At 29.7% G+C, this 126,605-nt stretch overlaps 22 protein-coding genes across 63 annotated transcripts in view; 13 read left to right on the top strand and 9 right to left on the bottom strand.

Annotated features, from left to right (window-relative positions):
* LOC124949804 (protein drumstick) overlaps window positions 1-86 on the bottom strand; it is a 10,342-nt gene extending 10,256 nt beyond the window's left edge. The window contains exon 1 of one of the 2 annotated variants that reach the window (XM_047495508.1): window positions 1-86. This exon is cut by the window's left edge and continues 1,007 nt beyond it. The gene's annotated coding sequence lies outside the window, so the exon portion shown is untranslated. The other variant, XM_047495509.1, reaches the window with a different exon arrangement.
* A 5,163-nt stretch (window positions 87-5,249) lies between these two features.
* On the top strand, window positions 5,250-14,689 carry LOC124950014 (inositol polyphosphate-4-phosphatase type I A). 10 transcript variants are annotated; one of them, XM_047496052.1, is made up of 18 exons: window positions 5,250-5,268; window positions 5,489-5,602; window positions 6,046-6,225; window positions 7,704-7,796; window positions 8,758-8,913; window positions 8,993-9,193; window positions 9,263-9,417; window positions 9,480-9,794; window positions 9,963-10,087; window positions 10,176-10,262; window positions 10,339-10,499; window positions 10,583-10,766; window positions 10,837-12,053; window positions 12,322-12,626; window positions 12,706-12,923; window positions 13,029-13,351; window positions 13,425-13,692; window positions 13,765-14,689. In XM_047496052.1, exons 3-18 carry the CDS (start codon window positions 6,108-6,110, stop codon window positions 13,895-13,897), a joined length of 4,059 nt encoding a protein of 1,352 aa, XP_047352008.1. In that variant the 5' UTR covers window positions 5,250-5,268; window positions 5,489-5,602; window positions 6,046-6,107; the 3' UTR covers window positions 13,898-14,689. The 10 variants fall into 10 exon arrangements, with proteins under 10 accessions (XP_047352008.1, XP_047352009.1, XP_047352016.1 ...); XM_047496051.1 differs by lacking the exon at window positions 5,250-5,268 and adding an exon at window positions 5,277-5,365; XM_047496053.1 differs by lacking the exon at window positions 5,489-5,602 and having other exon boundaries at window positions 5,251-5,268.
* A 2,579-nt stretch (window positions 14,690-17,268) lies between these two features.
* Window positions 17,269-22,079, top strand: LOC124950018 (protein scabrous-like). Its single transcript, XM_047496068.1, has 3 exons — window positions 17,269-18,332; window positions 18,879-19,218; window positions 19,873-22,079. The coding sequence occupies exons 1-3, from the start codon at window positions 18,097-18,099 to the stop codon at window positions 21,190-21,192; spliced, it is 1,896 nt and encodes a 631-aa protein (XP_047352024.1). The 5' UTR covers window positions 17,269-18,096; the 3' UTR covers window positions 21,193-22,079.
* LOC124950023 (zinc finger protein 510-like) lies at window positions 18,334-23,062 on the bottom strand. The gene is made up of 8 exons (XM_047496073.1): window positions 23,011-23,062; window positions 22,756-22,926; window positions 21,111-22,696; window positions 20,814-20,992; window positions 20,554-20,735; window positions 20,152-20,320; window positions 19,434-20,073; window positions 18,334-19,196 (listed from the first exon to the last, which is right to left on the bottom strand). The coding sequence occupies exons 2-3, from the start codon at window positions 22,801-22,803 to the stop codon at window positions 21,704-21,706; spliced, it is 1,041 nt and encodes a 346-aa protein (XP_047352029.1). The 5' UTR covers window positions 22,804-22,926; window positions 23,011-23,062; the 3' UTR covers window positions 18,334-19,196; window positions 19,434-20,073; window positions 20,152-20,320; window positions 20,554-20,735; window positions 20,814-20,992; window positions 21,111-21,703.
* Window positions 23,063-23,876: 814 nt separating this feature from the next.
* Window positions 23,877-29,753, top strand: LOC124950016 (RNA-binding protein spenito). Its single transcript, XM_047496066.1, has 2 exons — window positions 23,877-24,386; window positions 24,804-29,753. Exons 1-2 carry the CDS (start codon window positions 24,262-24,264, stop codon window positions 26,989-26,991), a joined length of 2,313 nt encoding a protein of 770 aa, XP_047352022.1. The 5' UTR covers window positions 23,877-24,261; the 3' UTR covers window positions 26,992-29,753.
* A 140-nt stretch (window positions 29,754-29,893) lies between these two features.
* Window positions 29,894-35,730, top strand: LOC124950017 (dolichyl-diphosphooligosaccharide--protein glycosyltransferase subunit 2). 2 transcript variants are annotated; one of them, XR_007101239.1, is made up of 12 exons: window positions 29,894-31,099; window positions 31,410-31,618; window positions 31,802-31,933; window positions 32,122-32,282; window positions 32,454-32,593; window positions 32,703-33,078; window positions 33,286-33,465; window positions 33,529-33,748; window positions 33,834-34,046; window positions 34,315-34,486; window positions 34,785-35,012; window positions 35,561-35,730. XR_007101239.1 is itself a non-coding variant. In XM_047496067.1 (11 exons), the coding sequence occupies exons 1-11, from the start codon at window positions 31,093-31,095 to the stop codon at window positions 34,928-34,930; spliced, it is 1,956 nt and encodes a 651-aa protein (XP_047352023.1). In that variant the 5' UTR covers window positions 29,894-31,092; the 3' UTR covers window positions 34,931-35,266. The 2 variants fall into 2 exon arrangements, 1 of the variants encoding a protein (XP_047352023.1); XM_047496067.1 differs by lacking the exon at window positions 35,561-35,730 and having other exon boundaries at window positions 34,785-35,266.
* Window positions 35,731-38,739: 3,009 nt separating this feature from the next.
* Window positions 38,740-39,956, top strand: LOC124950026 (glycine-rich cell wall structural protein 1-like). Of its 3 annotated transcripts, none has more exons than XM_047496079.1 (4): window positions 38,740-38,889; window positions 39,211-39,473; window positions 39,568-39,776; window positions 39,893-39,956. In XM_047496079.1, the coding sequence occupies exons 2-3, from the start codon at window positions 39,211-39,213 to the stop codon at window positions 39,761-39,763; spliced, it is 459 nt and encodes a 152-aa protein (XP_047352035.1). In that variant the 5' UTR covers window positions 38,740-38,889; the 3' UTR covers window positions 39,764-39,776; window positions 39,893-39,956. The 3 variants fall into 3 exon arrangements, with proteins under 3 accessions (XP_047352035.1, XP_047352036.1, XP_047352037.1); XM_047496080.1 differs by having other exon boundaries at window positions 39,568-39,786; XM_047496081.1 differs by having other exon boundaries at window positions 38,764-38,849.
* A 1,111-nt stretch (window positions 39,957-41,067) lies between these two features.
* LOC124950025 lies at window positions 41,068-42,404 on the top strand. Of its 2 annotated transcripts, none has more exons than XM_047496077.1 (4): window positions 41,068-41,399; window positions 41,558-41,762; window positions 41,875-42,072; window positions 42,189-42,404. In XM_047496077.1, exons 1-4 carry the CDS (start codon window positions 41,333-41,335, stop codon window positions 42,196-42,198), a joined length of 480 nt encoding a protein of 159 aa, XP_047352033.1. In that variant the 5' UTR covers window positions 41,068-41,332; the 3' UTR covers window positions 42,199-42,404. The 2 variants fall into 2 exon arrangements, with proteins under 2 accessions (XP_047352033.1, XP_047352034.1); XM_047496078.1 differs by having other exon boundaries at window positions 41,075-41,399; window positions 41,527-41,762.
* A 668-nt stretch (window positions 42,405-43,072) lies between these two features.
* Window positions 43,073-49,069, top strand: LOC124950015 (paxillin-like). Of its 4 annotated transcripts, none has more exons than XM_047496061.1 (7): window positions 43,073-43,560; window positions 43,782-43,858; window positions 44,136-44,337; window positions 44,436-44,728; window positions 44,818-45,043; window positions 45,131-46,413; window positions 46,484-49,069. In XM_047496061.1, the coding sequence occupies exons 1-7, from the start codon at window positions 43,557-43,559 to the stop codon at window positions 46,832-46,834; spliced, it is 2,436 nt and encodes an 811-aa protein (XP_047352017.1). In that variant the 5' UTR covers window positions 43,073-43,556; the 3' UTR covers window positions 46,835-49,069. The 4 variants fall into 4 exon arrangements, with proteins under 4 accessions (XP_047352017.1, XP_047352018.1, XP_047352019.1 ...); XM_047496062.1 differs by having other exon boundaries at window positions 43,073-43,703; XM_047496063.1 differs by having other exon boundaries at window positions 43,074-43,703; window positions 44,206-44,337.
* Window positions 47,826-51,469, bottom strand: LOC124950019 (dentin sialophosphoprotein-like). Of its 2 annotated transcripts, none has more exons than XM_047496069.1 (5): window positions 51,327-51,469; window positions 50,424-50,840; window positions 49,107-49,925; window positions 48,755-49,007; window positions 47,826-48,597 (listed from the first exon to the last, which is right to left on the bottom strand). In XM_047496069.1, exons 2-5 carry the CDS (start codon window positions 50,823-50,825, stop codon window positions 48,461-48,463), a joined length of 1,611 nt encoding a protein of 536 aa, XP_047352025.1. In that variant the 5' UTR covers window positions 50,826-50,840; window positions 51,327-51,469; the 3' UTR covers window positions 47,826-48,460. The 2 variants fall into 2 exon arrangements, with proteins under 2 accessions (XP_047352025.1, XP_047352026.1); XM_047496070.1 differs by having other exon boundaries at window positions 51,323-51,443.
* Window positions 51,414-52,764, top strand: LOC124950024 (non-structural maintenance of chromosomes element 1 homolog). 2 transcript variants are annotated; one of them, XM_047496074.1, is made up of 6 exons: window positions 51,414-51,761; window positions 51,860-52,001; window positions 52,057-52,252; window positions 52,319-52,432; window positions 52,505-52,625; window positions 52,710-52,764. In XM_047496074.1, the coding sequence occupies exons 1-6, from the start codon at window positions 51,665-51,667 to the stop codon at window positions 52,715-52,717; spliced, it is 678 nt and encodes a 225-aa protein (XP_047352030.1). In that variant the 5' UTR covers window positions 51,414-51,664; the 3' UTR covers window positions 52,718-52,764. The 2 variants fall into 2 exon arrangements, with proteins under 2 accessions (XP_047352030.1, XP_047352031.1); XM_047496075.1 differs by having other exon boundaries at window positions 51,670-51,782.
* Window positions 52,765-52,850: 86 nt separating this feature from the next.
* LOC124950020 (coiled-coil domain-containing protein 174) lies at window positions 52,851-54,572 on the bottom strand. Its single transcript, XM_047496071.1, has one exon. The coding sequence runs from the start codon at window positions 54,507-54,509 to the stop codon at window positions 52,944-52,946; it is 1,566 nt and encodes a 521-aa protein (XP_047352027.1). The 5' UTR covers window positions 54,510-54,572; the 3' UTR covers window positions 52,851-52,943.
* Window positions 54,573-55,073: 501 nt separating this feature from the next.
* Window positions 55,074-57,338, bottom strand: LOC124950021 (translation initiation factor IF-2-like). Its single transcript, XM_047496072.1, has 3 exons — window positions 56,575-57,338; window positions 55,267-55,994; window positions 55,074-55,174 (listed from the first exon to the last, which is right to left on the bottom strand). The coding sequence occupies exons 1-2, from the start codon at window positions 57,032-57,034 to the stop codon at window positions 55,279-55,281; spliced, it is 1,176 nt and encodes a 391-aa protein (XP_047352028.1). The 5' UTR covers window positions 57,035-57,338; the 3' UTR covers window positions 55,074-55,174; window positions 55,267-55,278.
* An 865-nt stretch (window positions 57,339-58,203) lies between these two features.
* Window positions 58,204-69,653, top strand: LOC124950005 (eukaryotic translation initiation factor 4E transporter-like). Of its 8 annotated transcripts, none has more exons than XM_047496032.1 (16): window positions 58,204-59,131; window positions 61,441-61,538; window positions 61,672-61,745; window positions 61,914-62,193; window positions 62,268-63,164; window positions 63,249-63,609; window positions 63,713-63,849; window positions 63,917-64,000; window positions 64,076-64,249; window positions 64,337-64,558; window positions 64,654-64,912; window positions 65,114-65,185; window positions 65,424-65,687; window positions 67,051-67,212; window positions 67,322-67,690; window positions 68,249-69,653. In XM_047496032.1, exons 1-16 carry the CDS (start codon window positions 59,077-59,079, stop codon window positions 68,494-68,496), a joined length of 3,756 nt encoding a protein of 1,251 aa, XP_047351988.1. In that variant the 5' UTR covers window positions 58,204-59,076; the 3' UTR covers window positions 68,497-69,653. The 8 variants fall into 8 exon arrangements, with proteins under 8 accessions (XP_047351988.1, XP_047351989.1, XP_047351984.1 ...); XM_047496033.1 differs by having other exon boundaries at window positions 58,208-59,131; window positions 61,914-62,178; XM_047496028.1 differs by lacking the exon at window positions 58,204-59,131 and adding an exon at window positions 60,229-61,143 and having other exon boundaries at window positions 63,716-63,849.
* A 740-nt stretch (window positions 69,654-70,393) lies between these two features.
* LOC124950004 lies at window positions 70,394-92,353 on the top strand. Of its 5 annotated transcripts, none has more exons than XM_047496022.1 (18): window positions 70,394-72,167; window positions 72,310-72,540; window positions 74,374-74,557; window positions 74,770-74,836; window positions 75,487-75,551; window positions 75,793-83,021; window positions 83,090-83,220; window positions 83,307-84,062; window positions 84,143-84,260; window positions 84,372-84,502; window positions 84,577-84,720; window positions 84,781-86,076; window positions 86,158-86,573; window positions 86,658-86,891; window positions 87,137-88,048; window positions 88,124-88,253; window positions 88,319-88,703; window positions 88,809-92,353. In XM_047496022.1, the coding sequence occupies exons 2-18, from the start codon at window positions 72,534-72,536 to the stop codon at window positions 90,515-90,517; spliced, it is 13,914 nt and encodes a 4,637-aa protein (XP_047351978.1). In that variant the 5' UTR covers window positions 70,394-72,167; window positions 72,310-72,533; the 3' UTR covers window positions 90,518-92,353. The 5 variants fall into 5 exon arrangements, with proteins under 5 accessions (XP_047351978.1, XP_047351977.1, XP_047351979.1 ...); XM_047496021.1 differs by having other exon boundaries at window positions 75,481-75,551; XM_047496023.1 differs by having other exon boundaries at window positions 70,395-72,167; window positions 72,310-73,445; window positions 75,481-75,551.
* Window positions 90,128-97,368, top strand: LOC124950008 (dynein intermediate chain 2, ciliary). Of its 3 annotated transcripts, none has more exons than XM_047496043.1 (15): window positions 93,647-93,919; window positions 94,035-94,133; window positions 94,213-94,326; window positions 94,405-94,591; window positions 94,682-94,744; window positions 94,856-94,983; window positions 95,041-95,124; window positions 95,202-95,388; window positions 95,464-95,625; window positions 95,724-95,834; window positions 95,920-96,026; window positions 96,088-96,265; window positions 96,352-96,583; window positions 96,660-96,893; window positions 96,974-97,368. In XM_047496043.1, exons 1-15 carry the CDS (start codon window positions 93,908-93,910, stop codon window positions 97,146-97,148), a joined length of 2,073 nt encoding a protein of 690 aa, XP_047351999.1. In that variant the 5' UTR covers window positions 93,647-93,907; the 3' UTR covers window positions 97,149-97,368. The 3 variants fall into 3 exon arrangements, with proteins under 3 accessions (XP_047352000.1, XP_047351999.1, XP_047351998.1); XM_047496042.1 differs by having other exon boundaries at window positions 95,691-95,834; XM_047496044.1 differs by lacking the exons at window positions 93,647-93,919; window positions 94,035-94,133 and adding an exon at window positions 90,128-90,257 and having other exon boundaries at window positions 95,691-95,834.
* Window positions 91,825-93,653, bottom strand: LOC124950011. The gene is made up of 5 exons (XM_047496049.1): window positions 93,385-93,653; window positions 92,980-93,079; window positions 92,797-92,875; window positions 92,373-92,565; window positions 91,825-92,258 (listed from the first exon to the last, which is right to left on the bottom strand). The coding sequence occupies exons 2-5, from the start codon at window positions 93,046-93,048 to the stop codon at window positions 92,054-92,056; spliced, it is 546 nt and encodes a 181-aa protein (XP_047352005.1). The 5' UTR covers window positions 93,049-93,079; window positions 93,385-93,653; the 3' UTR covers window positions 91,825-92,053.
* Window positions 97,369-97,816: 448 nt separating the features above from the next.
* Window positions 97,817-100,550, bottom strand: LOC124950009 (ribitol 5-phosphate transferase FKRP). Its single transcript, XM_047496045.1, has 3 exons — window positions 99,471-100,550; window positions 99,125-99,382; window positions 97,817-98,740 (listed from the first exon to the last, which is right to left on the bottom strand). Exons 1-3 carry the CDS (start codon window positions 99,933-99,935, stop codon window positions 97,970-97,972), a joined length of 1,494 nt encoding a protein of 497 aa, XP_047352001.1. The 5' UTR covers window positions 99,936-100,550; the 3' UTR covers window positions 97,817-97,969.
* LOC124950010 (N(G),N(G)-dimethylarginine dimethylaminohydrolase 1) lies at window positions 100,164-102,668 on the top strand. Of its 3 annotated transcripts, XM_047496048.1 has the most exons (7): window positions 100,164-100,598; window positions 100,839-100,941; window positions 101,045-101,142; window positions 101,499-101,555; window positions 102,007-102,102; window positions 102,201-102,324; window positions 102,424-102,668. In XM_047496048.1, exons 1-7 carry the CDS (start codon window positions 100,341-100,343, stop codon window positions 102,453-102,455), a joined length of 768 nt encoding a protein of 255 aa, XP_047352004.1. In that variant the 5' UTR covers window positions 100,164-100,340; the 3' UTR covers window positions 102,456-102,668. The 3 variants fall into 3 exon arrangements, with proteins under 3 accessions (XP_047352004.1, XP_047352002.1, XP_047352003.1); XM_047496046.1 differs by having other exon boundaries at window positions 100,165-100,598; window positions 102,201-102,668; XM_047496047.1 differs by lacking the exon at window positions 101,499-101,555 and having other exon boundaries at window positions 100,169-100,598; window positions 102,201-102,668.
* A 932-nt stretch (window positions 102,669-103,600) lies between these two features.
* LOC124950006 (bumetanide-sensitive sodium-(potassium)-chloride cotransporter) lies at window positions 103,601-115,200 on the bottom strand. Of its 7 annotated transcripts, none has more exons than XM_047496035.1 (19): window positions 114,901-115,199; window positions 114,384-114,584; window positions 112,447-112,827; window positions 108,787-108,946; window positions 108,579-108,674; window positions 108,239-108,430; window positions 107,987-108,163; window positions 107,777-107,916; window positions 107,308-107,610; window positions 107,004-107,229; window positions 106,794-106,915; window positions 106,453-106,588; window positions 106,138-106,349; window positions 105,803-106,044; window positions 105,578-105,726; window positions 105,167-105,497; window positions 104,931-105,085; window positions 104,707-104,815; window positions 103,601-104,614 (listed from the first exon to the last, which is right to left on the bottom strand). In XM_047496035.1, the coding sequence occupies exons 3-19, from the start codon at window positions 112,711-112,713 to the stop codon at window positions 104,479-104,481; spliced, it is 3,153 nt and encodes a 1,050-aa protein (XP_047351991.1). In that variant the 5' UTR covers window positions 112,714-112,827; window positions 114,384-114,584; window positions 114,901-115,199; the 3' UTR covers window positions 103,601-104,478. The 7 variants fall into 7 exon arrangements, 6 of the variants coding, with proteins under 6 accessions (XP_047351991.1, XP_047351995.1, XP_047351993.1 ...); XM_047496039.1 differs by having other exon boundaries at window positions 114,448-114,584; XM_047496037.1 differs by having other exon boundaries at window positions 114,965-115,199.
* A 605-nt stretch (window positions 115,201-115,805) lies between these two features.
* Window positions 115,806-117,434, bottom strand: LOC124949750 (ubiquitin-like protein 7). The gene is made up of 4 exons (XM_047495405.1): window positions 117,097-117,434; window positions 116,779-116,984; window positions 116,563-116,699; window positions 115,806-116,454 (listed from the first exon to the last, which is right to left on the bottom strand). The coding sequence occupies exons 1-4, from the start codon at window positions 117,239-117,241 to the stop codon at window positions 115,839-115,841; spliced, it is 1,104 nt and encodes a 367-aa protein (XP_047351361.1). The 5' UTR covers window positions 117,242-117,434; the 3' UTR covers window positions 115,806-115,838.
* Window positions 117,435-120,786: 3,352 nt separating this feature from the next.
* LOC124949749 (solute carrier family 12 member 8) lies at window positions 120,787-125,719 on the top strand. 2 transcript variants are annotated; one of them, XM_047495403.1, is made up of 10 exons: window positions 120,792-122,217; window positions 122,289-122,469; window positions 122,547-122,692; window positions 122,759-122,990; window positions 123,062-123,263; window positions 123,338-123,572; window positions 123,652-123,969; window positions 124,051-124,206; window positions 124,284-124,462; window positions 124,549-125,719. In XM_047495403.1, exons 1-10 carry the CDS (start codon window positions 122,029-122,031, stop codon window positions 124,706-124,708), a joined length of 1,998 nt encoding a protein of 665 aa, XP_047351359.1. In that variant the 5' UTR covers window positions 120,792-122,028; the 3' UTR covers window positions 124,709-125,719. The 2 variants fall into 2 exon arrangements, with proteins under 2 accessions (XP_047351360.1, XP_047351359.1); XM_047495404.1 differs by lacking the exon at window positions 124,284-124,462 and having other exon boundaries at window positions 120,787-122,217; window positions 124,549-124,702.
* The last annotated feature ends 886 nt before the right edge of the window (window positions 125,720-126,605 follow it).

Below are 126,605 nucleotides of genomic sequence, written 5' to 3'. Positions count from 1 at the left end.
GGAAAGTGGAGGAAGGTGGAAGGATGGAAGTGGAAGAAGTGGTAGCGCTCCTTATCCCGGCTCTCTGCATGCGTCCTTGTCTCTTTGGTCGCCGAATAGCAGCGCGGTTACTCACAAATCCTTCGACGACGCGGCTTCCTGAGCTCCCGCTCGAAGCGGAGCCGCGTCTCCCCGCCCCTCCCGATCCCTTCCATGGCTCCGCCATTAGGACCGCCCTCGTAACCGTGAGACGTAACCAAGAGAGCGCATCCCTCTTCGCCCACGCGAAGAGCACGAGCGCGCGACCTCGGCCACCTCTACCCTCTTCCTTCTCCTCTTCCTCCTCGCCTATCCTTCTTTCTCGCCATAAACCTTACCCCCCGCGGCAGCGGTAGCTGCTATACCTACCACGAAAGAAAGACGATCTTAGAGAATTTCAAAAAGAATCGCGCGTCTTTAAAAATGAATCGCGAATATATTTTTTTCTAAATAATTTCATCGAGAAACGAAGGAAAGATTGAAAAGACAAAAAGTCGAGAATTATCGTAGGAGGAGGAAAAGAGAAACATAAGAAAAAGAAGAAGAAGAAGAAGAAAAGGAAGAGGTGGAGGAGGAGGAGACGGAGGAGACGTGGAAGAGAGCGAAGAAGAGCGGGGGCTGACGCGATGCCGCGGGGGTTCCCAGGGCACGTGGGAAATGCACAGTAGTCCGTCGTATAGTCGTCCTACCCCCACCTAGACGACTCGCTCACTCGCGCGGCTTCGGGTCCGCGAGCTACCCCCACCAAACGTACCGTCGCGACTTCCCCCACTGGTATCACGAGTCCCAGCACGGACCCAGACACGACGTAGAGCTCTCGGAGCCACGCCCATTAAAATCTCGCGGTATCGTTTCATTGGGCGATCCCACGCGGACGCGACGATTGCCTCCCTCGCGAGATCTCGATTCACTGCCGACTCTTCCTTCTCCTCCTCCTTCTCCACTTCTTCTTCTTCTTCTTCTTCTTCTTCTACTTCTTCTTCTTCTCTGTTTCTGCTGCTGTTGCTACTAACGTTAAAGCTAAAGGGGAAAGGGGACAATGAGCAACAAAGAAAACGCCGACGAAACGCGAGGGTGGATTCCGATCCTTCCAGCCACTGCTCGACCTCGACGTATGTTCGACGAAGAAAGAGATAGAAATGAAGATGGAGTTTGATGAAGCAATAACGATAATCATGAAAGTAAGAAAGAAAGAAACAAACAATTTTTTCTTATATAAAACGAATACTTTTATAACCCCGATTATTTTTATCAATGAGATCTTATTTCTATAAGGAAATATTTATCCTATGAATTCGACGCTCTCGTTATTGAAAAAGAAAATGATAAAAGAAAAAGATCATCGCAGGAAAAACGAAAAAACTGGTTCTCGAAGGTTATCATCGCGAGATTGGTTTCTTACAAAAAAAAAAAAAAAAAAAAAAAAAAAAAAAAAAAAAAAAAAAAAAAAAAAAGAGAGAAAAAAAAGAAAAAAGAAAAATAAAAAAGAGACAGAAGAAGAAGAAATGAAAAAGAAAAAAATAGGGAAAAGAACAAAAAAAAGATAAAGAAAAAGAAAAGGAAAGAAAAGAAAAGAAGAGGACGCGTATTCGGTGAGTCGGCGGATCACAGAGGTGCCGCCTTGTTGGCGCAGGAAACGGAAACTGGCGGAAACAAAGGCTCGACAAACAGACGGCTTCCCGTAGGGAATGTTACCAGGGCAAATAGCGCGCGCGTCCGCCTAGCTCGCTATCGCGTTCGTCGGCTGCTTCGGGCCAGGCTCGCGACAAATATTGTCACGAGTCTTCCGAGCAACGAAAAGAAAGGAATCCCACCTTGTTTCATGGTATACCTTTCGACCGATAGATTAGGTACCTAGGAATTGGTACTGTAAACTACCTTTCTCTCTCCCACTTTCTCCCTTTTCCATCTTTGTTTCTCTCTCTCTCCCTCTCTCTCTCTCTCTCTCTCTCTCTCATCTCGACGAGATAACGAGGAAAGGACCGATCAGACGATTTCTTTACTTTGTATTGACATTTTGACAAAAAGTTTATATAAAAATATCTCGAGGAATTTAATAAAACGATAAATTCTTTCGTTCCATTTTATTATTGTAATCGTTTTAAATAAATGTTTTACCTTAATTTTTACTCCTGTCGTGTTTCTTTCAATTATCGTGTAATCACGTCGATCACCGTAATAAAATCACAAATCGATAATCCTCGCGTTTAGAGGAAGGATCTTGTTGACTTTATTTTGTATTATCCTTAGAAAAGGTTGTTCCTCGTAAGGTATATAAATTGGCATAGGACAAAGCCACGAATAATCGTGGACATCTTCGCTTCTTCTGTGCTCTGGCAATGCCGCTTTCATCACACATATATACATACATATACATATATATATATACACACATAGATACATACCTACATGTGTACATGTTACGTTCCGGCCGCAAATCTACGAGCGACTTAAGCTTTATTGCGAGTGCCGTAAAAGCCGAGCACGGTTTTCGACTCGTCGTCCATGCCGCCTCATCCCCTTCATTGCCTTTTACGAACATGACACACACACACACACATACTTAGGTATATATAGATATATGTATATATATTTTTTTTTGTTATTCTTTTTCGAATAACTTTCGATAAGTCGATAAGATGAAGAACGAGAAATGTTTTAAGAATTTCGAAAGGAAAATATTAAAAATATTAAAACAAATGTGCCGGAAGATTCGTGTTAGCTCCATTTCGGAGAATAGGCCAACTGGAAGATACTATAAAGAAATAATATGTGTGTTGGAACAATAAGGCGCGGCTTTTCAACGTACAAACGTCGTGTTATTAATATCGCTAATAACACCCAACGCTAATCTCGTCAACTAATCTTGTCGCGTTTCGCGATAAGGAGAGGAGCATAATGACAGGTATCGTCGTTAATCCATCTACATAGGTGTGTACTCATCGTCATGTACGTGAAACGACTGGGAAAAAAAAAGGAAACAAAGAAAAAACTTTTGCAGAACTTTTTTTTACGCGACATCATTAATAATTATTAGCGTAAGAGATAATGCGTCGTGTGACGACGAAAATTATCTCTTTTAGTCTTCGTACATTTCTTTTTTTCACATTTATCTCTCTCTCTCTCTCTCTCTTTCTTTCTCTCTCTCTCTCTCTCTCTCTCTCTCTCTCTCTCTCTATCTCTATCTCTATCTCTATCTCTATCTATCTCTATCTCTATCTCTATCTCTATCTATCCATCTATCTATCTATCTATCTATCTATCTATCTATCTAATTCTGTTTGTCATTCTTAAAATTATAGTGAACGAGGATAGAATTCTACTTCATCGAGGATTTAAATATATCGGAAGATTTCTTCCGATGAGAAATTGAGGTCTGGTCAATTCATTGAATGGATCAATTTTTTAAAAAGATACAAAGGAAGAAAAAACAAATATTTTTGAAAAAATAAAGGAAGAGAGAAAATAGTGAACTCGAGAGAGGTATGAACTCTAATCGCTCTTAATACACGAATCTTTTAATACGTTCTTCTCGTGCCGTAAAGTTAATAACGCTTTTATAACTCTCTCTCTCTCTCTCTCTCTCTCTCTCTCTCTCTCTCTCTCTTTCTCTTTCTCTTTGATTCTCTTTCTCTTTTTTTTCTCCCCTTTTATCTACGAGAAGTTTAGATGTGTGTACGAACATACACATTAGAAGTTGCAAGCTTTATACGTCAGACTCGCGCGACTCACTCGTGTTGGGATTTGCTTTCGTCGCTTTACCGGATTTACCGACAGACTCTCGCTCAGTGAAACACGCCCATGTTTGACTTGGCTTTTGAGTTACGCCGAAATTTTCAGAGAAAGACGCCGTCGTCGCCGCCGCCACTACAGCCTCGGGCGAACTTATCATCGTCCGGATTCTCTCTCTCTCTCTCTCTCTCTCTCTCTCTCTCTTTCTCTCTCTGTTTCTTTCTCTCTGTCTTTCTCTCTTTCGGTCTCTGTCTTTCTCTTTCTCTTTCTCTAATGACACAACGAACTTAAACGCACGCGCTGCAATGCAAGAGAGGGAATAGATTGTTTGTCGATTTTTAGTCATCTCTCCGCACCATAAAGCCGTCGACGAGCTGCACCAAGAAACGATCGTAAAATCCGAATGCCTCTTATTCCATTCGGAACACGAAACAACCTCTCTCTCTTTTTGTCTGTCTCTCTCTCTTTCTCTCTCTCTCTCTCTTTCTCTCTCTCTCTCTCTCTCTCCAGCTTTGCTCTCTTCTACAGATGCTAAATAAAGTTGTTATAAACTTTCGAAAGATGATCCATCTAGATTTGAAAGGTACGTTAAATTGATCTAGACAAAAAATCTTTTTTCTTTCACAACTTTCCGAAAAAAAGAAGAAAAAAAAATAATTTCGAAATAAAGAAGAAAAAAAAACAAGAAGGTGAACATATTTTTTTTTAATTAAATGTTTTTAATTAAATTTTTTTCTATTTGAACTTGCCGATTATGAAAATCAATGCAAGGTGATATTAATATTTCTAAATGCTCGATATTCGTATTATGTCAAACAAATTTCATCAATTTGTATTACAAAACATTTTAATTTCGTTTTCAAAATCGAGTAGTATCGATTCTGAATAATCGATTGTTAGACTTGTAGCGCTATCTAGCGTATGATATCGCGTAGAACGTTCAACGTCGTACGTTGAACGGTATTGCATACCAACAGGTGCATCGACGGACTTGACTTGCAACGTCATCTGACAGAACACATTGGAACTATTATTGTGATTCTGTATCTCCTCCTCTTCTCCCCATTGATAGGCAAAATTCGTGCATGCGTGTATAAGAAAATCAAAAAGCCTATCTCCGTATTACGTCACACCATAATATTAGATATGTCATTTTGAAAAATATTACGAGTTTACGTGTGTAAGAAATTTTCTTAGAATTAATCGATTATTTTACTTATTACTATTGCACATTCTTTCAACTTTTAATTTTTGGACCTCCATAATTTTTTTCTCTTTTTTATAGAAAAAGTATATCACGCGAAATCTTTTGTTCATATCATAATATTAGAAAAAAAAAAATCTTACGTTCGTATCAATTCTATAGATTGATAGATAACTCTTTCCCTCTCTCTATCACTATTTCCCTCCCACTTTCTAACAAGCTAAAAGAAAAATCTTTATCTTTGTTCTGTAAATGTGGCCCCCCTGCATAATACAACTGACGTTAGTACCCTCCATGACTAAAAATAGTTAATGGTACACGAACATGGTGTCTATTGGTTTGACGTTTCAATGATTTTTATGTTTAGTTTTCAAATGTGTAACTCCGGTTTACTAATAGATAAATCATATTGTAAACATGTTAAGATAAAAATCGTAGCTTATCATTTATTCTTCTTAGATTTTATTACATTATCTTGAAACTTAACGCCTATTACGTCTGTTCCATAAAATGTTCCTGCGATCGGATCTGTAGAAAGTGATTCCTATGTGTAAAATGAAAATGTTGGATATTTTTTCATTATCATACTTCGTTTCTACTATCGAACGAAGGACACCGAAAAAAATTTTCAATTTCACAATCGATCAGGTAAATGTATTTCTTTTAATTAAAAATTTAAATATTTAACTCCTCCTTTTTCTTTATCGATGTGCAATTCTTGTTTTGATTAAATGAGTCGATTTTTATAAGCGTTAATTTTCTTACATTTATTTACTTATTTATATATATATATATATATATATATATATATATATATATATATATATATTCCATTATAGTTTCATTCTTGATTAAATTGAAATAACATTGTAACATCTTGTATATTTGTATTTAGTATATTGTGTAACTCATACATACACCATATACGTATCAATAGCTTATATATTTAAATTTCTTACTAACGAATAATAATTGATCAAATGATAAGCCAAAATCAAATGTTACGTCAAACCATATTCTTAATGATATATGGTCATTATATAGAAGACTAAAGACGTTGATTTGAAAAGATATTTATGTATGGATTTCAGTACTTTACACAGAAGTGAACTGGGTGATCTGTGACAATATGTGTGTGAAAAGATAATTTAAAATGAGGTTCAACAAACAAGAGTTATTGACCCTGGCAACTCAGCCGTCTCAAAAATTTGAAAAGGAAGGTGTTTTATACGTTCGTGAACGCCAAGAAGGATTTTTTCGCAGAACTGAGAGTGAGTCATCCTATATTTTAGAAATATTTAATATTGTTATGCATATTGCAATGTCCTGGAACTCTATATTCTAGCATATAGAGATATGCATGTTTATTTGTCCCATAACTTGTATTATATATATACATATATATATATATATATATATATATATATATATATATATATATATATGTTTTCTCAGGCACAATAAATCTAAGCGATATATAAACATATCATTCTTATGATATAATGATAAGCCTATTACATAGATAATAATCTTCAATGTATATCATTAGTGCAGTGTATGAATTTATAAAAAATTAATATTAAATCTATAGTTTACATCCTATATATAGACATTTATATATTATGCATTATAATTGTTGCCCCTTTCTTTTACCAATATACTTTTACTGAGCATGAACAATATCGCATACTATTTGTTGTAAAGTTATCATTTCATGGCAATTTCAAGTTTGTTCTTGGTCAATTTTTGAATGGATGTAATGTAATGATTTAAAAAACCAACAAAATATGCTTAGAAATATGCTTGCAATGTGTGACAGATAAATATATATTTTAGAGTAATTATTCTATAATGATATATAATGATATATAATGATATATAATAATGTATTTCATAATTTCAGATATTATAGCCCTTAGAAATGTTGATAAAATATTATCTTCCATTAAATAAGAATGCATGTATTAAATAATTTGCTGAAAATAATTTATTCCATTACTACTATAATTTATATAAAAATTAGCTGTATTTGATAATGCAATACCTTGGTGAATAATAATAGTAATAGTAATTTATTTTTAGGAAGTTAAAAAAAAGCTACTTATCATTTCCCTACTTTTCTACATCATAAAAAAGAAAGAAAACTCGATGCACAAATCCTGTATTAATAAATAATGATTTAAGACATTCATTTAGAAAAGTGAGAACTTCCTTCATTATTATAAATGCTAAGAAAATTCTATGTGTTTAATATTAGCTATTTCCAAATGATCAGAGCTGCTGACTTATATTCAAGTATAGAAATATTTTGACATATTGTAGAATGACCTTGCAAGTAAAAGATTTAATTTAAAATAAATATTTTTAATTCCTAGGAACTAGTGCAATGTTGTTAATTACTTGCATATAGTATTATACTAACAAAAATGATAACACAGTTCATTATAAAAATCACATTTAACAAAAAGTCCTATTCGTTCTCTTAATTTAGGGTTATGTAGGCAAATGAATATGTCAGATTATTGATCATCAAAACTTTAACACGTTATTTCTTATCAATTTAAGTTTTACAAGATATTAAAAGTAGAATAATCAATCTCAATTCATATTATAAATTTATCCTGAGCACTTACATATCCCTATAACAAAGTAGATTTATGTTATGCATTTCACATATGATACACACAGATACATATGTATGTTCTTAGATTTTGATTAATGATTACCAGTACCTCCATACAATTTCCAGGTACAGGTAAAAATCTTGAGAACAAAAGACAAAAAGGGAAAACACATAAGACTCTACGAGACCTCAGTTGCGTTACAGCCAGCACGAGTAAAGGTACATTCGAGTGCATTTTACCATTATGTATCACAATCATATATCATAACATACCTCTCATCTAACTAATGTTCCCAAGGTAGTCGACAATCGATACCTTACAATTGATATCTTAAAAAATTGCACAATAATTTTGATCATTCTAATGTTTACATTTGTTTCTTTTTCCATTGATGTATCCAAATATATTTAGAAATATTATATTAGATCAGAGTGTTCAAGTAACATAATTAGCCTCACATATTTTGCTTAAAAATGATTAATGATTTTTGATTAATAAAAAATAAATTTTTTCACTTGTAGCAATCAGTGCATGTCGTAAATTTAAATTATGCTTATAGAGCTTATTAGAAGAAACATGACTTTGCATGTATTTAGTAAAAGCATGAGTGATATAGTTGTTTGCTAAAGATTCTATTTTTTATTTACCTGCTACACCTATATTTAAACAATTATTGAATTAAACATTATTATAAATTTTATATCAATTACCCCAATATAATCTATACCCCACTGTTATTTTTTATATCTGTATAGTAATTATTAGAGTGGTATAATTTATTCTGCACACACAAGATGGTAGATTAGGCATTAATGTTTTAACACAAATGCTTCATATAAAAAAAAATGTACCATAACTGTTAGAATATTTCTGTATCTTTGATAACAAAATTTACAATGTTCATATGAGAAAGCTCTTAGAGGTGTGCATCGATAAATATGAATCAATGTTTAAACAATAAATATACTTTGGTCATACCATATTGACAATAGTGAAATATCTTTTTTTTAATCTAACTTTATAAGTATCGAAAAGTGCTTTCTTGCAAGAATAATTGTTTTAATTAATTGAAAAAAAAAAAAAAAAAAATAAATTAAAAAATAAAAGAAAGGAAAAAACATTATATAATATTAATATACAGAAAAACTAACTATATATGTTTTATAATTTGTTTCACAGTAAGTCTAGAACGATGGTGCAGGTTAAGAGGAAACCTCCTATTTTATTTCAAATCAAGAGAACAGTGGTCAGAGCCTCTTGGTGTTATTATTCTGGAACAGTGCTGTGTCCGATTGGATCAACCTACAAATCAAATTCCATATGGATTCAGCATAGGTAAGATTTTTAATGAACTCAATATTTCATTATATTCATAAACGAAAAGAATTGAAGAAATTGTAAATATTTCTTTCAGTATTTGATGGTGGGTTGTTCCAACAATTGGGAGCAAACTCAGCTGAAGAACGAGATAGCTGGTTACAAGCATTGCAGTTAGCTAGCTATGAGTGTATGCGCAGTCAACTCTTAGCATTGAGACAACGCATAGAAGCTTTTAGTGGTCACAAACATGATACTGACATACATATGCTGAGGTTACAGCGTGGGATTTTTACAGGTTGAAATCGACTTTAATTGACACCCTGAATAATGAAAATATTTATTTATTAGAATCATTTTACTTTAGATCCTGCAGAAATACCAATGTGCGAGGTATCTCTAGCATGCGATAATCTTTTATGCGATGGACATGGTCGACCTCCTAATCCTGTTTTAGAAGTAGACGTTCAATTGAAGCGTTCAAAGACATGGATCAAATATGCACGAACGGAAGTTGTCGAGGTATTGATTTTTATTTTGATATCAAATTCCAAGGACAGACTTGTTCACTATATACCTTACAGAGAAGTAGCAATCCAGGATTTTTAACAACTGTGAGCTTTAGAGCAAGCGATGGTCTTAGCTCTGATACGAAAGTACGAATAACAGCCTATGATGTCAGAGAAAGAGTAAGTCAAACGGCAACACCAATAGGAAGTTCGATAGTAACCTTCAACGCAATCCAAGATACACCTAGATTACGAATACCCTTAAAATCCGCTAAAACAACTACTGTTGGGTTTTTGACAATTAATGTATGGAATCTGGAAGCTGAAGACAAAGGAAATAGTACAGAAAGTACACCTTCTAGAAATATTCCAAATACAAACAGTCAGCAGGTAGCTTGGACAAGTGTTTACAAATAATTTTCACAAACAGTATTTAGTAATATTTTAAGTAGTGGGTGTTTTTTTTTCTTTTTTTTTTTTTTTTACATTAACGAATTACTAATTCTACTCGTATCTGCATAATTCAAAAAGAAATAATAATTAAATTTATTTATATTGGAGTTACAGGTTTTATCGCATAGACGGTCGCAATCATTACCTCCAAGATTAGGAACTAAAATAAAACTTCCACATCAAGGACAATTGAAATTATTATTTGCCAATCCATTCATTCAGACATATAGGTGTGTAATGTATATAAGTTTTATAATTGAATGTAAAATAAATACTTTAGGAAAAATATTTGATAACGTTTGTAACTTTAATACATAGGTTTCATTCAGGCCTGGGTGGGGACATATGTGTACATGAAATTATGGCAGAAAGCAAATTATGCTTTCAGTTTCCACAACATTTACTGTAAGTAGTACTTTCTTTTAACTATCCATGATTTCTTTATCGATAATAATAATAATAATAATATAAATGATAACAGTGGAATTTGGATACAAGAGGAGAAAGAATTACTTCAAGAAGTAGCTGGTATGGGCGAATTAAGAGAACCATGGCATACAAAACAAGTTGAATTACTCGATCGCCATCTTCATCTTTTACATTTATATTCACAAGCCAAGGAGAATTTAGCGGATTTTAAAGGTAATTAAAATATATCGTATTTCGGTGTACGTAATAACATCGAATTTTTTTTTTTTTTTATAAATTAATTTTCATTCATGCAGGAAGTTATTTCAAGCAATCATCTCGTAGAAATGATCGAACATTGGAATTTGCACCTTTAAATTTGCATCTTCAAAGAATGTGGGTTCATAATGATACATTGAATAAATGTGGATTTTATGATTTTGTCAGTGTAGGCGCATTTACTGCCCATTCTCACAAGAGTAAAAACGGTGGACTGATAAGGTAACTATTGTCATTAATTTAATCCTTATATAATAGAAATAATAAACAAAATAAAACAAAAAATTTTCAGACTTGTACAAGCACTTAAAGAATCTCCAACGCGAGGAAATCAATTGTATCAAGGAACATCGAAAATAATTATGGCACACGATGCCATTCAGGCTATCAAACAATTAAGAAGAGATGTCGTAGAAGCAATGCGTTCTCTGATGAAACTTGCCAAACGAAAGCAAACTAGCGGTATGTTACCAATATGTGAAGATATGATAACAAAGACAAGAATATTGCTTAGCCTTTGGGATCCAGGCCTTGTGGAAGAAGCTTTGACTTTCCTAGAAGAGCATAAGGTAGCGAAGGTTCAAGAAGAAACGAACGAAGATAGCTCTTTATTAGATTTCAAAGTTAATCAATCCTTGTCTCCATTTAAACGAATCACGCAACAACTTAATTTTGATCTAAAGAGTCCCGATTTTGATGATTTCGTTACTCCCGATACCCCAGAATGTATGCAAGATACTTGGTGCGAAGAAAATACAAAAAACAACTATGCTTCTTTGACATTTAGAAATAGCATAAATTGCGATAACATCGAAAATACTACTACTACATCTACTACTACTACTACTACTACTACTACTACTACCACTACTGTTACTGCTCCTACTACTGCTACTACGGTTACTACTACATCTACTACTACTGGAACGACTGCAACTACCACTACTACCACTACTACTACGCAAGAAGATAAAGAAGACTTCGTTATATTTCCAGAAGTAGAAAATGATCAGGATATAAAGGAAACGGAAGCCACGGAAAATGGCAATCACGAGGTAAGCAATAATAACGACGACGATGAAGAGAAATATGACATCAAAAAGGATACCGATAAAGGCAAACGTTTCTTGGACATGAAAAAAATGTGTAACTCTCCGTCTGCAAATTATTATAAACCGACGGACGAGCCGGAACCCTGGGATCTCACACAGCTAAACATTGAAGCGAGTGTGATGTGCCTGGTATCAAAAGTCAAATTCCTTTGCGGTAGATGCAGCAGTCCAGCTGTACGTTTACGTAACAAAAATAGTTTAGGACGATCGCAGAGTCTCAAGGGATGTCTGTCGAACAATCGAAACAATGCAAGTGTTGTGACAATTCAGCCTAAGAATGCGTTGCAGAGCGAAGAATCAAGTAAGTTGCTGGACAATTCACACAACTCCATCTCACGACAGCAACCAAGTCCCGGAATGGAAAAGTCAACGCCAGCTTTCTCCAAAGCCAAAGAAGGTAAAGAAATTAAAGCTAGTACGAACACGTCATATAATCGTTCAAATTCGTTTTATATGTACATATATCATTATTTTTCAATACTTAGCTATTTCTCTCCCTACATGCACACATATGTATATCCTCATAAATGTCATCATGTAAACATCGAAGTTAGTTGTCACTGAAAATATTATCAGTCGCGCGCGCGAGCAACTTGGTATTTATAAGACTTTCTTATTCAGAAAAAAAGTTTTTCTAAGAAACGTACAATGTGTAACTTTATCAGGGACTACTGATATTTATTGTAATACGTCTTCCGATAAAGTGTGCCAAGCTGTTGACTCAATGACAAGAGTGATTAAAAGTAATTCTGGACAGAGGAACAAGTTTATCGAAGGTCTAGACTTTGCATCGATCGTAGACTGGACGAGTGAACTTAGACCAAGTATGAAAAAGCTGCGCCAGGCTATGGATGGGCTTCTTAAAACTGCAAGGCTCACACATTCGGTATTCCGAGTTCAAGAGGATGCCAAGACAGCTCAACGTGCTTGTAACGTCCGATATAGACGAGACGTTTGTTTCAGTCAGGCAGTAAATTTATTTATCAACATATTCTCCTTCTAAATCTCCAAATTCTCAAATTATTATATTCATCAAAATTAATTTTCAGCTTACATCGTTAGTGTCTAGTATCATGGCAAAACTATGGTGTCAAAGGCCTGATCCAATGTTTCTATTAATTTTGACGACTCTTGGGCCTCTAGTTTCATTTGAGGGACTTCTCAGTTATTACGGCGATGAGATTGATATGTGGGGAGATATGGCGGTTGCTGTTGAAGATATGCATACCGTTACGTTTACTTTATCTAGACGTGGTATTCAGCCTAGGTATAAATCATAATTTTAACATTAATTGTTCAATTTGTCCATTTTAACATTAATTGTTCAAACATTGTCCTATTTGATTTCTATATTGTCTATTTGTTTCTATAGAATCGAAGACATGGGCTACACGCCCTTTCAACTTCCATTACCTTGCGTAGTCGGTTCTCGGACCGCTTTGACAGTAATACTTCCAGTACCAGATGCTATATATTCTTTATTGCCATTAGTACCTTCCTCAAGACAGACCTTATCCTTCAACGTGACACCTGTATTCTTCAATATAGGTATTAACGAAATGGCATCCTTGGCTGAAAGTCTTGGTACTATTAAACCACAAGAAAAAAGTAATATTGATAATTTCGATAGACTGAACGAATATTATTTAAGATTCAAAAAACTCAATTTGCCTACGGAACCAGCATCTACTCGGCGTGAGTATAACTAATGTTATATTTTCATAATAAATTTTCATAATAAATCATTCAAATATCTCATATTTTTTAGTTGGTACGAAATCTGCTTTGAGTCATACATTAGCCGACATGATGTTAAATTTAAAAACAGCGGTTCATGCTAAGGTGAATAAAAACGTCGAGATATTACAATTGTCTTCGCAAATATGTCGACGTATGCGTGGCTTGAGATTTACCAGTTGCAAAAGTGCCAAAGATAGGACTGGCATGTCGATCACTTTAGAACAGGTAAACATATTATCGACGGAGTATCATTTAGCGGAGCACGAGTTTACAAGAGCGCTCGATTGTATGCGAAGGTAAATAAAACTTGTTATTTATCGAATCCGTATATTATGCTCGTAACCGGCATTGTTTATATCTCATTCCAGCGAAGGATGTCGACGCGAGAACACATGGAAGAATATCGGAGTACGGAAATACGCGTTCAACAGTCTACAGATTTTAACTTTCCCAAAACTATATCGACCACCAACCGGTACCTATGGATCAGCACAAACTTAAGATAAGTGTTACAACGATATAATACATCTGGTTTTTTTTTTTTTCCTTTTTTTTTTTCTTTTTTTTTCTGAGATTGCAACTTGCCGACGAATGTATAATTTTATGCGACGTGATTAACGATTCATGATCACACACTCCAGTGTCTGTAGATATAGAATTAGCGACAAAATGAAGTTTGTATTTTTAAGAGACAAGGAGATTCAACGAACAATTTAGACATGTTTAGATGTTAACATATATAAAAAAGAATGATCGATTGATTATTCTTTAGTGCCATTTTTTTGTTCTTTTTTCTTCCTCTCAACGTTGCGAAGATCAGTGCATCGAGTTTTGCAAGCTGTAAAATTAATCATGCGTAAGGAAACATATTTATTGCACGGTGTACATAATTTTTCGACGAGCACAAATTGATAAGATTTTGAAATATTTAAAGGGAAATTAACAAATTTGCCACAACGTTGTTAAAAATTTTGTTCGTTAGGCAATCTGAGTGCTTCCTTTTACACATCAACGGTGGAATAATAATGTCGTGATATATATTGCAGATGGTTCATATTTATCATTACGTTAATTGTATATTTGTATATTTTTTTTCTTTAGTTGAAATATCATTAAGAAATGTAAAATGAGACTTTCGTTATTATAATACTCTCATACGCGTGACATAGTATGAAAAAAAAAAAACAAATGGCAAATATGTTCACAACATAATACATACATACAATATTATTGCCCCTGACAATAGGCCAACATTCGCACGAGCGTGCATGAAAAAAAAAAAAATAAATAAATCTCGTAACTTCGAATATGTACGAAAAATTATTGATTTTTGTCGAAATGATTTCAAATAAAAATAATTCATAAATTAATAAGACATATGACATATTATATTTAGGAGATTAGAAGAATTATAATTAATTTACAATTAATTGATTATAATTAAGTTGTAATAACATTGTTTTATATCTCTCGTAAATGCTTCATTGTTTATTTCAACGAAGATGGTTCTTGTTAATTTTTAGAAAAAAAGAAAAAAGAAAAAAAGAAAAAAGAAAGAAAGAAAAAAAAGAAAAAAGAAGATATATTAATATAAAATAAAATAATCGATGAAGCGAGTTGTCTCAAAAATCATCTCATTGGAACGATCTATGTCTAACCATTTATATACGCATGCAAAGTGTCTCAACAAAGTAATAGAAAATTTAATCCAAAAACAAATTATTCAAATACGTGTCGTTGAGATCGCCGAGATGATTCATGTTCTTTAAAATGGTATAGGCCAATAGTCTTCACGAATAATAATGATTTTCCGTATTTAGACTTGTTAACAAAAACAAAAAGACAATTAAAAAAAAAAAATGAAAGAAAAAACAATTATCGAGCGCGCATAAACGAAAATTGTATCGCAATTAATAAAAATTGTATCGAATGTTACGTTTCACTCTTAGATACATATATACATTATACATACATACATACATACATACATACATACATTGATATCAACGTTAAAAAAAAGAAAATGAAAAGACCGCACGTGGAATGCGAATTGTTTTTAAATATATGTATATTGTTATTAGTCAATACATGAATTTTTGTAAGAAAACATTTTCCCCCGAGCTTCAAGAGCTCAAGTAAATTCGAAAGCGAATAATATATATATATATATATATATATATATATATATATATATATATATGTATGTATACGTTGTTGAATTCGTGATAGAAATTTAGAAGAACGAAGTATATTGCGATACGCTCATTTCAAATTCGCATTAAGAAAAACTTATATGTAAAAAAGAAGAAGGAGAAAAAGAAGAAGAAAAAAGAAAAGAAAGGAAAACAATATAGATATATATATAAAAAAACAACAAAATGAAAACACTCTTCCCTTTCAGGCCCCTGCCATCACCCCGCCTCGTCCCTCTCCACTAAAAAAAAAAAATATAAACAAAAAAGCAGAGATTTACCAACAATAATCTGTAGTAAAATTGTAAAACAAATTTAATAAAATGTCTTTAAGGGATAATTAAATTAAAAGAGATTATAATTTCGATATATCAATCGATCGATCGTAGATGTAGTATTTTTTTTTTTTTTTTTTTTTTTTTTTTTTTTTTTTTTTTTTTTTTTTCGAGGAAAAAATGTGAAAAATGTAAACTATTTTGAGCAGGTAGAAAAAGAAAAAAAAAGAAACGTTTCTGTGAAAACTTGCTTACCAGCTGACAATAGAAAAAGATGTTGATCTGTATAGCGAACGAACTCGCCCTGTGCGAAATGCATTTTATAAGGGTATCGATGTTCATAAAGATGCCTGAGAGATGCATTTGCAGTCTGTCGTGTGCCATTAGGTTGTAGCTAGTAGGGATCTCCTACGGTTGAGCAAGCACACGGCGCGTGGCAGAAGGATTCGTGTTTAGCATATCGGGTATGCCGTTCATTCACACATATATACAACTTAAATTATATATATATATATATATATATATATATATATATATGTATATATGTACACTAACATACGTATATAGACCGAGTTGGTGGTTATAATGCACAAGCACGCACCATTCTTTTTTCTCTTCTCATTTTCTTTCATCGAACCCTTGAAGCGCGTGCCTCGGTTATAACACCCTTCTTCTTCTCTCTTACTACTTACGTTCTACGTTTACATTTGATATCGTATTACCAATTGTTCAAACATGTAAAAGAAGAATGTGCAATTTATTTTGTAACGGTAATATTAATGAAACCTTTTAAGTACAAGAAATTATATACATACATCGCATCACAAAGTTTTTTTTACGAAAAAGAACAGTTGTCCATCGTCTATCTTAGGTAGAGAATTTAACACAATTTAACGAGCAATTTGTCTGCTTTTTCAATATAAGTATTTCGTTAAATATGAAATTTTATATATTTATTATTTATATTATTATAGGATATATTGAAATATTATGTAAAATTCATGATTTATTTTTTTTTTTATGTAACTCGATCGTTAAAATATTTTTCTTTTAGTTCAAAAATATCCTCGTGTGTTTTACCTGCGGGTACAAAAGATTACGAGTATAATGAAGTTGCTTCCTTTCTTTGAGTATTCTTCCCTTCCTCTTTTACATCTTCCGCACGAGCGAACCGGAGGCCGGCCATCGATGTCGCGTGGCGTGCGCGTGGAGGAGCCTGCGAGATAAAAATAAAAAGAAAAAAATGATGATGAAGGAGAAAAAGAAAAAGAAGAAGAAAGGGAAAAAAAAAGAAATAAAATAGCAATTTTCTTCAAAAATATTATGAATGAACTAAACTATCCCTAAAAACAAAATAAATAAAAAAGAAAAAAGAGAAGAAAGAAACATAACATATTACAAAATTTTCCCATTCATAACTCTTAATTAATATATAAAAATAAAAATTTTAGAATAAAATCCGAACGGGAGAATCAAGAAAAAATCAAATTTTTTAATAATCCTGTGTAATAGTGTTAGAAAGAGGAGGAAATAAAGGTATTCGTGTTGTAGGTACTACGACGATTTGTACGATTAACTTCAATAGTGTGTATTATTCAAGTACGAAAGGGCAAATCGTATGGCACATTCGAGAGTAAAGTAGACAGGAGGAGGCGATCTTAGAGAGCAGGGGCTGAATGAAACGAAGCATATAGAAGAGGAAGGGGAAGAGGAGATGGTGATAGTAGTGATGGTGATGGTGGTGGTGATAATGGTGGTGGTGGTGATACTAGTGGTAGTAGTGGTGGTGATGGAGGAGGAGGAGAAGGAGGAGCAGAAGGAGGAGGAGGAAGAGGAGGAGAGAAGGAGAGAGGGTGTACACGCGCGAGAGTAAGAGGCGAGAGACACAACGATGTTATACCTGGGACGCCTGGTGTTGGCGAACACCTGCTCCACATTGGTATCCCCCTGATGCCTTTGTCCAGCCAACGGATATAATACACGCGTACCTCGTCGAAGAGACGCCAGTAAGTCTTGGAGAGTCCAGGAATACAGACAGAATTCTACGTGCTTTACTACTTATTTTTTATTAGTTATCACGAGTTCCATCGTAGTCCGTGACATACACATAGATATTTCATTCAATGTAATGACCTTAATGACGTAATTGATAACAACAATAGTGATTTCGAGCATTCAACGTTTATATATTTATATATAAATCTTTTTCGCGGTAAACATTATTAACTACGCGATGTTGACCTTGTGTTTATTAACGATTATTGCTATATTGAAAACGATCAACGGTGTTGCAACAGTCCCTTTAAATAACGAAAATCTTGCGAGCACAGTGAAATTATTGCAAGAACAAGTTAACGCACTTCTTTATCATCGTCAAGAGGATTACAATGCCTTAGAAGAGAGTTTGAAACATGCCATAGAGAAAAATACGGAATTGGTTGTACTAAGAAAGGAAGTCGACTTATTGAGGTGAGAAACAGACCTTTCCATTCTTTTTTTTTCTTTTTTTTTTTCTTCTATATTTTTTCTACTTTTTCTTTTCTTTTTGTGATCGTAACTCTTTTCAATTCTCGTACGATCGATAGCACGCGCGGACAACCAAGCAAGCAAGCTACCACCTTGTTGATTTTTTATTTTCTTATATGGTGTAAGTTCGTATATTTATGTAATAAAAAAAAAAAAAAAAAAAAAAAAGAAAGAGAGAAAAGAAAATTCATACAAATCGATACGTGTGCGTTGTCAAACAATAATAACAAAAAAAAAAAACAAACATCCCCCGATAAACCTTTCTATAGATAGCAATGACCTCTTATACTCATTAATCTTTAACTCGTCTGCGTACTAAGTTTTCTAATGAAACATGCATGCTCGATGAATTCAGAAAGCGTTCAACTCACTAGAAATAGAGATAGAGATGAAACGAAAAAGAGGGAGAGAGATAATTTAAGAAAATTTAACTAACAAATTGATACCAAGAAAAATCAATTCTATTTTCTATTGTTACGGTCGTTACAGAAAAGAAGTAAATGAGCTAAGAGGCGGAAGTGGCAACGAGGCGAAAAACGAGCGTTTGAGGGTGAGATGGTTAGGTAGTGCAGTAACCGAGTTGCAGAGCGAAGTCGCCGAAGTTCTAAGAACAAGAAATGCCAGTGAGGAATTAGCAGAAAGATCAAGGATGCGAAGCGAGCTATCCCTTTTGAAGGGTGACGTTGCCGAGGTAGGAAGAGGCATTCGTAATCTTGGTGGTCGCATTGCCAAGTTCGAAGCTGCCCTGGGGACAATTCGCATCGACATCACAGCTATGAAGGAACGTGCCAGCAAGCTGTCCCGCACCTGCGCCGATGTCGCCAGTCAGGTAATAATATCGAAAAAAAATATAAAAAAATACTATTTATATGCATATACGATTAAGAATATACGATCTACGAAGACGTTTATCGTATACGTAAACATAAGGGACACGTTGACGCATCAACATGTTTAGTATTTATTCGAAGAAAAAAAAGGAAGGAAAAAATAACAAGAAAAAAAAAACAATAACAAAAAAAAAGAAAGACGCAAGAGATGCACCTGCCGTGTTCGTACAGCCGGCAACCGGTGGCTCCCCATTTCTGTTTCTCGTTTTACCGGCCGGCAGCTGCCGCCGTTGGCTCCTCGCTATATCGGCCCCCTTCATTCCGGCGTTCCATTCGTTTGGCAGCATCGACCCCTCTCTCCTCCCTCTCTACAGGCCCTTCACTTGCGATGCCCTCTTCGTTCCACCCATGTTAATAAATACCACGTAGGCCCAGTATGTGTCGTGGTTCGTTGCGCTCTTTCGACAAAAGCAGATGTTTCGTATTCCTTTCCTTTTTTTTTTCCTTTTTCTTTTTGGGCATTCCAATAATCATTCTCATCTCTTTTTTCGAACACTTCCACTCGATTCATCATCGTATTTCTCTTTATCTTTCACTTATATATTTGCAATATTTAATTATCTAATTAATTTAGTTTCTTTTTGTTTGTTTAGATCGGTACTATGCAGATCGAATTGAAATCATTGAAATGCGACACACCAAACGAGCACAGATCCCATCGGTTTTCCGTTCATCGACACGAGGACAAGTTACGCAAAGACAATGAAATCAAAAATGAAGTGCTGCACGAAAATAGGAAAAGGCATAGCTATTCGAGACCTTTGGTACATCGTATAGAGGAACGTCTCATAAATCTAGAACATAAAATTTCTTTAGTATCGAGGAAACGTGGTATGATAGAGAAGAGAGTGGTATATGAAAATCAGGATTACTTGAATAGTCGTGTAGCTAATTTGGAGACCGCTCAGGAACAATTATCTCTACTTTTGAAAAATATGAGTAAAGAATTGTCCTCGACCAGTAAACTTAGCGAAACGATGGTTGAATTGTTTGAAACTGTACAGACATTGGAGGACAAGGTCGATGGTAATGGATCGGATACTAAAAGAGAAATCGCAAGATTGGATATTAACGCCGCGAGAAAAGCAGCTGAATTGTCGTTGACTAGAGAAGAATTATCGAATCTTCGAAGAGCTGTTCAGGCGCTCAGTGTGAGTGCCTCTAAGCTCCAAGAAAGAAGCGATAGACATCAAATGTCTATTGATTCACTCAACGATACCCTTAATCATCTTGACTTATCGTCGTCTATAGAAAAAGCAAGCAACATAACTCACGAGCTTGAGCAGGTGGAAGATCAGTATCGCTTGATCGTCGATGCCTTACCAGGTAATTGCGACGAAAGAGATGGCCTTACTCTCCTTGCACCTGGTCCAGGTGCACCGTTACTAGCCTCGTGTCATAAGGGATGGATCGTTATCTCAAGACGCATCGACGGTATGATCGAATTCGATCGTACCTGGAACGATTATGCAGCGGGTTTTGGTTCACCGGTTAATGAATTTTGGATAGGCAATGAAGCTCTTCATAGACTTACCCGAGACAATTGCAGCAGGTTGAAAATCGATCTGATGGATATATATGGTACACATTGGCACGCAGAATATGAATACTTCAATGTTGATACCGAAGAATCCGGTTATAAGCTCCGTGTTTCCGGTTATTCCGGAAATGCAACCGACGCATTGTCCTATCAGAACAATATGGCCTTCAGTGCTAAGGACAGAGACATGGATATTAGTTCCACCGATTGCGCGGCTAATTATCACGGTGGCTGGTGGTTCAGCCATTGTCAGCATGCTAATTTAAATGGTAAATACTCGTTAGGGCTTACTTGGTTTAAATCTAACACGAATGAATGGATGGCTATCGCTTCCTCAGAAATGGCGATACAAAGAAAACAGAACTGCCGATAATTTTCTTGGATTCATTTTCTACCTTTAATCGATTTTGCTATTAAGGGCCAACTAATTATGATATTAGCAGCCTTTCTTTCATTTTTTTTCGCAAAATTGAATGTCAGAATTCAATAGGCGACAACGTTAATATTATTTTCACGTACTTGCAAAAACTTGAAATATTTATTTATTTTATGTAATTTGCAAGACATTCAATTCTTCGCTATTCTAATACCAAAGAATTGTATTAAGTCCATTGTAAATAAATTTATTGTATAGCTGAATGCATGCGATGCCAGACGATATAATCGAACTTAATACAAAGTTACAAACAGGATCAGAGTGAAAGTAAATATATATATATGTAATATATATAAATGTATATATATATAAGTATTTTTAATTTAAATAAATTGAATACATTTTAGATATTTGATAAATTAGACAAAGAACAACCTTGGAAGACACATATTAACTATAAAATTCAGGTACTTAGGAAATTATGTAATATTTAAAACTTTTTCAAGTTTCATTTGAGTTCTTCCTTCCTCATAGATACAGTATTATCACGAGTAAGTCTAAATTTGCATTTTTTCTCATGTACAAAAAGAGTACCAGAATTAGCATAAGCTGATCCGCATATTTTGCAGACAAATGGTTTCTCTCCTGTATGAGTAAAAGTATGTTCCTTTAAGTATCTTTTTCTTCTGAAAGATTTACCACATACCTCGCAAGGATAATTAGCTTCTCCCGTATGAAGTCTTAAATGATACTTGAATCCATTAGGAGATGCATATGCTGCACTGCAAATATGGCATACAAAATCTTTATTGCCGTTATGTGTTTTTTCGTGTCTCTTTTTGTAACTGAGTATAATAAAAGTTTTATTGCAAAATTCACAAGCATATGGTTTGGAATCATTGTGAGTTTTTAGATGCCTTTGTAATCCAGATTTAGATACAAAAGTTTTACTACAAACATCGCATAAATATTGTTTTTTATTTTTTATAGATGGTACTTTACCATGTATGCGCAAGTGCAAATTGAGTTTGAGTTTTTTATTAAATGACATATTGCATATTTCACACTTAAATATTCTACTGCATTTTTGCTTGATATTTTTTTCATTGATATGAAGTTTGGTATGCTCGAGTAATGCTTTTCTAGATGTATATTCTGTTTTACAAAGATTACATGTAGAAATCTGTCTATTTTTTAAACGATTGCTTTTTCTTATACCGACAGTTTCTAAGTCTCTCATACTTGCTGTCCACTTGTATTGTAATTGTGGCTTATCATTAGTTTCAAAAGAATTCTGACTATCAGAACTATTTGAAACTACATGATCTAAATACTTAGAGCTAATTATTGCATTGTCATCTTGATTATGATCATCGTTAGTATTAAAATACATATTGAAATTATTTTGTTTTTCTATTTTTTTAACTTGCGTGGATAAAGAAGGCTTTTCCATTCTTTGAAAAAATGTTGCATTTGTTATGTCCGTTTGTACATAAATATCCTGAAATCATATATCTACCAGTATCTATGCCAACAACAAAAAATATTTTTATTACATACCTGATATATTTTAATATTGTTTAAATTAAACCCAACATTTAATTCCATATTATAATATTCACGTAATGCATTATCAGATTTTTTACATTCTTTTCTAAATTCGTGAAAAGCTTCTAATTTTGTAATACACTCTATACATATTAATTTAGGTAATATATCGTTTTCTGATATCTGAAACGTGTAATGGTAGTACTATATACATTTAGCACGAAATTTTGATACGAAATATATACAATATTCATATAAAATATTCACCTCTATAGAACAGCAATTTATAATTTGTAAACGTAGTTTTTCGTTGTCAAAAGAAAATATAGACAACATACTTTCTTCCTTTCGAAGACATAACCTACAGACATTCTCCATTTTTTTCATATCACAATTTTTATTTACTAGAAATATTTTTACTCAATTTATTTTGTTTCAAAAATTTTTTAAAATTTATTAACATAAATGTTGTGTCGACAATAGGACAAGAGAATTGGCATTTTTGTATAAAAAATAATTATAATCATTGGCTTACATTCAAATAAAGGACTCTATGAGAAGCACGCGAAAAATTTTCAAATCTTTGGGAAACAAGGTTAAGGAATTTTATTGTTGGATTACTCAACATATATACGTGTACTGCACGATTAAATAAATATTTTATTTGCGAAAAAAAGAAAAGAAAAGAAACACGAACCACAACACACATTTCACTGAAATGTTTCAAATAAATTGCAAATACCATTTAATATAATCTACTTTAAAACGAAATATTTATTTATTCAATACAAAAAACATATGAACAAGTCGTCAGTCGATCTTGCAAATAAATCACAAGTGGACTATAGAATTATTTTTCGACAATGACATAGCATTTAACATAGAAATTCAATTCTAAATACAAACGATGGCGATACTAGCGCTCTTTATTAGTGATGCAACATGTAGTATATTTTCTAATTTCAGATATATTTCTATGAATATATAAATATAAAATGATATTTTTTAAATTTGCAAATAATGATCGAAAAAAGATATGTATCTTCGTTTTCTGCCTGATTATTAGAAAAAGATTTATTTACATCGACAAGCATGTCGATAAAATGAAAAGAAGCTATTATATGTCGACCAATGATAGTTCTTTGTGCCGTATGATACGTCGTATTTGCAACTGCTTGGAACAACCATATGGATTTTCTTACCTTTGCATACGTTAAATTTCATCTAACTACATTTTCTTATCGTAAATTATTTCTTAATATTTATTAGCTTGATATAATAATGATGTTAAATTAATAAGTTTAAAATTCTAACGAAAGCATATTGCAAACGGAAGTACGTAGAAATTGAAGACAGTATCAAAACGCCATTTTGTGTATCCTTTCGAGAGGAAGGTAGACATTCTGATTTGAAAAAAAATACTGAACGCTGATATCTAAACATTTTCTCTATTCGCGAGATTGTGCGAAGATATTATTTCTTCTTCTTTATTTTACTTCGATACATTAAACTGCGTTGATGATTGGGATTCCGCGAGACGACCGACATAAAATTACGGTTAAGATCCGCAACAACATGAAAAGAAGTTCGAGTCGTGATACTCCGCCTCCTCGGGTGAAACGAAGTCGATCTTCCATGGGACGGTAAGCATTAGTTATTTTTCCTCTATATTTCAAGTAAATTACAGTCTCCTCGTTAAATCTTGTATTTTCTGACGTTATAAATACTTTCTATCAATGTCTCCATTATTGTTTAATTAATTTAATATTTATTATACATTAATTTATATTTACGTATTAAATAATATTTATAGATTAAATTAAAAATTACATTAAATTATGATAAGTTAAAATTTATTTTACATATTTATATTAAGTGTGCGTGCGTACGGTGTGTACGTGTGTGCGTGTGTGTGTATTGTAACATTATTTTTTACATGGAATGACACTATTTATTTTATTAAATATTATTGTTTTTAGGTGAATGCAAATCATACGTATCATTGTCATACCTTTATTTTTTTTTATACTAGTTAATATCATATTCTTATCAATTTATAGATATGATGATTCAAGTGATGAACGGATCACACCGGAACGTATTCGACGACGTAGCAGAGGTGCTAGAAGCCCTAGTCCATCAGCAAGAGCGTCATCACATGCGCGTTATGTAGAGTCAAGTTCCCATCGCGATGATTATTTGCGTGCACCTCGTGATTTGCCACCAGAACGACCGTACAGTTATAAAGTTCTTTGTGTCAGTTCCATTCATCCAAAAGCCAGTGATGAAGTAATTAAAGATACTTTGTATAGAGAATACAAAAAGTTTGGTGACTTTTCTATAAGAATTTCTCATGAATTAGATGAACGCGTTGCTTATGTGTGCTTCAGGAGCTCGGAAGATGCACGAGATGCAAAACATGCTAAACCACGAATTATAATGTATGATAAAGTAGCTTTGGTAGAACCAGTCTATGAAAGACCTGATACATATCGTAGACAAAGATCTGTTTCACCACCAGATTATGAACGGTATTATGCTAGATCTCCAGGTCCAACAGATAGACACAGACCATTAGATAGATATGAACGCGTATATGGGCCTCCTGTAGGTTTACCCCCTCATCGTGAAATGAGAAGAGAAACAATACCACCACCTCATCATGAATTTGTTAGGCCACCCATTCATCATGGACCGCCTCATGTTCACCCAGGTCCCCCTCATCATTATGGTCCACCTAGACATATGATGCTTCGTCATCCCGTTCATGGATTTGAACGAGTTGAAAATAAGAAAGATAAATTCCCAAATTATCTCCATCATGTATCTCCGGAAGATGACCCTCTTGCAACTAGAACTCTTTTTGCTGGTAACTTGGAAATCAATATAACTGAAGAAGAATTACGTAGAATTTTTAGTAAATATGGTATTGTTGATGATATTGATATCAAAAGACCACCACCAGGAACAGGAAATGCATATGCTTTTGTACGATTCCAAACATTAGATATGGCTCATAGATGCAAAGTTGAACTTTCTGGACAGTATATAGGAAAGTTTCAATGCAAGATAGGATATGGTAAAGCGACTCCCACTACACGAATATGGGTTGGTGGTTTAGGTCCTTGGACTTCAGTACCTCAATTAGAAAGAGAGTTTGACAGATTTGGAGCAATTAAAAAAATTGATTATATAAAAGGTGATAGTAATGCATATATTCTTTATGACTCTATCGATGCTGCGCAGGCTGCTGTAAAAGAAATGCGTGGTTTTCCTCTTGGTGGTCCTGATCGAAGATTAAGAGTTGATTTTGCAGATGTAACACCTGGTTTTGGTTTTAAACCTAGATCATACCCTGAAGATAATGCAGATTTTAGACCACGCTTAGTAGATTATGAATCACCATATGATCCTTATGGTCCTGAAAGTGAATTTGGTTATGGGCCAAGAGGATTTCGGGGACGAGGAAGTGCGCCATGGCATGAAAGAAGAGGTGGTGGACGAGGTGGTTATCGTGGTACTTGTCCCGAAGGTTATCTTCGTGATGAAGCTGATTGGTCAAATCGCAGACCACCACCAGAATTGGAATATGAAACTCCTCGTGGGTTAAGAAGATCATTATCACGAGAACCGGGTGTAGATCGGTCCAGATCTAGATCACCACGTAGAAGACAAATGGATTCAGATTCCGATTCTGAGAATACTCGCACAGGAATGCTTTCCACATCTCGTACCTTACCTGAAGTAGCACGAAAATCCATTGCAGTTTGGCAAGGTGCATTAATATTAAAAAATTCACTATTTCCAGCTAAATTTCATCTTACAGATGGAGATACAGAAATAATAGATGCTCTTATGAAAGATGAAGAGGGTAAACATATGCTCCGAATAACACAGCGTCTTCGTCTTGATCAACCAAAGTTAGATGATGTATCTAAAAGAATACAAACTTCCAGTTCGCATGCTATATTTCTTGGTCTTGCTGGATCAAGTGGAGCTGTTACAAATGATGATGCTAATGTTCAAACACGACCACTTCGTAATTTGGTTTCTTATTTAAAGCAGAAAGAAGCAGCAGGTGTTATATCGCTTTTAAATAAAGATACAGAAGGAACTGGAGTACTCTATGCATTTCCACCGTGTGCTTTCTCTACAGAGCTCCTGAAGCGTACATGTCCTAGTTTAAGCGAAGAAGGTTTAAAAGAGGATCACCTGGTAATTGTTGTTGTTAAGGGTGGCAGTGCCTAAATTTTAAACAAGTGACATAAAAACAGTTGCTTTATCCATAAATAACAAAATTATTTCATTATTTTAATACTTTCTATGAAAAGTATTATTTTGATTCAATTGGTAAGGTGGTATAGAATGATGTACAGAAGTTGTAACAATGATTGATGCTTTTTGATCTATATAAGTATTATTATCACAGATTTGATTGAAATATTTTTGAGATATTTAATAGAATCATTTCAAAGTATATTATGCCATTATGATTTTTTTTTAAATAATAAGTTACTTCAAGATTTAAATCAAGATTTATGAAACAAGATATGTATTAGGACATAGATAATTTGTGCTTATACAGTAAATATCATTTGAATGTTATTAATTTTATTTCTCATATGTAGATAATATATAAAATAGATGCACTTGATTCCGTCTAAATATTCAAAGTAAAAATAGAATAGATTCACTAATTAACAGAATAACAAAAATATATTAAAACGTGAGTTTGAAAAATTTTAATGAATTCCAAATATTATTATTTTCTACTATAATATATATGTTTCTATTCTAATATTCTAATAATAGTAGTATATTATTATGCATCTTACAGAAAAAAATCAAAGTAAATTCATCAAAAATAATAAAAATAATACTTATATTGTATCAAAAAACATTTCCAACAACATTTACTTGGTAATGTTTATTTGAAGTGAGGAATTCTAAAGTAATCACAAAAATGATGTACATCATTTTTAATAAGGTATCTTTACTATAAAAATCTTGACATAAAACAATATTATTACCCTTATAATCAGAGGTAAATGTTTAACTACATACATAGTATAAGAATTTATCTGTATTATACACATATATCGGTATGTTTAACGATGATGACGTTACTGTACACAGATCTTTCACATTTATAGTATATAATTTTATTACCATTCTTTTTAATACTGTCAAAAAACATTGTGACTTCCATATTTATATAGAGTCTTATTAGATGTGTTTATATCAACAGGAATTGACTTTAATGTCATTGGTTGAGACAATAGAATTCAAATATCTTATCATTATTATAAACAGAAGAAATGTAATTACTCTCTGAGCCTAATGATATATTAAATATCATCTATTTGTTTGACAGATTATTCATATTGCAGTAATAATGATTTAAAAAAAATCATTTTGATACAAAAGTCACATATATGATGAAAAATGATAAATGATTACTGGACATATGTTGCTGCATTTTAACAGCTGCATTAATAAATTCAAAAGAGAACTTTTATATCTCTCTTCGGCTAATAAAGAAGCCTTTGAATGTACAACAGTATATAAATTATGTATTCATATTGAAGAATGTGAAAGGCCTGGTTTGAAAAAATATGTTAGATAAGGACTATCGATTCATAGTATTATGATTTAACTCACATTTCCATGAACTTGATTTTTGATTTATATCTGTAGATTCTTTTGAGTGATATACCACTTAAGTGATTGTGCAGTAAATATTTTGTGCATAGTTTCATGAGTTTTCAAAGTTTAGAGAGTGTCTGAGAGTGAAGATAGTGAGGAAGAGACAGAATATGCTTACTCTGCGTAAAAAGTTGGTAACATCTGTGTATCACCGAATTGATTACAAAAGTTCATGTTAAGTGAGGACGTATTATCTAAAGGACAGTGTTTGGTGGTAGTTAAAAAAAAAATAATAATAATAAATAAAAGGCTTTGAAAATGTGTACAGTGATGTAAAAAAAAAAGTGTTTGTGCTTCGTCTTTGAGTAGGGGAGATGCAAACAAATGTTTCTGAAAAATAATAAATATTTCAGAAACAATGTATCATCTAAACCGTACTCAAATACGATTGAAGGTGCAGTGGTTAAGTACACCTGGTGATCGAACAAAAATAGATGACATTTATGCAGACAAAAATAAAAGTATGTGTTGCTTTTCTTGATACCGTTATCCATATACCAAAGTCAAATCTTCGTACAATGTCATAAACAGTGTTGCATATTTTTAATCAAGTTTTTATTCAGATTTATTCAAATAGATAAATTTGCAGAACAGATTAATTTTTGTTAGAGAACTAAATGGAACATTTAATTGAGATAAATATTGGGAAGACATTATACAATCTTTCAAATGAAAATGCATGCTCGTGTGTTAAACATTAAGTTGGAATGCATTTTATTTTTTGAAAAGTTTTTTATGCAATATTAATTTTTTTCTTTTTCTTTTTCTTTTTTTTTTTTCCTTCTTTCTAAAAGTGAAGTTCATAGTGATTATGGTGTTGTGATTTGTTCTTTGCTAAATGACGATATCAGAAATACCAAAAAGCATAATAGATTGCAAATTTTTAGTGCTTGTGGCTTTTGCAAATTATTTCTTTTTTAGGGATGAAGAAAAAAAATCATTTTCCTTATAGTTTTCATTATCAATAATAAAAGTAACAATTTGTGATTTGTGTTTTCTGTGACACGTGATATTTACAAACAAAAACAAGCAGACATATAACTGGGTTATGAGTCCATCTCATTCTGGTTTACAAAGTTTTTAATACTATGAAAAAGTATAGTTAGTTGTGATATCTGCAATGTATTGAGTCCAATATTGTGTACTCAATTGTGTAGTTCTATATCCCTGGGAACGAAACTGGCAAATGGATCTTGAGAGGAAATACCGAAGACACAAAAAAGGTTTGGTTAAAAAGTCTATTTTTTGCAAAAAAAAAAAAAAAAAAAAAAAAAAAAAAAAAAATAAATAAATAAATAAATAAATCATACTAGCACATTTCCTAATTGTAACAAAATCGTAAAGCATATTATTTCCTTCATACTCCTTACATAAAAATAGCACTTTAGGGAAAAGAAATTAATTTTTACAATCCATTAATCGTGAAAATAACATACAATTAAAAATATGGCCTCAAAAATTTAAAACTACAAAACAACACTGGTTTAATGACATTATTTTTTAATAATAAATCGAATATCAATTCAGCTTTTTAGATATTTGACAATATTGTTTATCAAGTTTGCATATTTTAATGAAATATTTTAGTATCTAGAATGAGATCAAAAATACGAGTTCAATGTGCACTTTACATTAATAACTCAAGATGATTGAAATAACCTCTATTCATGTAAGTATTACTTGGCTTAGTTAAAAGAATCATATTGTAAGTAATTTTGTAAATATTATATAACATTTATATATTTTATTATATATAATATATAATATTATATATAATATACAATATTACATAATATTAATACAAAAAAATTGCATACAAGTCAATGATATTTGATAACAATACAAACAAAATATTTCTTATTAATTAACAGAGAAGTATGAAATTTTTACGAGCAGTATTGTGTATCTGTGATAACAATTGTAACATAATAATATATAATAATAAATTAATTTTAGAATTCTAGGAGATGATCTCAATTTCAGAAGAAAAAGAGAGGAGGAGATATTTGATGAATTTATCAGACGATATTAACATTGAATATAATCACGAATATATACATACAAATATAATATATTTTTACATTACGATGTAATGTACTCTACATATACATATTTCAAATTTATATTTTTATGTCAAATATATAATAAAAGTGATAAGAAAATATAAGAGTAATGATGCATTATATGTCCTTAAAGAAATTTATTCGTCGTAATATATTTGATTTTTCTAATATATAAAAAAAATAAATGAAATTAATTATTTAAATGATTATCATAATAACGTAAACCTACAAATGTAATAGGAAGTAAATTGACCAATGAAATTAGATATACAACTCGGTCGTTTTAAGTTTATTGATTGTTGGTCGGTTCGAGTAGTTGATTGGTTATCTCGTAATATCGCACTTCCGTCTAATGCCAATGAAGTTACACCAATGGCTGTGTTGGTTTCCAATGTAATTCGATCAACCAATCAGAAACCTTTCATGAGCGACCTCTATATAACAATGTATCAAGTCTAGCGGAGACACGTGTACTTTAATACGAGCCGGAAAGAGCCATTTTCTTTGGAAACTGGAGAAGTAGAGGTCGTAAGCCAGCGTGGCCGGTGTGCCAGCGCACTGTATAATATATACTGCCATAATGGCGGGTGAGTAACATTTTATCGATAAGAAAAATTAAAAATTGTTTTTAAATAATAATATATCCATCTAAATTTATTTTTTATCTGCCATTGTATAATTATATATATATAATTATACAATGTGTTTCTAAAAGTATTTTACGGTCTTATTGTAAAGATAGTATTAATTTCTTTGCTGAAAGATAATTTCGTATGATTTATTTTTATATATTTTTTCCATGTTTTTTTAACATATTTTTACTTTGCGTTGTGCAATCAATTTGTCAGGGACAGCAGGATAGCAAAACTAATTTATACTTTTGTTCTGTATTTATAGCTATATTACTTTTTTTGATGATATCAATTCTATCTGCTACTTGTACGGTAACAGAAACAGTACCATCGGTCATTTCTTATCTATCGGATAATGATAAAATACGTTTGAAAAATGTTATTGATCCTGGTTTGAATTTACAAGATCCAACTTCAATCTATTATAGTGTGTACGGATATAAACTTCTTCAAGAAACTATACCTAATAAAGAAGTAGGTATTTTCAATTAATAAATCATTGAATTTATTTAATTATTTTTGAAAGTAATGATGAAAAATGTAAATATTGAAATACATTGATTCTTTGATTAGTCTTCCTGATATTAATATTGGATATAAAAAATTAAATTATATATTTCATATTTATCAATTGATAATTCTAAATACAAATTACAGAAAATTTGTAATTATCTATCAAAATCTATTGGAGATGGTAACAATGTTGTACCTGAAACAGCCTTTTATATTGTATCGATGTGGAAAATTATCGATACATGTCAAGGTTTACCAATACCTGCAATTACAAAGGTACTTTCATTACGATATAAGTAAAATTAATGATTAAGAGGCATAATAGTTAATGATGCTTTATAACTTTCGTTCTACTGTAAGAACAGTGAAGAAAATTTCTTTTACTGAAATATTATATTTATCTTGTATAAATTGTAAAATTATATGTATAATACATATTAATTGCAAGGTTCTTTTTTATATAGGTTTTGATGAATACTATTGAGAAAGATACATCTACATTTGCTGAATTATATTTTGCTGTAAATACTTTAACTCTTTTATCACAAAAATTAACTACCGAAAAATCCGAAAAATTAGCTAAAACATTACAAGTAGCTCTCAGAAAAGATGACAGTCTGTGGAAGTAAGTGTTAATTAATAAATCTTTTGATTTAATCGTTTTAATTGCTAATATTGGCATGAGATATGGACCAACCAAAATCTTATACATTTATTACAATGATTGTATAACATAGTTATTCTATACTTATGTTATACATACATCTAAGTATGAAACAAAGTATTTTATATTTAGTCTTGGATATACCTTCCACATTGCTTCTGATCTTGGGTCTGTTGGTACATTTGCTTTTGATCGTATCGAAGATGCTATCATTCAAGCAGATGAAGTAAATGGACAATTCTTGCAATTTGAAGGTGGACTGTCTATAACAAGTAAGTCAAAATAAAATATAAATAAAGAATTTTATATTTTATTTATATCTACCTAATATATAATAATAAAATTAACAAACTTATGATATAAATTAAAAATTATTTTTAGGTTTTCTTGTAAATGGTATCTTCAAGCTTGGTAGTTCATTAAAGAAAAGACCACCTTTGACATCTCCACAAATTGTTAAGCTAACAAATTATCTTTTGTCAAGACGATCTGTCCAAACTCCAAAGGGTGTTGTAAGCCTCCTTTCAGCATTAAATACATTAGCAGTAAACAAATATGAAACATTAGTTTGTATTACTCTACCTGAGGAAGGAGTTATTGTTTCAAGCAAACAACCACTTGTTACCATTAAAGTTTGTGATATTTTTGGTAAACCATTGCCAACAATACCTAAAGTAATTGCAAATTCTGCTACAAAAGTAGAAGATGATACTGTTATTAGCAGTAAAGAAATATTACAATCTTCAACAACAGACAAGTAAGTTAATTGAGATTGGCATTTATTGATCCCCAATGCTTTACTGATTCAATACAATTAGATTGATATCAGTTATACCTTGGGGTATATTAATTGTTGAATGACCCCTTAAACCTTTTTTTCAATATAAAAAAGGCTTAGAATTTCAACAAATAAATTTTTTTTACAATTTATTTAGTTTATTTAATAATTTTCTATCATTAATAGGACATTGTTTATAATGGATTTCATGAAAGCTAAACCAGATCGTGGATTTTATAAAATATCAGTATCAGCAGCATCTGTAACTAGTATTATTAAGGTCAAAGTTCTTTCTGAAGTAGTTGTTGATTATTTAGAAATGGGAACAGGAGATGCTGATCAAACTACACAACCAAAATTAGCAAGGTATTTCAAAATAATAAAAATCATCCAAATTTTATTATACATAAAATTTTTCATATATTACAGAGTTACATATCCTGAAAAATTAAATCAAAAAATAGAGGCAGATTCTCAACAAAAATTAGTTGTAAGATTTTTATTAAAAGATTCAGCTAATAAAAAACCAATGCGTGTTCACCAAGCATTTATTCGCTTATCATCTACTTTTATTACTAATATTTATGATGACAATGAAATAACATTTGTAGCAGAGCCAGATAATGCCAATGTTTATAAATTTGATATGGTAAGATTACTGTAGATAATATTTATAATTGTATCATTATTTTAGTTATTTCGATAAGACGGCTTATTTATCGATTATATTTTAGCCATTGGCAGTAGCAGCAATAAATTTCGGATATCGGAGTGGTGATTATAACATTGATTTAGTTATTGGTGATGCTGTATTAAGTAATTCTTTTGAATGGACTATTGCTACAGTAAATTTGAAATTCCCTGATGCAGTTGCTACTGAATCGAATGAAAAAAGTGCTTTTTTCAAACAAAAAGCAGATATATATACAACAAAACCAGAAATAAAGGTAATTATCAGCAATTAATGGAATATATTAAAGCCAATGCTCGTTGGTGATAGAATATTCTAATTATTTATATCACTTCTATAACGTTGGTAAAATAAATGACATCAAAGTAATAGTACCTACATATCCAAATTACTTCATTATTTGGATTTATGTTATAAACTTTGAATGACAAATTTATATAGATTGTACATAAAATGTATATACGTTTTATATATATACACACACAACATACATAAAATAATGAAGACTAATTTGAAATTTATAGCACATGTTCCGAGAACCGGAGAAGAGACCACCAGCTTTTGTATCCAATTTATTTACTGGTTTATGCTTAGCGCCTGCCTTTTTATTAATTATTCTGTGGGCAAAACTCGGTGTCAATATATCTAATTTCCCTCTATCTATTAGTGCTGTTACATTTCATCTTGGATTAGGAGGTAAATTTAAGTTTTCATTGCCGATTTTTTGATATAATTTCGTAACTGTTAAGATTTTATAATTTTGATATTATGCTCAATGCTTGACAGGCAATATATTTTATATTGACTTGTTTTCAATTGAGCAGAAAAAAAAAGTGAATTTTTCGCAAGTATAGTATGTTTCCAGCTATATTTGTAGCCTGATATTCTCAACATTTTATATATATATATATATATATATATATATATACACACACACACACACACACACACACACACAAGTATAAAAATTATTTCATATAAAAATTGTTTGTAGGTATCTTTCTTCTGTTTGGAATCTTCTGGTTGAAATTGAACATGTTTGTGACGTTGCGTTATCTTCTTGGACTTGGTATAGTTACATTCCTTGCTGGTAACAAATTGTTGTCGAACATTGCCCACAAACATAAATTATCGCACTGAATTATAAATGAAGGTTCCTTTCACGCGCAAGTGATACATTATTATTATAAATGCATTTTATAATAATGAAATTTATGAACAAGTATGTTATGACAAGGAAGTATGTGTACATTGAAATAGGCATAACTAAACGAACATTCATTTTTATAGATCGAAAGTAACGTTATCGCTATTCCGATGCAAGTGATATATTTATTGAATATCACTTTACTATATAACTTAATAAACTATTTAAATACGAAATGCAATAATTGTCAAGTACTTTATTTTAGAATGTTATAGTTTTTCTACATATTCATTTGTACATAAAGACTTAATAAATGAAATTAAAATTTAGATATATATATATATGTTTATATCGCATTTAATATAATAAACAAACAAAAATATGCGATAATAAGTTCAAGAATTTTATTTACATTTTTTATATCAGTATTTTGAAATCAGCAAATGGTTATTTGTTGATTGTAAATTAGTTGCATTTAATACAACTAACGTGACATCTCTTGATAATAATTTATTATTTTATAATCGTAAGCATTATATATACTATGAAGTTAAATTTGTTTTTGTTTCATGCAATAAATAACATTGAATAATTTTTCGTAATCTAATAACTTCTTTTTGTAGATTTTCTTTCTCCAACTTTAGCTCTCCTATCGCCACTTGTACTATACCGATTCGACGCCAAAAATTGGTTAAATCTTGAAAGTTATTTATAATCTGTATTTTGTATAACATTTGTAAGTGAAATACATCTCATAAAAGTGTGTTGAAATAAAAGAAGGGGATTAAATTTATTATGTGAATTCAAACTTATATCCTACCTCCGCACTTTCTTTCAACTCGAACGTAGTAAAAATTTGTCTAGGACTTGATTCTTTATAATTAGCGTAAGAATATATATTTTCATTTAGAGTTTCATACTTGTTACATATTAAAAGAAGTCTCAATAAATTTTCTATTTTCTTAACGAGTTGTTCTAAATAATTTATGGTCAATTTATATTCAATAGCCGTTATTGTTAATTGAACTCTATCTTGCTTCTGTTCTGTAATCGTTGATAACACAAATTACATTACAAGTATTTATAAAAGAATAGAATTTTTTCATTATATGAACAAATACTTGCCAGAAATGAAGCGATTTTTCATAATCCAGTATGAAGTATGAAAGAAATTTTGTTCGTCTATAATATCTTTAAAGTACTTGTTAACGTTAGTCTTATGAGCTGCCATTTTTTCGCGAAATTTTGATATTGTTTCAGATAGAACAGCAATACGTACATATTGCTTAGTTATAATTTGTTGATTTTTTTCATCCTTCTCTTTTACAACATCGTATAACTTTTGTCTATTTTTTGTATCTAAAATGTCCTATTTATATGACATATAATGTCTCAACACATGAAGAAATGATATAAAATATATTGTACTTTTGTAATACGTAGCAATGGTTTTTCGTAAATCCGCTGAAAGATCATTCATTTTATTCTCTTCCGTAACTAATGCGAATCTTCGCACATTAGTTTTGTCCTCAACGAAAGAATCGATCTTGCCTTTAAAAAAATTAGTTAAATTAAATAATATCGCTAAAAGTTTGTAAAAATAAAAAATGTATGATATGTTAATCGATATCTAATGGACTTATTCAAAATTAATATAATCTTACATGATATAATATTATATTTTCGATATATATACATAGCATAGAATTTTTTGATATAATTTTGAACATAATAGGTACTTCATCAGTAATATCAATGAAATTTGACATCTATTTTTACACGTATGTTTTATTTATTTATTAATATAATTATTTAATTATTTATTTATTAATAATTTTAGGCTTACTCATTGTTTTGCTCTTTGTGTTATTAAGGGAATTATCCAATTGTTCTTGCATAATAGAAATAATAAATTGCAACTGAGATAAATCTTCATTTCCTTTTTGTTGGAATCCAATAATATCGATATTAACATCGTTTAGAATTTCATTAATTTTCGATTGGTAAGTCATTGAAATAGCTCTAATTTTCATTTCATATATGTTAAATAAACGATCAATCATTTCGCTATGACCATTTTTAGATCTTTCATATTGTTCCTTAGCTTCGTCAAAAGAATTGATTAAAATTTGAATACTAAATCGAATAAAATATTCGTTTTAATTCCTTCTATCGTCGTTATTGTGATTTATAAAAGAGTACCTATGATCTTTACTATCAATGACCCGATCGAATGTATGCCAGGCAGTCTCAATATCTTCTTTGATAATAGGCATTCTTGCACGCATCATTAATTCTCGCCATGATTGACGATATTTTTTAGTATTCAATATGCCCATTTTGATTTCACGAAGTAAATGTTCTCTTTTTAATATTAATTGTCGTTCTAGTGCCTTTTGTTGTTTTTCTTCTTTCGTCAATCCTTTTGACCATCGGACGTTTCTTTTTTTTTTTGGCGGCATATTCCTTTTATAAAAAATTATTATTGTTCTATTATTATATATTATAGTAATACATCAACGTATAAAGCAATGTGTGTGTGTGTGTACATAATAATAATATGGAACAATAAAAAAATATAACATCTATAATAAAAAAAATGATTAATCATTATAATTATAAATTAAAATAAAGAAATGTATAGCATTGAATAAATTCATATTGAAATTAAATTAAGTTAGAGATGCGTTTCTTAATATTAAAGTATGAGTTCATTGCTCTATTGGAATGCTTTATGTATATATATAGTTACGTAACTTCTTTGTACTTTTATATATATTAAATCGTTTTTATAGTCGTAAAAAATTTCTCTTACGTCGTTAATATCCTCGTATCAAATTAATATATGTTTGTTTAAAATGATGGGTATATCCCCTTTAAAAATAATTATTACAAAAGCAAACGTGTAGCCTCAAGCGATTTGAATAAAATCATCAATGAAATGTACTGTGTTCACAATAACGGAACTCCTTACAAGTTTTGTCTGGGAATTCCAATGATTTTTAATGATGTTGTAAAACTCGTTTACTTAGAGTAGGTTACGCGACATTATCATTTAATGTTTATTTATACATTTGTTGTTTTGTTTTGTTTACTATAGTCTGTTAATTCTTACATTATAAAAATGAATGGAAATTTATTAGAATTATAAATTAAAGAAAGGAAGACAAGTATTAATAATATTCAAGAAGTTTTATCTTAGACTTTGTAGATGTTATTTGAATATAAATGTTTGATCTTTCATAATCGTTTAGAATAAAACGACTTTGTTGAGCGTTAATTATTTCAGAAAAAAAAAAAGTATTATCGCCAAAAGTCAAAGTAAAATTATTTAAATTTGAACCAGTGGTTACGAAAGTGGCCTGTCATTCAAATTAACAAATATCAAAATATATCTCCAAAGGAAAAATATATAACTTAAAACACTTTTTCATAATCTCCGACTCATCAATGATCTACTAATAAAAAAATTAAATTAAAAAGAAGTATGTGTTAAAATTTGAGATTCGAAGGTCGATAAGCAGTTAGGATTATTACGTTAAATTACAAGGAATTCATCGGTTTCCAAATAAAAAAAATATTTCAATGTCATTCTTACGAAGGTGGGCCGAGGTGAAGAAAACCGGAAAGATGAGAATGAAAGATAAATTTGTATTTTCTACGAGAACACGAATATATGTACATATATATATATATATACGTTTGTATACATAATGTAGGTAGTACTTTGACAGGAAGCCATTGGTAGAAAGAAGTTAAACATTTTAATGACTAGTAAAGATCTCTTGATGGAAGGGGTGGGGGCACATCTTCCGCGATCTTATGCTATAAAAAGTCTTTCGAGAGTCAATCTAGGAAACGGTAAGAAACGTGTTAGTGTTTTTAGTTAAAATCAAGACACGATCCAACGAGGTTCGTAAAGGAAAACTGTGACTTATCATCATATCTAATTGTAATTTTTTACTTCGATATTATTATATACTTTAACGACAGAAAAAATAAATAATTTATATTATTATATAGATAATGATATAATGATTAATTATACAATAATACAGGGTGTCTACAATAAAACGCTCTGATTTTTTTTTCTTTCGTTTTTAATAAAAAAAATTCGGACATTTCATCGTATACACCCTATGTATTACATTATTTTATAATATTATACAATATTATTATATTAAAAAAAAATACGCAAAAGAAAGAGAGAGAGGGAGAGAGAGAGAGAAAGAAAGAGAAAGTGAATATTCAGGAACATTTATTTTCTTGATAGATGAAGCTCCATTACATATTGGCATTAATTACACTTCTGACAGTGGCTTATGCAGCCGACGTCACTCAAGATTTATTGAATTCATCATTGAATTCCCACGATGAAAGTACGAGTCAAGTAAGAGAGAAGAGAACTATACTTTTAGGAAAAACTGCACTAATTGGAGGTGGTGGTGCTCTTCTTGCTAAAAAAGCCCTTCTCATTGGAGGTGCTGCCCTTGGAGCAAAAGCATTGATTGGTGCTGGCTTGTACAAAGCTAAATAGTAAGTGCATACTACCTTAGAAAAACACATTAATTATATTTTTAAAAAAATATTTAGAATTATTATTGACAATTTATTGAATAATTTTGTTTAGTTTGGAAAATGGTTACGGAGGTGGCTATGGTTTTGGAGGCGGATATGGTTACGGAGGCGGATATGGTTATGGAGGCGGATATGGTCACGGAGGTGGATATGGTTATGGAGGTGGCTACGGTTATGGAGGTGGCTACGGTTATGGAGGTGGATATGGACATGGACATTCAACTTATCACGGCTCTTATTGGCGATAATTTTATATACTGCGTATGTGTCTGTATGTATGTATGTATGTATGTATGTATGTATACATACACATACATATATATATTCGTTTTTTCATTATTTTTCACATTATTCATATACATATATTTATTTTACAGAATACAGTATCAAAGTACTCTTAAGAGATCTGTCTGGGAACATGTCTGAACTCAATATTTTTGAGAAAAATAATTCTTTTATCTAATTTAAAAGTTTAAAAAATAGTGTATGATAATAAAAATAGTGTATGAAATTGTACACTTATAATTAGACAATTTTTATAATCATCGGTTCATTTATCATTGGAAATATTTTATACAAAAAAAAACGAAAATAAATAAATAAATATATATTTATAAACGAAATAAAAAATTAGAAAAAAAATAGATATTCTCCCAATCATTCGAACAAAAGTTAATGACTTAGAAGAGGCTAATACGATATTGATATCAACGATTACAGCATATAGTAGTGCTGTAATCGAAGCAATGTCTTCGCTAATATTACGTGACGCTAATTTTATATATCGATTTCGATACTCATTTTCTTTATCTCGTTAAGGAAGTAGATTTAAATAATCGAAAATGAAAATGAAATTTTCAGAGATTCAAAATCAAATACAAATTAATACGAAAACAGATCAAAATTTGCGTTGATTTTTATTCCCTGCTATACTTCCTTCTTACGTAATATATACGATTTTATTTGCATTATCTAATCGTGAATTTAGTTGTAGAAAAAAAAGATGAAGAAAAAAAAAGAAAGAAAGAAAAAAGATCCCAAGCACGTTCGATCACACATTGTGTATACGTTCAATTACAAGATCTGAATCCAAATGAACCTTCATTGAACCATATTCGCTTGTACACTCTCGTGCTATTATGTATGTAGTTGTTGAAGTGAGCAATGCGGATAAAGAAGTCGACTAATCGAGGGTGCGAGACAAGAAAGTGATAGCACATCGATGAGATGACAAATACAATACGTCAACTTACTGATGTGTGCGAGTACACTTTGTGAAAACGAAAACGATGACCGATATAGAAAGTGTCTGATGTCCACTCAGATTTCGTAAGCTCATACGGAAATTTCACTAATGGATTGGAACAATAGCCCACATATGAAAGTCGAACAAGGACTTACAAAAAAGAAAAAAAAATAATTCTTAAATAATTTTATAGTTTTATTAAGAGAACATATTTTTCTTAAGAGAAAATATAGTAAAAAGAGAATGATATATATATATATATATATATATATATATATATATATATATATATATATAAATGAACGGGATATCCATATTCAATTCTTCAATCTTACCCAAAGTTGGATTTATAATTTTTTAATTAAATACTACAACGTCCTCTTGATTAGATGATTAGATTTTTTTTTCCATGTGTTTTAATTAATCGTAACAATCAATAAGAAAATCTTATCGATATAAAGACAGAAAGTCAAAAACATCGAATAAATGCCCAACGAAACAATCGTTCGTGTCCAGAATTCACAATATATTTCTGTCTTTGCTAACCAGGAGGTAGGTTGACTATAAAATCATGCATCCGCTCGCTGTAAGTCACAGTACTTTTTCTTATACAGAAGTGTACAGTACCAAAATTAAAGGTGAGTAAAAGAGTATGTGATTCGGTAATCAGAAAAATAACATCTTCTTTTTTTCTTAGAAAATTGATTAAAAAAAAAAAAAGAGAATTCTGCATATAAACATAATATCGTCTTTTTGATATCGTAGATGCAACATTATACTATCTTCTTGGTCCTAGCTATATGCAGTTGTGTAGCATTATGCATAGCTACGGAAGTTGATAATCAGTACGATCACCAAGCAGATACATTTAAAACGCTCGATACAACGGGCGAGCTCAATAATGGGGCTGAAGTACATACAAGAACAAAGAGGACACTTTTCTTAAAAAAGAAATTAATAGGTGCTGGACTTTTAGGATTTGGTGTCGGTGTTGCTAAAGGGTATAGATATCTATAATCATTTGTTGTGATCTATCATGATTTTGTTTTTTTTGTTTTTACTTATTTATTTTTTCTTTTTTATTCTATTTTTTCTTGAAATTTTTTTTTCTAGATACAAACTTGGATATCACAGTGCTCCTGAAATTCATCGTATATATGTTCCACCACCTCCAACTGTTAAATACGTGGAATATGTTGAGAAACCTGTTTATATTTCAAGAATTATCGAAAAACCCGCGCCTATTTACAAAGCGGCTCATTTAGATTACGAACCATCCTGGTCTCAACCTGATCCTTCGCCTCATTATGGGTAATTAATTAATATTTTCTCACGAATATAGAATTAACAAATTTATAACGACATTCTGCATACTTTTTTTTTATATTTTTTTATTTTTTTTATTTTTATTTTTTTTTTTTTTTTAGTTCTTGGTAAAAAATATTGGACACTTTTATAAGCAAATCCATAAATCATAAATATCGTTCTGGGAGCTAGCGTATGGATTATTCGATGGATTTAAATGAAAGAAAAAGTTCTATTATTCTACGTTCCTTCTTCTCAATTGACATGACGATTTTTAAGCATGCTCCTGTTTATAACCAAAAATACTGTATTTGTTAAATAAAATGTTGTTTTTATAATAAAACATTTTTCTTATATTTTTTTTATGATATATTAATAAAAATTCTCTATAATTATATTAATATAATAATAATAATAATAATAATAATAATAATAATAATAATAATAATATCAATCAATCAATTAATATATTATGCTTTCTAAAAAATAGAATTTAAAAATTATACATTCTAACTAAAAAATTAATAGGCAAAAATAGCAACCATTCATTATAATCATACTGTAAGAGAAACATCATTGTTTTTAAAGAATTTAGATGCTTACCAATATACTAAACATTGCTTACAAAATTGCTTTATCTTTTTAGTCTATAAAATTACAAAAAAACTATAAATTTTTCCAAAATTTAACAATATTTTAAAAACTCAGATCTCTTGACATAAACGATTGGACATGTATTTCCTTATATTTGTCATAAAATCATTTGGTCAAAGATCAATAAAATGATCAAATGAGTAACCGTAGCTTCTCCTTACGAGCATCGTGAAACATATTTCTTTGCGTTTAGAAATGTTCAAGAAATCTAAGCATCAGCTATTTACGCACATACCAAGCAGGCAATCGTTACTCACCGACATAAACATACCTTTCAAGCGTGTATATGAAAATCAATAGTAGAATACAAGCTTTATTTCTTTTGCCGCAAATTTCGAGGGGCGCCACAGTACAAAACTTATTCTTCGCAAAAACGACATTTTCGCCATTTGTGAGAATAGGTGTAGTTCTTGACTAATTTGGATGAACAAGGTCTCGTTTGAAGACGAAGGTTCAATTTAGGACACCTTTACCGAATTTTAGAAAAAGCTTTTTATTTGTGTATAAACTATTCTCGAAAAAATACCATTTTTTAACATGATTTTTAAAAAAAAAAATGAAACTTTCGAAACTCCACCGGAACAGCAGTGTTAGACCTTCGTCTTTAAAATGAGACCTTGTTCATTAAAATCGGTCAAGAATTATGCCTGTTCTCATTATTCGTGTAAACCATTAAAAAAGCAAGAGTAGTGAACAGTCTTAATATATTTTATATAAATTAATATAGTTGATTTATCCAAATTTATGCAACAAAATAAATACGACACAAACTAGATATATGGCAATATGGAGTATATTTGTGAGGACGCGCAGAGTTCCATGCGCAAAATCTTGCAATGAGTATATTACTAAATATATATATAGTTATCTATGCGTCATACAAGATCGCTGTCAAAAGTTTTTATCTTTGGTGTAGAAGTTACTGCATAAAATTTTATAATTATCATAAAAAAGTGTTTGAGACTAAGATATATTAACAGCATGTATGTTATTTATTATCTTCATTATTTTTTTTTTTATTGCCACGAAGTGATCATAATTATTAATTAAGAATTTTTTAGTTTTTAAGCCAAAAGACATGGAACAAACAGGTGATCGTCCTCAGTGGCTTATGGAATTGGAAAATCGAAAAAGAAAGGTTGTATTTACATCTTTCACATATAATATTTTATATAGACAAATTTCATAGTACATAAATAAATATTTCATTTTTGCTATAACAAATTCATTTACTGGCTTTATCAATTTATTTTATACATGTAATGTAGGTATGCAATTGTTTTTCCAAGTTATATATAAATATAACTTATTTTTCTTATTAATTACATTAGCAAAATATTTTAATATCTATTTTATTTTATTTTTTTAGTTGATTTTATATTTTTTTTTTGTTCTTTTTCTTTTCTCTTAATTAGCCCCGTTTAGCGCATGAAGCCGGAGCAGGAGCACCATGCATGATATGTAACGCTTTGTGTCCTGGTTTAGATTTACATTTTTGGCGAAAAACTTGTAAAATTTGTAAATGTAGCAGAGATGATCATGATGTTGTCAATGATGATTTTCCTCAGTTCGATTTATTATTTGGTCCATCTGGAAAATCAAAAAGAAAACCTATGTGTAAATACTTTATCATCATGTATTTTTTTTATTATGAATATCATAAATGAAGCTGCATACAAAAATATCTTATATTAAATCACAATTATATATTTCAGTATTGGTTATATCCAATAAAAAGCAAACTAATAGTGAAACTGTATTTGACTGGATACCACCAGATACAACTAAGGAACTTGCTGTAGATTATATGAATGCTTTACCAGTAGAAAAATTACCTATTTCTGGATCAACTGGTGCAATATTAAGAAAACAATTACTACAAAAACAATTGCCGTTACACGATATTGATCATAAAGCGTGTGATAAACTAAGTGAAGTAGAGAAAAAAGAGTTGGAAAATTATGTTGAAATTTTGAAAAAATATGCAGGACAGGGCAAAGTAATGAAGGTATGTTACTTTTTTTTCTATAACTTTGTATATATATGTAATATTTCTACTATATTTATATATCCCTTTCTTTTTAATATATATAAAAGATGTTAGGTGCACGTCCGTTTGATCGGTCATTAATGACACCAATTAATGCTACGGATATGCAACGTTTCAATTCACAACAAAAATCACAGGTATCTGTGACTATACCACAACTTCGAACACCAAGCAGCTTTACAAAAAATATTCCATATTTAAAAGTTCCTTTTGAAAATAGACCAGATCCAAATGTTAACATGGAAACAAAGGATAATGAAAGAAATGTTTTAGGTAATAAAAATATTACATTATTTTTATAAATTATACAAATATGAATATTGTTTCATACCTTATCATGAATTTACCATACTTTTACAGATAATAAATGTTCAAAGCCAGCCTCATTTCATAAATTAGTGAATTCTTCTGTAACTGCTTACGATGCAAATTCAGAATTACCTGTAATTTGTCAGCATGAATTTTGTGAACCTCTTCATTGCAAGTACACAGAAATCAATCCATGTGCTTTGCCAACAACAAATCATGATAAATTTAAACATATAGAGCAGAATACTGTGCCTCATAAAAGCAATGTTGATCTTCAGATAGAACCATCCAATACAGAGACATCTGATAAACAACCAGAAATGAATCTCCTCGAAGTTGCAGATAATATTTTAGCAAATGCATTACTTCCACCTAGTGCAATCAATGTACATGACATTGTTAGTAGTACTTTAGATAAAAAGGAATTAATGTTTATACGCGATAAACTCAATAGCAAGTACGGTATGCAAGATAATTCACAAGTTAATCATGCACGAAATTTCCCACATAATAAAGGAGTGGACAAAGCAGTCATTATGGACTCTCAAAAAAATCTTTCACCAAGTGGATCTACGCCTAAAAGTAACGTAGTAGATGTGACAAAAAATGATCCTCAACATGGAGTTAAACCCATAACAGCAGAAAAACTTGTATCAAAGCCTGTTTCAGAAATGGTTCAATCTACTTGTGCTAGTAATATTGCACCAACTTTTATTCATGATAAAGCAAGTTCTATACATACAAGAAATAAACCATCTGATACTATTTCACACTCAGCACAAACACATAATATTATAAGTAATGCAAATTCACTTGAAAACAAACCAATGTCATCTATAAATGCACAAGATAAATATAATATTGATCATAAAGAAGTGCCTAAGAAATCTGTATCGTCTACATTGCCATCTGATATTGATAATACAAATTGTATAAAGGGCAAATTAAGTGGCATCAAAAATGTACAATCGGCTATTTCTTATTCTGAGAATTTACAAAATCAAGTATTCCCATTCGAGGCAAACTGCAAAATGAACCAGTCCACAGAAAACCAACTAGATATGGATTCTGTTAATGGAGCTGTGAAAGGTTTAACTATTGAATCTTCAAAACCACAAAATTGCGAGAAATGTCGAAAAGACATTAATATTGGTGATGTAGTTGTAACTGTGGATAAAGCTAAGAATATATTATGGCATCCAGGATGTTTTGTTTGTTCTGTATGCAATGAATTACTCGTTGATCTTGTATATTTCTATTATAAGAATCAATTGTATTGTGGTAGAGATTTTGCAGCTCTGTTAGGGATTCCAAGATGCTTCGCTTGTGATGAGGTAAGTAAATTATACAAGAATTGTTATATGATTTGATGTATATTATAATTTGATGCGTTTTCCTTTACAGTTAATTTTCGTACGAGAATATACCGTTGCTGAAGGCCATAATTATCATGTAAAACACTTTTGCTGCTGGGATTGTGACATTCCATTAGCTGGCCAACAGTATATATCTGAAAATGATCACCCTTTGTGTCTTCCTTGTTATCAGAATACATATGCAAAAACTTGCAATGCATGTAATGCAGTGATTGCAGCTGATCAACAAGGTGTTGCTATAAAAAATTTAAATTTTCATGCAATTGAAATGTGTTTTTGCTGTTATATGTGTAAAAAATACTTACTAAATAGTAGAATGGCAGTCAAAGAGGATAAACTATTTTGTAGTAAGGATTGCATTTCCAAGTTTTCTAACTAATTGAAAAATATTACATATAATTTGATATAATTCAATATTATCAAAATACAATCAAATTTGTATTTCTTATATTTGATAATATTTTACTACAGCAAAACAGTTTTATTTACCATTATGCCATACTAATATAAGTACATTTTTAATAATATAATAATGTTTACAACTATATATATCATAAATAACAGGATTCATTAATAATGCATTTATATAAAATTCATAATTAATGCATACAAAAGTATGCATTTTTATTTAATCCTTTAGTTTATATATAAATATTTTTGACATTTATTTTCATCGAATACAATTATTCTAAACTATAAAAATAATTAAAAATTTGTTTTATATTTCGACTTTTTTAACATTCTATTTCTTGGTTAGATAAATGGCTAAAAACATAATAAAAAATCAAAATATCACTTTTGAAAGTATAGTGATTTAATTTTATCTAGACTATTTAATTATATCTTAGACTTTTTAAGGATTAAAAATATGGTTAATATACTAGAAATTAAAGTATAATCGTAAAACTGATATTTTTCATTACGATAAACATACGATATAATCTGTAGAGCAGTGTTTCTCAAGCTTCTGACGTGCGATCCAATGTTTCTAATGGTTAAATAATTCTAATGTTTAATATACGCGGTCCAAGTGTTTATAATATACAATTTAAAAAAATCTGATATACTGGAACAATTGTGTTTTAAGATACAGCTGTGACTTTGGTATCTCGTGAGAGCATTTTACAGTAATTTTGAGAAACGCTGCTACAGAATATTATATAGATTGAGATAAAAGTATGATTGAAACACTGATATTTTTCATTAAGATAAACACACAATATAATTTATAAAGCAGTGTTTCTCAACCTTTTGCCGTGCGATCTAATATTTAATTCTAATGTTTCAGTAAATCTAATGTTTAATGATGCGGTCCAAATGTTTATAATTTACAATTTTTAAAAATCTGATATATTGGAACTATTGTGTTGTAAAATACGGCTGTTACTTCGGTATTCTCGTGAACTGGCAAGAGTATTCTACGAGAATTTTGGGAAATGCTGCTACAGAATATCACATAGATTGAAATTAAAGTATAATCGTAACACAGATATTTTTCATTACGATAAATACACGGATATAACTGTAAAGCAGTGTTTCTCAATCTTTTGCCGTACAACCCAATATTTCTAATATTTCAGTAATTCTAATGTTTCAATAATTCTAATGTTTAATATATGTGGTCCAAATGTTTATAATATACAATTTTTAAAAATCTGATATACTGGAACTATTGTATTGTAAGATATAATGGCTGCTACTAAGATATTCACGTGAACTAGCAAGAGTATTCTACGAGAATTTTGGGAAACGCTGCTACAGAATATCATATAACTTCCAAAACATAAAATATAAATATTCATTGAAAAGATTTCTATTTTTACGTATCAAATAAATTTCATAAAAATACTTTTTATCTTATTACAAAAATGCCAAAAATACATTTTTTTTTTGTAATACGATTATTACTTCTCATTAATGTAGAATTATATTTATAAATAGATATAAGATACAATTACACGCACACTCATACAAACAATTTATATAAATAAATATTACATATACATTACTCAGAGTCACTGTCAATGACAGTTTGAATTCTTTTATACGTGCTGCGAGCTTCACGATATCGTGACGGAGTTTCTGGTAAGACTAAGGAGTTCTTGTTAGTATTTATACCTTTACGAGAACGTGTAATGCGCCCTGTAAAAGAAAAGAAAATGTAATATAAAAAAATCTCTATCTTTGTGTGTATGTGTTAAATTATCATTTTTTACAAAATGTATGTAATTTAAATAGTAATAATAATAATAATAATAATAGGCTTAAATTTAAAGAAATTGCAAGAAAGTGAAATAACCTTCTGATATAATATTACTCTTATCCAATTCAGATACTTCTTTTAATCTTTCATTGCGTTCTTTCACTTTTTTACACTTCTCTAAAGTTGGTCTTCCATGAACTCCATGTTTTTCAAGCAATGATTTTAATCGTCGTACTCTCGCAGCATTAGATTTGCATCCACTCCATATTTCTTGATATGATTTCACAGCTATACCAGCTGTTCTTATATATTTTTTTAATGATTGTATCCTCTTATCATCTTCAGGTCTCTAAAATAACATATTATATTAGAACATTGTATTATGCAATAAACGTATAATAGTTGCAGCTATATTAAACATTTCATTAATTTATTTAATTGTACTAACATTAGAACTACGTTTCTTCTGTTTACCATCTTTTGTTTGATCTGGATCATCATTATCACTTTCACTTTCACTACCGGATGTTTCTTTAGCTGATGAATTATGCTCTTGTTCATCTTTATTTTTATTAACTGATTTGATTACTTTATCACTAATATCTTTATTATCATTCTTTTCAATGTTATTGCCTTTATCGTCATCATCATTATTATCCTCATCTTCATTGTCATTAATCAAATTTTTATCTTGGCTTTTTTTTGCACCTTGACCTTTTCGTACACCGCGACCACCTCTTTTGGAATCAGATAAGGTTTTCGTGTTTTTCTTACTTAAACTCTTCTTAGTTTTTTTCTTATTTTGTGGTTTATATTCTTCATCTTGAATGTTATTGTCTGAACTATCTTCTGAACCTTCAGAAGACTTCTTTACGTTTGAAGATGTTTTAAGACTTTTTTGTTTTCCTTGTTTAAGATTTTTCTTTGTATGTAAAGTATTCTTCAAATTTTGTTCATTCAATTCTTCTACTTCAGATGAACTAACATCAAGTTCAGATTCATTTGGCTTTGCTTTTACAATAATTGTTTTTGTTTTTGGTTTATGATTGTCATCTTTTTCGCTTTCAGAACTAGATTCTTCCTTATCACTTGCGCATTCTACAGAAAGTTCCAATCCATCTACTACCTCTGTTTCTTTGGTAGATGACATTGTAACATTTAAATTAATGTTTTCTTTAGATGATTCATTTCCGCTATCTTCTTTAAATTTCAGTGAAACTTCAGTATTTTCATCTTCAATAGATTTGTCAATTTTTTCAGCAAAATCCTAAAATACATGAAAAAAAAGAAATAATGAAGAAAAAATAGCTCCACACAACTATCTGGTAGTTGAATTATTGCGACAGTTAAATTTTATATTATTCATGTTTTAGGAAATATGCATGATTCGACAATATCGCGTTCGTTACATTTTCATTTTCTGTACCAAATGAGGACAAATCAGTATCAGTCCGACCAGCGGGGAAGAGGGATCTGTTATTAAAAAAAAAAAGATAGAAATTCTGCGATCTTCAGAAAATTTTTTGAAAATTCCGTGACATTCAGAAAATTTTTTGAAAATTCTGCGACCTTCAGAAAATTTTTTGAAAATTCCGCAACCAGAAAAGTTTAGAAATCCCTGATATAAATATATTGCACAATTATTCTTATTTACTTCGTATTAAAAAAAAGATAAATAATATTGCATTCTTAAATTACACAAGTGCATACTACTATATTTTATTAAACAAACTCAATAAAATGTAATTTTATATTTATTTCTTACAAGAGAATCTGTAGACGCATTGCAGAAGTCGTCATCTACTTCATTTGTACTATTAGTTGTGTGTGGTGAACCGCTTCCTTCATTTTCTTGTTCTCCTTTAGTCGAATCTGTATGAAGTTCATTTGTTGGTGAAGATACACTTTTCTGATTGTTTGTTGAATTTGTATTTTGTTCTACTTCTTCTTTTGTATCATCATTGGTATTGTTTGATGTTGATCCATTTGACGCTGGTAAATCTTTATCTGTAGAATTACAAGGCTTCTTGGTAAGTAATTTTTCTTCTTCTGAAGATACCAGACGTTGTCTTTTACCCGTTGTTTTTATTGTCTCATTAGATATTTCTGAAGGTGACATTTCATCACCTGCCTCTCTACTCTCATTACTTTGATCTGATTCAACCATAGTTAATTATGCAATCTGAAATTAAAAACTTTGATTATATTATATGTGGTGAGATTTGATTTAATACATATTCTTCTTTGCGAGTATTTTTTCATTATTTTATAGATAAGCGAATCATATATTTTTATAACACAGAATCAAGCACCATCAATATAGAACAATACAAACAACATTTTAAAATATGAAGTAAAAACATAAATAATAATTTGATGATGGACAGTTTTTAAATCATAAGGAATTATCCATTAATAATATATACACATATAGATTAGTTGCACTTAAAAGTGTATAATTTAAGAAAATATATATATGTTATTAAAGTAAAAAATTGTAAAATATTCACTGAATAGAAAAACGATAAATTGCGTTTTGGAAAATATTCTTAACCTAACATGCCGATCGATAATCAATTTTCATATATTAAAACTTAACAATTAAAAATAATTATTTTTAATTAGTGGTTATTATTGTTTTTTATATAATTTCACATAACATACATACTTAAAATCACAAGCGATTTACGTATTCACGGCACAACGTCTGCAAATATATTCCTTTATCCCGCCTTTTCTTCTTCTATTTATTTCACTATGGCGACCTCGCTTGTTGTCCCGCCATTTCGTTATATATATACTATATATATATAAGTAGTGTGCAATACGTTGCGGTTAAAACTCTTACTTTTTTTATTGGATACTTTTATGTTTTATAATAGTTTATTTGTTATTAAAAAATGTGCGGAGAATATTTCTACGTAGCAATAATTTATAAACTATTGCACGTGGTATTGATGATATCTGAATAATTTCTTATAATTTATATATTAAAACTTTCTTAAAATGTATTCTGAATCTCATAAAATATTTTTGCAAGCTATCATGCAAGAAGGTATCTTACAAGATGAAGATAGTAAAGAATTAATCATTACATTATTTGGTAAATAATACATTTGTCAAAGTAATATAATTATTATAAAAAAGTATAATTTTATTCTATGATAATAAATATATACTACATAATTTTATATATTTCAGGTAATGAAGAAGTGAAAAATATAATTTATGAAATTAATTCAAAATTACAACCATTAAATATGATGATAAAAACTGTAATCTGTGAAATAACAGGTGATACATATTGGGCAGTTACAAGTACAATTCTCCAAGATATAAGTAGGTAAGATGAGATTTTAACAATGAGAATTATTATTTACTTATTTTTTTTTTTACAGTTTTCAGGTACAGTTCTCTAGAGCTCAATTGGAACTATTAAGGAAAATATTTTCTGAGATAATTACATCAACTAATGGCTGTGTATCTAGTACAATATGTCTTAATTTATGTTCATCTCTAGATACAAAATTGTTAAAAATTGATGCAACAGAGTTTTTGGATTATATCGTTGATAAAAAGTGGCTCACATTAAAAGTAATCATTTAATTATTTATAAACTACATTCCAAACTATATTTACAAATAAAGTTATGTCTTTTAGAATGGTCAATATTATATTGGAGTACGTAGTATAGCTGAATTAATGCCTTACTTTAAGGAAACTTATGACAATTCTCTCCACATCTGCAATTTATGCAAGGAAGTTATCTTTTTCGTAAGATATACAAAACATTTCTTATACAATTTTGTATATATTTGCACAAATAAATATTGCTTATTTTTACAGGGTCAAAGATGTATTCATTGTGAAGCTATGATGCATATTATTTGCTTAAAGAGATATGCAGAAGTTATGCATCCTCTACAATGTGCTACTTGTAAAAATCATATAGAAGTAGATGTTATAGGTATATATTTATTGGAGTTATATTTATACAAAAATGTATAACTTTTTAATTTTTAATATGTTTTTGGGATTAATTTTACTTTAGGTGAATAAGGAAGAACAGTGATTATGAATAAATTTTAACAAAAAAAAGTAAATAAGAAAATATATTATCAAGTAAATACACAAAATTAACATATATTATGAGATAAGTATGATAAAAAAAATATTTTATTATTAAAATTACAAATTACTTATTATTTTCCTATTATGTAATATAACAAAAATACACTTACATAATTTTAATATGTACAGTGTTCTAAATAATGCAAATATTAAATCAATGGTTTTGACTTTGTTCATATTTTTCTCTAAGGTATCTAAGACCAGCTGCTATTTTTTCCTCATTTATAGTTTTATTTAATACATTATTAATACTTTGGCTAGGCTGATTATCCTTGGGATTACTATTATATTTTGAAGTTTTTACTGAAGTATCATTTCCTCTATAATATATATGTGGATATGTAATTAATGGAACACTTGCATTTGTGTCAAGCAACTGTTGTTCTGTCAATGAATCATTTTGTTGATCATTAATATCAGGACATATTTGCTTTGACACATTTATAGAATTACTTGAGTTATTCACTGAGGTATTTTTATTGGTAGATGATATATTAGAAAACATCAAAGAATTAGTTTGATTTGAGGCTTGATCAGATACTATAGTATTATTAGTCTGTGTAATTTTTACGAAATTTGAGTTTAAGATTTTATCATTGTAAACAGGTGCAAATTCTAAATTTCTTTCTTTTCTACATTTATGTACCCATTCCTCTTGAGACATTTCTCGCCAAATTCTTTGATTTTCTAGGACTTCTTCTAATACTTTTATTTTTTGTTCTTTTGTTTTCTTTTTATCCACGTTATTGTCCTGATTATGCAGATCATCTCTAGATATTTTATTTTCTTGTACCGAAGAAATATTGTTTACAGTATTTATATCATTGGAAATATTAGTAGTATTAGTAGAATCATCTTGTAAGTTTTCTTCAGGTTCAGCAGGTAAACCTGCTCTAATTCTTTGTCTAATTCTTGCTGCTTTTAATCTATTTTGTTCCATTTTCTCTTTCAAATCTTTTAGTTCTTTTATATGCTTTTGTTTTTGTTCAGTATCCCTTCTTAAGTTAGTTAAATTTTCTTGTTGTTTGGCTCTTTCTTCTTCGTCTTGTGAAAAAGCATAATATCCGACACCATGCGCACGAGCTTCATCAAATAAAATATCTTGATAATGTATATCTGCTTTTTCTGCAAGCTTTTGCGTTTGTTCCTCCCATTTTCTTCTCATAATATCTATTTCAGGTTCTTTTATCTGTGTCTCTTCGGTATTAAATACATTTTGTTGCATGTGTTTCTTTGTAATTTCTTGTTTCAATAATTCATCTTTTTCACGCATTAGTGGTAGATCTTTAGCTAAACATTTTCTAGTACGGCCAAAACAATCTTCATACTCAACCCAGCTATCATCAGGATCCACAAATCTGTCATCATAATCGTCCTCTTTCAGGATTTCTTCTTCAGATTCATCCGATTTATTAGTAAAGTCAACTAGAAAATTTTCATTACTATTCTTAGACTTTTTCAACTTTGTATATAATCTAGCTTTAGCTTCTAAAACAAGCTTAGACTTTTTGTGAGCATTTATATCTTCTACATCGGTTAATTCTTTAGCAGAATTTTTATGATCATTTTTTACTTGCTTTATCTTACGTTTAAGTTTTGTAGTTTGAGTAGTTTCGATATGTGCCTTAGCTTCTTTTACTTCTGTTTGTTTTCGTAAAAGTTCTGCTTTTAAACCCACTAAAGATGAAAAATTGACATTTATTTTTTTTGCTACGTTCATCTTTTAATATCTTTTCAATTATTCTCAGTTGAAACGTGATTTCTCATATCATTATTAATATAATTTATATAGATGTCTTTATTTTCTTTTGAATTATATAAACAATAATATGTAATAAATTCCTTGTTCAGTTTTAGGTTAAGTCTTCGTAAAGTTGAATGTCTTTTATAAAGAGACTGCTATAGTAAGTTCGCATATTTCGTCACTTGATGGCGTTGGAGGAGCAACAATTGATTATTTATATCGAGTATCATTCAGCACCATGTGCCTAAAGAATTTAGCTCTCATTTGTTTACAGATTTTCTGATATAAATATATAAAAAAATACTACACATATACACAGTATAATATAAAAGTAAATATTCGAAATTTTTTACTTTCAATTACTTATTTCCTTAAGCATTAACATCTCTATTTTATTTAAGACATAACTTACACAATACTATTAAAAAAAAAAAAAAAATAAACTTAGGAATTATTCCATTAATGTGATAAATAAGAATCTTGTGAATAAAACGTTAGGACTAGAAAGGATTATATGAATCAAGTCCAATAGTATTTTTCATTTAGTTTTTAAAAAATATAACTTCTTTAAGAATGTAAGGTACTGTTTTTCTTCCTTCTTTTTTGTGATAATAGTTTTCTTCCTCTCCGTACCTTTACACCTGAAATTTTATAAATTATTTATAAATTATTTATCAAATTATTGATAAATTATTTATAAATACATAGAGAAATATATATCAAATTCATTTACCATTAACATTTACTATTCACTTGTTGAGGCATTATCTTTCTCATCTGATATAGAATCTTCTATTTTATTTTTATTATTTTTATTTAAACGCAAAGCATCTAATTTTGTTAAATCTTCATTTTCAACATTTGGTAACTCATCAGTATTACTTACTGATTTCTGAACATTATTAGTTTTTGATAATACTTCAATTGATTCTGATTCCTTCTCTTCTTCTGACGAAGATAACTCAGCAGTTTCTAATTCTTTTTCCTCTAGATTTTTCACAGCGGCTGTTATTATTTCCTTTTTACCACGTCCTTTCTTGGAAGTATCTATTGTACTTGCATTATCTTTATTTATTTTTCTTTGTCTTCCCTTAACTGGCTTAGAATCATTGGTCTCTTCAACATTATTTTCTGTTGCATCTGGAACATTATCTGCTTGATTTCGCATTTTTCTAGTAACTTGTGATTTGGGTTTTTTTTCTTCATTTACAGCAGATTTTTCTACTTTAGAAATATTATTTTCTGTTGTTTTAGCTTTAGCACTAGTTTTTTTCTTTACTTCTACAACTACAGTTTCATCTTTTTTTTCTACAACTTTCTTTAATGGTTTTACCTTCGTTTTGGTTTCCTTAGATACTTTTTCAGCCACATTCTTTTTTTTTTCTTTTGTGGATACTATCTCAGTATCTGTATCTTTAGATGTTTCAGTTTTTTTGGCTCTTGTTTTTGGTTTTGCTTTGGCTGTAAGAAACATGAATTCATTTATATATATATATATATATATATATTCATACGAAAAAACATTAATATTAAGGATCTTTTCTCTTATACAATAATCTAAGAAACTGGGAACATCATTTATTGAGTAAAAGCTTATTTAATATACATGATAAGTATATTAATATAACAAAAAAAATACGATAAAGTTATTGAAAAAGAAGAACTAAAGTAGGAACAAAAAAGAAAACAGAAAAAATGAAAAATAATTTGATATTATTTAGTAAGTTTCTATAAAAGCAAATATAATTATAAAAATCCATAATATCATTTCTTTTGAATGTTATTTCATCTTGTCATTTATTCATTTAATATATTTTCTCTATATTTTTTATAAGTTCGGAGATTATTTAGTAAAAGATAAATATATATAAGATAAAAATGCTGACAGTATCAAAAAAACAACGAGATAATAAATAAGATAAATGAAAATATAAATATAAATTAATTTAATTGGTTAAAATTGGATGCAGTATATATGTACGTGTAAGTGTTGTGTGTGAGAGAGAGAGAGAGCGAAAATAAACTCTCGTAAATATCCTACCTTCGATGTTGTCCGTTGTTCCCGCCTTTTCCGTAACTGTTTTTCCACGAGTCTTTTTCGCGGGTATTTTCTGAGATATCGAATCATCCGTTTCAATAATTGGATCATTTGGACCATTAGACGATGATATATCTTCTATAGCTTTTCCTTTCTTAACGATACGTTTGGATTTCGTTATTTGTTCCTGAGATGAAGTAACTTTCGTTGACTTAGCAGGCACTACCTTATTTCTCGCTCTCGATTTTTTAACAGGTTCAGATTCCGGTTCTATTATTTCTCCGGTTTCTTCCACGTTACGTATTTTCGTAGATCTCATAGATCTCGTATCCTTTAATTGTTCAAAATTTACGGACAAAGACTTGATCACTTTTGTACGTTTTGGAGGCGATACGTCGCCGATTTCCGCGACTTTTTCCACGGGCTCAACATCGGCTTGCTTCGCATTTCTACGTGGTGCCATTTATTCTTCCTTTCTTTTTTTTTTATTTTTTTATTTATTTATATATATATGTATGCGCGTGTATATATATATGTATATATATATATAAAGAGAGAGATAGAAAGATAGAAGGATAAATTTTTTTTTCCTTTTTCTAGGTCGAATCGACGATCTTTTATCAAATAATTGTTGGAAATTTTGTTACCGTTTGTATATATGTATATGTTTCATCAACGATCCGGTTAATAACGGCCCTCAACGTGCCGCTTTTACCGGTGTTCACAACTTACATGCGCGACCAAGTTAATAGCAGATCCTGAAATCGGTACATCAGCGCCGTCTTTTTTAAACGAAAGACTCGTACGCAACAAGAATTGATTTTCGGATTGATAATTAGAAAATGACAATCGTAAAGGTATCGTTTATAAGTATCTATAACATCGCATTAATTTCCTATCTCGAAAATTATATATTTAGAATCTTTCGAAATATCTTTTTTCACGTCTTTTTTTACGTAACTTCATTTATTACTCTGTAGATCGATCTTCTTAAAAATTCTATTAAAAAATATAATCTTAATTATTTTTTTAAATAACGAATGTTAATAATACGAATACATCTCGAATTGATTTTGAATATTAAATTTATAGATACGATTAGACAGATGTTTTTTCTTAATTGCGTTTAGATTTTAGATTTAAATTTTGTGAAGTTGGCGCCATTTTTTGATACGTCTATCATTACAGACATGAGTTACTATTTTTATGATTAGAATAGAGATTGAAATAGATCATTTAATCTGTCGATATTAAATAAATGTTTCATTATGATTATTCATATTGATATATGATAAAGCTTTATAGTAAAAGTCGAATTACGATAAGATTCATGTCGATGTATGAAAAAAAATATTGCGAATGATATAAAGCTTTATGCATAGAGGAAATAATAAGAAGGCATTAAATTTCATGTCAGAGGTCGCTCGAATTCATTGTTGATTCTTTTTATGAATTTTCATGTATGATAATAATATCGTTTGTGTCCATATATATATATATATATATATATATATATATATATATATATATGTACACATATATATATGTATACACACACACGCGCGCATCATATATTGAATTGTGAAAACAATATATACATACAATTATTATATCAAATTAAACGGAATTATTCTCACGAAGAGATATACTTGTAAATTATTGGACCAATTCTAAAATCATTCATTTTTTGTCAGCTCAATAGGTTCGGATAGAATCGATCATGCGCAGTTAACTTTGAGAATCAACCCCCTTAGTATCGTACACTTTATTATATTCCATCTTATTACTGGTTAGTCCATGGGAAGAAAGGTGCCCCTTGTTGATCAAGGAGGCAGTGAGAAACAACGACGGAAGTGGGGATCGTGCGCCATTTTCTATTTTTGCATAGCAGTGGATTAGTGTGTTGTATGTGTACATTTTGTGTATTAAATCAAGAAAATAATAATAATCATTTGAAGCTGATTTGCCGAGGCAATGAGATGATCGTTAAAAACGCATGTACCAAATATTACGCTATTAGGTTTACCCAATTTATCGTTTGCATTATTACGATAAAGCCCGTTTTCGCTCATATATAAACACTTTTACTTCATGTCCCTTTTCGAGGAGTGAATGGTGAGAAGGATTGTGTTTCGATAAAACAGCGATTGATCATTAAATAGGACAAAAAAGACAAAAGAAAAAAAAAGAAAAGAAATTTTCTTCCTTTATCATTTAAGGAAGGAACTGTGGCGTATATAAAGAGAAAATCGGTCTGTGATATTAAACAGTACTTAGAATATAACTAAGTGTAAATTCTACACAATTGCGTATACATATATATGTTGTGTGAAACATAGATAGATCGTATAAAGGACTAGAACGATATTAAAAAAAAAAAAAGAAAAAAAAAAAAAAAAAAAAAAAAAAAAAAAAAAAAAAAAAAAAGAAAAAAAAAGAAAAAAAAAAAAGAAAAAAGAAAAAACGTAGTGTATGCTATAAACTTTTCTTGTGGACGAAAGAAGAATGTCTTTGGAATCTGTGACAAGTGACAAACAGCTGCTAAATCAAAAAACAACAGGTATTTAAAAACTTTAACATTTGCAATTTAAAGACTCTAAACTGCACATAAATTACATATTTTTTATGATATATTTATTATTGCTAATAATATTTCAAATATATAAATGATTAGAGATTTTGGTATTGTTATTGATATGATGTCGTAGATATTTCTTTCTGTCTCCAATTATTTTCTTTTCGATTCTATGTGTCTTTGCATTTCAATTTAAAGATTGTTTTATTATCATTTCCTTTATTATTAGCATTTCCTTTATATCTTGTGTCTTCTATGTTTGCATGAAAGGTATATTAACATATATGATCATTTCTAATGAATTAGATCAATGTCTACAAAAATCTTCATAAAAATTAACTTAGTTACCGGATAAATAGACTCAGAACTATATTCTTTAAATTATAAAAATAAACAAGATCAAACAAAATGATATTCTCTCTTTTTCTTTTTCTCATAAATGTTTTCACTCAAATATGAAAGGAAAGTAAATGATATAAAAATATTATTTGCTTTTCTATAACAATAACCCTTTGACATTGAAAAGAACAAATGAATAAAATTTTTTATGTAATCATTTCAGTAATAAAATAAAGAAATGATTATATTATGAGTAAATGATTATGAGTATGAGTAAATTTCAGTATATGTAGGAAACAATAGAAAATAGCCAAATAATCTAATTTTTTTATTCTTTTATAATAAGAAGTTAATATTTAAAAAATTTTTAATCGAGTAATTTTTACAATCTTATTTATAATTCTTAATTTTTTTAATTGAATAATGATAATAATTAATATGTAATCATATATTATGTAGTAATTTTTTTTTTAAATTCATTGAAGAGCTTACATAATTTTCAATGTCTCATAATATACAAAAGTCCTCGCTCAAAATATATTCTTTTTATTTTAATAAAAAATAATAAAATAACATGTGACATTCATAATGTTATAAAACTTTTTATTAAAACTATGACGATTCAAAGTTTAAGCATTTAAAAATTTATAAGACAAAAAATATTTTTTAGATCTGATTAATGTGACGATAATATGAATATTTAAATGTAAAAGTATGTATAATGCATAACACATGTATTATATACGAACGAAATTTAAGATTGAATTTATATTACTCAATAGAATTTGAACATATATAGTATTGCTTTGTTTGTGTAGATATATTTTATTTATTTTTATACATATCGATCGTATATATAACTATTGTAGAGAAAATGTCGTATGTAAAAATCAGTTAAAAGTATTTAATTCAAATAAACCGTAGTCAGTCGTACACTAGATTAATAATAACATCGTACGAATATATGATTGGATGAGAATTCGAAAGTCAAAAGCTTTGTCTAAAAACTTCCACCGATCGGCCAGTTTGTATCGTATCATCCGAAGTAACGCATCTTCTATCGTGGTTAAATTTCAAATTCTTCTCTATTATCGTACTAGAAATCTGTTTATCTTATTTCTTTTTTTTTTTTTTTTATATTTTTTATCATTCATATATATTCAGAAACGTCGTAAGTACGCGCGAAAGCCGCGTAATATCGACTATTGAAGCTACGTTTATTTCTAAAAATTCAATTTTAACAGTGAATATTCGAGATATATTTCTATACTCTCGTCTTAGTCCTTTTTGTCCTTTATTAGTAAATATTTTGCTTACATGTCGGAACGGTTATAGGAAAAACTGAAGAAGTTACGGGAACGGTACAATCGCAGTTTGTAGCGAACTCTATGATTTAAAGTATATTAGAATTATAGAATAATTATATAGGACTAGTTTGTACAAGTGTAATTAAGTTTTAAGTTATATCAAATAAAAGATGAGGCTAGAAGATGCTCATACTTTAGTCGGTTCTAACTGGTACCGACGAACTCGCAAACGTCCGCTGGTCGGACCTACAGGATCTCCATTCTTAGATGCGACTTTGGTAGTACAAACCAGAGCTTGTCGATGGTTTCGTAAAAATAAATCAGTAAATCCGTTAAAACGAGTAACTTTTCGTAAGTATACTTAAAATACATTTATATTGTATTTTATTTATTCATTTCTGCATGGATTCTATATGTATATGTATTTAAAAAAACACTATACTTCTATAATTTATCCTTTTGTATAATATCTTTTTATTTTTTTCTATAATAATAATAATAATAACGTAATATTTAATATAAAAGTTTAAAATAGACATTAGAAAAAAAAAGAGATATTGTACATTTAGATCTCGACATGTAAAATGTGGATAATTATATATATATAATTCGTAATTAATGATTCTCTTTTGATATATTGTTTTATAGGAGATGATGCAATTATATCAATGTCTGTGGCCGGAGAGGTAACTGATACTTCCATTATGGAAATTGGACGTTCAAGACCTCAATTTCAATATTCTCGGGTACATATCAACCATTTATGAAGATCTTAGATATTTTTTTAGTCTATAATAAATTTAAATATATATTTTTATTAGATATATTATTCAATGAGAAGATACATATTATATATTATAAACATTGTTATGTTTTTAGGAAAAATTGATGGTGATAAAGGGTTTACCTTTATCTAAACGTAGACCTGATTTCCTGGATACCTCTTATAATAAGTACGCTTAAAATAATATATATATATATATTATTAGTATTATTTAAAGTGGTAAAATGTTATATATATTTATTTTTTAAATTTCTTTTTCACATAGGGCTAATGATTTATTTATAAATTTTTTTATGTTTTTATTGTTTATGAATATATTTTAATTTTTTTGATAAAGTACACGTGGTGTATGGGACCCTGAACGTTGGCATTCAAATAGAAAATGTAGTGACACACCGCCTAAAGATGAAAAAGGTATACGTTCTGAACCAATTACTGAAAATCATAACAAGCGTCGCAATGGTGATCCTCGAGAACGAATACGGAAAGAACAGGATGGTATTGTTTTAAGTCCCCAAAGACGAAGTTTTAATTCTGGATGTTTTGTTAATGTGAACCAACCTCCAAATAGACGCTCTGAAAGTCCAATTGGTAAAACAGAGGTAAAATGTGTGCGTGTGTGTGTGTATTTCATTATCATTTATAGGAATTATATAATTAAGAATATATTAAAAATTTAAAAATCTTATAGGTCAGTCATCGGGAAACAGTTCGACGAATTGGTAGTGGTAGAATTTTGACACGTGACATATGGGACTTCAGATCTGAAAATGAAAAACTTGAACCAGAACGTACAGATTTCTCATTTAGATCAGGTACAAGTGCAGGTAGTACATTACGTGATCGTGACAATAGAGAAAGTAGGGAAACAAAAGATCGTGAAAATATACGAGAGAGAGAACGCGAACGGGATAATCTACGTGACCGGGACGAAAGAAATGAACGATTCGAACGTCGATCATTTGGTCGTGACTTTGGAGATCGTGAAAGAGATCGCGATCGAGATAGGGGAGTGGAAAGAGCCGAGCGTAATCATCAAAATGATCGTGATAAGGAACGCGGACGCGAAAGAAGATTTAGTAATGATCGTAGAAAAAGCTGTGGTGATAATCGTGATGCAAATGAACCTGAATGGTTCAGCTCAGGACCTACATCTCAGCATGATACTATTGAATTAAGAGGTTTTGAGGATATTCCAGAAGAAAAAGTAGTTAGTAATAGTGCCAACGTTAAAACTAAGAAGTTAACAACTGCTCAAAAGAAACGTGGAAAAAGGAATTCCTTAGAGAAAGATGAAAAACAGAATGAGAATACAATTGGTCCTAAAGGACGTAGTACCCCAACAACGCTAGATCAATCAATTAATGTTGTACCTGCACCACATTCTCCTATATCAGAACAAAATGAACCACCATCTGATTCTCAAAAGGAATGTCAAGATACTAGTGATAGCATTATGACAGAATCAAGTTCCGAGATAACTGAGAATTGCAACGTTCGTAAAAATGAAGAAAATAGTCATCCTGATTTCAATCTAGACGATTTCTTAAAATCTGATACTTTTCCTGGTGTTCCTGGTTTATTAACAGTAAGTATAATTATATAAATTATGAAATAAATAAACAGTTTTTTTTTTCAATCATTTTTAATACAAATATATCTTTTTTTATAGAATGGAGTTGGTTCAAATGGTGGATCATGTTCTCGATTTAGTCAATGGTTTAAGAGAGAAAGTCCTATTCAGCAACAAACAGAGAGTCGTAGAGCTTCTATACAGGATGAATTGTTAAATAATTTACTCAATGATATTACTGAACCAAATATTCAAATCCCATCAGTTACTGAGTCGAATACATACTTTGCTCCTATATCACCTGCTAATCCAACAACAAATAATACTACATCTACCACTGGTGTGAAACTTCTTGAAATGTTGCAACGTGGTAATAAGCAACAACATAGTCAAAATGGTCAAGTGGATCTAACAACACCAGTTATACCATTAATGAAAAGTTCTTCTATCAAAGATATGGGTAAGATTGTTTTAAATTATATTATTTGCTTTAAGTTAAGTTTTGATATTATAGCATAATATATTTGTTTCAATGTACTTGTGATGTAATGCATTATCTATAGAAGTAGGTGGAAAAGTTGTGCATAGCTTGGAAGAATTAGAAGCACGAATGCGTGGCGGTGTTCCTCCACCTTCATCTACAACTGAACTGTCCCGTGTAAATAAGACTGAAGAGGATCTTTCTGCCTTTAAAAAATTGGTAAAATTATGAAACTGTTTATGTAATAGATCTGTTTATTATATATCTTCATATTTTTACAATTTAGCTTGCTCAAGTAACTGGTGGACAGGCTGTACCGGCAGCAAATGGACCTATGCCTCAAAAACCACAATCTGTAACGTTAATGCAGGTATTATTTCTTTTATATTTTAGGTCTCACAACTTTTTATTAACTCTCTACATAAGTAAATTAACTTTTTTACAGTTGCTTAATTCACAATTGAAAACACCACAACAACCAGTTGTTCCACAACAATCAGTTACAGATCAAATTCATGCTTCAACATTCAATCATGTTGGTCCCATTGCTCCTACTCAACATCCACACCAAGTTCAAATGCAACATGAAAACTTAATGAAAGTATTGCATATACAACAGGTTTGTCTTTATTTTATTTGTTATTGATCGATTTTTAATCATAAAAATATCAAAGATTTTTATAATCTATAATTTGTGATATATTAGCAACAGCAAAAACATCGACAACAACATTCTGACATGCTCTCCATGATAATGAGTGGTCAACGATTGATGGGTGTTAGTCCTGTACCAACAGAAATGCAAATGATGATGAATAATGTTGCTACATCTGGGCAAGAATTATTGCAAAGACCAGAAGCACAAGCTATAATTCAAGGTTTGCAGCAAGGAGAGATAACAAAACAGCATCTGATCCAACAATTACAGGTTTGCGAAAAATAAATATAATTTTTTAATTAGATTATTTTTAATATTTATTGATATTAATATTCAATTTTTTGCATAAATCTTAAATTGAATAGAATCCTGCCATGCAGCATCGACACCGAGAAGTTCTCGTTAATATTCTTAAAATGTATGGTGGAACTACATCACGTGCGATAAGCCCACATCCAAATGCACCTACTCCACAAGATCACATTTTGCATCAAATGTTATATCAACAGCAGCAGCAGCAGCAACAGCAGCAACAACAGCAGCAGCAGCAGCAGCAACAACAACAACAACAACAACAACAACAACAACAACAACAACAACGGATCCCTTCTCCCATGAATAATGGTAAGTTTTGTGTATGTTATTTATTTGTTCTCTTCTTTTTTTTTCGCATGATTTTCTATCTATTTTTATTCCAATTTCAAAAGTAAAAGACAACAATATCAGAGAGATACAAATTGAATAATTGAAAAATATTTATAAACATATACTAATATACAATATCTTATATATCTTATAAATTATTTGTATACGATCGGAATGCAGCTTATTGTCCACCCCCAATAATTTCATCAAATGTAGCAACTAGTCCCAACACATTAACAGCAAAACATTCAGGTAAAAAAAAAAGATAAAATAAAACAAATTTATTTTCACTTATTAAATTTTACCGCATTATTAATCTTGAAGAAACAGGACAAAATTCTATTCAATATATTTGTAATTTATACAATAGTTTTTTATATTAATTAAAAAAAAAAAAAAAAAAGAAAAAGAGCAAGTAAAAAATTTATTAAAATAATAGCAAATTTTTAAAAAGAATTTTTATAAAAGATAATTTATGTGATTTTAATAGTGATGCCACATAGAGTACCTTCTCCACGGGAACTGGTTATGCATACTCAATCCATAATGCAAAATGCTTTAATTAAGAAGAAATTAGAAGAACAACGTGAGAACTTTCGTAAACGACAGGATCAGCAACAACAGCAACAACAGATTCAGCAAAGACCGTCCACTCCTGTTAATTCTCCAGCAAAGCAAACAATGAGTCCAACGCCACTTGCTTTTACGCCAACCTCAGTATTACGCAAAATGACTGCTGATAAGGAACCAGAGGGTGCGAATCATTTAAATCATCAAGTAGAACCAATTTTCTCTATTTCTTCTCTTTATCATAATAATCAGGGTAGCTTTCATAAGCTTCAAAATCGATGCATCTCTACTTTACAGCTATGCCAATTTTCTGATAATATAAACAAACCTATAACTTGTGTTTTTAAATGGCAAGAAAATCATTCTAATAATGCTTCATCTATTGCATATACCATGGGAATGAATAATAGGAGTAATCTTGGTACAGAAGAATCAGCATTGAAAACTAAATATCTTTATTCTGTAGTTCACAACCAGGATTCAAACGATAATTCAAATTTAAATATGTTAAAAGAAGGTAAAATAATCGTTGATAGCATAAAGTCTTCGGATAGAAATACAAGATTAAAAGAAATCAATGCAATGCTAGATCAAAATAGTAAAGTAATGGAAGCAATCACTTTAAAAGATAAAGAATGTATAAAACTGTCTATTAGGGATTCATCAATTTCTAAGATTTTCGTTTAAACTCTAACTTTTGCCAAACCATACATACATTCCATCATATTTTGTTTTAAAAAAAAACTTAAAGTATATATTGTTTGAACTAATGTAATACCATATCTTTCTTTAATGTTTTTGTAAAAAAAAAGTACACTTTTCTTTTTATTTTTTTCTTGATACACAAAGTATGTAATTTTATATGTTTATTTAGAAGATATATTCTTTTGAGTTTTGTAAAACGTGATATGAAAACTATCACAAGTATAACTTGGTGTCTATCACACAGATCATAAAAATTTATCTTTCTTCTAAAAGTATGTGGAAATAGTTCTTATAATAAAAGGCTTTATAAATATACCTCACGCTTTAAGTTTTCCTCTACACTTATTCATTTTTCCTTTACAAACATTCTGAAGTAATTTGTCCTACATATACACACTTTTAAACAGAAACTATAATATAATACATTTCTTTATATTTATTCAGAAAAAAAACAATGCCACAAATAAGATTTTATATATTTGTATATATTGAAAGTACTTCGTTCATGAAAATAGATATTTTTAATGGGATCATTGTGTTTATTACTATATTTATGTAAAAGAATCTATATGTGTGAATAGTATATAAACACATCCAAATTGCATGTTATATATACAGTATTGTAAATTTGCATGAAATCTGCAAACTGGATATTCGTTTTTATTTACATAAGAAAAAATTATTATCATATGTATCTACATATATTTTTTTAATTAGACGTAGTAATAAACTTTTTGTAACTTTTGATAGTTCAAATTTATATACTTTAATATGTAAATTGTTCTATATAAATTTTATTATATATCAATTTATGAAATTATACATTTATTTGTTTAATATAGGCAACAGCAATGATCTAGCAAAACTGGCTAACCAAAATCAAGTGCAACAAATGCAGTCTGCAGTCCAGTTACTCACACAAGGAGTTCTTTCACGACATAATACATTGCGACCACAATCCATTCAGTCTACATGGTCTAATCCAAATATTAAGCAGTATCCTGGTATGTTTTTTTATTTTTTAATAAATTATTGATATATTTGTATAATTTCTAAAATAAATTGTTTAATAATTATTTAGTTAAGGATAATATAATATACTTCCAATTTCAGGACGACCAATAGTAAAAGGTGGTGGCGGTAGCAGTGTCAATCAGTATCAGTACAGTGGTGGCAATTTAGACTTTCAACAGCAGCAGCATAGAACTGTGACGAATGTATATGGCAATCCTGCACGTTCCAAGCATGCTATGACTCCTACAGTATCATCACATCCTAATGTTCCTCAATATAATGTTACTCAAAATACTATAATAAACCAACGATCAAACCATATGAATCCCCAAATGAAGCAGGTTCAACAAGTTCAATCACATATGACTAATGTACATCAACAACAACAGCAGCAATCACAACAAACGCGATCTGCAAACCCACAAGTGCAACTTATGTTGAATCAAAACTACAACTCCAATCGTTCAGGTATGCAGTTTTGTAAATATATTTTACACATATAAAAGAGGATATTTTATGCAAATATATTAGTGTACATTCTGTTATCGAATTGAACACTAGTTTAAACTAAAAAAATTTATACACGTTAAATGGTTTTTTTTCCATTATTATATATGACTATTATATTTTTTCATATCAGTATTCTTATGATCACATATTAAGTTCCAGATTGATGCTCAAATTGGAATAATTAGAACTCCCATTATACCTGTATTTCCTTCTTAATCCATTGGTTTAATCAGCAATTCCATTGGATTTTAATTAAGTAACGAAATATTGGCAATTATATTAGCTTAATATCTTTTTTTATTACAACATAAGAAATATAACATAAGCACAATTATAAGTACATGATACACAAAATATCTTTTTTTATTTTTTATAATATTTTTTATATCTCTTTTCTACGTATAAGTTAATATATAATATATATTTGTATAATGTATATTTTATATTATTTTCTATACCAATTTTCTATGTATAAGGAAATGTAGTATGTGTATCATTAATAAAATGTGTTTTTAGATGGGCGAATGATGCGATCACAGCAATTAAATATCAACGTTGGCCGTCAAAATTCACCAGGTCTTGGATTTATGGGTAGTAATGGTGGAGACTTATCACCAACATCAAATCAGTTAGCACGATGGTTTACTCCTGAACTTCTTGCACAAGCTCGGGCTGGTAAGCTACCAGAGCTTGGTCAAACAAATGTTTTGTCATTGGAAGAATTGGAAAGACTTCAACATGCTTCAACGAAGGTGCATAATTGATTTAACACATTACATTTCATTGAAATTTTTTTTTCAAGTAGTATATTCCTGCTTTCAAATCTTCCAAATTGGATTTGCTTTCATATTAAAGGCATGAATATAAAACATTATTCATATTACAAAAACGCGCGAGTGATTCATATGAAATGGTGCTGGAATTGTGAAATTTCTTGTTACGCAATCTCACATGAAAAGAAGATTTAAAAACAAGCAGATACACAATTGATTATATATTTTAATCTTCAAGCAGCAAATAGAGTGCAGTATTTCTCCTTCTTTTTATAAATATACAAAGTATCTCATAGGTTAAATCCTTCAAAATTTCAAATTGTATGTTAAGTAGGAATTACAAATGTACAGAATAGAAAGTATCATGTAAGATTTATATAGCTATCATGTAAAAGCCATTTATGACACATTTATGTGAACAGCTTTTCTGTAAGAATGATGTATTGCTTATAAGACTGAAACACTAAACACAAAAATTCTTACTGATATAACAGTCATAAAAATCCAGATCTTATTTTAAAATAAGCAAATATTAAATGGCAGCATAATAATGTTTATTTGCCTAAATGTGCATGCAAGAGATTTATTATAATTAGATTCCTACAATCTAATTATAATGTGAATGCCAACGATTTATTACACATTCATATATATGTAAATTCTGATTATTTATTATTATAAGTAAATATCCTATGATGTGGTACAAAATAATAAATAATAATACATGATGAATGTTGTTACCACAAAAACTCGATACTTGTATTAGAGATTTCACTATGTTTCTTGCTATATACATATTTTTCTATTTTATGCAATGCCACGGTATATAATATACGTATAATATATATATGATATATGATATGCTTATATATATATATATATATAAATGTATCATGACAATGCATAACATGAAAAATTTGCGACATTTTTTAGGCAAATAAGATATATGCTGGTTCATCAAATGAGTTATAAATCACAGTGCTATGCTCTAATACAAATACCTATGTAAATTTAGGCACTGCACATGTCCTATCCCTATAGTTACAGATTTATTAATTCGAAAAAGTATATGGATGGAAGAGACAGGATTTTGTGCTTTTTAAGTTACATGCATATATTATAAAAATAGATATATATAATATATACTTTATAGAGTTATGTGTGTACAGTATCATTCTCACAGATGGAAGTTTAAAATAATAATTTGAAAAAGATTTTCAACAAATTCGTGACAAAATGTTTCAAAGTTTTCATGTACTTACAAAAAAGCATGTATTGAAAACATTTCACCAGGCATAGAGAAACGGGTTTAACGAGATATCTTTGTACATTAAAAATATGTATATCATCACTGCTGCTGCAAATTATAAGTTTGATTTATAATTATTTTATCATTATCTGGTTAAACATTTTTTAATGATTAAATTTCAATTGATATGAAAAAAGATGGCCACATTTAGAGACTTGATTCCTTTCTCACTTTCTTCATATGTTGTATTTTTTCTCTTAGTTTATATTTGTTTAAAATATCACATTATATAAGCTGTATTCATTGGCTGTATTTTCAATGAAATATTGAAAGATTATATTTCTATTTATACCTATTATATCATTTATACCAATTATATATCACAAGATGTATTAAAAATATTAAGCGCGTCCTATCGATATTATTAGGAAAACTGTATTATAAACAGCATTAGCTACTGAGGAAAGTGAAACAGTCTAATAAAATTCTTTATTTACGAAAAGATATAAAGCATCATTTAAAGATTAACATTATTAGAATTAAATAAAAAAAATGCCTTCAGATATATTTTTATATATATATATATTTTATATATATATATATATATATATATATATATATATATAAAATTATACTTTATATTTATGAAATATTATATTTCCAATTACTTTAACAAATTATATAGACAGAGAAATCTCGTTTCTTCTACTTTCTTCTAATCAATGGAAGTTCTAACAAATGGAAGTTTCTCTATAATATGAAAGCCAAAGGTGTGATGTCTATATATATATATTTATATATATACATACATATACATATATATATTAATAGACTGATTTCTCTGTATTCTCTTTGATCCTTTAAAATTTAAAAATGCGTCCATAATTATCAGAAGTAAAGAAACTGCAGGAATTTATTATTACTATTAAAATTTACTTAAGTATATGATTTATAATGAAATCAACGTATGTAGAAGTGTATGTGTTTGTACAACAGTTGTGTATTCCATCTTTGCCTTCAACGAGGCTAATATTATAGCCCAACTATTTACTGAACGAGAATAATTAGAAGAGAGACCAGTGCTTTTTGGAAAGATTTTCACATTTATATTTAACCTCTAATAAAAGAGTTTGTTTTTTACGGTGAGATAACGAATGTCTTATACCGGATACATACGTACATATATTAATTATTTATGTATATGATAATAAAGGTAGCCATATAGTCATAGTACAATAAAAAATTTATTACAAAATTGTAAGAAAAATTTAAACCTTTAAGATTTTTGAAACTTAATGACAAGCACTGCGTGTCTCCATTTAATTAATCGAAATTCAGTCGAAGGGTTCCATCGTGTTAAAAAGGTTTATAAAGTCGTATCGTTGAATCAGAAATTCTTTGTACATAATTCATGTTTCGAAACGCAGAAACGCGGAAGGTTTATTATTCTCTAGAATCATGCATCAGAGATTAATGATTGTAAATAAAGTTATTAGAAACTCTACATTATATTGCATCCGTAAAAATGTCAAAAAAAAAGAAAAAAGAAAAAAAAAATAAATGCAAGAAGTTGTAATTATAATTTAACTTGATTCGTTCATTTTTAATTAAGAATATCATATAACGGATATAATAGATTTGAAATGCCTTGTAGATAATAAAATACGTACTCGTTCGAAAAATTAAAATTTATCTTCATGATTTTGAGATAAAATTTTTTAGATAATAAATAGTATATAATCATCGTCACCAGAGGTCACGACCGTTTAATTTAGTGAAGTTACGAGTAATGGAATTGTCGTTTCGAGGGAATATTAAAGAACAAGGGATTGATGATAGATGTCGTTGCATTCGTGCACGATCTGCAAATGGCAAATCTATGCAGAAGGAAATTCGGTGGCTCGTGTAATGTTTGAAAAAGCTGTAGATTTAACTAGTGTTCATAGTCATTCCACGTATATACGATGATACATATCGAATTTTATCAATGTCGCATAAACAATATAAGCGTCGAAAATCGTGTGACAGGCGATTAAATGTCAGTAATATCGTTATTTCAGTTATATCTTATTTTCGATTGAGATATCAACAAAATATACTGAGCACAACAAAATAAGTTTTCTCCTTTGCTGTCGACGACAACGCAACGACACGGAGACGATCTGACGCATAGAAACGCGTGCGCGCGCGCGCGTACGTGTACGATTATACACACATATGCATTCATTCGTACCATCCATTTTTGTAAAAAGGAAAGACGTTAAAGAGAGTAGTAACGAAAGAAACTTATGTTATACAACATAGATCGCGGTGTCAATACATAGATTAAGGTGATAGAGAATCGTTTTCTTTCAGTTTCGTTGTATATATTAATGGTCATAATAAACTATTCTTGTTCGTAGTAGCGTATATGGTAAGTAATATTTACTACCACGGATCATTAAATGTTTCTCTTTCTCCCTTTCTTTCTCTCTTTCTCACTCTTTCTCTCTCGCGTTCGTTTCTGCGGTCGTTGAATCGTCGGTTATACTAGTCCTTTGTTTTTGAAATCTTAGGAAACTATTCGGCATTGCATACATCGAAAGATGGCAGAAATATGACGAGCATAACGATAACGTGATAACAACCGATTAAATTTGGCGTGATACCTGCCGAACATGAATATCGGTTAAAGCGAAATATATATTTATTGTATCGTTTGGAAATTCATTACCATCGAAGATCCCTCGTTGCCTACATTTTCTTAAAGAATTCAACGGAAGCAGACGTCTCGAGTATAATGAACGGTGAGTAAAAAAAAAAATGAATAGTCGTATATCCATACTGGACGAAATTAATGTTCATCGTAAAGTTGTCGATGTGGCGCCATGGATAGGCAGCCATTGTGCGCCCTTTGAGGCTGCCTTTCGATCCTATACTCGACCGTTACTCGTATACCTGTAACGAACGTTCGAGAACTCGGAATTCGTCCTCTGAAATCGCATTTAATGGTCACCTCATATACGCCATTTTTCGAACGAACGCGCGTGTGACGTGCCTATATGCACGTGCCTTTCGTATTCTTAAGTGTGAAATTTATTTATATATATTTTAACTCTGCATATTATTTTTTTTATTGGTGATGTGTAGTGTATAATCTCTATTATATTATAATGTGCAATTTTAAATTTACATATTAAAGGAGTAATTCTAATAAGCAATATTAATACGGCATTCAATAATATTAATTATGATACAATATCGATGAATTTGACAATATTTAACGAAAAAGTGATAGCAATTGTATTTATTTATGACATTGATTTTCCCACGAAGAACCTGAAACTTTCCCGAAATACAAAATAATAAGCATTGTTATACATATATATATAATATATATGTATATGATATATATGTGATATATATATCACATATGTTTTAACAAGAAGTAAAGAAAGGATGGGCAATGTGTAATACGTGTATATACGTTCGTATAACGAATCAAACGGTCCAATGGTTTTGTGTTTCGAGTTCCTACGTCATGAATTTATGTATATAGTGTTCTAGTACAATGTCGCAGTATTGTGAAACCTATTGTTAATCATTTTCACTCAAAACTGAAGAAATGAATATATTCGTAATATTGTGCGGATATTTCGACAAATTAAGATCGTTGACAATTCGAAAATGTAGTAAAATGTGCATAAGTGAGGTTGGTAATATCTTTTTGTGCGGTTAATAAATACATATATCAAATCCCTAGTGTAAAAAGAATATATTTAAGTAATGAGTATAATCGTTGCTTAAATTTTTCTTCTAATAATAGTTATAAAAGAAAAAGAAGGAGAAAGCCACGTAAAAATCTACATTGTGTAAGAATTAATTTTCCTAACAAAATAATTTTACAGTGAACGTATATACATATATTGTACAAAATTATTATCATCTTATCGAGTGATTGTGATTAATATCAAAATCTTTCTTTTTAGTGAAGGAAAAAAAAAAGAAAAAGTTACATAATTCTTTATTATACTTTCTTTTTTTGAGATATTAAATCATTCTTAAGTGAAAGTGGAATCGCTTCTATGCAATTTCTCGTGTAGTAAGATGTCTAACGTGAAAAGAAAATGGCGGTGATACAAACCTACACGTAATGGCGAATAATCGGGAAATGTCGCAGTTATTATTTTTACACAAATAGATTTTTCTTTCGAGATATTTTTGTTTTAATGATTATATTAATATGATATAGGCTTAGGTAATTAATTCATTAATCTTTTTTTACGGGATCACATAATTTATAACAAAGATTCTTAGGTTGCTACAGTATCGCCATCTATATCTTCGACATTTTCCGGAAGTCTCCATTTATTTCCGGTTCTCTTCTAATATGGCGGCTTGTTTTATACATATATACGAAATATGATAAAATAAAAGATTTCTCATAATTTATTTAATTATTTGTAATTATAAATATATTATTAATTACATATTTAAAATCCAATGAAATTGTGTGTGCGTATATATATATATATATATATATGTATATAATATATATAATTGAAGTTTTTTCGTTTTATCTCTTTTGTTTTATATGTATGTACATTATATAGTTAAGACATGTTTTTATGTTGACACAGGTAAATTAAAAATAAAAGCAGGAAAGATGGATGAATATGATAAAAAATTTGCGGAGATGCAAAAGTACATTCCATTTTTAGAAGCTATGATCGAGAGGTTACAAAATGTTAAGGACAAATCAAGAGAGATTCAGTTACAAAAAATGCAAAGTCTGCATGGAATTTTATCTAATAGTAAACGGAAGTACGTCGCATGTATATTTTGTCTAATATAATATTAAACGATTTATACGCGATAAATTTAATAAATAATATATTCTTTCATTTTTCTTTATATACGTATTCACAAGTATTTAACAATATTTTTTATTTTTTTGCACGTACTATAGTAATTACGTACATGTATTGTTATATTTTATGTATATACTGATAGTTTATTTATTATTAATGGAGCAGGTTAAAGATAGAAACGTTACAAAGATGTGAAGATGTTCTACAAAAGTTGCACAATAAAGTAGAAAAGGTAAGTACTTTTATTTATTAAACAAATTTTTTTGTTTATCATAGCTATTTTTATCGATTGTAATATTTTTAATGTATATTTTTTTTAACGAACGAAATATTATGTTTCGTTATCGCAATTTTACTTTTGATTGTTTAATATTATTTTATTTCTAATTTTACTCTGTATACATATATGAATGACAATTGTTGCATTTTTTTTATTAATTTTTTATCATACATACATATGTGTATACAGATACTGTTTATATTGAATGCTTTTTAAAATCTTTAATTTATTTGATTACTAATTGTATGTTCGCATTATTTTTTGTATATTATTGTATTTTATATATTACATTATAATATTGTATTAGTAGTTTTTGTATATAATTAATTGAATGCACATTGTAGATCGCAAATTGCACAGATTGTATATAAGTTGTATAAATATTATTTGCACAAACTTAAATTTTATATTGTGATTGCATCAAATTTAGTTGACTAACGGTATTATGGTTATTAATCTATTTTAACTTTCGAACTTTAATAATATTGCTTATATAAATCTATGTATTTCTATCGCTCCGTATACTTTAGATATTTCAGGCTTTCGTAGAGTGCATGTTTTACTTGTGTATTTTAATTGTTCTAATTCGACACGAGTTTCAGGGAAATGCTCCAGGATTACATGTGCCGAACAAAAAAATCGGGGACATCGCTTCGCAGCCTACAGCGTATGTATGAGAAATTGCAAAATAGAACTAATCGTAACAAAATTATTCCTTTATATATATAAAGATAAAAGAAAAAAAAAATGATACGTTAAGAGCATAATTATACACAAAATAATGATGCGTAAAGAGTGAAATAAATTGTTATTTTTATAATTTTGCATTAGCTGTTTTTAATAATATCTTCGACTTACAGTTAATTACATATACATATAGCAAAGGAATGGAACAATATATTTTTCAGTTCACTGGACGATACTGAAAAGCGTAACAAGAAAAAAAAATCGGCCGATATTCAAGTGATAACGATACAAACAAAAATGGAAGAAACTCCGGCTAGTCCAACTCCCCCAGTTAGTCCTGAAACGGTTCCTCAAATGGCGCCTATAATTATCCCTACAGAAAGAAGCATTGAGCCAATATCAGAAATCTCCGATAAGCATATTAACTTGAACGAAATGGAGATATCTCACAGTATTAAGCCAATCATTATACCGATTGAACGTAACTGTGATATAGGTAGACAGTCACCGAATTCAAGAATTGGCTCGATTAGTAACGAAGATACCGATGAACTTACATGTTCCGAATGGGATATGTTAGAAGAATCCGAAATACAGAATACAAAATTTACTAGAGGTACTTGGAAATCTGTGATTTCTAGTAACCATGATGTTTCTAATGCAGCAAAACTAATGAGTAATAGTTTACCCCAGAAAATGACCGATTCTCAAACGACAACCAAAACTCGACACATAGTCACCGTCCCAGTACCTTCTTTAGGGGGTTCTAGGAGGCTTTCATCGGTTTTAGAAAAAAATATGTTAACTGGATTGAATTTAGATATAATTAATTCAAATATTAGAACAGAATCGCCCGTGAACGTTCCAGAAGTTTTACTTAATTCACCCGATCCTGAAATGTTGTTTTCTAAGCCTAAAAATATCTCACCAAGGGCAAAGGATGGATTTTCCACACCAAAATCAAATTCAAAACCACCGATGCTAGTTTCACCTCCACCTGTTTCGACCGAACCACCTCTTTCTATTGAAGATTTAGCCGAGCTACTCAATGAAGAAGAAGGAACAGAAGAGGGTGATAAGAAAGACGACCAATTAAAAGATAATTCAGATCTTAAAAGATTAGGATTGGAAAAGACAAAAGAAGATACCCTAATAAAGAAAGATAATAATAAAAAGATATCTAGCAATACGGATTTAAGTACGTCGAAACATTTGCTTTCTCAAGACGATATTGATCGGGAAAGCGATAGACGTTGGGAAGAAGTGGACAAACATATTGTTAAACTTACAACGAGAAAATGTTTACCAAATGCAATTCAGACATCGTCGAATGCAAAACCGGAAACATTAAAGTCTAACGAAATAAAGGGTCCACCACCGTTGCTCCAACATAATTTTTCTTTAAATATTGATAAGTCAATTGATCATAGGCACCGATCATCTTCACCGTCTTTTAAACTAGAATCACGTTATGCTGAAAGCTATGAGAGACATCCGCGTCAATTGCGTGATAATGTCAACGATAAAATTCTAAACCTGCACTCTCGTTTGCACGATGAGGAAGTAGGAAATGTACATGTCTTGCATGGTGGTCCTATTATGCAAGAGGACAGAAGTACTATGCTTTATCAAAGACGCGCACAAACTCCTAACATAGGGGATACATCTAGAATAGATCATTCGGTCCAACAGGAACATTTTAATAGACAATCCGTGAGTCAGCCTTTATGGCCATCTCATCCTCCCTCAAATCCAAATGATTTTTGTAATCCTCAGTGGACTTCTCCTAATAATTATAATGGATTAGGGAATAACTCGATGCAAGGTATGCCAATACCTAATTCTATGTATCAGCATCCAATGGGAATGCTCCAAGATATGTGGAACTCTGGAGTTCCAAATTCTGCTCCTATGGATTCGCACCCAATTAACGATTCGCCGATCAGACCGAGTCATTTTAACGCGAACATTATGCCTGGAATTAGACCGTTGTTAAGTACTCCGCATTCACGAGTTCAAGAAGTTGGTCATGATGATTCACCTATGAATCCATCAATAATACCGCCTTTGATGTCTCCTACAAATTTCCCTCCTCAATATAGAGGTTTCCATGATGTTCCTTTTGATAGACCTGTTGATTATCCGATTTCAAGGCAATCGTGGGATCAACCGATAAATAGATCGAATGAACCCTCTTATCGAAATGATCCTGAAATGAATTGTACAGATGGGATAATGGGAATGCCGGGTTCATATTCAAGACCTAGTACACCTTGTCCCTGGAACAGAGATAGAGATCGATGTAATCGAGGTAGAGGTAGAGATGGGTATTACAATGATAGATGTAGAGGAGAAGTAAGAAACAATTTTACTCGCGATGGCCGGCCTAGACCTGAACGACTACTTAGAGATGTTCAAATTGATTGGGATAATTGTAATCGATTTAATAGAGACAGCCGAACTTCAGTTTCGGATAGAGACCCACGTCTTCGAATAGACCACGGTAATACTTCGTCTCTAAACTCAAATCATAACCGAGAAAATAGTAGTAGTAGTAGTAGCACCTCGAATAGAGATCCACGTCTGACCAAGGATAAACAATCGAATGTAAATAAACTTAAAGATAATGCATATCAAGAAAGGGATCCCAGAAAACGTTCGATATCGTCTTCGACGCTATCCTCGACATCACAAAAAGTCCAGCAAAAATCAAAGTCGAAAAAAGTTGAGGCCTCTAAACGTGATTCAGATAATAGTAGCAAACAAATGAGCGACAAGATATCCAAAGATAAGAAGCAATCACCACTCGAGAGTTTATATGGTGTAATAGATACAAAGGGTAAAGGTAGTCAGTCGTCTGGATTGCAAAAATTCAAAATACCAAAGATCAAACGATTAGAACAGTCGACACATTCGAATAATTCTTCAAACGAAGAGAAAAAATCTGATAGCGATAAAAATAGCGCTGAAAAAGAAGATACGTCTGCAGAAGTTACAAGCAGTAGTGATGTGCCACAATTGAAAGAAAATTGGGATGCGGATGATGTAATTTCTGAGACAGTACCTTTAAAGAACGAGGATGTTTCAGCGATAAAAGGAACGAATATAGAGAGAGAAGCTTCATCCCCGACAACGTCAATCGCTGATAAAGATGAAACGAAATTTGAAGAGCCTGATTCAATAATGAATACATCCGCCGCTACTTCCGAAATTGTAGAGAATGCAAAGAAAGATGATACAGAAATAGATGGACTTAAATTAAAGGATGGAGTTACTCAAGAATGGATCGAAGGTTTAATTAGGAAATCTTTAGAATTTGGAGAGGGAAAGAAATTATTTGAACAAGCTAAATTAATACAAAAATTAGGCGAAGCATTAGAAGCAAAGAAATTGAAGAAAATTAAAAAGATCATTGAATCCGAATCTGAAAGTAGCAGTTCGGATAAAGATGAAGATGTTGAAGCAAAGAGGATACAAGTTAAGAAGAAGCGACGTGTTATCGTTTCTTCTGATAGTTCTGATGAAGATTGCTTAGCAGAAAGATTGGATATATTGACTAATTTATCAAAAGAAAAAAATGAGAACAAGGAACTTGAGAACAAGGAACTTGAGAACAAAGAACTTGAGAACAAAGAACTTGAGAAAGATAATAATATTAGTGCCGATAATAGCATTTCTATTGAAAAGAATCAGAAAAATATTTGTTTTGAATCTAAGGGATTTGTAAATACTATTAACGAATCTGATATTGATAACTTAGAAAATTCCTGCACTACTTTGGAAAAATCTGGAATAATTGAAGTTCCGGAATTTAACAATGATACGAACAATATCTTAGAAAATAGCAATGATAACAAAGAAATTGAAGACAAAAAGCATGATTTAGAAAAGATACAAAAATTCGCTGAAGAATTGAATGTGAATGAACGATATACGTCAATCGAGAATATCTCAGTAAGTAATAATGAAACTACTGAAGACAAAGAAAGTAGTTTAAAAATTTCTAAACCAAAAACAAAAAGGAGAAATTCTTTAGAAATGTTGCAGGAAGATATTCGAGAAATGTTTATTAGCGAAGGTGTGGTATCTGCTACAGGACATCGTTTGTGCCGAGTTTTAAAAGAAAATCAAACAAGTACTTCTACAATTACACCTACGAGCAATCCGAGTTCAGTATCTAAAAAATCGGAATCATGTAAACTATCGAATAAACAGAACGTGGAGATTGAAGGTGAAGAGCAAATATCTAAAACAAAGAAATTACCTAGAATTCGAAATAACGAGAAGTCGGGAAAAACTAAATGCAAGAATAAAAAAGAAGTGCAGCGAGTTACACGACAAAGTTCGAAAGAGCAAACTTTTAGTTCTGATAGTGAGGAAGATCAACCTTTATCCTTACGGACTACTAATCGAGAATCGAATAGTAACAAAAATCTTGATGTTTCTAAGGAAGAGGATGAGAAATATCAAGATGCCGAAGTTTTGCGTAGAAGTAAACGTGTACTTCGTAAAGACGTTCCGAAAGAGGCACGAGTTCTTATCGAAAAAACGAATATTGCAAAAATAGATTCTTCGAAAACAATGTTTGATAGTTCTTCGGACGAAAGTTTAGGTATAGATATGTCAGTATTAACAGATGTTATAGATACTTCACTTAATATGGAAAAACAATCAAGTCATCAACGTAGCTCATCACAAGTAGCATCTCCTAAAAATAAAACAAATATTCAGAATTTTTCTAAGAAAGGTTCAAAAAGAAAGCGTTCGATGCTTCTCAATATTGATAAGATTGAGGATACTGTATCTGTCACGGATGAGGAAAGTATTATTTCAGATATATCTATGTCGAGCAGTATATCATCTGCGAAGAAAGTTAATAATAATATTGATAAATTGAATAACGGTGAAGAATTATCAAGTGATATTGTAGTAGGACTGGTACCATCTAAAGCGAACAAAGATATGTCTCAATTAGAGAAAGGAAGTGATGCTGACGTTGATGAAGATGTCAATGATTTGGTACGTATTGAGCAAGGTCAAAAGAAAATTTCAGTTAAGAAAAAGAAAAAGAAATTCACTTGGCAGATGGGTATTTTATCAAAAAAGAAAAAGAAAAAGACTTCAACTTTAGTGCAGGTAGAATCTGATCGAATTATTCCTGAAATTCAACATACATCTGAAAAAATAAGTATTCAAAAAGACAAGTCTGATGTAAAAGAAAAAACAAAAAATCTAGTAGAAGAAAACATTCCAGAAAAAGAACATACAAAAGAACCTGTTTTACCCTCTGTAAATTATGAAAACAATAATGCCGCAGGTAATGTCGTAAATAGTAAAGAAGATAGTAAGAAAAAAGATAGTAAAGAAAAGAATAAAGAAATAGATTGTACAACTTCGTGTAATGTATCTATAGAATCATCAGTAAAAAAGACTATACTCCAAACAGAAAACAAAGAAATTTCACCTATAAAAGATGATAAAACATCTACAAATGAGGATGTATCTTTATTATCAACAGAAGACTCTGTATCCAGTGAACATGAAACATCTCTTAATTTTCAGATACAACAATTAATTGAATATGCTTGGACAGGTCAAGAAAGATATAAGTGCTTACTTTGTAGCTTCCATGGTAAAAGTATTACTCATCATTATAAATTGAATCATCCTGACAAGGAAGTTTTAATATCTAGATTTCAATCCACAGAAGCCCAAATGGCAATAGAAGAATCTAAAAATAATAATTATGAAGAGACATGTACAGAGTTTTCAGAGAAAAAGTCTTATCTATTTAATTGTAGAATTTGTTATTTTTCTACTGAAGGAACAAAAGATGCTGCCATTGAAGCGTTTTATGAACATTGTACAACACACACTGGCGAATATAGATTTCAATGTAAGAGTTGTCCTTATCAAACTGTTACTAAAACATCTATGCGTACCCATTACTATAAACTTTGTCGCAAATATGGTAGTGTCTTTAATGAAGTTATGATTGAAGATCCAATACCGAACGAGAATGGTATATATGGATATTTGTGCTCGGTATGTAATTATGTACAATTAAAACGAACCAATCTACAGACACACATTAAAACGTGGCATAGCGATGCTACAGATGTAAATATTATAAAAATAAATATGTCTACTGATGCAACTGATATAACAAGTCCAGTTCCAATAACAAGTGAAAAGTTGGAATTAAAGATTGAAAAATGTGAAACTTCTCAATCAGAAGAGAAACAAATAAATGATGAACAAAAGAATGAGGCATTGATATCTAATAACTGTGAAAATAAAATTACAGAAACACAAGTTATTTCTGAAGAGAAGGATCAAGAGGTTTCTGATAATAAGGAAATAGAATGTACAACTAATAAAGATTTGTCAAATATTCCACCTAAGTCTAAAGAACAATTGACATTGCTTGAAAAGGAATTGACAGAACTAACAGTACCAATTACTATTAGTGATAAATTAAGTGTATTTGTATGTCCACCTGAACTGGAGCACAAAGAAGTAGAGATCCAATTGGAACGAAAAAAGAAAATGCAAGAGATTGTTGAGAACTTTGGTATTAAAGTACATAAAGATGTCTCTGAAAAGAAAAAATCTATTATTGATACTCTCAAAGATAAAATGAAAACAAATGTGCATAAAGAAGATAGTCAAAATAAAGATCTTATCTTAATTAATAATGTTTCTGAACTAGGCACTTCAAACAACTCTGTATCTTCCACAAGCACAACATCATCTGAAAGTAATACAAAGACAACAGAATCATGTATATCAAATGATAAAACAACAAGTAAGGAAGATATATTGAAATCTGATGAATTGAAGAAAACTAAAGAGCAAGATAATAGCAATACAGATCAAAATAATTTAAATCCTAGTTCTGAAAAAGCAGATGTCCAAGATCCTTTAGTACCCGCAAATATTGATGGTAAGAACATTGAAAGTGAAATTGAAACAAGTGATAATGAAACTACTAGAGAGTCTGCAACTGTTTATGATTCAGATTCTAGTAGTGAACAGACAGATACTGAAATAACTACAGATGTAAACTCAATATTAAAAGAAACTTCCAATGTATCATCAAAAGATCCAATGATGACAACTATACAAAGACTTGCTGCTCAACTTCAAAGTATAAAATCACGTGATGGATGTGCGTCTGAAAATTCTACAAAAGTGCAAACTAATACTGATGACAAAATGTCCGCACCCGCATCTATACCAAAACCTCCAAATGTTGTACCTATTGCAAGTATTAAACATTTCTTAGGGAAACAAGATAAAAAAATGTATGAGTCCATAAAAGAAATCACAGGTAATGATGACGATGAACCAAAAAGTTTCCTCAGATTCAGACGTTTGAGCGGTGATATGCTTTCTGTGTCTAATCATTCTTCAGAAAATCAAGAAGACACTGTATCTTTAAGCGGTAGTAAGTATATATATTTCTATGTAACAATTATATTTTTTATATTACAATATTTGTATATTTCTTATTAGCTGGAAGCCAATCTGATACTCCAGGGGATATATTACAAACAGATACAGAAGAGGAATGTTCATTTTTAAAAATTGAGAATGTAGTTAGTCTTGCACCATGTACTGACAGTATTGAAAGTGAAAATACGATTGTAAGTATCTTACAAATATTCGAATGTTAATGAAATTTTGATAATAATATAAAAAAGTTCTTCATAATATCTATATTCACTTTTAGATAAGTGATATCAGAAAAGCTGTTGAAACTTCACCAATTAAGCGTAAAGCTGTCTCATTACTAAAAAAGACTGCTCAACCACTTATTTTAAAAAGATTTAATTCGGTAACTATAAGACAGCCAGTTCCAAACAAAAGTGCTGCTCAAGAATCTCTACAATTAATACCGGTCCAATCATTGACATCTACGTCATCGCATACTACCAATTATGTACCCATTGTCCCAAAGTCAAAGATAATTCAAATAGAACATAATAAATTACCATTTCAAGTTTCTGTTGGTAAAAATACTACTATTGCACCAGTAACTACACATAATATTACAGGCTCAAAATCTCCATCTCTTACAAATCTAAATTATAAAATCCTAAAAGTAGTTAAAACATCACCTTTACTTAAAGCAAAGGATTTAACATCACAATCGATATTAACTAAATTGAAATCTTCTGATGCTTATACTGCTATGTTGAAACCTCAAAAACTCAGTCAATTTTACAAGTGTATGGCTCGAGATTGTTCTTTTACAACAGATTCTATTACTTTATATTGTCAACATTATGCTCAGCATGATATGTGTGTTAATAAGAAGAAAGATAATTCTTCGTATGACTACCAAAAGTGTGCCTATTGTCATACTATTCTGAGTGATTGGACACAAATGCAACAGCACATGGAAGAGAAGCATGAACATTGTCGTTATCAATGTAATTGCTGCTTTTATAGAGCAATAGCACCATCTTATGTACAAATTCATCAGGTATCTTAAAAACAAAATTCTCTGGAAAAAATAGACATATTTCATTATTCTTATGTATTATTTTTATATTCTTTTTATAGGCAGTATCTCATGCAGGAAGCCAGGCTGGTATTTTGCTCGGTAAATTAATAAAAGAGCTTCCAACAAAAGAAGATTATAATCGCCATGATTATATACAACCATTTGTATGTCAACATGGTTTGTATCTTTTTTTTATTAAAAATATGATTTACTTATACTTTATTTTTATGTATGGTACTTTTTATTTTGAATGAAATTTATAATTTGAAATATTAATTTTACGTTTAGAGTGTGGAAAGGTTTTTTATATACCAGAGACATTCATATCTCATTTGAAAACAAAGCATTCAGTTACTCTATCTATTTACAAGTGTCATCTATGTTCCGCATCATGCTTAAAAATAGAGCAACTTATAATAGTAAGTATATAAGAATATAGAAAAAATTATTTGTTAAACATGATTCCATGCTTATAATTTTATATTATTTATAGCATTACAAAATTCATGGGATTTATAAATATCAATGCTTGTACTGTTTAAATGGTGCAGACTCATTTAGTGATATGCTTACCCATTTAAGTCTATTTCATTGTAACAGATTACCACAAATTCTTGAACGTTCTCTACCAGCACAGGTATGTATTTTTTTATTTAATCGAGGAAAAATTTAACACTGATTTCGATTGAAATTTCAGGCAGTAAGAACTAAAGATGTAATAAATCAACTTTTAATAAGAACCTTGGACATAAAAACATCAAGTGAAATGATAGATGCAAAAAATGAAACAGAAAATAAACAGGAAAAAGATGTCGAATATTTATCTTCTGCTTCTACTCAATCATTGGAAGAAATATCTATATTGGATGAAAAAACAAATGACACTACATCAGATAAGAAATTGGTTAATATATTTTCAATATGCAGCAGTAATGAAAGCAATTCTTCGTCTGTTAAAATGAGTCCTAAATCTTATGGAAATAACTCTTTAGATTCAATGCATAATTCTAATAGCTGCAAAGATCTTCTTCAGTGTGAAGATGACATATCTGAAATATTGACTTCATCACAAAGTTGTGTTCTTGATAAAAATCCACCAGGTGAATCTCTTGTTCCTAAGAAGACCATAGAATCCGAAAAAAGTTGTACTCAAGAAGGAAATTATCATACCTCAAAACACATTCTTCATGAACCTGAATTACAATTATTATCAGGTGTAGATGGAGATATAAGTGCAGTAGATCCATTACGATTAACAAATATATTAGATTGTTCGGATGAATATGTCAATATTAATGTTTTAGAAAATCCTAATTTTGTGAAAAATGTGTCTGACAATAGCAACTTACCAGCTGATAGTAAGAAATCGATAATTAATGAAAACAAAACAGATGATAGTGATATAGAAATATTAGAGCAGATTGAAATTTCTAAAGATAATACTAAAAACAAAGAAGACAAATTAAACCAAAAAAGCGATGAAGATATCAAAGAAACATTAAACATAGATTCTGTTGAAAATAACACTAAAAAGGAACAAGTAGATGTAGCTCATAGTAGTGGAGAAGCATCAAATGGTTCTGTTTCAAAGATACACGATAAATCAGAAAAACCTTTGACTTTGGAAGATATTAAGGATACAGGCTTTACAGGAAATCAATTATATAAATGTGGCTATGAGGATTGTGATTTTAATGCTTCAACTGCAGCTAATCTTCGAATACACCTTAAAAAGTGTACTTATAAAACACTCGATAAGAATTTAAATTGTACACATTGTGGCAAACGTTTTGTGAAAATTGGCTTTTTACTTGAGCATTTAAAATTACATGGATTAAAACGTTTTGGTTGTTCACTATGTAAAGCACGGTGTACTGTTTCCTATCAAGCTATGGCTCATATGAGAACAAAACATAAAATTCAGTACAGTAAAGTAATTCCTGCCGATCCAGAAAATCCTTCAGCTGATGGCCTCTTTATTGTGCAACCTTTAGTAAGTAGATAATGATGATGTAATAAATATTAATTCGTTGGTTTATTTTATAATCAAAAATTTTTATTTTATTGGATATAGCGTCCAACTAATGGAGAACGAAAAGGTAAAAAACGAAAAACAGCAAAGGCATCAGAAAAGGATGCCGAAAAAACAGGTGATATTGAAAAATTAACTTTTGGCCCTGATGAAATAGAATTATTGCCTCGTCAAGCGATATATAATCGCGAAGTACAATGTGCTGTCTGCCCTTATACTACCAAAGTTAGAACAAATATTATTAGACATCTGCAACTTCATGCTAAAGATGAAACTGTACCAGAAATTGGCCCAGTCAATCCAGTACCTTGTTTAGATAAAAAAGAAAGGATGTTTGACAAAATGGTTAATCTTGCAAGTAGTTCTCATCAAAATGGTCGAATGGGAGGAAAACCTAAAGACTCTCCAAAAGATAATGATGAGAGTTTTATACCTAAATTTGTACCAGAACATAAAAGGTATGTATATACTATTGCTAAACTAATTTAGCTTTAGCATTTTAATTGTATTATAGCACTAATTATATTCTACTTTATGTATAGATATGTATGTAGTGTAGCAGAATGTAATTATCTTACTGTCGATGAAGCTATGCTACGATATCATTTAAAAGCATTGCATTCGGATGAACAATACTTTCGTTGCCCACATTGTCCACAGCCATCTTCTGGCCAAGAAGGACAAAATATAGCAATAGATAAAATGGGAGTTCATTTGAAAATGCATGATACCAGACTTTATAAATGTTCTCATTGTAATCATCATCACTATCATAGGTTTGTAAAATAATTGTTTTACTATCAGCTTATATATATGATCTTTATTTAACAAATATTATAATTTAAACATATGACAAGTGTAAGAAATAGAATTAAAAATATTATTCAAGTTCTTTCAATATTTTATTAATTATTATTTATTATTTATTATCTTCTGTCTACACTTGCCAAATGTTTTATATATGCTATTAAATATATGGTGCATTTTATATGCTCTCTGATAGTAATGGAATGTTATGTAGGCATATCATAGAAAGGCATCTTTCTGATAAACATCCGGAGAAGAGACCATTTGTTAAAGTAATTAGAGAATTAGAAAGTACAGAAAATATTCAACAACCAGCTCAAGAAGAAATGGAAGAAGAAATTCCAGATCCAGATGGTAATCATTGGAAGTGTAATATTTGTGAATATAAATGTGTTTACAAAGCAGAAATGATCACTCATGCGTCTGTAAGCCATGACGATAAGTACCAATTCAAGTGTACTGTCTGCTCTTTCAAAACTAGTGTAAAAGTACTTCTCGAACAACATATCACTAGCAAACATGCAGGTGATCCAAATGCTGATTATATCATGGCTTACCAGAAGATAAAAGGTGTAACTAAAAAATCTGGCGATTCTTCTGAGCAAGCAGGACAAGATGAGCCATTTGATACTACCCCTCTTTGGAGAAGGGATATGCCACGAGTGAGACATATTCGTGGTATCCTTTTAGAGGATGAAGAGGTAGGAAACGAAACGTCTGTTAAAGGAGGAAAAAGAAAGAGTGATACAGATTCAGTTTCTACAAGACCAGCCAAAATTAAACATGGTAAATCAGTATCTCTCGATGAAAACAAGCATTGTAAAGAAAAGTCAAAACGTTCTTTATCGTGCGAGAAAATTTCGATTGAAATGAATAATTCTAATGAAATTGAAAATAATACATCGAAGGGAACTATTACTGATAATAATGATACTTCATTAGAGACAACAGCAAAGGCCAATTCGTCTATTGATGTCAATGATTTTAATGAATCAGATGTAGAAAGATTTGGACCTTATGGGAAACCTGTGGGTAATTTGTATATATGTACATTATGTGATCAATATAAAACGAAGTACAAACACGATATGCGGGATCATCTTTACAGAGAATTAAATTATGCAAGGTAAATACTATATTACAATATTTCATATCGTATCGTAAAATAAGATATAATAAATATTTATGAACATTCATTTAGATGGCACTGTAAGGATTGTGGATTTTTGTCGGTAAATCGTAATGCTTTATTAAAGCATTTTACAAAACATCATAATGGAGAACGACCGGATCATGCACCTCTTTCTCCAGATAATGCTATTGAAAATTGGGTATGTTAACAAAATCGTATATTATATTAGACACCTGAAATTATTATAAATTTTGTATTTTATAGGTTGGTACTTTACTTAAGAGACAAACTGATATAATGAAAGGATTAGTGTTAAAACAAGATAATAAGGACGATACGAATTTGCAATCTAATACAAAAGATGCAATTTTGTCAGAATCAACAAGAAATAAATCTTCTGTTGTTAAAACGGATCGCGATATCATTAGTAAAGATATTGAAATTGTAAAAAATGTGAATTTGGATAAGAAAAGAATACGCCATGATATCATTAACAGAAATACAAATGTAGATATAAATGATGACGATAATAATGATAATGATGATGATAGTGATAGTGACAAGAATCTTGTTATTGCTACCAACGATGAAGATGAATCTTCTCAAGAAGTAGCAGATGAACAAACTTTAGAGGCAAATAAAAGTAAAGGTAAATTTGATGTATTTTTTATGAATCAGTATTGTACATATATCATAATATTTTCAGTAAAATGATTAAGAATGGATTACTAATTTAAACGATATTATATTACAGATTTATTGAAGAACGATGCAGACAAACCTCTAATCTGTAAGCATTGCAAAATGAGATTTGCTAGATGGCGTGGATTAAAATTACATGTGAAAATAACACATTTGAAACGTCTTGGATTCCTATGTCCTTATTGTGATCGTAGTACTAATTCTGAAAGCTTGATGCGTCAACATATTCGTTCAAAACATTCTGGCTGCCCTGAAAAAATAATTAATAATCCTGATGCTGGAGGTCCAGAATTAAGTGATGAATTCTGGGAGAAGGAATATGGTATTGTTAGTCCGAAAAAACGTTCTAGAAAAAGAAGACGAAAAGCAAATGATCAACTTATTAAAGATAAAACCGATCGTATATCACACGAAATGCAAGAAACTTGTAATCAATGTGGTTTTACTGCTATGAGTTATGCTGGACTGAAAGCACATTTAAGAATACATGCATCAAAAAATGCTCTTAAATGCCAACAATGCAATTTTAGTAGTTCTATAAAAGCAGAATTTCGGGAACATTGGGAGCTTAATCATTCACATTTACCATTTAAAATCACGGACGATATGTTAATGGAGGATATTGAATCTACCAGTGATGATATAAAAGACGAGAAATGTAAAAAAGATACCGAAGGTTGTAATACAAAAGATGGAAATTGTACAAATAACTATAGTTCAAAAGAAAGAAGATTCTCTTGTTACTATTGCAAAATGCAAAGTAGTTCTTTAGAGATACTACGAAAACATTGGAGTTTAAGTCATCAAACTTCGACAATAGATGAACTAAAAGGAACGAAAATAGATCTTCCATTTAAATATAAAGAAATACTCGTACCAGTTTCATGTGTAAAAAATATAGATGACAGTGATGTTAATATGGCTGTACAAAATGTGAATAATTGCAAAATTAAAGGATGGGTTTGTCAGTGGTGCGACGAGCTATGTTACTCCGAAAGTGCTATGAAAGCTCATCAAAATATGTTTCACTCTCACTTACCGTTTCATTTCAAAACGGATAATGGAGAAGAGTTACATAAAATATACGTTTGTCCTATATGTTCTTTCACAACGATTTTTATTAATGACATGAGAAAACATGCGTCCAAACACATCAATCTTTTTAAATGTAAACATTGTGATAAAACCTTTAATAATCCAACTCAAGTTGAAATTCATAATAATAAAGAACATCCACAATTACAAGTAAAAATAGAAAGCATAACAAATTATAAAGATATGTTGGAAAATATAATGGAAAAAGTTTTGTGGAATAGCATGAATGGGACAGAAGTAAAAGACGAAACGAAACAAGAGAAAAAGTTATTAAAACCAAAATTAAAAAATCGTGCAGTTGCCAGAAAATCTACTGCCAAGTCAACTATACGTATGCGTAATAGTCCATACAAAGTAAAAGCTGTAGCTCGGAAATCTACACATCCATTACCAAGATATCCTTCTGGTACTAATTTTTTAATTAATAATTATAAAAATCAAGATAATTCTAACAAATCTACATTTAACCAATTTTCGTTTTATGGAATTCCATCAAAACCTATTAACTTAGGACAATTAAGTACATACATGGTAGTTGGAGGTCATAGAATGAAAGTAAATTGTACTACTCTTGCTCAGCTGATAAACATTAATCCACATATAAAACTTAAAGATATTAAATATGATATAAAGTATGTTTCCATATTTTCAAGAACAAAACAGTGAAATTTATTAAACGTTGACTATCAAAGTAACTCTATACACAACACAGTAAAATAGCAAGTATATCTCAAGTAGTGATTTGACTTATAATATATATAATTAAATAAGTAGATGTGTCGATTTTTTTTATAATAGTATTGATATAACTTGAATAATATTTATGCAAAAACTTTTATTTCTTTTAATTAAATATTATATTGTCTGCTTAGTAATTTTGTTTAATATTCAGATAAATACTTAAAATAAAAATATTTGGTTGTCACAAAAATTTTTTTCGTTTTTTAGTACTGCCAAATAAAGCAGCTGCGTGCGGATAGCGAAAGAAATTTTTGGGACAATCTAATATTATAATATATAAATAAACTTATTTTTTTTTATTAGGTCTTACATTTATTTATAATATTCCGTTAAAATATTATTATTTATTAATAAATTATATTATTTAATATTGTTTACTTATATAGTGCGTAATAAGACAAGTGTTTGTTGTTTGTTTAACAAGTTTCTTATGCAATGTGCAAGTATCAATGTTAAACAAGTATAGTATAAAAATAGAAGTAACAAAAAAATGCATTGCATCATTAAATAAATGGAAAGTCCTATCAAATAATCTGATAAGATTTGGCAGTATAAATATTTTGATACAAAATAATGATTCTTCAGTTTTACAATTTTAGATCACAACTTGATGATGGCAAATAATTTTCAGAAAGGAGTGAGTTATAAACTTAGAAAATTTCGGAAAATTTTTTTGTTTAAGAGTAATTTCTTATTTATTTTGTATAGGATAATAAGTTAAGATACTAGTACTATAATAATAATCGTTTTGTGTAAATAGTCAACATAATCATTGTATACAAACAGAAATAGTTGTATAATTGTATTGGATGTATATTATCTAATGATACCTTTTTTCTGCTACTATTACAATTATCTAATGATATCTTTTTCTGCTACTATTACAAAATAAATTAAAAAATTAATCGATAAATAGTAAATACTTAAAAAAAAAGAAATTAAAAATGATGTTACTATATAAAAAAAATAAGACTGAGAGGTATCCTGAACATTAGATCATGTGTAATTATCATAACTGTAAATACTATGTATCATAAATGTCAAATAAATATTTTTGATTTTTATAATTTAATAAATTTTTAATAAGAGAATAATAATGTTTTCATCACGAGAATGTAGAAAGGTAATGTACAATTTATTGTTAAAAGTGCGCAGCGTCTTGATGCTGTCTTATTTTATATATAGTTTATTTTATTTTAACTGTGTAAATTTAAAATAAAGCGTACATATTATTGAGATACGCAAAAAAGGAATATATATGTATTTTATTAATATTAGCATCTTTTACAATAGAAGCACATAAAAATATTTGAACTTTGTTACTTTCTTAAAAAGTATTTGAAAATATATAATGCATACTAATTATCCACCAAATACCATATATCATAGATAATTTAAATGTCAATATTAATCATTCATAAATAATTTATATAGTTTTCACTAAATATAACTTATTTTACATTATAATATTTGACAATGACAAGCAAAACATCCAGAAGGTACATAAGTCCACGTAAAAGCATGAGATGGTTGTGTTGGATCTAAATTCAAAGAATCTTCACTTTCTTCACTCAAATCCTCAATACTGAATGTATCAGTAAGCTCTCGTTTATGTTTCAAAGACTCTTTTCCTTTTGATAATGAGAAAAGAGTAGTTTCATCATCACTAACAAAATACATTAAATTTTATTTTAATTAAAATTTGTATAAAACCTGTATGTATATACATAATTGATTGGAATATATTCTCTATAATTATTATTTATAATTATCAGTTTACCTTTCACTTCCACTATGCCAATATTCAACTAAAGGAAGATTTTCTTTATTTTTAGATGGTATGGGCAATCTTTCTATTGATATTAATCCACTAGTATTATTACTACATGCATTTATTTTAGACGTCTCATGTTTTGGAAGTTTTATATAATCTGAATTAAGTTGAATTCGTTTTGCTTGTTCAATTCGTGCTTCTGTAAAAACATCATATCATTATATGAAATCTTGATTTTAAAATGCTTTAGTTAAAACATAGTGTTAAATACAAGAAGTATTAATTATAAATGAAATAAATTAATATATATATATATATATATATATATATATATATATATATATATATATATATATATAAAATAAAACAACAAATTCTTAAAATTGATTTGTAGGTATAGGTTTGAATTAATTAATAATATATTGCATACCAAGTTTCTTTTGCCATTGTTTAGTAGAGCTTCGTTGAGATGTTTGCGTTTGATTACTGTTACAACTACTATCGCTTCCCTATAAAGATATACCCAACTGCATATTAATTTAAAATATCTGTAAACTAATATAAATTATAACAAATTTTTATGTGAAAAATAGATATTTTGATAAAAACTTACCAGAAAAAGTTTTTCATCTTCGTTGTGAGTAATTATCTTTGGGTCACTTTCAATTCCACTATCTTCCATGACAAAATAATATCTTTTGCTTCTAACTCATCTGAAACACAAAATATAATATTTTCTTTATTCCATTGACATAATTTTAAATATTTAAAATGTTTATATACATATTGACATTTCTTATGATTACACTTTTGAACATTTAACACCACCTACATATATAAATAGATATTTTAATACGAGACACTTGAAATAATGATATATGAATAAAGAAATAGACAAAATATTTATGTATTACCTATATGTATTATACACTCACACACACATTCAAGCACGCAATATAATATTTGTCATAATATTTGTTAAGTGAAATAATATGATGTATATTATTATGATACATACATGAATATCATATATTTTTAATATATAATATACACTATGACAGTTTTTTCATATTCTACACAAGAATCTAGCTACAACTTGTTGGAATGCTTATGTTATCTTGGGATAGTCCAGTATTGATTTTCTTTTACTCAAATAACCAAAAATACTGATATAAACCTTATCATCCTTATTTCTTAAAAATATTTTCTATAAAATTATAAATATGCTTATTGCACTTATTATATTAAATACAAGCATACATCTTAATAGATACATATTATGTAGTTAATTTTGTCATGAAATAAACATTAGTAACTAGATCTAGATAATTTAACTTATGTCATTTATTAAGCATATTTTTATAGAATGTTATTTTGAATATATAAATATACATTTATTTTTTCAATTTTAATAATTTTTTATGTTAAACTTATGCAAATTCTTTCTACAAAAAAACTTTTGAAATTTCTTTACAAAATATAACTGGCAGCAATAATCATATCAATGTATCCTTGACAACAAATACAATTTTTTTCTATACATGAACAACAAAGTGCGCATAGCTGAGAAAAAACTCAATAAAATATTTAACTAATAATTTTCACATAATCTAAAATTTGTTTAAATTGGTATTGCAAAATAACATTATCTTATTAAATTTAATCTAGACGAAGATAAAATTTGTCACAGCTCTATTTAATTACAATACGTTAATGATGGCTTCTTTAAAAAAACAACCCTCTAAGATTTCAGAATTAACGAAAGATGTATGCTATTATAAATTTCGCAAAAATATTTTTATATAAATTAACAATAAATAATTTATAATATTCATAAAAATTTTAGCATGTTAGTATGAAAAGTCATGTGTCAGTTGTAAGCTTAGCTGGTGGAGATATGGATTGGATGCGAACAAAAACTGCACTTATACCAGATGATCAATTACAATTAACAGAAGCAGTATGTTAAATTTTCCTGTATTAATAAGTATTACATACAGAATGTAAATATTTTATAGTAAAGTAATTTTAATTTCAGGAACTTCAAGAAGAAATTGCTCGAGTCCTTACAGTACATAACACACGCATTCCTGATTCACTCGTTGAATGGTCTTGGAAATTAAGAGAATTTATAAAACTACCTGATCCTCCTAATTTAGTAACTCTCCTGAGTGTACCTGGCACAATAATACGTCAGGACTCAGAGGACATTAAAATACAATTAGGTAAGCTATTATATAATAATTCATATAAATATAAGAAGTGATTATTATTAAAAATATATATTTATTTTGTTTTATGTCTTTTTATAATAGAAGATGATGATGAAGAGTTTGCTGCCCGACAAGATGACGTACTAGATAAATATACAGATGAAGGTGTGTTTCAGAATAATTCGTCATAAATTTAAAAGTAAATGTTTGATTTTTATATTAAGTATTATCTAATTGCTAATAATATTGTTAATAAAACATTTAAAATGAATTTAGAATATGAAGAATATGAATATGAAGAATTAGATGAAGTAGATGAATTCCAAAGAGGAAAGCCTAAAAAAATACCTAATCAATTCAATTTTTGTGAGAGAGCTGCATTAACATATGAAAATCCTATGAGAGTAAGTTTATTAAAGACTAAGTATTTTATGGATGGATAAGTGTTAATTTCTTTACAGAACATGAGTACACAAACTATACCTCCACCAATAGCAACATTTAATACACATGTTTTCCAATGGACTATTTTTGATGAATATCAGGTGTATAAATAATATATATATTAGGATTTTAAAAATATTGTCAGTGAGTATTTATTTATAAATATTTAATTATTCAGAAAGATTATATGCTCCAACAACGTGAAAGAGAAAGAGAAAGAAGAATGCCAATTATACATGTACGGAAAGATGACACAAAACAAAAAGAACAAACAGAGATCATTGAAATGTATAATAGAATGCTTAAAGCAGCTAAAACATTAGAGAGAATGGTAAATCAAAATATATATGATGAAATTGCACAGGGTAAATTTATATAATATATATTACATTTACAAAATTTTTTCAAAGTTTTATTTTATCCATTTATAATGTTCATAGATTATAGATATTGGAATGATCCAAGTGATGAATATAAAGATGGCGAAGGCTCCTTGTTACCATTATGGAAATTCAATTATGAACCAACAAAAAAACATGATATCACAGATATATGCTTTAATGCCAGATATTATGATCTATTTGCAGTAGCATACGGAACATGTTAGTAATGTATAATTTGATTTTATACATTTGTAATAATATTATACATTTTTACTATATTACAGTGACATTCAATAGTACTATAAAGAATGGTTCAGTTTGTTTATTTAGTTTAAAAAATCCATCGTACCCAGAATGGATTTGTCCAACAGAATCTCCAGTAATGTGTTTAGATTTTAGTGTTCAACATCCTCATTTATTAGTCATTGGTAATTTTTTATGAAATATATCAATATTGTGTAAAATATTATTATACATGACCAAATTATTTATTTATATATCTTTTTAATGTAGGTGGTAAAGACGGTTCAGTAGCAGTATATAATATTATGTTACCACCTACAGGACCACAGTACAAAAGTAATGATGTTACACAAAAGCATGGAGGTATTGTATGGGAGGTATGTTATATATTTTTAAACATATCAATTAGATTTACTGATTATAATATATTTATTAAAGATTCGTTGGGCATCAGATACACAAGAAGGGAATTTAGCATTTTATAGTATTAGCATCGATGGCAAAATAAATTATTGGGTTCTCAATCAAAAGGAACTTAGTTTAACAACTATTATGACATTATTTCTTGACCGACCACCAATACCAGGTCCTGATGGTACAATGATTATACTCAAAGGTATATTATATAGATGTTAATGAAGTTTTATTATAATTTAATCTTTTTACTAAAAATATTTATTAATCATTAATAATTATATTTAGGCTGTGGTACCTGTATAGCTTTTTATCCATCTGATGAGCATGTATTCTTAGTTGGAACTGAGGAAGGTAATATTTACAAATGTAATACGGCATACAGCAGCATTTATGTGCAAACATATAATGAAGCACATCATATGCCGGTGTATCGTATAGTTTTCAATAAATACAATTCGAAGATATTTGCAAGTTGTTCAGGAGACTGGAGAATTAAAATATGGGAAGATGAAAGGCCGTAAGTTTTAAATAAGTAGTATTATAGTTTGTATAAGCGAAATTGCAAATATAAATTCATGAATATTTAATTATAGAGATCCACTGTTTATGTTTGACCTTGGTGTTCCAATCGGAGATGTGCAATGGGCACCTTATAGTTCAACTGTCTTGGCTTGTGTATCAAATGATGGAAAAGTTACTGTTTTTGATTTAAATGTGAACAAATATAGATCAATTTGTAGCCAAGCGATTGTCAGTAAAAAGAGAAATAAACTAACAAGGCTTGCTTTTAATACCAAACTGCCATTCATCATAGTTGGTGATGACAAGTAAATTATATTTAAAAATACAAAAGCATAAATTTATTACATATTGGTAAAAAACATTCATAAAATTTTTTTATTAACAGGGGTACTATAAATACATTAAAGTTATCACCAAATCTTAGATTGAAAATAAAGCCAACAAAAAAGCAACTCCATTTGACAGATGCAGAATTAGAATGTATGAAATTAGAAAAATTATTAAGTTTTATACGCGAGCCACCTATATTAATACCACCAAAAGATGTTAAATTAGAATGAAGATATTATTATTTGCAATATTTGTTGAAATTTGAAGAAATATATATAATATACTCCAAAATATATAAAAAAAAGCATTATATAGAGAATCATATCTGCAGGAAGTTTATTATTCACAACACATATTTGTGAGTAGTAACCAAAGGTATTGTAATAACATACTGTTGTATTAATTATTAAATGTTATAACTTTATTTCATTTATTTTTGTTAAAAGCTATCCACAAAAGAAGAATATTATAAATCCTTTAAAAAATATTGAGAGTAAAAGTTATAAATTAATAATTGTAAATATAAAAAATATTTTTCATAACATATATTATTACCATGTACAAACAAATATCTTGTATTTAAAAGAAGGACTGATTCTAAATGTCTATGCAATTATAAGACTGTGGATATCTTTGAAATGCAGATATAAATATTTGGCACCAAATGTATGTACTTTTATATTATCTTAACTTCTAGCACAAATAATGCAATATAAATGGCTATTGCTCATTTTCAATTCTCACATGCTGACTTAAAATAGAATTACATATTGATTATTATTTGAACATTATATTGAATCTTAAATTGAAATCCTTATTGTGAAAATATCATTTTTGTGACTAAATATTTTGTACTTAATGATTACAATTTCAATTATACGAAAAATAAAACAAAACGTGCAGATAATAACATAATTAGTTATTTAATATCAATTCCTTATATTACTAAATATCATATTGTTTACGAGATCTTGCAAAATTACTTTTATTAATATGAATTATTCTAGAAAAAAAATTACATCAATAGCATTTAGTGCAATAATAATATAATCTAATTAAAAATGATCCTACTTGGAAGCTTTGAATTTTCTACTACTCCTTTAAAATATTTAAGCTCTAAAAAATCTCTAATATTATTTGGACATGGAACTTGTCTACCTGCAAATTCAATGCTTGACATTGGATGAAGAAATTGTTCTGGAAAATCTTCATTTTTCATAAACCATGCATCTTTAATCATAGATCCATTTTTTGAATAAAATGGGAGTAAGTTCACATGTAAATTATTGATTTTGGAATATTGTACTTTAAAAAATTCACCTTCTGTTGCTTTTTCCCAAACAAAACCATGATTATCTACAGTAGGTTTAACCTTGGCTTTAATTAACCATGGAGATCTTTCTAAATCAAATCTATTTATCCCTATTTGTACTTCATGATCCCATGGTAAAATATCTCCATTTTTCATTGCACCTAGTAATGATGTTCCTTCTAACCAGAAACGAATGCCAACTTCGTCCAATTTATCAAATACATGATGAGCAACTTTCCTTAATCCAGCAAGACAACAAGGAGGTGTATATCGATTTTGATAAAAATATGATGGTATACCGTTTATTACCGACCCAAAACATCTAGAAGTTTCTCTTGAGCACCCATACCATTCAATGAAATTGGAAGCCCTTGTAACTTTTTTAATTCCTAACTGTTTAAACATTAATCGTTCACGACTTTGATGTAATTGTTCCAGCTTCCACTGAGTTTGTTGATTTCTATACAATGGCTTTCCCTCGTTGAATTGATGATGTTTTAGAATATGAATCTATTAATGTAAAAAACTATCAAATGTTATTTTTATCATATTATTAATAAAAAATAAATTCTGATATAAATTCATAAAAAACAAATTAAATTTATAATGTATAAACAATGAATTTACACTTACCAGTTTAAATAATAAAACTATTCACATGAAAATCTAAAACTGTGATGATATAAACAAACACACAAAAGAAAATAAACATTAAGAAAATATCATAAACAATTTAGATATATTCTTATTGGAATACATAAAAAAAAATTAAAATAATCAAAAATGAATAAATCAATGGATGGAAAAAATAAATCCAGATTCAACAATGTATGTTTAAAGTAATGCTAAATAATCAGCATTAAATATTAAAATATAATCTTAGAAAGTAGTTACCTTTGCACCAATAGCTGTTGTTTGTATGTACAATGCGTCTGGAAAGGGCAATAGAAATGGATCGGAGAGTTTTCTTAATGTTTTCACTTCTAACATTGTTGCATGTTTTCCAACTACAAAATCACATTCCATGTCAGAAGAATGAGCAAACTGTAAGCTCCATTCTTTAATCTTCAAGTTCACAGTAAGACAAGATAAAGTAACTTTACCTACTGGTACAGTTACTATCCCGAATTCTGACATTTGTATAATAATATTCTATCAAAAATATTAAAATATTAATAATTTATACTTCACTTCTACATGAGCTCTGTTCCTTTATTAAAGTATAAAATCAGAAATTTACCTGTAGAATTTGTTTTGTAGATATTCGACTAGCATCAGGTAGAAATAAGACGAATTTTGTGCGTATGTAGAACATAGGATTCCTTTCTTCATATGTTTTGTTAAAATCAGTTTGCAAGGTGATAAGTTTAACATTTTGTAATGTTTCATTTTCAAAATGCAATTCCAAAGGAGGATATGGCAACTCATCGCATATTATTAAAATTGGAATGGTAGGAAAAGAATTCAAGACAGACTCCACAGTAGACACCACGTCATTTTCAAAACTTTCAAATTGACGTATAATAATAGTTACAAGACGAGATAAACGACGATGCAATTTTTGAGGCGGATCATTTGTTACTGCGCCAGGTGTTAATAATCCTAACGTATTTTGTGCAGCAAATAACCTCCATATTCTGTGCCAAATAATTATATTTCCCAATAACGCAAGTACGAGCAATGTTCTTACGAAACTAAGGCGCATTCTTATCGTACAAAATAAAGTCACATTGTATTTTTGATTTTTGACACTTAAGTTCTCATATTATCAATATTTCTTATTATCTCTCTCGAATATTTCATTTCTTTACATATATTGCCTCCATTATTTTAGATTATTTTAAAGATCGTCGTTCCAATAGCATTCTTCGTCGTAATGATTACCAACATGTAAACTACCTAACTAACTTCACATCTTAGTAAGTTGTTAATATTTGGACGTTGGTAACATTCAACGGATTCATTTTGTGTTGTTTTTGCGTAAAACGTCAAATTGGTGTGTGCTTGTTGGAATAATTTGAATAAACTATTATTAACGGAGTGACAAATAATCGAGGAGTCATTTCTACAAATCATTTCAACGTAACAGATAAATTGAGTTGCCTTAATCATGCCATTACATAGATATACTCATGCTATTTTGTGTAGAATCCCTCTTTCCCTGCGAACGAGAGGGGAGGTCACGCTTGACGAGGCTAGAAAGCAACATTTAGCTTTAGCACAATTATTACGAGAACTTGATATTGACGTGGTTGAAATGCCTCCAGACGAAAATTCACCTCTATGTGTTTTCGTTGAGGATATTGCGGTTATTTGTAATGGTATTGCACTCATCGCTCGACCAACTGAACCATCTCGTCTAAAAGAGGTATCGCCCTTGTTATCGAATTAACTTCTCATTTGACGAATGCATTTTTAAAGCCACTTAACTCGCGCCTTGCTCTCAATTGTCATCTGACTTAATTTAAAGTAATGTTATTTATACATATTATATATTGTACATCGTAATGTTTCAATGATTTAAACTTGAAATTTTATTTATATTTTCCATCTTAAGTGGATATTTATAAACATTAAAATTAACAATAAATTAATGTTTCAATTTCAGATTGATACTATTAGAGCTGTATTAAAAAAAGAATTAGAAATACCTTTAATAGAAATTGCAGACAAGAATGCTCGTTTAGACGGAGGAGATGTTTTATTTACAGGTAATAATTAATGTCAAATTTCATGATACTATTTTATTAATATATAACATAATTTATATACTAGGAATAGTACTTATAAAGTATATAAATCATTTTGTTATAGGCCGTGAATTTTTTGTTGGCTTGTCACATTTTACAAATGAAGCAGGTGCACGAGCAGTTGCTGCAGCATTTCCCGAATATCCTTGTGTACCTATAAAGGTTTGTTGATCAAACCATGTTTCTTTTGAGAACATTTGTACATATATTTGAAATGAAAGAATGCTTATTATAAATAATCTTTTAATATTGATATTAAAAAATAATTAGCTAGAGAGTGAGAGAAATGAATAATTTTTTTTCAGAAAACTGATAAAGCGTCATTTTAAAGATGTTTATATGCTATTCAATGGTCTACACGTCATTTATATTACAGTACATTCATAATATTATTTATACTTAATTTACAGCACATTATCTAATTAAAAAATATGCAGTACATATCATGGAATCAGAATGTACAAATATTTGTAGAAAAAATCATTCTCATACAACATATTTTTCATTATTCATTTAAGGTGGGTGATGGTGGCGAAGAGGTGATAGTGGAGAGTCTTACCTCAGCCCCTCTTCAGGTTTGGGTGCACTAGTTTGACTCTCTTATGCATATTTCATTGAGAAAAAGTATTCACAAATTAGAGAAATAATCGCACGTTTTATATAAGAAATTTTTATTTAATAAATATTCTGTAAAAATGTAATACAGAATATTTAAGCGATGCTTTAAAATCAAAATTGATAATGCAAGTTTTAGCTTAGCATATTCGTGCACATGGAGTTCATAGTAAAGTTACTCACTCACCTTAGCACGCATTCCATTTTTTATCAACCTCAATATTTTTTGCAGAAATAATATTATTGCTATAAGTGCTTGAATCTTTGTAAATGAAACATTTATCAATGAACAGTAGCTATGATAAACACATGTACAGTTTTTTCTTTTTTATACACTAATACATAAAGTATAAATATTTAATTTGAAAATATAATTATATATACATATATTTTTGTCTTTGATTTTTTAAGGTTGCAGAATCCAAACGCTTGAAATCATTAGTTACCATGGCTGGTCCTGATGTTATTTGTGTTGGTGCTGGCAAAGAATGTCAGGAAGTGTTAAAGGTAAATTACATATATATAATAAGTATTTTAAATACTTTAGTGTTTTATTAAATGAATTGATTTATTTAATAAATATTTCTAATTATTTTTCTGTACAGAGGATCGAGCGAGAAGCAACATACAGTTACCAGACTTTAACAGTACCTGAAGATGCTGCTGCAAATGTTCTCTATGTCAATGGAACTCTCATTCATCGATCAGAGGATGAAATTCCTCAGTCAAGTAAGGTTTTTATGGAAAAAGTAGAATTTCCAACTAGATCATTACCTATGTCTGAATTAGCAAAGGTCAGCTCTGGTTTATCTTCTTGTTGTTTATTAGTACGCAGACCCAGACATATTCGCAGTATTTAAAAAAAAAGAAAGAAAGAAAAAACCAGAAAAAAGTTAATAACATGATATATAATCTCAGTGAAATACCCTGTATTTTAATAAGTGAAAAGAAACTTTCTTTAATGGGCTGAACACGTATTAATTTTATTAAAGAAAGTTGATCTATCACTATAGCTTTTATATCATTTTGATATCTGGATGTATAAATTTAACAATTATAAAAAATTAATATAATATATTTAAGTTTTAAATATAAAGAAAGAGCTAATATATATATCGATGTGTTTAAAGTAAAAATACTAGTTTATATTCCTAATAGAATTATTTTGTATATTTTTTTTGCACTTGCCATTGAGATATTTCTATTACTTTCTATTTTTCAATTTTATTACAATATTTATACCATTATGTAAAATCTTGTTATATCGTAGCAGTATCATGACATTTACTCTTGTTATTTTAATTATTATCATTTCTTATTTGTATTTTTTTTTACGAAATAGTTATATTCATTTAATCTTTCATTTTGCATTTAAATGATATAAAAAACAGTATTGTGGTAATAAATATTGCACAATGTTTTTATTATGCATAAGGGGTTAGAATAAAGACTCTTTTAATATTATAATATTCGAGCAAAATCAAACTTTTACATTTGATATGAACTAGTATTTTATATTCAGACATTTTTCAAAATATTTAGGACATTTATAAAACAAAATGACTTTCTTTTTTCTACAATATTCTGACTCCCATAAATGCATTTACAACTAGTCGTTAAAACGTGTTCACAAATTATGCAATCAGAAACTCTATATACTTAGTAATAAAAGGTATTCATGATATTATCAGCTAGATTTATATATACATCTTTTAAAATATACAAAGAGATACAGTACATATATTATTATGTAGCTGTTATTTGAAAGTAAATTTCTTGGAAAATCCATTTGAAATACGTTTTAAAATTTTTTAGCTGTTTTCTGTATGTGTGTATGCCGATTCAATCTAATACAGCATCTACATTATATTTACAAAAACGTATTATATAGTAGTACTGATGATTAAGAGTTAAAAATTAATATTGCATTAATATAATATAATTTATGCTTCACAATAAAGGCACTGAGCTTAAGGTCCTATACACTAAAATTAATTTTGCTCTCTCATAGTATTATATTATTTTATATTTTACAAGATAATTAACATTATACAATATGAAAATATCATAATTAATAATATACGAAACTATTATTAATCTCCTTGCTTTTTTATATAAGTGTAATAACATTAAGTAAGATATTATGGCTTGTATATTTTATCTTTTTTTACATATCGTCTGTGCACAAAGAAAATTTTTGTCAGTGGAGTGCTTCCCATTCTTAAATGTTATATAATGATATAATCATAAAATATTTTTCAATATAAAGAGCTTCGTATATTATCAATTGCTTTATAACATACACAAATTTAATTACAAAATTTGAATAACATATAAATTTATTTTATCTGTACTTTATGTATAATTTTGTCTTGAAGAATAATGTTAAAATGTAGAAATGAAAGTGCAAAATTCTAAATTCTTTGTAAAATCTCATCCTTCTAAAAACAATGATTCTCGTAAATATGTAAAAAAAAAGATCACAAAGTCAATAATAAAAAGAATGAATGATAAATACATAATAAGATAATGATTTATTACAATTATTATCTCATTCTTATAAATCGTATTAAATATATATATACGAACTAAAAATAAAATTTTATCCATATAATGTATTTAGTACCAGCATAAAAATCATTTTAAAAATATGATAACGATATTATGTTTTCATCTGTATGTAAAACGAGATGTTAAATATTCTAAAATTAGATGTCTCCTTCCTATTCAATGATTTCACTACACTTACATACATATGATAAGAGAAACTCTTCATTTAATATAATGCTATCATACTATACAATATCTCACTTGTTTTTTTTCTTTCCTTTCCTTCTTTCTTTTCTTTTCTTTTTTTTTTTTATGTATTTTTTTCTTATGTATTCAAGAATAAAAAGTTAAAACAGATGTATGATTTCCTCGAACAAGTAAAAATGGTGGCATGTCACGTGTAAGAGATTCAAGCCACGCCATATAAAGAGGTGCAGACACGGCACCTTTCCGTGGCATTGGCAATGTCCTATATACGAATAGATTGCGTGTATATAATAGATGAGAAATATATATTTATAATTTATGTTAGAATAGGAAAAGGAAAGTATGTTTACTTACATAACAATTAAATTTGCTTCCATAGAATTTTCAAGTAATAATTCTCGTAATCGGAGATGTCTATTTGTTTTTTCTTTCATCGCAATAAGTTCAGATTCTTTTATAATACCTAAAAAATGCAGAAAAGAAGCAATTTTTTAAATTAAAATTTTTTGTTACATATACGTAACTTTAATCATGTGACATAAGATTGAAAAAAAAAGAAAGTTAAAAAAAAATGATACCATCGTCAGAATCTTTAGTATTATCAGATAGTTGAAAATCGACGATCAGTGAATCAAAGAAATTTTTCGTACTGCTTTGAGCTGGCTTTGATATATCTGATATCACTTTTAAAGCCGAATAATCTATCCGAAATTTCGATAAAAGACTAGCCATACTGAAATAATTTTCAATTATATATAACAACTATTTTTATCTTGTAGAAAAATAATAATAGAGCTGTTCTGAGAAAACATACTTTCTTTGCTCATATTCAAGCTCAGAATGCTTATTTGCAAGAGCAAAAACTCTTAATTTGCTATTTGACCAATTGCGCCTTGTACTGATAATATAAGGTAATAAAAGTGTTAAACCACCATCATCATATAACCACCACACATCTATCGTGCCTTTTTTTTGTTTCTTTTGGAATTTTGTAACAGCGTTAAATATTTCCTTTGCTATGGGAGATATATTTTGTCTATTTTCACGCTGTTGTTCATTTGCGAGCGGATTTGGATATTCGTTAACTACTTTCGAACGTTTCGGAGCAGGACTTCCTGGTATTGAAATATCTGAAGTACTACTGGCTACAAGAAGGAAGGAAATAATTATATTATTATCATATATTATAGAATATAATAGCATGAGGATAAATGTTATTAAATACCTTGACTAAGTTGGGAGAAACTTTGATTTGCTGGTATCACTGTAGGTACAAACCTTTTTTGTTCTTCAACTTCTGTTATAACTCCACTGCTGTCTAATCCTTCTTGAATTCGTAAAAGAGCTACAGCTATGTGCATATCTAATGCTTTGCTATGAAAATGATATGATGGTGATGGTCGTAATTTTTTTTTTATGTCCTAGTACAAAAACATTTCAATTTACTTACTGCATGATGTTAAAGTACATGTTTAAATTCTCTCGTGAACAACACGCCCAGTCTTGTTTATAACCCATCAATAAAATATTAGGTTTCATTTTTCCTAAACCGGCGGCTTGTAAAAGAGAAGTAGTACCGTCTTGAAAATTGGCGCCATCAACCACAGAATAAAACGCTTTTATTTTATTCGCTCTGAACCACGAAGTACATTTCGCTATCATATTATTTCGTGTTTTGTACGATATTGATGTCTAAGAGATACAAAAATATGTAATGGATTAATAAAATGTATAAAACTGCATTTCTTCATTAACACATAAATTGTAATTATTAATTATCTATACCTCTATAATATGTCCACAAATAAATAAACTTTGATTCTTCGTAATATGATGAGCAAAATCTACTAACGATACTCTCGCAGATGGAGGTCCAGTAAGAACTAATAATTGGGGTTTGTAATTTTTAACATGTTCTTCTACCCTATCTAATTGTTGAATCGCTGTTAAAGCATTGTTATACGACTGGGCCTGCGTGGTAGAGCCCCAATTCACGTCTATAATACAAATATTGAATTAATCAGTAAAAAAACGAAACATATATAAAACGTCAAAATTAGTTATATGCGAAGCGTGCATCGAATTATTTATCAAATTTACCAGGTTTCCTATACGAGACTACCAAATAAAGCGCTAGAACTACGAACAAGGTAATCAAGGCTGTCCACCATGAGATCAAAAACATCACAGAAACGCATAGAACAGCACCGGCAAGACTGAGCCACATGTTGTAATACTGAAATACATCAAGAAAATATATAAATCAACTATCATTTCAAATAAATAACTTCTATTACAATTCTATTAACCCTTTCCTATCGAAATCACTAATCCGTACGATTAGAGTAACCAGGTAAAAATAGTTCAAAAATATATCATCCGTTGTGCGAGCGCAAATATTTTAAGACTATTATGACAGGAAAGAATTGAAATGTGTCTACCTTAAATGTTGGTCGCCAACCAATTGGTCTTGCTAGAGAAGCATGAAAAGTGCTGAAATTGATAAGAGTGTATGCAGCCAGGAAAAAATTTGATATCAGTGGAGCGATAGCGTTTAACTCTCCTAAAAAATAAAAAAAAGAGTAATCTTCAATTGCTAACGCATCGCTGACGAATATATTAATATATATGTATATTAAGTATATGTTTACCAATTAGTATAAAACCAACGGCAATGACAAAAGTAAGAAAATATCCACGAATAGGTTCCTTGTCCTTATCTCCGCTAAACCATCCTATACCAGGATAAAGATTGTCAAGACAAAGAGCTTGGAATACTTTTGGTGCAGATACCAAAGAGGCTAAGGCACTTGAGAGCGTTGCTGCGAAACAGCCAGCATAAATAAAGGGACCAAAAGCGGATACTAATTCGATTACCTATAAATAATCATTGTTGTAATTATAATAGATATATATTTTTTTATAAACGGATGATCTCTAAATTATAAAGCACACCTGAAAGCTATTATGAGTTCCATAATTACATCCAGACGTACAATTGAATTTGGTATCATATACGCTCCAAACAGTTTCGCTCCAATTCCCAGCAATGGTAACATTTTCTTCTGAAGTGTCATTTCTTACGTCGAAAAATGATTGCACGACGTAAGAATTATTAACAGTTGTTCTTAAGTCATTTATATCACCGGAAGCGTCTCGCATGACGCTACCTCCAACCATAATTGCCATAAGAATATACGATAGTGTCGTTAATAATATCGCAAGTAAAGTTCCCTTCGGTATCGCCGATTGAGGATCCTATTGGGAAAAGAGTGGTATAAAACATATAATTGCGGCGGATTTTCAAATCCTATAATCAATGAATTTTGTAATGTGTATACGAATGAGATATATACGTAAAAATGAAAAAATGATGTTATATAGACAAAAGAAATGTTTTCTGCAGACGAAAGGACTAAATCACCTTCAAGTCACCGGATATATTCGCACCTGCCAGGATACCTGTTGCTGCCGGAAAAAAGATAGCTAGGACTGAAAAGAAGTCATGCTTCACGCCTTCGCTATATCTGTAGTCCGAATGTAAATTATCCATGAATAGATCAGCTGGAAACATGAAAATACGGGTAAATTATCGAAACAAAAACCATTGATTCGATGGATCTAAGTAATTTACCATTATATCCAATAAATCCTTTCGCTTTTTCTTCGTCGTTTTTAGGCCCTATGAAGGTACCAATCATGAAATCAAGAATAGCTGCAAGAAGTATGACCAGAAGACCGATCTGAGCCTTTGCTTCCCACTCCAAACCTACCATTACGATTAAGAGAAGGAAAACTATGGTCACGCAACCTATTAATGAAAAGGTAACCATCAAAATACTATTCCCGGATAGATCTATATTTTTTGACGGTATTTTTGTCAAACCTATAATTCTAATGTCCGTGTTGGCACAGTCCACTATGCAAATTCCATAAGATTTGAGGCAACCAACCATACTTTCGCAGAAGCCTACTACATACATGGAACAAGCAACAGCATTCGCTAAAGAAAATATTAATCCTATAGAACCTCCGAACTCTGGTCCAAGCGAACGGGATATCATATAATAGGTTCCGCCTATGATAAATAATAAATTGGATAAATTTCTATCGACATCATATATATATACATTCGATATATATATATATATATATATATATATATATATATATATATATATATATATATATATACACATATATATGCGTCGCACGAATTTTCATACCTCCTTTTATAAGTCCGTTCGTACTAATCGCCGACATGGACAAAGATGTAATGGTCGTTACTACTGTAGTTGTAAGAATCAAGAGTATAGATTGTCCTGAAAGTACAGAAAAATCATGTTTCATTTTTTAGAAGAATTGTCAATAGATCATTATTTTATATATATATATATATATATATATATATATATATATATGTTATATATTCACCTATGCCAGTATGAGCTACGACCCAAGAAAGTCGAAGAAAGAGCATAACCCCCCATATATTTAAGAGGCATCTCATTAAAACTCCCTGAATCCATCCAAATTTGATACCCGACACCGGCAGCTTTACGTCCGTTATGGGCAGTGTATTTGAGCCGGATCTCTAAATGTATAAATTATTACATATATATATATATATATAATTTATATATATACATATATACATATATACATATATATATATATATATATATATATATGTATATGTATATATATAAATTTCTATAAATCAACGAGATCGAATAAATTTCGATATAGTAATAAGATCATTTACATATATCGTATAAAAACGATCGTACATGTTAATATAATAATTATTGCAATGATTACATAATCTCGATACATTAAACAACATTAATGGCTCACTTAAGTGAAAGTAATCGACTTCGTTTTTGTTGCGATACATGTAATTGATAAACGTGAGCTCAAGGTTAAAAATCGACAGGATTAACGCACGATTACGTCAATTTACTTTACGGTAAAGACCGTGAGATCGTTAAATGAAACGAACCTAGGAGATAGGATGAAAAAATATCGATTTGATTGAGATAAAGAAAGAGAGGTGCATCGGATTCGAATCTCTCTCTCTCTCTCTCTCTCTCTCTCCCTCTCTCTCTCTCTCTTTCTCTCTCTACGCAGACGTTACGCGTAAATTGAGATTTAGAGGTGGTTATCGACATTGAAGGTGATTCGTCTAGAGGAAGGGTCGTCCGCGAGTCGCCCAATGAAGACTAACGATTTACGTAACGACGCCTCGCATATCGTATACGACGGGCATACGACGCCCAACATCGGAATGCTTTTTACAAATGAAATTCAAAAATGTTCGTTTGTTACTTTAACTGTGACGAACGTTGAGATTGAACGCTAGATCTTGAATTATTAGCTTGAAGTTTCACCTTGAGAAGAAGCCCCGAACGGGACATATCCAATAAAGGAAGGACAATTAAACAATCGGATTGTTTTCCAATGTCATAACAAAAAAACATAATGAAGGAAGAAAATATTGGAAATCGACTGTATTTACACATGTGTATAAATTTTTCGACGAACGACCCGACGCGGGAATCTATAGCGACTCTTAAAAGAGACGCTCGTTTCGTCCAATTATTTCCCGTTATATCCACGAATATCTTGCCTTGGACTCTACTATAATTGCGAAATTATTCTTGCACACCTCCGCAGATCCAATCTCGTGACACTTTGCCCTCTACAAATAACGGTCAATGCATCTGTGTTTCTTTTATTTTTCTTTTTTGTTGTATTTTTTTTTTTTTTTTTTTTTTTTTTCTTTCTTTCCTTTTTTCTTTTTTTTTTACACATTCCAAACCGACATAGAAAAGCGTTGTCGATCATCTTGATTTTTGATCGTGTCAATGCTATGTGTGTTACGTCATGATGCGTTACGCGCTTAGACATTTCGTGACATGTGCCGCGATAGTGAAATAATAACGAACGCTTAACCCTCGCAACATAATGTATTCGAAGCACGCGATTTCCTATATTAAGTCCGATGTAGGTATGCACTATGCCTGACAATCCGGATCAACGACTGGTGTTTCTATTTTCTGAATCATTGCCACTATAGTGATACGAGACCTGTAATTATTTCTCGTTGTTTTATTCTTACTACAAATGCATTTCATTCAAAGACAAGATTTCTCTTTGGATAAGGATAGAGAAATGTTAAAAATCCACGATGACTCATGTCTGATAATAATCGTCCGTTGCGATGATTACTTTGTGCACATATTACGTTGGCCTTCCTTATGGATCTCGTTTAAACATTTAACAACGCCGCCGTTAGAAGGGACATTCGGTGAAGACGCCGAAAAGGAAACGATTTTTCAAAAAAGTTTCTCCATGAATAAGATCTCTTTTCTTGTTTCCTATGTTATATGTATTAAATCATTAATGATCAATGATATTTCGTTTTACGTAGACATCATTTTTAAATAACCAATATTTCTAAGCTACTATATGTATGTATGTATATATGTATGTATATATGTATGTTTGCATATTTAATGAAAAACTCGTAATATATAAGCGTTTCATGAAAAATTTATTCTGGAGATAATCCCGTGGCTGACTGCAATCGGAAATTATCGTCTTTATTATCGTCAGAATAAAATTCCTCATCTGCGTTGCCATTTATTTCTTTGTAAACATTAAATCTTTCAACATTTCATATATTCGCATTCACGTTTCCTGTCGTTTATAGAAGAATCTTCGCGTTCCTTTTTCATGCCTGAGCATATCAAAAGGAATCTCATCCGGCGAGACAGAAATATGGGCGTTAAGATAGGAGGAGGTTGGAGATATAACAACGAATCTGTTTAAAATTGAGCGATTCGAATTCGTTTCAGCTGAATCAAAAAATGATTATTCGAAATGGAAGATCGTTAACTTCCGCGTTATATTTGATCTCTTATCGTTCGTGGCGTTAATAACGACCGCATGGTCGATCTCAAAGACTTCGTCGTAGTTTCCAGATGATGCTTTAATTGACTGACAGAACGTGAGGGTCTTCGTTTTGACCCAACAACGTTTACGACGAGACTTTCATAGACAAAAAAAAAAAATGTGTCACTCTTACGTGACATAGTATGCGATATCCTTTTCCGTAATCGAACAAGTTTCTTTTTATATCGTGATGTGCATTGGTATGCGAGACGACTATTCTATCAACTTTCTAACTTAAGCGATTAAACGATTTCTCTAAGAAAAAAAATATCAGATAATCTATATATATAGATATAAATAGATATCTATCCATGTATATATATACATATATATACATATATATATATATACGCACAAACACACACAATTTCAAAAAAAGAAAACATTTTTGAGAAAGTATTATAGTTACACACAGTTATGTTGTCGGAGACCTTAATTTTTGTAGATATGCGCGTTTTCTACATTCTAAACCTAAGCGTGCAATATGAGCTTGTAAAATATTCGTTGATTCTTGCAACTTTAGAAAACTTCGAATCACTTTCACGCTTGGTTCTAATAAAATTACTTAGAGATATGTTTGTAAACATTTACGATCATTCAATATCGAATAAATAATATTCTTTAACGATTATCCACGCATCGTTCCACTTTGCTATACCAAATCGGATTATTTTCCAGAAGTAAGAAGATTGAGGAACAGTATTGAACGGATTAACGTCGGACGATATGTACATCAATTATGTTCTTATGGAAAATAAACGTGAAGTACCTATATAATGTGCTTTGTAAATTTACGTTTATATATAGACATTTGCAGAAAAGCAACGATAAAATTTAAGAGGCTTTAGAAAATGATTTACCTTTCATGCCTGAACGTCGTTTGTTCAAATATTGAAAGCCAATTTTAGAAACTTTTAATCTATGATAGTAATATATATATATATATATATATACATATAACTTTCAAAAATTGATATTTTCTTGATCCGCATTCATAAGAAATTTTGATAAAAGGTAGAAGAGCCTTTTTCACGCCTATAACGAAGGAAGAAGCGTTGGGTGGAGGGATATTATAGAGGAGGATAAAAAAGAATAAAAAATTAAAAGAAGTAGAAAAAGAGCTTCATTTCGCGTTACCTTGTTAAGAAGGGTAGGATTGTGGAGTTCATCGAGCGAGGGTCTGTGAGCAGCCTGGATACTCATAATATTTCTATAATTGTCGAGCCTAGGTAAAGCTTCCCTCGTCATGTGTCTCAGGGATTTTTTCGTTTCCTGTTCGCCTAAAAGACTGGTGCGACCTTCGACGCTGTCCACTCGGTTCACGTGGAATCTCGTTCTTCTAAGAGGATTCAGCTCCACCGTCTCGGAATCTGTGTCCCCGTTTATACCATTTTCATGCGCCATTTTTCTTCCTTTTAGAATTTCTTTAAGAAATTCCTTACGAAACTTCTCTTTCTCTTTCGTAGAACGTTTGATTTATTAAGGAATCTTCACCGATCACCGATCTTCTTTGAATTCCTGCCAACAAGAATGATCCTTTTAACTATGTGATTCATGAAATAAGAAATAAAAAAAACAACGTAATAAGCGCGATTCTTTTTCTACGAAGTTGCAATCCTCGAGCGATCGATCGATCGACGGCCAATCATCCTGCCCTTGGCCGGTGATCACAATTAGTTAACGAGTACCGCATGACTTATGCTAGACAATTATGAAATTACACTTGTTTATTTCTCAGCACATGCATAATTACTGTCTCTTAGCACGTTAATGTGCGGAGTCATTTAATCATCGAATTAACTGCTCCCTTGGTACAATCCACGTTTCCACGCGACTGAACACTTCTTCGTCTTATTATTTAAGTCTTCTTATTCTCTCGACACCGACTTAATTAATCGACCAAATTGATAAAACGTGTAATACGCACGTGTCACATTATATTTGAAATTCTAACGACGAAGTGATATATCGTTAAACCTCGACGATATTCGTACATATTCGAACGACGATAATCGATTTATATGTACATTCGATACGCGATATCTCGAGACTTGTTTGAAAATAAAATTATGTTTTCATGCTGGTATTATGAGTCCTCGTATGTATGTATGTATGGTTATAAAAAAAAACAAAAAGATCGAAATATCAATATCGAACAAAAATTTTCATTAGATTTGAAAAGAAGAGCACGTATCTTTAAATAAAGGACAAAATTAATAAAATGTTATAAAAATACTTTGAATAATTAATTAAATAAACCGTTTCAGTAAGAACACAAGTATATGTATATACATACATTGAAATAACGACAATCGATTTAATTAGATCAAACAAGACGTTTTCTTCTATTTGCATTTCTCTTGTCGCCGATTCATTAACCATTTGTATACTTTAATAGCGACCTCGAAATTTACGGTGAGAGTTTAATGTATTCAAGGACGAATGAAATTTCTTTCTTTTACGCATTTCAATCCATACGTACATATATACATATATATATATATATATTTTTTTTTTTTCTCAAAAATGGAAACGCATTCTTACAAAGACACCATCTTAGACGACGATAACGAATGATCGATTTTAATCACTGAATGAATCATATTGAAATCGCATAAGAAATCGCAAAAAAAGGATCGTTCTCAGTTGAAAATGTCGTTAACCTAGAATACGATTTAAATGGACATGCATGCTCGAACCAACCATGCTAGCAGAACTTTTCTAACGTCTACGGAATTCGATCGAACGAGAAATTAATCGTTACAATATAAATTAGTTCCAAGAAGAACATACATAATCATGACTTGCCGAATACGTAATATATGATCGCTCGATCGTAGGAAAAGGAAACGCGCTAGTTGAATAGAGAATATTATTTTTTTTTGATCATTTGAAAATACGAGCGGGATCTAATGAAAGATGCCGGAGAGAGACAGACAGACAGACAGACAGAGAGACAGAGGAGAAGGGCGGGGGGGGGAAGAGAAAGAGAAGGAAAAAATGAAGAAAAAAAAGAAGAAGCAGAGAATAGTGCGAAGAGGCTGACTGCCTTGATCTCTCTTATTACGACTCACGGGTGAAAAATAGTTCCATCGTCCAGGTAAGAAGTATAGATATTTGTTGAAAAAGGCGCCGCACCTTTTTCTCCTCATAATGAGCCGACGAGGAAGAAGAGGAAGAGAAGAAGAAGAAGAGGAAGAACTCAAAAATTCGTGCTCGGGATAACTTCCCTCTTCTAACGGTGTCAATTCTTCGCCATTGCGTGCAACATATCACTGAAAATCATATGGCAAGGGGTTGAATTTAAAAAAAAAAAAAATAAATAAATAAAAAAAGGAAGAAAACAGAAAAAAAGAAAATCGTTACCGCGCTCTGGCGTCATTTTTATGAAAGAACCTTCGAAGGAATCGGTTATATTTTTCAACGAGAGAGAGAAAAATACGAAACGAATCTATGATTTAATAAAAGAATGATCGCTTCCCTTATTACGACAATTATTTTTCGTATTTAGTCTTTTATGTATATATATATTTATGTCTAATATATGCGTCTGCCTGTCGATAATACAATCAACAGAATATACAGTACTACCCTTGCGTATAACCTTCTAACGAAGACAAATGTAATTCCCATCTTCTTCGCCTTCTGTTCGTACCTTTCTGTTCCAGATTGTATAAATCTGATGTCTACGATGAGTTCCGTTATAAATATCGACACAATCGCGTCTTTCTTTATACACGTGCGATTATTGGACATACACATGCGTACTTGACCGGGAGCCGGGTGTAACGGACGCTTTTCTCGCCTGCGCAATTCGAGAAATTCCCTCCGAGTGTTCTAACGACGCGACAGTTCGATTGTCACTGACAACCTCTAGGGAGAAGAGCAGTAAGCGGTTACCCTCTCTCCACCAAGTATTCTGCTACCACCACCACCACTCCACTACCACCCCTACCATTCGGTTACTCTTTGTTACTCGACTACTATGCCCCATTACTTCAGTCATAAATATCACGCTGCAAGTTAAAACGAATCTAAAACTTTCTTCCAGTATCGAACAATGTCCATTAATTTGTTTTCAATTACATCATATTATTATCCGTGTTCCAAGAATAATGTATACGATTACAAAAACATATGTATTTTTTTTTTTATAAAAACATACAATAAACAAATTTATAATATTTCATATGTAACTTTTTTTAATTGCTTCTATTTTCTTTAATTTCTTATATATATATATATATATATATATATATATATATATATATATATATCCAACATCTATATGTATATTGTACAATTTCTTTATCATTAATTAACTTCTTTTTTGATAAGATAATTTAAACAAATAATAATAAATAACGAAAACATAATCTTTTTTAAGAGAACATTTACTTTATACATGTTTAATTTTATATAATCCTATTAGCAATTGTCAACAAAGTATTTAGATTAATAAGAAACTTTTAAATGAGATAAGAAGACCTTATTGGTGATTTTGAAAATAAGCTTTTATTATGAATTTCCTAATTATCACTAAAACTATTGAATACAAGTTCAATCGCCGCTTGTACATTCCCATTTGTTAGTATTAAAGCTTGAACATTAGTATTATCATCTTGAAGGCCCATTTCGTGCATTTGCGCCAATTGTCTTTGTAAATCTGTAGATTCTGGAAGTGTGGGATGTAACATAGGTGATAATGAAGTTGGAGCTGTTGGAGGTGCTGGAGCTGTTGAAGCAGGAGTCGTTGCAAATGCTTGTTGCATAGCTTGTGTAAACATCTCGGTAGTTATAACACCTGAATTTGTACTACTAGCTGATGTAGAAGATGGAGAGTTTGATAATGGAAAAGCGCGACTTCCTGCTCTTGAAAGAGCAGCCGCAAGTCGTGCTGTAGTAATAGTGTTCGATGAATTAGCAGATAAATTCGATGGTTGAGTAGAGTCTGAGGATTGCGAAGAATCTCCAGCCATTTCTTCATCATCGCTCAAATTATCTAAACTGTAAGAGTATGCGGTAGGTGGTGTATTCAACATGGAGGAATTAGAACCAGCAGTAGCATTATTATGAGCTTCTTCGTGTACAGCAGCAGCTAAATTTTGTGCAGCTTCTATAAGTACTGGATGTAATTCAGCAATTCTGTAATATAGTTAAATAAGTTAATAATAAAAATACTAACATTATGCGATCTAATATATTAGTAAAGATTTATTGATAAATGTATAGATGTATTGATAAAAATTTTGCCTTTTAATAGTATCTATATCTGTAAAATGACCCATTAGATCAGGATCTTGTAACATAGCAATTGCAACAGAGTCTTCATGCAATCCAGGAGATGATGAAATAATGTTATCTATAACTTCTGGTCTTTTACTTAAACGCTGAAATACATTATGCGAGAATCTTTACTTTAGTTACTTATATATTGAGTTAAAAGTATATTATATCATTGATAATTACATGTAAAGCGCTTCTAAATGCAGGATTTTCAATAAAAGATTTAAATGTAGAAGCCAGCTGTAGGATACTTTCTTCTGATATATATTTTATTGGTACTGGAGGTTCTACTTCCTTTTTCATTAAAACATGCACCATTGCACCACTTTTAAGTCCACAAGCTTCTAAAGTTATGTCATCTTCCAGAATACATCCACAATATATAAGCTCTGTTTAATAACACGTTATTAAATAATAAAGATTTGAAAGATATGAAATCCAATGATAAAGATAGGTTAAAAAAATGAATTTTCTAAATTAAAAATGAATTAATTTTCTCACCAAATGACTCCTTGGATAAATTAACTTTTGCTGCAGTCTTGTATCTTAAATCTTCTACTCTATTTTTTAAATTAATATCGCGTAATTTGATAGTTGTCAAATTTTGTGAATTCAATCGTATGCCTAGTACTAATTCTGAACTCATAATGACGTATTAAATTAATTTTTAAATAATTTAAATAAATAAAACAATATTTTTTGCTAAATATTGTTGTGTACTGACTAATAGCTCGAAATAAAATAAATAATTCTAAACTACACTACTTTTTCTTTGTTTGCAATAACACACATCATTGACTGATTAGGCAAAATGGTAGTTCATAAGTTTCTTTGTGTATGAATTACATAGATGGCGGTTCATTACAATGCCATAAAAAATTATCTATAAATTTGTTCAAACTAATATGGACTTTAAATACTTTATTATTAACTTAAAAAGAAAATTTCGATCTTTACAAAGAAATTTAGTTGAATATTATCTAATGAAAAAATAGGTGGATTTGTATATATTTTCTTCAACGGTTTTAATAATTTAAATACTTTTTGATAAAAATATTTTCATATTTACGATTTATATGAGTGCGAAAAGAAAAAGAGTTCACAATAAATATTTAAAAAATGCAATTTGATATTTGAAATTATTTTATATTTGTTAGGTTGGATTGTTCCTATGTAAATACTGTGAGTGTATATATTCGATCGAGCCTGACATGTGTTTGCGAATGAAATTGTTCGTTACAGATTAGAACTTGATTTCAAGGTTTATATTTATAAGTTTCCATTCTGATTTTTATATAAATTCTAATAGTCATAATCAGCAAGAGCACAACAAATAATGTCAACGATGGAAGGTTCACTCAGTAAATGGACAAATGTTAATGGATGGCAATATCAGTGGTTTTTTTTAGATGTCAGATAATGATGCCTATGCTTATTATCATATTATATTGTGAATATCGTTTAAAATTTACATAAAATCTATGAAATATATTAGTATTCTTTATAAGTTACATCTTTCGTTATAAATTCGCGGGCTTTTTAAATAATTTAATTAGGTTTTATGCGTGGTGCTTGTAAAGGATGTGGATGATTAAGAGGTACTGATGATGAAAATGACATATACATTTGACATATGCAATGACATATACAAATGACAATACATTTACAATAACTACATCATCATACAAAGATGATTCGAAAACTTTTCATTTTCAAATACGTAATGGTGAAGAATGTAAACGTTGGATCCATGCTCTAAAAGATAAAATACTGCATCACTCATATGCAGTATGACTATAAACACATCATTTTATTTTTTTCTATAATATATTATTTCATATAGATATATAGAAAAATTATATATGAAATTCAATGATGAGATCCAAAAAAATCACCACCCAAACAACATTTCAATCATGAAATGGCAAAAGCAGATGCTTATCTTCAATTGTTAATTGATCAAATAAAATTAATTGAAACAAAATAAGAAACTATAGAGACAGAAAATGAAGAAAAGCAAGAAAGTTATGCAGCATTTTTGACACAAGCAAATGCAATGCTGAATTCTGTTAAGCATATCGTCCAATTACAAATTGTAAAGGTATTGTAGATATTATATATTTCATTCTTTTAAATCCAACTTTTCATTCTCTTGCAAATAATTTCAGAACATAGTTATTCCTGTTAATGGTATATATAGAGGACCTACTGATACAATGAATGGTACACCACATATGAATTATGATATTTATTTGATTATTTTCATGTAAATTGTTCATTTTGTTGTAATTGTGTATTGTGTTGTTGATTGTGTATTGTAATTTTTCGAATATTGATTTATGAAATATTTATAGTTGCAGTTATAGAATCAACAGTGCAAATTGGTATTGAATTGGGTTCAGAATATACAGAATCAAGAATACTTAATTTATTCAATGATTGATATTCTACTTAATTTATATTTAAAAATATTAAATTATTATATTTATAGAAATTATTAAGTGTACTTTATTATGTTTTAATTGTAGATAACAGAGATCTTCCAATATCTCAATTTTTATATTCCTTATCGAATGAAGATGAAAATTATTGATGCTGCTGATGAATTGTCATCTTTGACAGCACAAAATTATATCATACTGTAAGTATATTTATTTCATATTTTTATACAAAATTGATTGAAATGTTAAGAATTTAATTGAATGAAATATTAACAAATATTAATATCATATTAACAAATTAATATAAAGATATGTATATAAATTATTTAATATTATAATGCATTAACACACTGTGTAGTAGATGATGAAGTGATCATTTTCTATCAATTAGAGAAATTGCTGGAGATATGTACGTTTTATTATCGTCTTCGTATATACCACAAATATACCTCGCATATACCACAAATAAATCTATATTCCTATAAATGCAAATTTCAAATATTCATAATTTTGATATGTTCCTTAACCTATATAGAATTATTTCTATCGAAAAATGAAAAATTTTGAATCCTTAATCGCTTCCTGAAACGCTATGGAAAAAAGAGCATGACGTATATTTAAGGATACTTCTATCATCCTTAGGTGCAATGCCAGTGTTCTCCAAATTATCATTTTCTATTCGTTTCGTAATTTTAAAAAGCACTAATTTAATGACTCTAATATTAACACTTCGTAGCTATGACTATAATATAGATCTTGATTTTATAAGAATGAAATTATGAATTTAATTAAATTTTAGAAAAGAAAAAGTGAATAATTTATGACTTGATTTTAATATAAATTAAAACAATATTATGAATATTATTGAATCTTAGAAAAGAAAAATGCAAAAAATTTATTACTCGACTTAAATAATAAAAATGCATAAAATATAAAATAATTCTATTCACATAAACTTGACTGTTTTTTTTTTTTTAAATACAGTCTATGGGACTGTTAAAAAAGCAAAAAACTTCAAACAAACATTGCTTTTGCTTCGCGATATTTTCATTTTTATTTTTATTTTAGCGATACAAACGTTCAATTTCATTGCTTTATGCACAATTGCAATGCTGTTTTGAAACAGAAAAATAAAAGAAAAAATTATTTTTTAGTTATAAGAAGAAATTGTAAAAATTATTTATCAAATGTTTAATGTAAAATATACTTTATTTAGACGATAAGTTATTGCTCCACGATAAATATCCTGCCTCAAAATATAATATATCTTTTAAAATATACTTTGTCTGTATCGTTGCTGCAGGATAAGTATTCTGCCCTAAGACAATGAAGTCCATTTTTGTTAACATTAGATGAAAGTGTACATTTCAAATTGTTTAAGTAATCTTACCCGTTGGAAGAGGGAGTGGATTGATCTTTATTCGTTGAAATTTAAAAGAAAATTCTTTTAATAAAAATCAAAGTGAAAAGTTTATTTTTGTTTACGTAAACAGCTAATGACCACAGGTTCAAATTTTTTACTCTATATAAATATTAATTTAATTCTATTTTATATTTAACGCGTATTTTGAGCTATGAAATGTTTAAGCAAATGTATTATTGTTTAAATATTAGTTAACTGTATTTCCTGTACATTATACATCGTTAAAATAATTATGAAATTATTATAAAATTATATATTATTTTTATGATTCTTTAGCATGAACACGTATTTGTTTATTTTTTTCATAGAACCATCAGTCGAAAACTCATTAAAATGCCTGAATGATTTACAATCATGGCTTTTCCGTGTGAGCATGACAAAACACGTGTTTCCTTGCGTTTGGAATAGATAACAAAATTTGAGTATCAGTTTACGCATACAAACAAGGCAACAATCAACTACTTTACGGAAACAAAATACACACATTCTAGCGTTTATATGAAAATCAGGAGATAGAAACTTTTTTTCTTTTGCCGCAAAGTTCAAAGAGCGTTACTATACGTAACTTTTATTTCACAAAAAATGTCGAAAACAGCGTTTATGCCAACAACGAGTCCAGGAGTAATTTTTAACCGATTTTGATGAGCAAGGTCTTATTTTAAAGATAAAGGTTTAAGCGAGAACATAGCTTTTATGGATTTTTGAAAAAGTTTTATTTTTATGTATGAACTATTTTCGAAAAAACACCATTCTTTCAGACGATTTTTTTCAAAGAAAATAAAACTTTTTTAAAATTTCTGAAAAGCTATGTCCTTGCTTGAATTTTCATCTTTAAAATGTAGTCTTATTCATCAAAATTGATGAAGAATTATTGCTGAATTTATTGTTGGCGTAAACCATTATAAAATCAGGAGTGATAAACAGTCTTAAGCAACATTCGAATACTTGGAAATGTCTCAAGTGTGATGTCAGCGTTCATTTTTGAACGGAACACACAGGATTCTAATGTATCTACAGTTAGCTGTATAGTCAAACGCAGATTAATATTATAGAAAGCAACATGGTTGCTGTACATTGGAAATACACGTCACCATTTCGCGATATCTTTCACTCGATAGCAGTGATCTAAAATATTGATATAAAAAAGAAGTTATCGAGGATTTTATTTCGAGATGTTATTGTGCATGAAAACAATATTGAAAACTGCGTGTCTTTAGTGAAACATATTTCCTAACCTATAACAAATATGCTGGTGTCTAAATATATTTAAGTTTTCTTATTAATATTAATGTGTCCAATGTTATGTTATATTTTACTCAATTATATAAAATTCAGCTAGTTGCATATGCCTTAAAATATGCGATATAGAAAGATTTTACTCAACGAATACATCAAATACATTGCTGTTTAAAGTAGTAATAGTTATTACACTGTGATTTAATGGGCAACTTTTTTAATTTATTTAAAAGAGGATTTGACATTGAAAGAAGAGTAGATATTTTTCATAGATATATTTCAATGAGAATTTTGTGACTGAAATATCTATATTAACTGCTATAATAAGGAATAATGGGACCAAATAACGAAGATCAAGTTTCAAGTAGGGATCCTAACGATGACAGAAATGTTGATTGGTCCAAATATGGTTTACATAATACAGAAATGCAAAGAAATTCACAAAGAAATAATGGAAGTTATGAAGAATTTGGTTCAGAAATGTATCAAACTGGAGCAAATGAATTGTTTGCTCAAGAGTATGTAAGTATCTTAATAGATTATAACAATATCTAATTTTTTTATTTTATTTCTTTAATATTATATATTATCAGAGTGCTGATCCATGGTGGAAATCCAATTTTTTTATATCACAACCGGTATTATTTGGTACTTGGGATGGTGTTTTTACTTCTTGTCTAATCAATATTTTTGGAGTTATTGTATTTTTAAGATCTGGTTGGATAGTTGGTCAAGCTGGAGCTTTAAATGCAGTACTGATCATTTTTTCCACAGGTAATAGTAATAAGACCACATATAAGTGTCTATAAAAGTGTCTTTATATTATATCTTATTGAGCATAATATTTTCAGTTAGTATTGCACTAGTGACTGTATTGTCTGCAGTGGGTATATGTGAACGATGTAGAGTAGAAAGTGGAGGAGTCTACTTTTTGTTATCTCATGTATTAGGATCAAGATTTGGTGGATCCATTGGTCTTCTTTACTGTTTTGGACAGGTGGGAAATAATTAGTGTAATAGTTACTAAGAAATGAAATAGAGTATATTATAAATTTTATTTCAGGCTGTAGGTTGTGCTTTAAACGTTCTAGGATTTGGAGAATCTATGGCAGGTTTAGTTGGTTTAGATTCTGCTTGGGCCCAGAGAGGTTTTGCTTGTGCTGCTGTTATTTTGTTATCTGCGATCAATATAGCAGGTGTAAAGTGGGTCATTAAGTTACAGTTCGTACTTCTTTTAATATTACTCCTTGCTGGGGTAGATTTCATGGTTGGAAGTTTCACACACGAAGATCCCAGTGAGATTATTTGTCAAGTTATAATATAATATATGTATCTGACAGATAATATTTATAATTAATTGTTACAGATGCTGGATTTGAGGGCTGGTTGTCTGGAAATTTACGAAACAACACTTTTCCTGATTATCAAGATGGTTATAATTGGTTCACAGTTTTTGGTGTCTTTTTTCCTACAGTTACTGGTGTTTTAGCCGGTATTAATATGAGTGGTGATTTGAGGCATCCATCAACTGATATACCACATGGTACATTGGCAGCTTTGGGAACTGGGTAGGAATTGTTGATAAAAAAAAAGTGAAATATAATGAATATTTAATTTAATAATATGATGGATCTATTTTCAGAACAGTACTATATCTTTGTTTCTCACTATTCTTGGCAGCAACATGTACTAGGACTGCTCTTCTTACAAATTTTATGATAGCATCAACGGTTTCTGCAATTTCAGTACTTCTTCTTGCTGGTCTTTATGTATCTTCATTTAGTAGTTGTTTAGGTGCAATGTATGGTACACCTCGTGTTCTTCAGTCTATAGCTAGTCAGAATGTTATTCCAGGAATAAGTTGTTTACAAAGAGGAGTAAGTACAATATTGTTATAACGTTTTAAAAGATTTTGCAAATAGAGTGATAACAAATTCATCATACAAATTATTTTAGAGAGGACCAAATAAGGTGCCTATTTATGCTATGTTGGTCGTGGCTGCAGTTACATTAACTTTTATAATTACTGGTCAAATTAATACTCTTGCACCTATTGTAACGATGCCATTCCTTCTAACATATGCGTGTTTAGATTACGCTTATTTTGCGCTTGCTCAAACTTTTGATATTCGATATATGAGAGAACAAAGATTCAGAACGCAATCTCCGACATTTGATCGTAATTATGGTTCCGCTAGTAGGAATAATTCTTTAACGGAAATAGATAATGACTTAGATAGTTTATTTCCTGAGAGAATAAGGCATAAAAATTTGGTGAGTGTGTCTATGTTTATCTAAAATACGTTTATTATAAAGTAATAAATTTGATAAAAAACGAAATATTTTATATAATAGAGAAGCTCTAGCATTTCTGAAAACAATGGATATGTAGATTCATCGCCGAGTTTAGAAGAAAACAGTACAAGTTCTATCGAACGAAAAGTTCATATACATAATAAATTGGGGAATTGGTATAGTCCTTTGTGTAATAGATGGTTTTCACTCTTAGGTGTAAGTATTCTGCAAAAAAATATACGTATTAGATATATAATAAAATACTATACATTAGCTTTTAATGAATCTTACAGTGTTTGGTAAAATTATTCATCATGTTTCTGGTTCATTGGGGTTATGCTATCGCAAACATTGTTGTCGTTTTCCTTGTATGGAGTTATGTAGGTCATGCTAATCCGGCCGTAAAGCCTGGAGTTTCTGCTGAGTTTCAATTCTTTAAATGGTTAAGAACTTCATTGTTAAGACTTATGGGGTAATTAAGCGACTCGTAATTAATTCGTAATATTTCCTATTGTTGAAAATCTGATTGCATTTTGTAAATCTGTTTCTTCGTTATAGGAGAAAGGTTTATGATTATGAACAAATCGTTGTAACACCTGTACCACCGGGCGTTGAAATTTGTTCTGCACAATTGAACGAAGAAAATGAGGATTTTGCTGGAAGACGACGATATCATCAAACGGCTACAGTTACAGGTCAATACGTAAACGTCGATTAGATTTCGATTTATGGAATTTTTCTTTGATACGTATGATTATAACTGATATGTATAATAAGATACACAATCTAATTGACGTTATGTAGAGATTTTTAATATATTCATAATTTTTGTTTAATACCTAAGAACAAAGCTATATAACATCAGAAATCTGTGTTGTGTGTTTGTATCGTATATATATAATTTTATGTTACTCTTCTTGTTTATATTTTCATCGTCGTAATTCGTGTTAGATGCACACATACAACTAGTCGAATTAAAAATATATTATGTCCGCTTAAAAATATGTTTCAAAGCGTAAAATGCATTGATCGTTGATTAGTCTTATTTTGCAAAAAAACATAAAAATATCATTTTCAGTGGTACATTCAATGAGTACGGAAAAATAATATAAGATTTGATATACGTAGTTAAAGTGTGGAAGGTTTCTAATCGGAATTGCAAAAATCTTTAATGATAATAACAATCTGAATAAATTATCAATTAATCGCTTCATAAATTTAATCTAAAATTAAAAACTATTAATGGATCAAAATGAAGTTAGAATTTTAAAAAAATCTATAATAGTACAATAGTCTCACGATATTTAAAACGTGAGATGTTACCAATAACTGAGGACATATAACTCTAATATATCTAATAGCTTACAATTAGAATAAATTACACGCACAAAGGATATACGATGCTGCCAGAATTATTAATGCATTTAATGTGGATTGCAAATAACGTTTTCATCTTTCGATGAGTTGTTTTAGAATTTATCCCAGCTTTAGAATGAGATTATATTTATTCTTTTATATTAAATATAAAAGATGATTATTATTAATCATAGATTAGAGTCGTTTGTATATAAGCAAACGTAAAAATTTGTACTAATTGTAAGTATTCAAATAAGTGCTCTGTAAATAACGATTAATAATATATTTATATATTATTTAACATTTTTATAAATGTCAGAAGAGTGATGAAACGTACAATCAAGATAAATACATTTGAAGAAAAAAATCAATAAATGCTTTTCTATTATCTATCCTTCGTTTATTAGGGTAGAAAAATTGACTTTTTTTTTTGTGCATTTTTTCACATTACTTCACGCATTGTTTCAATGAATATAGATGAATTCTTTTTTTTTTTCTTTTTAATTAAAGGACCTTTTTGATTAAATGTTCCTAGTTTTTTTGTGCTGAAGTCGTCTCTAAAATATTTCCCCATTTATTCTGGAACATCTTATTATATATACGTAGGACTTATTTAATTGCATTGTATCGCGTTATCGGATTTATTTCATCGATATATTTCAAATGGAATTATGTATTACACGTAATAGATGGTATTATTTGATAAAAAATAATTGAATTATTAAAATTTGTCGGTTAAAATAAAATAATAAATTTGAAGTTCCACGAATACATGCATGCACGAAAATAATTGTAACACATGATATCTAATAGTATAGGCTGTTCATCACCGCTAATTTTATAACAGTTTACGCCAACAATGAGTCCACGTGTAATTCTTAACCGATTTTTATGAACAAGATCTCGTTTTAAAGATGAAGGTTTAAACGAGGAGATGATTTTTTCGAATTTTTGAAAAAGTTTTATTTACTTTGAAAAAAATCGTATAAAAAAGTAGTGTTTTCTTTCAAGAATAATTTATGCCTAAAAATAAAGTTTTTTAAAAAATACGAAGAAATGATTTTCACGTTCAAAATCGGTTAAGAATTAACGTTTGGATTCATTCGTGATGTAAATGCTATTTCCGACATTTTTCGTGACAAATAAGTTTCGTATAGTGGCGCCCTTTGAGATTTGAGATGAAAGAGAAGACCATATCCCCACTACTAATTTTCATATGTATGCTTGATTGCTATAACTTTTTTTTTTCTTTTGTGAAA

This window comes from Vespa velutina, chromosome 6 (genome assembly GCF_912470025.1).
Source record: "Vespa velutina chromosome 6, iVesVel2.1, whole genome shotgun sequence".
Lineage (NCBI taxonomy): Eukaryota > Metazoa > Arthropoda > Insecta > Hymenoptera > Vespidae > Vespa > Vespa velutina.
Note: the sequence above shows the minus strand (reverse complement) of the source record. Positions and strands in the feature narration are given on the sequence as shown.

What these genes read in the sequence shown, in the direction of transcription:
- LOC124950014 (XM_047496052.1), top strand. Translation starts at nt 6,108, where the DNA reads ATGAGGTTCAACAAACAAGAGTTATTGACCCTGGCAACTCAGCCGTCT. An exon ending in CACGAACGGAAGTTGTCGAG is followed by an intron (nt 9,418 to 9,479) that starts GTATTGATTTTT and finishes TATACCTTACAG; the next exon opens with AGAAGTAGCAATCCAGGATT. An exon ending in GCGCTCGATTGTATGCGAAG is followed by an intron (nt 13,693 to 13,764) that starts GTAAATAAAACT and finishes ATCTCATTCCAG; the next exon opens with CGAAGGATGTCGACGCGAGA.
- LOC124950018 (XM_047496068.1), top strand. Translation starts at nt 18,097, where the DNA reads ATGTTGACCTTGTGTTTATTAACGATTATTGCTATATTGAAAACGATC. An exon ending in AAGGAAGTCGACTTATTGAG is followed by an intron (nt 18,333 to 18,878) that starts GTGAGAAACAGA and finishes CGGTCGTTACAG; the next exon opens with AAAAGAAGTAAATGAGCTAA. An exon ending in GCGCCGATGTCGCCAGTCAG is followed by an intron (nt 19,219 to 19,872) that starts GTAATAATATCG and finishes TTGTTTGTTTAG; the next exon opens with ATCGGTACTATGCAGATCGA.
- LOC124950023 (XM_047496073.1), bottom strand. Translation starts at nt 22,803, where the DNA reads ATGGAATTAAATGTTGGGTTTAATTTAAACAATATTAAAATATATCAG. An exon ending in ACAATATTAAAATATATCAG is followed by an intron (nt 22,697 to 22,755) that starts GTATGTAATAAA and finishes ATATGATTTCAG; the next exon opens with GATATTTATGTACAAACGGA.
- LOC124950016 (XM_047496066.1), top strand. Translation starts at nt 24,262, where the DNA reads ATGATTGGGATTCCGCGAGACGACCGACATAAAATTACGGTTAAGATC. An exon ending in AGTCGATCTTCCATGGGACG is followed by an intron (nt 24,387 to 24,803) that starts GTAAGCATTAGT and finishes ATCAATTTATAG; the next exon opens with ATATGATGATTCAAGTGATG.
- LOC124950017 (XM_047496067.1), top strand. An exon ending in AAACTATACCTAATAAAGAA is followed by an intron (nt 31,619 to 31,801) that starts GTAGGTATTTTC and finishes TACAAATTACAG; the next exon opens with AAAATTTGTAATTATCTATC. An exon ending in ACACAACCAAAATTAGCAAG is followed by an intron (nt 33,466 to 33,528) that starts GTATTTCAAAAT and finishes CATATATTACAG; the next exon opens with AGTTACATATCCTGAAAAAT.
- LOC124950026 (XM_047496079.1), top strand. Translation starts at nt 39,211, where the DNA reads ATGAAGCTCCATTACATATTGGCATTAATTACACTTCTGACAGTGGCT. An exon ending in GGCTTGTACAAAGCTAAATA is followed by an intron (nt 39,474 to 39,567) that starts GTAAGTGCATAC and finishes AATTTTGTTTAG; the next exon opens with TTTGGAAAATGGTTACGGAG.
- LOC124950025 (XM_047496077.1), top strand. Translation starts at nt 41,333, where the DNA reads ATGCATCCGCTCGCTGTAAGTCACAGTACTTTTTCTTATACAGAAGTG. An exon ending in GTACAGTACCAAAATTAAAG is followed by an intron (nt 41,400 to 41,557) that starts GTGAGTAAAAGA and finishes TCTTGGTCCTAG; the next exon opens with CTATATGCAGTTGTGTAGCA. An exon ending in GGTGTCGGTGTTGCTAAAGG is followed by an intron (nt 41,763 to 41,874) that starts GTATAGATATCT and finishes TTTTTTTTCTAG; the next exon opens with ATACAAACTTGGATATCACA.
- LOC124950015 (XM_047496061.1), top strand. An exon ending in GACAGGGCAAAGTAATGAAG is followed by an intron (nt 44,729 to 44,817) that starts GTATGTTACTTT and finishes TATATATAAAAG; the next exon opens with ATGTTAGGTGCACGTCCGTT. An exon ending in GATGCTTCGCTTGTGATGAG is followed by an intron (nt 46,414 to 46,483) that starts GTAAGTAAATTA and finishes TTTCCTTTACAG; the next exon opens with TTAATTTTCGTACGAGAATA.
- LOC124950019 (XM_047496069.1), bottom strand. Translation starts at nt 50,825, where the DNA reads ATGGTTGAATCAGATCAAAGTAATGAGAGTAGAGAGGCAGGTGATGAA. An exon ending in ATGCGTCTACAGATTCTCTT is followed by an intron (nt 49,926 to 50,423) that starts GTAAGAAATAAA and finishes CATGTATTTTAG; the next exon opens with GATTTTGCTGAAAAAATTGA. An exon ending in GAGTAATATTATATCAGAAG is followed by an intron (nt 48,598 to 48,754) that starts GTTATTTCACTT and finishes TTTCTTTTACAG; the next exon opens with GGCGCATTACACGTTCTCGT.
- LOC124950024 (XM_047496074.1), top strand. Translation starts at nt 51,665, where the DNA reads ATGTATTCTGAATCTCATAAAATATTTTTGCAAGCTATCATGCAAGAA. An exon ending in ATTAATCATTACATTATTTG is followed by an intron (nt 51,762 to 51,859) that starts GTAAATAATACA and finishes TATATATTTCAG; the next exon opens with GTAATGAAGAAGTGAAAAAT. An exon ending in ATTCTCCAAGATATAAGTAG is followed by an intron (nt 52,002 to 52,056) that starts GTAAGATGAGAT and finishes TTTTTTTTACAG; the next exon opens with TTTTCAGGTACAGTTCTCTA.
- LOC124950020 (XM_047496071.1), bottom strand. Translation starts at nt 54,509, where the DNA reads ATGAACGTAGCAAAAAAAATAAATGTCAATTTTTCATCTTTAGTGGGT.
- LOC124950021 (XM_047496072.1), bottom strand. Translation starts at nt 57,034, where the DNA reads ATGGCACCACGTAGAAATGCGAAGCAAGCCGATGTTGAGCCCGTGGAA. An exon ending in AACAACGGACAACATCGAAG is followed by an intron (nt 55,995 to 56,574) that starts GTAGGATATTTA and finishes TGTTTCTTACAG; the next exon opens with CCAAAGCAAAACCAAAAACA.
- LOC124950005 (XM_047496027.1), top strand. Translation starts at nt 60,963, where the DNA reads ATGAGGCTAGAAGATGCTCATACTTTAGTCGGTTCTAACTGGTACCGA. An exon ending in CTCAATTTCAATATTCTCGG is followed by an intron (nt 61,539 to 61,671) that starts GTACATATCAAC and finishes TTATGTTTTTAG; the next exon opens with GAAAAATTGATGGTGATAAA. An exon ending in AAATATTAAGCAGTATCCTG is followed by an intron (nt 67,213 to 67,321) that starts GTATGTTTTTTT and finishes TTCCAATTTCAG; the next exon opens with GACGACCAATAGTAAAAGGT.
- LOC124950004 (XM_047496021.1), top strand. An exon ending in ATCGCTTCGCAGCCTACAGC is followed by an intron (nt 75,552 to 75,792) that starts GTATGTATGAGA and finishes TATATTTTTCAG; the next exon opens with TTCACTGGACGATACTGAAA. An exon ending in AGAGGCAAATAAAAGTAAAG is followed by an intron (nt 88,704 to 88,808) that starts GTAAATTTGATG and finishes ATTATATTACAG; the next exon opens with ATTTATTGAAGAACGATGCA.
- LOC124950011 (XM_047496049.1), bottom strand. Translation starts at nt 93,048, where the DNA reads ATGGAAGATAGTGGAATTGAAAGTGACCCAAAGATAATTACTCACAAC. An exon ending in AAGATGAAAAACTTTTTCTG is followed by an intron (nt 92,876 to 92,979) that starts GTAAGTTTTTAT and finishes ATATCTTTATAG; the next exon opens with GGAAGCGATAGTAGTTGTAA. An exon ending in ACAATGGCAAAAGAAACTTG is followed by an intron (nt 92,566 to 92,796) that starts GTATGCAATATA and finishes ATGTTTTTACAG; the next exon opens with AAGCACGAATTGAACAAGCA.
- LOC124950008 (XM_047496042.1), top strand. An exon ending in CATATGAAAATCCTATGAGA is followed by an intron (nt 94,984 to 95,040) that starts GTAAGTTTATTA and finishes ATTTCTTTACAG; the next exon opens with AACATGAGTACACAAACTAT. An exon ending in ATATGGGAAGATGAAAGGCC is followed by an intron (nt 96,584 to 96,659) that starts GTAAGTTTTAAA and finishes ATTTAATTATAG; the next exon opens with AGATCCACTGTTTATGTTTG.
- LOC124950009 (XM_047496045.1), bottom strand. Translation starts at nt 99,935, where the DNA reads ATGCGCCTTAGTTTCGTAAGAACATTGCTCGTACTTGCGTTATTGGGA. An exon ending in CTACAAAACAAATTCTACAG is followed by an intron (nt 99,383 to 99,470) that starts GTAAATTTCTGA and finishes TATTTTTGATAG; the next exon opens with AATATTATTATACAAATGTC. An exon ending in CAACAGCTATTGGTGCAAAG is followed by an intron (nt 98,741 to 99,124) that starts GTAACTACTTTC and finishes TTACATTAATAG; the next exon opens with ATTCATATTCTAAAACATCA.
- LOC124950010 (XM_047496046.1), top strand. Translation starts at nt 100,341, where the DNA reads ATGCCATTACATAGATATACTCATGCTATTTTGTGTAGAATCCCTCTT. An exon ending in AACCATCTCGTCTAAAAGAG is followed by an intron (nt 100,599 to 100,838) that starts GTATCGCCCTTG and finishes TTTCAATTTCAG; the next exon opens with ATTGATACTATTAGAGCTGT. An exon ending in ATCCTTGTGTACCTATAAAG is followed by an intron (nt 101,143 to 101,498) that starts GTTTGTTGATCA and finishes TATTCATTTAAG; the next exon opens with GTGGGTGATGGTGGCGAAGA.
- LOC124950006 (XM_047496035.1), bottom strand. Translation starts at nt 112,713, where the DNA reads ATGGCGCATGAAAATGGTATAAACGGGGACACAGATTCCGAGACGGTG. An exon ending in GAACGGACTTATAAAAGGAG is followed by an intron (nt 108,431 to 108,578) that starts GTATGAAAATTC and finishes TATTTATCATAG; the next exon opens with GCGGAACCTATTATATGATA. An exon ending in TTTCTCCCAACTTAGTCAAG is followed by an intron (nt 105,498 to 105,577) that starts GTATTTAATAAC and finishes TCCTTCTTGTAG; the next exon opens with CCAGTAGTACTTCAGATATT.
- LOC124949750 (XM_047495405.1), bottom strand. Translation starts at nt 117,241, where the DNA reads ATGAGTTCAGAATTAGTACTAGGCATACGATTGAATTCACAAAATTTG. An exon ending in TTTATCCAAGGAGTCATTTG is followed by an intron (nt 116,985 to 117,096) that starts GTGAGAAAATTA and finishes GTTATTAAACAG; the next exon opens with AGCTTATATATTGTGGATGT. An exon ending in GATATAGATACTATTAAAAG is followed by an intron (nt 116,455 to 116,562) that starts GCAAAATTTTTA and finishes ACTATATTACAG; the next exon opens with AATTGCTGAATTACATCCAG.
- LOC124949749 (XM_047495403.1), top strand. Translation starts at nt 122,029, where the DNA reads ATGGGACCAAATAACGAAGATCAAGTTTCAAGTAGGGATCCTAACGAT. An exon ending in AATTGTTTGCTCAAGAGTAT is followed by an intron (nt 122,218 to 122,288) that starts GTAAGTATCTTA and finishes ATATATTATCAG; the next exon opens with AGTGCTGATCCATGGTGGAA. An exon ending in GATGGTTTTCACTCTTAGGT is followed by an intron (nt 124,207 to 124,283) that starts GTAAGTATTCTG and finishes TGAATCTTACAG; the next exon opens with TGTTTGGTAAAATTATTCAT.